General features: G+C 35.1%; 6 protein-coding genes and 1 non-coding gene across 7 annotated transcripts in view; 4 read left to right on the forward strand and 3 right to left on the reverse strand.

The window, feature by feature from the left end:
* The first annotated feature begins 1758 nt into the window (after positions 1–1758).
* Positions 1759–4258, forward strand: LOC127798949 (uncharacterized). The gene is made up of 4 exons (XM_052332607.1): positions 1759–2540; positions 3121–3504; positions 3594–3820; positions 3923–4258. The coding sequence occupies exons 1-4, from the start codon at positions 1862–1864 to the stop codon at positions 4172–4174; spliced, it is 1542 nt and encodes a 513-aa protein (XP_052188567.1). The 5' UTR covers positions 1759–1861; the 3' UTR covers positions 4175–4258.
* Positions 4259–6207: 1949 nt separating this feature from the next.
* On the reverse strand, positions 6208–7445 carry LOC127798898 (uncharacterized protein At5g19025). Its single transcript, XM_052332540.1, has one exon. The coding sequence runs from the start codon at positions 7064–7066 to the stop codon at positions 6404–6406; it is 663 nt and encodes a 220-aa protein (XP_052188500.1). The 5' UTR covers positions 7067–7445; the 3' UTR covers positions 6208–6403.
* A 49712-nt stretch (positions 7446–57157) lies between these two features.
* LOC127799985 (gibberellin-regulated protein 4-like) lies at positions 57158–58655 on the reverse strand. The gene is made up of 4 exons (XM_052334324.1): positions 58470–58655; positions 58319–58354; positions 58173–58206; positions 57158–57605 (listed from the first exon to the last, which is right to left on the reverse strand). Exons 1-4 carry the CDS (start codon positions 58530–58532, stop codon positions 57424–57426), a joined length of 315 nt encoding a protein of 104 aa, XP_052190284.1. The 5' UTR covers positions 58533–58655; the 3' UTR covers positions 57158–57423.
* Positions 58656–65577: 6922 nt separating this feature from the next.
* On the forward strand, positions 65578–67000 carry LOC127800762 (zinc-finger homeodomain protein 10-like). The gene has a single exon (XM_052335560.1). The coding sequence runs from the start codon at positions 65840–65842 to the stop codon at positions 66812–66814; it is 975 nt and encodes a 324-aa protein (XP_052191520.1). The 5' UTR covers positions 65578–65839; the 3' UTR covers positions 66815–67000.
* Positions 67001–70432: 3432 nt separating this feature from the next.
* Positions 70433–70506, forward strand: TRNAN-GUU (transfer RNA asparagine (anticodon GUU)). The gene has a single exon. It is a non-coding gene; the product is annotated as a tRNA-Asn (tRNA).
* A 23354-nt stretch (positions 70507–93860) lies between these two features.
* On the reverse strand, positions 93861–97750 carry LOC127799810 (mini zinc finger protein 2-like). Its single transcript, XM_052334029.1, has 2 exons — positions 97502–97750; positions 93861–94034 (listed from the first exon to the last, which is right to left on the reverse strand). Exons 1-2 carry the CDS (start codon positions 97748–97750, stop codon positions 93861–93863), a joined length of 423 nt encoding a protein of 140 aa, XP_052189989.1.
* Positions 97751–141725: 43975 nt separating this feature from the next.
* Positions 141726–144179, forward strand: part of LOC127799811 (uncharacterized) — a 4223-nt gene continuing 1769 nt past the window's right edge. The window contains exons 1-3 of the mRNA XM_052334030.1: positions 141726–141903; positions 142506–142722; positions 142842–142986. Coding sequence (XP_052189990.1) covers positions 141726–141903; positions 142506–142722; positions 142842–142986 — 540 coding nt within the window. The remainder of the gene's footprint in view (positions 141904–142505; positions 142723–142841; positions 142987–144179) is intronic.

Consider the following 144179-nt stretch of genomic DNA (forward strand, 5'->3'; position numbering starts at 1 on the left):
CACGTATTTTTACACTAAGATGCTTATTTATAAGAAAAACTCTAATAGATTAAGTCTTTTATATTTATTTATATTTTTTTTATATAGAATTAGATTATATTTTATCTAAGAGACTCAATCTCTATCAAATTTAAATTTAAGAAATTACCTAAGGATATAGATAGATAGTGCTCTAAATAAAAGCTGGCGTTTACCGAGGTAGGGGAGAGCATTCGGTTATAACCGACCGAACCATCAACTTTTTTACCAACTGAACCGAACCGATCATAGCCCACTAACCGAGCTGAACCGAACCGATAGGATGTGCTAACCGAAAAATCGAAACCGAAATAACCAGTATAACCGAACTACACTGAAACTTACCGAATGAGCGAGCATGATTGGAGGGAAAGAGATGCAGCTGGGGCGGTGTCGGTCTCTGCATAGAAAGGAAGCGAAACGCCGTAGACAAAGATGAATGGCCAGCCCTTATTCGGTTCGACCTTTCGCTCGGCCAGAGGCCTAAATGGCCCTTCATCTTCGACTGTCAGATAGAGAGACTATCGTGAGGCGACGGGAGGGGATCGACGGTCATGAGGCGGCGAGAGAGAGGCGACGTTCGTGAGGTGGCGGGAGGGGGGGTGACGAAGGTGAGGCAGTGACAGTGAGATCGAGATCAAAAGAGAAAGAGAGAGAACGAGAGAGGGGTTTTGAGAACGAGAACTGAGAAGCCGCGCGGGTAGGAGGGAAACGATGGACTAGTGGTGAGGCCGGAGGAAGGGGATGACAGACCGATTGGCGCGCGGGTGCATGCGCGCGAGAGAGAGAGAAAGAGAGGAGTCCGATGTCGTGACTTATGAGGCTGAGAGGTTTGGGGTGAGGGAGAAAGAAGTTTGGGGGGTAGGGAGAACTAGAGACTTTTTGGAGAGTGTGTCAGGGGGTCACATGGGAGGCAGGTGCGTGAGGGAGAGAGAGAAATGTTTGTGTGTGTGTGACCTATGGGGGTGGGTTGAAACCGTGGGTAGTATACCGCCGGGGGTGTGTGAAACTGTGGGCAGTAGCAAAAAATAATGGGCAGTGGAGGAGAATTCGGTTATTTCGATTAATCGAAATATTCAAAATTTTGTATAAATATAACCGAATCGATTTTTAGCCACATAATTAATCGAACCGAACCCATCAGTTCGATCGGTTCGGTTCGGTCAAACCGAAAAATTGCACACCCCTGCACCGAGGACAAAAAAAATAAAAACTTGATTGTGCCATTGAGGCAGTTTGGGTGTGGAAGTTGTTATTGTCTGTGATGATCTAAGTGCTGACATATAATAACATGATGATATATAACATGTATATGTATTTATATATATAAGTATATAATCCAGCTCTTATCTCAGGCCAGGCCTTGCCACTACCACTAGCAGCAACAACAATAAAAACATAATGATAATATATAATAGTCAAGTCAAGCTATGTCTACTAATGACTAATGCTTATCCAAATCCCAAATCCCAACTCCCAACTTCCATATCAGAACCTCTCTAAGATGTACATAAGATTAACACTAATTAGTTTCTATTACCAACTCCCAGTTGACGATTCAATTTGCATGTCCATGTCCTTACTGACTCATGCTTGATAGGATCCAAGCAAGCAAATCCAGTATTAAATTGTTGATAAGTAGCCAGAAGTTTAGTAAATAGAAGAACCAATCCGTGATGCTGTTTTAGGAACCAGGAAGGACTAATTTATCAGAAGAAAAATTAAAAATGGACCCGCATAAACATTTCATTTTCATACATTGTCCTTTCCCTGATACTAAAATTATGTCAGATTCAAACCTGCATGCTGCATCTCTCTGCATTGTAACTAGAAAGATAGTAGCATGACTTTGCTCACATCCTGCTGGTTTATCATTGAATCTGTCATCATTCCAAACGGATTTGTGAAGTGGTTTTACTTGAGCTTCTATGTCCATCCTCTTTTGCTCTTTCTTTGCCAGATTTTCCTATGGCTCAAGCAGTTAACAGCATGGCTTCTACTCATCTTCTCTCTTCCCATTCGAATGGTTTTCTTCGTGGCTTCAAACATTTTCAGGCGTTTTAGAATGGCCCATAATATTGCAGCTGTGGCAGTTGTCGATGAAGTTGATGTCCCAGAAGTTGCAGTACAGAACCAGATTGCTAGATGTCCGTATTGGAAAACAGTATCCGAAGAATATGAGGGTAGAACATATGACGTTGTGATGGAAGAGTTAGAGTTTGATGAGAAAGCTGGTTCCAGGGAAGAAGAAGGGAATTTGCAGAATGATGAAGAAACAAGCAGTTCAGCCATGGAAGATGAGGAAATGGCTGGGAGTTCATCCTCATCATCCATTTTAAATGTTGAAGATGTGAAAGAGAGCGATCCTCATTTGCCATCTTTGTGTAGATCCAACTCGCTCAGTATTGAAGGGGGATTGGTTGATGAAAGGAAGGAGGAAGAATCAGATTCATTCTATCAGAAATATACTGAAAGGATGAGATGGTTTGATTTGCTCAATCACGATAGAACATGTGGAATAAGTGGGTACTTATATGCTATTATACTAATAGAATTCTTATTCTGTGAAATTTTGTGGTTCTCTCTTATTTTAAGCCAAAACACCACCTACATATTTTTGTTTAAAACTTTTAAGAACATCCAGCGTAGATCCACATGGCCTCTATACAGCAACCTAAAGAGTTAGTAGGGTTGCAAGTCCACGCTGGTGTTGGACCGAAGGTCCATGTGTCATAGAGGGGCCTATGGCTCTCTTCTCACTCAACAATTGCCTGAGTATGAGAAGTTGGTAGGGCTAGTTAGCCTCTAATTCAGCTCCTTTCGCAATCGCTTTCCCAATTTCTTCTTACTTGGCCTCTAATTCAGGCTTGTGAGTCACAAGTCATTATTGGAGCACGAATCAGGTACATATAACCTTCCATGCTCGCCATTTGCTTGTTGGTAATTGCTTGGATGTGAGAAGTTGGTGGGCCAATCAACATGACCTTTATTGAACTTCTCTCAACCGTGCTGTGGGCTCACTTTTTGCTTACCCAATTTTTACTTGCCAAAAAATAAGACTGTTTTTGACAGTCAGGTTCTAATTTGCTGTTGATTGTGTAGGTGCAATCCTAAACGAGCAATTGGCCTCTCCTCTATGGTTTGAGAGAAGAAAGACATTGGAATTCTCCATCACTGGCAATAGCAAGATGGGAAGGAGGATCTTAAGAAGCTTGGAAATTGACCTCGAACTGGTTTATGTTGCACAATCATGCTTGTCCTGGGAGGCACTCCATTATCAATACAGAAAAGTTGAGGCGCTTGCATCTTCTTCTTCTCCCATTACCATTGCCTTTCATGATAATGTTGCAGAGAGATTCCAAAAGTTTCAAATACTTGTAGAGAGATTTACAGAAGATGAGAGGTGCAGGGGAGAAGAAAGGTACAGGAATTACGTTCATGGAAGGTCCTCTCTCAAGAGTTTACTCCAAGTTCCTGCCCTCTCAGGTAATTTGTGCTCAGCAACACACATTCGATTGCCAATGCTTGTCCTTGATCTTCAACCTTCAAAGAGTATAACTTTAGGGTTCTTCAAGGTCATGTGGAGGAAGGAGAAGCCGGATCAATAAAGGGAGAAGCCGAGTCGGCAAAAGAAGTCGTCTTGAAGGGCATAGAGAAATGCATAGAAGCCTTTTGGATATATGTAAAAGCAGACAAGAAGAAGGCTCAGTGGAACTTCAAGAGCTTCTTCTGGAATTGCCCACCTGTTGAAGACCCTAGAGATCTAAGGCTACTGGCAGACCTCACAGATATACTTAAAAACGTGATTACAACTTCCAACTAATTAAATAAATATTTCTGTCATTTTCCATTAATTTTTAGTTCATCTAGAAATCCTAATTGAACTGAGCTTACTCCTGTGCAGAAGGAGCAATGGCTGAAAGGCCTGCAAGGAAAGAAGTGTTGGTTGAGAAGAGCTGTAAATCCTCTGGAAGAGTCTCAGAAGAAGGAGATCTTGTTTGCAACGATAGACATGAGGCTGGTATCAAGGGTGCTGAAGATGTCTATGATTTCCAATTCTCAGCTCAAATGGTGCCAAGAGAAGCTTAGTAACATAGAGTTCAAAGATGGAAAGGTTATGAGGGAAGGGACATGTTCCCTGTTTCCATCTTCTTGATGTGATAGATTTGACTTCTTAATGTATGCTTTTAACATGAGATTGAGTTCTGACAAATACAAAGACTCTGTTGTTAATAAATGACATTATGCTTAACTTACAGGGATAAAAAAAGTTGATCTCAACTTCAGATGACTGTCACGATGAATAAGATATTCTAATCATAGTGAGAGGATGTTGGAAATCATATAAATGTTATCCCTAGAAAATTTTGATAATTAAATCATTATCCTTCTAAAATTTTAATACAACATTCTTGCCTTATAAAGTTGCTTTTTTGATTTCTTCCTAAAGCCAGAGACAAGAACAAGGATACCGGTATCAGCTAGTTAACTAGTGTGCCCCAAGGATAAAGAAAGACATTAATTTCATGCACTCCCACTAAAATATTGCGCAAGGAATAATGGCTCAGGAACTTGAGGAAAATTTAGGGCAGACTCTAATCCATTCATCTACAGCCTTTTTTCTTTTAAAATATATGCTTTCTATATTGAAAAAAAAAAAAAATCAAGAAGTACGATAACTATTAGCTTAGGAAGAGGGCTTTCTGCCCTTGTAATGAATCAGATTCCACCAATTGTTTGTTTCACACAGTGTATTCTAAGGACAAGTGACAATCCAATGGCTAGTGATACTTTTGATTTGGTATATGGAGGTACGTAGAATCTATCATTACAAAGTTATTAGCAAAAGCAATTCCTCGAATCTATTCTAGAAAGGATCTGTAAGATGAGATGTAAAGTGAAAAGCATAAAGATGCGGATATAGGAATTAGGGGCATTCCATCACAATAAAAATGATAAGAGCATAGTGGGAATAACAAACCGAGTACCTAGTGTCCCACAAAAACAAATGACTTAAATGTGTCACTGCAATTGCAACTGATGGCATACAGCCACACAAACATAAGATAAGCTTGTCACTGTTTAGTAGCTATAAAATTATGCAACAGCTGGTCCTATGCTATAATTGTGCAGATGGTTGGGTTTTTATCGCATACATGTTTCAATGGTTGTGCACCACACGTACGCTGTCACAAATCAAGAGAGACTTCTCTTAATTAAAGAAAATGGCGAGGACGTCTGCGGGTAGATGTCTAACTATATAAAAACTCACAACTGGCCAATTAGCATTAACAAAATCTCCAGTATTTTGCCATCTTATCTGCAGATAAAAAAAGAGAGTGATGCGCTGAAATTGACAATTGACCAAAAGAATATGATAACTCTCTTACTGCTAAGATCACGCATAGCAAACACATCAATATAGCATGCCAAGGGATTTAACAAAGACCCCTGAATAAAAAGCACGCTCACCAAGTCTTCACAATACTAAAGACCTAAGAATACTGATTTTTCATTTGAAGGCCAAATCTTAGTTGGATAACAGAAACAGACATTACACTTCCAGATCAATAAAGGAATAAGATCCCAAATCATGGGATTTATAATCTATGCCAGCATAAATGTGTACAGTTGAGAAGACAAATATATGTAATGAAATTGACAGGCGCACAGAGTATTCTGAAACTAATTGCAGTGGTGGAAGTAAATAATTCATCCTGCACAATAACAAGAACAAAATTCAAGGCTTATATTAAAATGGTATGATTGGCCGAGATCTAGACATATCACCTCATGAATATGGGATGTCATCTCAGAGTTCCACCATTTAACAACTCTTTGATGCAGTTCAAGAAAGAGAATTACCAAGCAACTGGCATCCATATGACAAGGGTAGGGCTGGATAGTTTCATGTCTCATCAAACAACTTAAGTTAAATACTTATGCATGGATGTTCCGTGGCAAATTACTGTCTGGATTACAACCGAACAGAATGCTCAAATATAAAACACATACGAAACACATAAGTCAGATCTATCTTTAAATTCAATCATTTTTGTAACCTATAAACCAAAAGAGATTTTTGAAAATTGAAACCCTGAAATAAACAAACAGTGACTGCAGCTATACAGGAATAATCTATATCTAACCAGCAATTAGGAGAAGAATACATTGCAAAAACAGCAATGCTGATGAAAGAAAGGATTCTTGTATTTTGTATGGCCAACTATATATATTATCCTTACAACTTTGCTATGAGCTTATTCAAACTTAAAAGACAATATGGTTCAAAAGAAGATTGGCCATAAAAGGCACTCCTCTCTGCATTATACCTGGTACTCTATTCAATGTACTTCCTATAATAAAATTAACCGCCATATGAACACTACTTCTTAACCTTTCGATGCTTCTTCGGGCCAGGAACTTCCATTCTGCCAACCGAACAGCCACACCTAGCCCGATACACGAGAACAGCTCTTCCGTTAGGGGGTGCCATCTTCTTGAGCTCACCTTCCAATTCTCTATGGTGATCCCTTGGTAATTCAAACAATCCTTTCTTCACACAGTCCTTCATCACACCACCCGAATTCTTCACACACTCCTCGGTTTCAAGCTGGATATCAAACTCGGCCGCCTTGTGCAGCCCCCGGCAGCCCGGCTTGCCGCATTTCCGGCTCATACACACCGTAATTGCCGTGGCGGCAATCATCACACACGCAATGTTCAGCCCCAAACAGCCATAAATCATCGGAGCGGCTGAAATCTCCTCTCTCACCGCAAGAACCATAGTTTGGATGATCTCAAAAGAATTGAACACCAAAAGCTTTATATAGGGAAACAATAGAAACCCACAAGCACCAATCACCGCGATCAAGATCATCACATCGATCGCGGCCGATCGAGACCGGTGGCAGGCCGGAACGGTTGAGCGATTCGGCAGATTGGGCGCCCTCTTATTCCTCAATTTGGGAGAGGGTTCGGTTGATTTCACAGATTTGGCCATGACGACCTGTCGATCAATCGAAATTGTGCTATTGAAACAGACCATTTGGATCGAACGCAGATATTCAATCGAAAACCTGATTTTTTGACGACAAATTGAGATCGAACTAACGCGGGTACAGCCAAATTGAGAACGACCCACTTTCAAAGAAGCCGCTATTGTTGTTGATTGCTCTTGGGGGAGAAGTCAAACGGGGCTATTGCGACGTCGATTGGATCAAATAATATTGGGGAAAGATTTCGAGCGAAGAGAAGAGGGAAGGGGGGGGGGGGGGGGGGGGTATGATTTGTCAGAGAGTTATCGTCATTTATTGGCCGGCCTTAAGCGGAGGAGAAAGAGGACAGGAAAGACAAACAAGTCCTGATTGAATGCATTCACAGTGATTTATGGCAAGAAAACAACAATCGCTTCAACTTTCCTCAGCTGTAAATCTCCTCCTCGTTTCCACGGAGAGGGGAGAACATAAAACGGTAATATAATAATGCCATAAATACATCAAGATCAGCCTTTTAATAATGTTAATTATTATTATTATTATTATTATTATTGTATTTTATATTTAATTTTGTTGACCTATAATTTTACCAATATTATTTTCATGTGCTTATATTATTTTAGGTAAATTTTTCAGAGGTTACAAATAATTTGTAAATTATAAATTTATTTTTAATTTTACAAATTATTTTACCTTATTTGGTTAAACATTTATTTAACCTAACCTAGACAAGGGGGGGAAAAAAATATTAAATTTTGACTTTAAAAAGTTAAAAATGGTACGTTTCCACGAAGCCACCTATCATGGGTCTCCGTAATTTGAAGGGCACCTTGATAGATGGGTGAAGGTACAAAATTAGTCTTAACTTACTTCTTGGACGGCAAGTTAACGTAATAATAATATAAATAAAATGTCTTAACAAAAATATATTTATTTATATATATATAACTGGTATATTAATAAAATAATATATATATATTTTTTAAAAAAAGAGAGCATAATAATACGTTCGATTACATTACGCCCCAAGTGGTGGAGTGCGCAGAGGGTCTGACACGGCAAGTGGTGTGGAGTTTGGTTTGGTGCGGTCTGGTCTGGTCTGTGAAGTTAGGAATTTGAATGAAAGCCGTGGGCACCGCGGTGCGGGGCGGTGCGGACTTACTTCGGATGACGTGGCAATGATTTGCCGGGCCTCTTCTTCTTCTTCTTCTTCTTCTTCTTCTTCGGTTCTTCCACTAATAATAAATAATTATGGTGGAATGAATTGGGGGAGGGGAGACCCACGCAGCCGATTGGTTTGGTACTGCCGGTTGCACCTTTGTATGCAACCCACAAGACAATTAATTTTGTTTGGAACTGATGACGTAACTTTTTAATTTAAAAGAAAAGAAAAGAAGAGAAGGGACATAATAATAAATGATGAAGTTGCATCTTGGGCTGAAATGGGCATCAGCATCAGCATGTTGTCATGAAATTGACCCAAGGTGAGTGGACGCGTGAAGGAGTCGGAGACATAAACATATGGATGCTCACCTTACCTTACTTTTTCAACCTTAATTTTGATTTTGTCAAATTTGAAAAGCAAAATTAATATATTGTTCAACCTTAATTTTGATTTTGTCAAATTTGAAAAGCAAAATTAATATATTGTTCAACGCTGAGATGGTGACAGAACATTAGAGGGTAGATTCGTCGCACAATAGATTAGGACTTGTCTTGGAAGTGGGTTTCATCTTCCTATACTTAATATTTTTAAGTTTATTTTTTGTGTACTTATAATTTCTAAAATTTTATGTGATTATTTACAACAATTGACTCATTGATTTGTGAGACTGAATTCCGTCAACCTAATTAGGCAACTTGTTTTATGGAACCAAACTTTTTTAGGGGACGTTTGTTAAAATGAGCAAGATAAGGTAGTATCAAGATAAGATTATGATGCTTTTCGGATCAAGATATGGAATGATCAAGATAAGACCGGAAAGCATTCCAAGACCGAGAAGCATTCCAAGATTTCAATCAAACTGTTTGTTAAATTTTTTAGAATCTACTGGTAACTGTATTTTTTCTTTTCATGTGTTTGTTAATACATATGATAAACACCAAGATAAGGATTTTTTTTACTAAAATATCTCTATTATCAAATTTATGATTAAAATAGTATTTTATGATTAATATGAATTGTAAAAAAAATAAGATTAAAATTAAAAATATTATTTTATTTTCTAAATCCATGTTCCAAAATAAATTTAAAAAGAGTTGAAAAGTATAAATATAAATTTGTCAAAATATATAATAATTTTAAAATATATTAAATAATATTAATTATAAGAGTTAAATAAATAATTTTTTTTAATAAATTTAAATCTTTAAAATGCACTAAATGACATTAATTATCTTATAAGGGACAAATAAGTAATTGAGTCTTATTTTGAAAGAGCCAGATAAATTTATCCGAGGGGAGAGGTCGGATAAATTTATCTTAAAAGGGGGAGATAAGAGGTCACATGATATTTTTTTCGAAAATAGTCAGATAAACTTAACAAACACGTTGGAAAGACCAAACATTCGGAATGCTTCTTATATCTGACATTTTCTCCCTCTTATTTTGATTAACAAACACCCCCCTTAATGTACAAAAAAACTAACTTCATAATTGTTTGGTAGCTATATAAAAGAGAATTTAGTCTCTTTTTATAGATCATAAATTATAATGTATAATATTTGAAAATCTTAAAAAATTATTTAAAAGTTGATTTTGAATTAAATAAAATTAGATTCAAAAGAAGGGTCGGTGACAATTTGAAAAATTAGCATGTCTCAGGGAGGAGATCAATGATCCAAACATGAATTCATGAAGATTCAAATGAAATTGATTGAAAATTGTAAAATAAATCAATCAAATTGAGTTAAGGATTTGATGTTGAGATTGGACCAAATAAAATCAAATTGGGTCGAACCCAATATTTAGTGTCATGGATGGGGTTATAATGAACTCAAGGGACTCAAGACCAATGAGAATTAACAAACGGATTAAAGGTTATTTGAGCTCAAAATTCCTTAAAACGCATAACAGGCTGGCTAGATAGCTTATTTTGAACTCGAATAAATTTGATCGACTTTGGATTGAAACAAACTGAGAGATAAATGTTGAAATAGGCATAATCAAGAACACAACGACATAACTAGATTTTACAATTGACCATTGAACTAGAACCCATGTTTGGGTTGGATTCTATCAAACCTAAAACAAAGAGTGGGAAAGAGAAAAATAGAAGAATGAGAGGTAAAAGAAGAAGAGTTTAACAAAACCTAGATTTGGGTTTCGTCAAACTTAAGATAGAGAAGTAGAGAGAGAAAGAGAGAGGAAGAAAAAGAAGGGTTTGATGGGACTCAAATTTGGGTTTCATCAAACCCAAAACAAAGAAAGGGAGAGAGAAAAAGAAATAGAGAAGAATAAAAAGAAATAGGAGAAAAAAAATAAGAATAATGGTTTAAAGGAATCCAAAAAATAGTTTAAAAGAATCCAAATATGGATTTCATTAAACCCAAACTAAAGAGAAAGAGAGATTGGAGAGAAGAAACTTACTTGGAGATAGTGTTGATCAGCAACGATGAAATGAGATTAAAGATGTGCGATAAATGTAGCAATCATAAGGGAACGGTGGGAGAAAAAAAAATTAAAAAAGTGTAGATCAAGAAAAAAAAAAAAGAAGAGAAAGAGAGTTTTATATATAAGGATAATTTAGCAATTTTTATACTATTTAATAGGGTTAATTAATAGTAAAGAGAAACTTGAAATACAACATTAAATCTTAGGAGTGCTTATTGTATTTTTTAAAATGTCAGGGTAATTTTTATAATTATTCCAAACCTTAGGGATAATGTATTTAATTTTCCCTTTACAAATTTCAAAATACATGTTATAACATAAAATGTAACAACGAAGACTAATCTTATATAACTGTCAAATAGCACTAGTCATTATTATTTTTAAAAAATGTAAGGTATTATTTGTATTTATACAAAACTTCAAGATCGACGAGTATAAATTAATCTTTTATAATAATTGTAAACGATCAATTTCAAATCTAGATAAATAAATAAACAGATCCGCTTTATATATTTAGTCATTGGCCTATGTAAAGTTTGTCAAAGTAAATATGATATATTCTAAATAAATTGACAAATTATATATCTTTCATACATGGTAGTTCAGATGATTATTAATATCTCACAATAGATATGGGGTTATAGATTTAAACCTTTTCATATCTACACCTTGTAACGTGGGCATTTGTGACTACTTTAGCTAGCAAGATTAATTATAAGAATGGTTCAAAGGTTGAATTGATTGGCTTTATAAAGGAAAATGGCTGACTTGACTTGGCACTGGCCAGGGGGAATTAAATATCACAAGTATTTTTATTCGGATGAAATCTTTGGTTGCTTCATTGACGCTTCCAGTCTTTCCCATTGTCCATGGAAATGCATTAAGTCCACGCTAAGTGCGCCTTGTTTGTCACTAATTTCTTTCAATGTGCTTCTCTTCTGTGTCACCCACCACCTCATATATATATTTATATATATATATATAATAATGAAAAAAAAGCCCCCAAGACATAGTCTAGCGATTAGGAACGATCTAAGGATGAATATTTCGCCCTCACGTTGGTCGATATGCCTGGAATTGAATTTAGCTATTAGATTCCTGATTTAACTCCTTCCTCAGAATGGGGTATCAGGAGGGCGCTAGTGATAGTGCGAAAAAAAAAAAACTAAATAAACTTAATAATTATTAAACTTATCTGATCAAATATCATGATTTTAAATGCATAGAAATCTAATTTCTTTCAAGGGTGTTTGACTTGGTTTAATCTTTTTTTATTTTTTTTAACTTATTTGGCTAAACTCTTTCAATAGGTTTCTCCAAAAGTTGGCACCGCTTAATTTTTTTCTTAAAATAATACTAAAAGTTATGACGGATGACGATGATGACTCCTCATTGAAGAGAGCTAAAAAGATCATGTATCATTGTCTTTTCTACCTACCACCTTCTTCAATAAAAATGCGACACGTGACTGATGACACCTTCATCAATCATGACTTCTAGCATTATTTTTTTTCTTGAAGAGCTTATGTTGCCTAAAAAAACTCTTCTTAATTAAGTAAAATACTAAAATTCCCTCCTTAAAAATCTAAAATTTTCACACCAAAAATTGTGAAAAGTGATATGTATATGAACCTAGCCCAGTTAAATAGGCCTAGTAGGCGACTTATAGAAATTTTGAGGAAAATCAAAAGGGAAACCCTAAGAGAAAAAAACTTAGGGAAAAAAGATCCATTAATGAATATGTATCGATCTAATCACAGAGCCCACAAAGGACAATCACAAAACCCGAAGATAAAACATAAATAATAAAACGAATGAGAGAGCCATAAAGGGCTTGGGAGATCTTCCCAGGAAAAGGGTCTCCCACGACAAACTCCCAGCAAAATAAAGGTTCGAATGACCTGGTAATGTCTCCTAGAGACTCCACCATGGGACATTCCTAGAATGGGAAAAGCGTAAACAGATACCTCTTAAATTCTATTTGAGAAGCTGTGTAAAGGATAAGGATAAGTCATTTCCTTAGTCAATGTTGGAATATTAGGGATGGTTATCACAAATCTGTCAAGTTCCTCCATAAATAGGTAAACCTTGATTCTTAAGTCATTTTTACCCCCTAAAAAGTGCTTTGTTAACTCTTTTTGAATACAGGATCTAACTTAAGTATTAGAGGGTTTGGACAGGCAATGTCTTACACCCTTTGATTGCTTTCTTTTTTGTAGCACCTTGAAGACTTGAAGATGATTCCTTGACATCAAAATTCTATTGTTGTATTCAACCAACAACAATTGATGTCATTTGTGAGAAATTTCAATAAAAAAGCTAAAGCAAAATAAAAATGATTCACATGAGATCACAAGCATATGGAAAACAGATAAAGTGAGGAAGGACACTGGACATCAACAGTCTGAATCCTCTAGGCCATTGAGAAAGTCTCTCAAAAGAAACTCCTAGAAGCTTTCCGAGATAAACTCCCCTTGGTGGGGGCTTCTAGAGCCTCCAAGATGACCTCCCAAATTGTCCATTTGAGTTACTTTGAAATCTTCTATAGATAGCATGAAGAAATCACCAGGGCTTTTTGGAAGATGGTAGTCTTCCTACAGAATGTCCTATTGTAAGCTCCACTTCTGCCCATTTTATAAAATTACCCGAAAAGATAACCTTCGCCCAATTCTCCTTTGGAGACTCAACGAGAGTCTCTTGTAGGGACATCAACTAATCCCAAAGACTTGTCAGGAAGGAGGATTGCTAGAGACCCTTTTGGACTGATAAGACATGATAGGTGTTGCCCTAGTCTAAAAAGAAATTAGGATTGCTCATAAGGAAAAATTTCAAGAAATTGTTGAAAACACCACAACTAGAGAGGTTAGAATCCTATTTGGATCGTAGCCTAGAAATGAACAAGATAGAGATAACCAATCCATCTTTAGTAGCCATAAAGCCGCTGCCTGCTGACATAAGGACAGTGGTTGAACGAGTGCTAGAATAAAAGAAATTGGTACCCAAGGAAGAATAACAACGTAAGGGAAATATTTCCTTTACCTCTGAAATCAAGAAAAGAACCCTTTTCTCCTAAATTTAAGATATCATAACTTACTACTTACTCAAAAAAAAAAAAAAAAAAAAGATCCCCATTATTACATTCAAAAATATGAGTTTGTGATGTTACTACATGGTTAGGAAAATACTATCATGTGTCGAGTCTTCTCTTTAACTCTAATTAGCTACGCGCACACATGGTTTAATGGCTTAGCCAAAAAAGTCTATATCATTTTCGAGCAATTGAAAAGAGATTTCATTAATGCCTTTATTATCAATAACCAAAAAAAGAAAGATATCGTATATCTACTTAGCATCTAACAAAGTGACAAAAAAACTCTTAGAGAATATGTTGAGCATTTCATAAACTCAAAATTAGAAATACAAGACTTTCAAGTGGGTGTGATAGTAGTCACAATGCTCCAAGGGACAAAATTAATCAATTTCACTATAAGAATCCCTCACTCTATATCAGCATCAGCATGCATCTTTGGCAAAGTTGTTGGCAAAGTTGTTTGTTAAAGCCAATAAATACATTTTGCAGGCGGAGATGATGCGAATAGTTGGAGGAAACAAATAAAGAGATAAGAAAACAAAAGAAAAAGATTCTAATGAAGAGATAAACCAATAGAAGGAGAAAGCTTGATAGACCTCGCGGGCTCCAATTTAGGAACTATATCTTGCATATAAGGTCACGCTTTGTTATTTTGGTAGCTATTGAAAGATCGAGTCATATTAAATTCACCACTCAAATGTCTAGGCCCTCAAAAAGCCAAATCACTCTTGGGTAGAAGTCTGCGAATGAAACCGTGAAAAACACTTGTACTTCAAAAATTCTATAGGAAAGTATTGAAAAGGAAAAAAATTGAAATATTAAAGGGTAATGTTTATCTTTCAATACATGATAATTTTTACCTTATAGAATTTCTTTTTTTTCTTTTTTACATTTTGTTTTTCAAGATAATGAATATATGAAAAAAGACCGAAATTTTAGTGAACAAGTAAACTTGGCATCAGAAGCACAAAAGCATGATAATGATTTAAGATATGCCCAGAATAAAAAAATGCAAAAACATGTAAGAATGATTTGGGGTTCACCATATAAAAAGACAAGGGTTGTTGAGACATGCAATGAGCTAAAAGACTTATTGTGATACATGAGGTCTAAAGACAAAGGTTGTTAAATCATGCAATGAACTAAAAGGCTCATGGGAATGCGATCTAAAGACAAAGGTGATACATTTCTTAGTGATGAACGCTGATTAAGAAATTATATTGCAATTAAAGATCACTTCATATCTTCTTCTTCTTTTGTCCAACTCATTTGCCAAGTAATTATTTAACAATTTCTAATGATTTTATGTGATTATAAGAAATTGATAAGTTCACTTGGTGAATGATTTTAAGAATCACTCTAAAATTATAATAAACTTAAAAATTAAAATTAAACACAAAATTTAATATACTATTAAAAAATTAAAGTAAAAAAAATAAAAATTCAGCATTTTCTTGATAATTTACCAAAAAATAAGAAAGCATGTCATGTCAAAAGCCACCTTGTTCTAAGTTGTAACAGTCCAATTCATAATTATAGTTATGAAGTATATTATACTAATTTATTTATTTAAACTTATATAATATGACATTTTAATTAGATAGCTTAATAATAGTATATAAATGTACACATATCCGATATAAATTATATAATTAATTATAAGATATCTTTTTGGTAATTAATTGTAACGTATTATCAACGACATTACCCAATAAAAAAATATCAACAAGATAATATAATATATAATATAATAATAAAAGCAGGCCAGGCCCAGCTGAAACCGCGTGCTCGGCCTATTTGACTGAAATCCTGTTAGTTTCGGCTATTGAAGTTCTCAACGGCCGAAGCATTGACGCGGTCAAAGCGTAAATAACATATTGTTGAACCTTAAATTGTGTGTTTGTTTTTTAATAAATTAATTTTTGTATTTTAATTTATCTTATAATATTTTTTAAATCTTAATTTTATCATCCTGATTTATATAAAGATGAAAGTACCTTACGTATCGCCGATCATCGTAGGAGAATAAAGGGCCGAGATGGACTGATAAAGATCATTCTCGAAAATTTCGGATTCGATGAAGATTACGAGCTAATAAGAATCAGCGTGCGAATTGTTTGAGATTGATAGAATTAGTTATTGACATAAGATTATCGGCTTGAATGCTATCCGATCTTTGACCAAGATCTGATTTGGGGACCAGATTAAGTGCCAAGTAGTGGGTCGGCCTAATGGATTAGTACGGTCCACTAATACCATTTGGCCTTTTTGAAATTAATAATACGATTTAACTGAATTTAGTCTTAAACTTATAATATTTTACTTATAAATGAATTATGACTAGGAGTACAAAGTTGCACATTCTAGATTTTGAGATGGATTATAATTTTTTTAGATTAAACTATTATTAAAAAAAATTATATAAAAAATTAAATATGGTTATAGGGTGCCCTAGTCAGTTCACATGTAAATTTACCCCTTATTTGAGACTTAGCTGTGGAAAAACTCATTGCTTGGTTCTTTCTTCTTTGTTAGAAATCGCCAGATTTTATTCTTTAGGCCGATCAATATTTTATTTTAAATATATGTGAAATTATGTATATAAATATACATACAAAATTTACTGCAATTTTTTTTTTAAATTTTCAAAATGTTAAGTGACAACTGCTAGCAATCGCTACTTCTTTGTTATTATTTTTTTTATTTTATATATTTATAATGTGATAATTTTTTTTAAGAATTCATCAAAAAATTTTAAAAAGAGATTAAATTGTAATAAGATTAAAAGTTTAATGGCCGTTATAATATAAATTAAAGTACAAGAACTATTTTGTTATAAAAGGTAAAGGTAAAGGACCAAATATGTTGTTTAGGAACTTATTATTAGTTTTTTTTTTACTTAAAATGAAAAATTTATTTGACCAAAAATATTTTTCTAATTAATTCTAAAAAAATACTCCCAATGTTTGAGAAAATATAAAAACTACCCTTAACAATTGATACTACATCAAAAATTTTCCTTCCTATTAACAAAGTTAGATTTTTCTAACAATGTCTTTGTTTCAATTCTCTCATTGAAAAGAATGATAGGTTAAGAGGGAGGGGGTGAATTAAGTTAACCCAAAAATCTTAAGTATAAAATAGTGAATAAAGAAATGGAATGTAAAATAGTAAAGAAAGAGTACTTAGGGATTTTACACTAGTTGGGCCCTAATTGTTTATGTCCACTACCTTTACTTTTCATCAAAGATTTGGACACTTATTATCTCGTACCTAATTAGAGAGGTGAGCATTATTTTCTATTATATAGTAATTTTTTACTTGGCTTAGCTTTAACAAGAGATGGCTTTTTCTAGGGCTTAAGCACTAAGTTGTACAACAAAGAAAACAAACAAACGAAGAATAACAAAAGTTAAGAATTATAGCTCAATACAATCTCATCTCTCAAAAAGATATAAGAGTACTATTGAATAACACAAACAAAAGAATAAATGAGATGAAGACAATTATATCTTTGGGTGTTCTTTTGCTCACAGAGAATGATTCTAACTAATGTTCATTTCAGCTCTATATTTGATTTTCTTGTCTCTTTACTCTATCTTTTTCAATCTCAATCTTTTGTTTATTTTGAGCTTTGCATGCGCGTGTATATATATATATATATTGTCGACGTTCAGAGTTGGTCGACCGTGATTCGTAGGTCCTCAATAAGAAAATTAGTACAAATGCAGAGAGAAAAAACAAATAAAAACAAATGATAAATCACACACAGGGAAGTTTTTACGTAGTTCGGGCAAAATGATACCTAGTCCATGACTGTTCTCTGGTTATTCCGGCAAAATAACAATATATCATTATTATCCATCATTACAATGGTAGTTTTGACCCTTAGTTACAGTGTGGGGTGTTTATAATTTTTACAAAATCCATAAATTAAAGGATAATGTTGCGGGGGACAAAGTGTCTTTATCAATTCCATAAAATCAGGAGTGAATTTCGTATTACCAGTGATCTGATTTACCTCAGGTAAAGTTGGTAGGTCTCACCTCCATTTATTCAGCGACTTTGTTGTTATGCGAGCTGAACGGTTAGGCTAGTAAGCTGGAAGTATCGCTGAGAGCTTGTTTGGTTAGGCTAGTGATTTGGAAGCATCGCTGGGAACTTGCTTGGTTTTGCGGCCTGTGCTCGAGTCTCAGCGACGTGTGACCTTGTTTTGACGAGTTCGGATTTGAATATATTGGGTTTCAGAAGGTTGGTCCGGTCTACTAGGTTGAGTCCAGCCCATAAGGAGTGGTCTGAAAAATATATTTAATTTGATTTTTTGATTGAAAGTGGAGACAATCAACATTTTAACTTTTTCTACAACTAACAAGAAAAAAACAATCTATTTCTTCAATACAAATAGGTTAGATCAAGAAATCACAAATAATGTATTGTATATGTAAAATCATGTATAAAAGTGTACAGTATCATTAATTGTGGTTTAGATGGCATTAACCTGGCTTTTAGATATTATTAATGGTGGTTCAACGGCTAAGCATTTTAAAATTTTGTTTTTTGGGGGCTGTTTTATTTGAATATTGTAAGAATATTACTCGAATAATGCACAAAACTTTGAAATTCTTCTCTAGAGCCCACGTTACTCGAGTGATATGCTTGGACTACTCGAGCAAGATTTAAGTGCATTTTTAAATGGTTTCAGATTATTTGAGTAATATGTATGTATTACTTGACTAATTTTTCTAACCTCTCTATTTAGAGTAAAAATTACCCATTAATTGACTAATTTTTTGTGGCTTTCTATTTCTACAAGTTATTCAAGTAAAAATTACCTGTTACTCAACTAGCTTTTTGAGACTCTCTCGTAATATTCAATACAAAAGGGTTTTTTTGGTAATATTCTCAAAGATTGGAAACTTAGCAAGGACATTTTGGGAAACTTTAATGTGTGTAAAGGCAATAATCTTCAAGCAGTAAGGTTGTAATGCCATTTTTCAAAGATCATTGGGATGATATTGTAAGTTTTGAAACTTGGGGAATAATAAAACAAATTTAAAAACAAAATGGGTCCCAAGAGATTTTCTCAAACCTCAATGATCTACTTATGAGGAGCCAAATGAAAGAAGAAATGAAAATGTAAAGGCTGAAGTGCAATTTTTGAAAAAGTAGTATGAACACTACAACACTATAAAATCATTTTACTACCATCATTACTTTTCTCCTCCAGTAGTGGAATAGGGCCAAGGGTTGCAAATCTAAGGCATGATTGGCCTTACACATTCTGGTTAGCATAAAAATGAATGGAGATTGTAGATTAGGGCAGTGAGATCGCCATATTGGAGTAAAAATCTTTCCTAAAAAATTGCAAGAAGGTTCGCCATGAATAAATCTCAAATTTACTAGGATTTAGTTCAGATTTAACTTAGAATTGAGTTTCAGATACTAGAAATACCTTAATTAGTGGATTTGAGGGGTAATTTTAGTCATAATCCACTACAAATGGGGTTCATGGCTAGAGCAAAGGATAAGTTACGGATGAGAAGAAAGGTTCTTGGGAGAAATTGATAAAAGACTTTGAAAAATATTAGGTTTTGAGGTTTTTAAAAGAGGTTTCCCTAAGCAATTTGGCGAGCATTTGAGGGAGGTTCAATTTTTGCCAAAAAATTAGGTACGAGATTTTGGGTGAGGATTAGATAAAAAGGGAAAAAAAAGAAAGAAAGAAAGAGAAAAGAGGAAGAAAAGTATGAAAAGAAAACATAAAAAAGAGAAAAAGAGTTATCAAAAAAAGGTCGAAGGCGATTGTGCTGTTACTCGAGAAAAATAATAAGAGAAAAAAAGTAGCAATTGAGAGTGACTGAGTAGTATTGGGCTCATAGACTAGGTGTTTCCATTTGTGAGGTATGTTGCTATTTTGAGAAAATTTGGGAAAAATAGAAGAAGAATGGAAAAAGGATAAAGAAAAGGGAAGGAAATGAAGAAATGAAAAATTCTAAAATTACAATTCTTTGAAATTTTTTCCTTCTAGGAATGTAACGACCCTTTAGTAGGTCTAAGAGTTTATTAATATTTTATTTATGAGTATTGAGAATTTTGTCCCTATTAAATAAAATGTAAGAAATATTTTTATGTAGCAAAATATATGTAGGTAAATTACGTGTTTAATTAATGGATTGGATTGCCTATTTGGGCCTGAGCCCATGTATTAGTGGGTTGTGTTTTAATTAAATGAGATTGATATTAATTGGAACCTAGGATGAAAATGGGCCAATTGGAATGTGACCATTGAAATGGGTTTTGAGCCCATGTGTTTGAAGTAGTATATATTAATGAGTAATGAAATAAATGGGAATGATATGGATTTGGCTTTGAAAATTGGTTATGTAACATCTTGAATTTTGGAGATGATAATAATTATTAAATTCTGGTATTTGAGATTCGTATTGAATATTTGAGAATTTAAGGTAACCAAATAATAGTAAAAATAATACCAATAATAATAGAAATCATAATAATAGTAAAAATAATACTAATAAAAGAGATAATAATAATAATAATAATAATAATAATAATCAAATTAATCAATTAATATATATGTATGTATATAGTTGCGTGGCCCCAAGCATGCTATAGGGGGCTATTTTCTCTTAAAACAGAGAAGAAAGAAAGAGAGAGCTCATGGGAGCAGTGGGCTGAGAGATTAGGAGAGTGAGAGAACTCAGCCAAGAGAGGGAGGGGGGAGAGAAAGAGTTTCAAAGAGAGAGTAGGGAGATGGTCAGGGGGGCGGCCGGTTGCAGTGCGAGGCAGTGGCGGTCGCGTGCTGGTGCTGGTGTTGGTGCGGGTGCGAGGGGCCATGGCCGACGCTGAAGTAGAGCGGAGCAGCGGCAGATGGCGGTGGCGCGGTCATTGGTGGTAGAGCCGGAAGCAGGGTTGGCCAGTAGTGCCGCTGGCAGAAGGCAGCGGCAGCTAGTGGAGCTAGGCAGCGGCAGGTGGCCGCTGGTGCGCGCAGGGAGTAAGACGTGGGAAGAAGAAAAGGAAGAAGAGGAGGAGGAGGAGAAGGAAAGAAAAAAAAGAAAAAAAATAAAAAGAAAGAAAATGAAAATAAAAGAAAAAGAAGAAGGAAAAATAAAGGAGGTTTTGGGATTATTTCGGCGTGGAAAGTGACCAGGTGCATGGGTAAAAATTATTAGAAGCGCTATATGTTTAAAAATTTTGTACAGTTAAATTATTTATATTACACAGTTAGATTTACTTAATGTAAGTTATGATTTTATTAATTGTTAGGAAACGTTTTACTTCGCATCGGAAGCGTAGAAAAGTCAAGAATCAACTGTTTACAGGCAAGTTCCTAACCCTAACCTCATGTTATTTAATTCCCGTGAAAATCTTTGTGGTTTCTCATATTTTAATCCTTCACTCATCATGACTCGTTTCACGCATTAATAATAATAATTTATTTGGTAACCTATTGCTTATATTTTATTAATGGGTTTATTGTTAATGGAATGAGCTAAGTAGTGATGTCTTGGTGTCGTTCATTTCGATCGTCACGGAGCTTCGTATCGCCCCGCTTTCCTTGGGAATGATGTCAAACCCATTGGGGCTAGATTCTTAGGAAGTGGTTATAGTCAAGAATATGGAGTTATATTAATAATTTATTATGAATGTGGAGATGGTTTCCTGTATATGGGAAGTGATGAGATCGTGAATGACATAATGGAGTCTATGTTGTCATGGATAAAGTGTGTGAAATGATTAGCTTAAGTGATTAAGTTTGATGTTGTCAGTAAGTGTGTCTAAGGGTATGGGGTACAAAGCCACTGACTGTCGACCGTGGGTCGTGGTAGTTGATGGCTTGATGTATAGGCGCCAGTCATTGACTGTTACGATAAGCGCTAAATAGTCCAGAAGAGCTGGTACTGTTAGATTCCTACATTGACTTGTGTATATCATGATGTGTATGCTGCATAGGGACTGGGTTGCATTTATTTGGGGAACATGCCTTGTGTGTGATGGGATGCGTGAGCATTTACATGACCCGGATGGTCTAAGAGCTAACTTGGGTACTCTAGGTGAGCCGGTGCATTTAGAGCATATTGTATGTGTGAATTCTTATGTGGGCGTAGCATGGCTTAATGCTTGGTTTATGATAGCCTTGTCATCACGTTTATGCTGTAGAAGCCATTGCATTTCTTATGTGTTGCGTTGCATGGTTCTATGCGCGCAATGATTCTGATTACTCGAGATATCTCTTTCGGACGAGAGTAAAGAATCCGAGGTTGTTATCACGAACGGGAAGACCATTTCGTTTCAGGCGGGAGTTTCGACTTGAGGTTAGCGTTATTTTCACGGACGAGATGACCGTACCGTTTCAGGCGGGAGTACCGACCTAAGGTTGACATTACACGCAGAAATATCATTCCGTTTCAGGCAGGAGTACCGACCTGAGGTTATATTTGGCCCGTGGTTTCATGCTTTCCAGTTTATGGCAGCGGTAGGTTTGTTGGGGACTTGAGTGCCGGTGTCTTTTATGTGGGCCCCAAGAACCATTATGTGCATGCTTATTTATGTGGTTTTCCTTTGAATTGTGGTTCATGTTGTGCATGTGTATGTCTTGGGCACGGGGGTGCGAGTGGTTACTTGTTTGCATGTGGTGTACGGGTGGTTTGGGGTTATATCTTCTACTATACCAGCCTTTTTTTTGTATTCACTTGCTGAGTCTTGTGACTCACCATTTGTTTGACCATCATTCCAGATTAAGGAAGGAAAGTTCGAGGTCAGATTTAGTGGTGCCGGATCCTTGTCGATAGCCATGTGTACGGGGCTCTCCCGACTGAAAAGATCATTGGAGGTGAGTGTGAGAAAGGGATTAGGTGGAGATGTTTCGTTAGATTTGTTTAGCTAATGCAATGGTATGTATGTAAAAGCCCTTGAGACGTGTAATTTTAATCAATTTGCTTCCGCTGATGTAAATAAAAATTAAAGTGAAAATCTGGGTTGTTATAGGTTAGGCCCATGTGAAATTTTGTTGTATTAAATGAAGTTATAAAGTTGGCCCATTGGGCCAAGTATATGTTGAATTATTGGTTTGAGCTTGAGCCCAATTGCAAATTGTGTTTTAAATTAAATAAAAATGTGAAGTGTCCAAAAAGGGCTTGTAAGTTATGTGTATGAATGGGAAAAATGGAGAGCAAAAAGAGGATTGCATAATTGGATTGAGTAAAGAAAAGAGAAAAGATATAAAAATAAGCAAAATGGCAAAATTCGGCATGAGATATTTTGTGTTGTGTGTGTGTATAAGGGCATTTTGGTAATTTTCCAGGGGATAGTGGTTGGCAGCTCACTTCTCCCCATCTTTCTCCGCATGCCCTCATGTTCCCCCTCTCTCTCTCTCTCTCGTGGTTCTTCTTCTTGTTTAGAGCTTCAAGAAGTAGGGATGTTGACTTCATCAGAAGGCTTTCTTCTCTTAGGTTTTCTTCAATGAGGCAAGTTCTTCTTGCACCCTTTTATTGAGTTGTGCAAGTTTTCTAGTGATCCTTTCGTTTTATGCAACTCCTCATTTTCACCAGTTTTAATGCATAAGTATGCGGCCTTATGTGCCTCATTTTCTTGCTAAAAATTATTTTTGAAGAAGTTTGAAATTTTTTCTATTTTGCTCCAAAAGCTTGTGGGTTTTCCATTTAAGATGGTTTCGGGTCTTTTGAGAGTCTCCATGGGGTATATTTCATTCATGTAATGCCATTTGTTGGTTAGGAAGCTAGAATGAGAGTTTTTGAGTATTTGGTGTTCATTTTTGGCCTTTTTTCTTTGTTCTCGGCCAAATAGACTTGTCTAGGAGGTCAAGTCAACTCGGATTTGCCCTCGAGTCGACTCGGCCGCAACTTGACTACACTGTGCTTATTTCACTGTTTTGGCCATAACTTTTGATGTAAAACTCAAAATTGTGATACATTTGAAGCATCATAAACTAGACTTCAAGGACTTCGATTTGATATATAATATCATATATTTTGATTGTGATTTGAGTTAGTTAAGGCTTTTCTTAAACCAAATCAAGTAAGATTGTCAATGTAAATTGTTATTAAATATTTCCTCTAATATCTCTCAATCCTCTAAAATGATAAGATGTGTTTGAAGATATATATATATATATATGTAAATACATGGGATTCATGAGATAAAAATATAATTGACTGGCATGAGGAAGTATAATAATAATCATTGGGAGGTTGTTATGAAATGTTTTTGATTGGTATGTCCACGTAGTCTCATGAGTGATGCATTGTTAACACTATATGAATAATTGCCCTTAACTGATGTGGTTGTCATAAATGGATGTGAATGAAGTTATATGCATGATTATGATGTGATGTGGCCTAGAATCCTGGGTGATTTTAAACATGTTGTTGTGAAGTTGTGAAGATAATGGAATGTGTATGCATATGTATGTATATATATTGCCTTTGCGCATCTATTATTTTGCACGAAAAAAGTAAGTGGATATCCCCAGGGCATGCCATGGCAAGAGAGGCGGTTCGTCCTCAAAGAAAGAAATGTGGAAAAATGGCAGCTCGTTTGCAAGAAAGAAAGAAAGGGGGATATCCTATCAAGGCGGTTCGTCCGCATTTGTTTTTATGTGTGCATCATGTATTTTCTTATGCTATGGATTATGTTGATTAAGTACATTGCACTATGGCGTCAAGTGTGTGAATGTTATTTGTTGTAATTGTGCTTGCAGTTGTGATACATAGCATTATGTTCTATATTGCAAAAAGACGGCGTGTTCGCAAAAGGCAGTGCATCTGAAAGAGATAGTGTGTCCACATGATTGATTTGTATGTGTATTACCCATTTTTGTACCATAGGTTATGTTGATAAAGGGCATTATGCTATGGTCTAAGTGGGTGAATGTTATTTTCCATGATGGTAAAGTATGTGAATTGTTGTAAGAAAAGAAAGCATGGTATATATATATATGTATACAAATTGAATCATGGTTAGTGAGGAGACATGATTTGTGTGTCATCTATGTTTTTGAGATTGGCAAGTGTTTATATGTGTCATTTATGCTTGATGCTTGGGTAAATCTGGTCATATCTAGTTTTTGTTGTTTTAGACATTTGCCGAGCCTTATGGCTCACTTTGAAAATGAATTATAATTTCTTGGGAGATGATGTTGTTAAGTGTGGAAGGCATGAACTCAATTGAGGTTTAGTGGTCGGGTAATGAGTTTCCCGTGGCTCTTTGTTATTCATGCCTTCGTATATTGAGCTTGTTGTTGTTGTTGTTTTCCTTTGCTATATATACTTGTTTTGCCTTGTGGCTTACCCTTGCTTATTTTGTCATTCTAGGGAGAAAAGAAAATAATTAATTGGGGGTGAGTTCTGGATAGATGTGTACAGAAATGTTTCAGTCTCAAAGATCCATGAGTGTAATTTGAGGGCATGATTAGAAGGTTTCATTCTGTATTTAAGCCCTTTTATTTTTAAAATGTATGGATTGTAAACCCGAGTTTATGATGTATAATGTTTATGTTGGCTCCTATTGATAGTGAACAAATATGGAAATGAAAAGAAATTTTTGGCAAATTTTCAGTGAGTTTGTATCTATAACCATCTTAAATGGATCATTTCTCGAATTTTCTATGTCAGCGGGTAATCCGAAAGCGGGCCCTGACAAGGAAATATTTCCGAGCATGACTTATAAGGTTAAAACATTTTCTTAATAAAAATTAAAGATGGGTACTTCTCCTCAAAAATTGATTTATTTCATATACATTGTTAAATGTTGCATTTTATTATGCATCAAAATTTTATATTAATTGCATTAAGGATGTGACCATTTGGTATAATTGCACATATGTCATCATTTATTTTTTATTAGAGTGGAAAACTAGTTTAAAGAGTCCTTTACATTATCTTCATCACCATTTAAGAGATAACCACCATAATTATATCCTAACTTAAGGATAAAAACTAATTAATTAAAACTTTAATGTACGCACATCACGCTCATATCATGTAGAAAAATATTTTTTGATCCTTAATAACGATTTATGTATCGACTCATAAATTGTAATTTAATTTAATTATTAATTTATTATGTTAATTTAATTTAAAGGGGATATTAATATTTTTTGTTGATATTAATAATAATAATAATAATAAGTATATGGATAATAATATTTAATCATAGTTAATATATAAGTTATGGAATGTATAAAGAATTGAGAGGTTGTTGTGGGATCCTAAGTATGTAATATAGATATAAGTTATGGGAATGTAATATTTTAAGACTAAAGAAATTGGATGGGGTGAAGGTATTAAAGGACAGCCTCAAGTTTGCATATATGATTAAATGGGTGTGCATAATTAAATGGGGGGGGGGGGGGGGGGGGGGGGGGGGGGGGGTGCATGCGCTGGAGCTTCACTGTTTTGTTGGGAATTAATTTTTCCAGCATTGAGGGGCGCCAAACGACGCCGCATGGAGAGGGGGAGGCAGCAACTTCTGCTGCCCACGTGGTGCGCCCATGGCCTTTAAATTTTCTGGTGGCTTTTAAGCCACTAATAAGCTCATTTATCAGCCCATTTGAGCATTAATTGGCAGCCAAATTGAAGCAGCAGAACGCGTGCTCGAGCAGCGAGAAACAGATAAAATTGAGATTTTTTTTTTTGTTGAGAAATCTCAATTTTAATCACAGTACGAGGATACCAAATAATTTAAGAAGTTGAGTAATAAATTATGTGCGGTTGAAATTTCATTTAGAGACTAATTTTATTAATTTTGATAAATTATGCGATATTACAGTTTGTATAATTTTTACTATGTTTGGTCAGGAAAAGCCCAATGATCTCTTTTACAAGGCAAGTTTTCTACTCCCTCTACGAGATTCCTTCCGTTGTGAATTTATTTACCCTCCCTTCATTCGTTTTGGTTCTTTTATTAATTATGGAGTTATGAGGCCTTTTGGTGTAAATTAAATTTAGTAAACTATCTTTTTGGATTTTATTTGTTAGTTGCCTATGGGGGTTTGTGCTACCCCCACACCTTTGGGAATGATGCTGAACTCATATGGGGATTAGGTTCTTAGTTGTTCGGATATAGTTATGAATTCCGTGATTGAAAGTCGGCTAGAATTGTTGAGTAGTGGGGGTAAGGGTCGGCTGTTTAGTGACATTGGAGTGATTATTGTACGATTTTTCTTAGGCTGTCGGCCAGACACTCCTAGCCACTGACCCTTGACTGGTGCCAAGTACTGCTGACAAACTCTGCCATTATATGATTTATTGCATAACTTGATATCTTCTATTCCTGTTGCATGGTTTGGTATGCACATAGGTATGGGCTGTATGTTGGGGTTTTCATGTTCTGTTTATGCTTGGACACGGACATCCTAGTATTGTTAGTTGCATCTGGCATGGACATATGCATCGCGTATGATTTATTATGTGGGCGAAGCATCTGCCTGATGTCTGGATGTATGGGCGCCAGTGCATCTAGTTGATGCTTACTACTCCTTGCATTTTATATGCGCATTGCATGGTTATTATTTGTTCAACAGTCTCGGACGAGAGTACCGTTTTGAGGGAGCCTAGAGCTCTGTTATTCAGAGAATCAAGTGTCGGGAGCACCGACCCGAGAAATGCGCACAGGTTTGCTGAAGACTTATGTTACCTTACAAGATAGCGGCAAGTTAGTATGGGACTTGGGTGCCGGGTGTCTTGTGTGAGTCCCAAGGACCGGTATGTGTTTTCATTATGCTTTATTGATGCATTGTAGCATCTCATGGCTTGTGTGTACGTGTGGGGACTATGTTTGGGGAGTTCACTCATTCTATTTAACTTAGGGCCTGTCTTTTCTTATAACTTGCTGAGTCTTGCGATTCACCTTACTTTCCATCATTCCAGGTAAGAGTAAAGTTAAAGTCAAGGGCGAGGATCACAGTACCTAACAGTCGTGTCGGTATGGTGTACAGTCAACTTTCCCCTGTTGTCTTTGATGTTTTGATGGGATGTTGGTCCCTTTATTTTTTACTGTACCAGGTCGTTCCTTGTATTTTCTATTTGTTGGCACATGTGTCTATATGTATTTATATGCTATGTGACCGGTGTTCTAGCGGGGTACTCGTGTGCGTGCATGTATATAGTTTTGCTTTCGCTATTTTATTTCTTATGTATGCATGCCAGTGTAATTTTTTGTCTTGTGTTTCATTCTTTTACCTATCGTAAGCATTTCTGTTCAGTTAGTCCAAGTGGTTGGGATATCTGAGCAGAGGTGTTTACAATTTAGCAATTAATACTACATATTCAAACATGTTAGGTGACTGATGTATTAGCAAGGGGGAGAAAAATATGGTGAATTAGACCTAGATTCTTATTGTTCAACCTCAATAATTTGTAATTTGTGCCATTATACGTATTCATTTTATTTGAGGCGTAAATTTGGTTTGAAATTCTTAAATTTTGAACTTTCTATAACTTATGGAAACTCAATCATATTTATGAAACACTTTATTTCATGCATGATCCATATTAAAGATCTAAAGACAAAGGTTCTGTTAACATTATGTCATTGGTGATAGGAATTGAGAAACACCATTGCAAGAGCATTGTGCCGATTGGGAAATTCGATCTCCGGAACACATCTTGATGGGAAAATTCTATCCTTCACAAAGTTATTATTGTAATTTATCCTATAAAATTGCAAATAAGATATATTAAAAGGATAAATTTTTGTTTTTAGTTACAATTCAAAAAGAATAACGATTCATTTGGGATTGATTTTAGGGTCAAACTCACTCTCAGAGTGTTTGGTAACCTTTCAACTCAACATATAGTCTACATGTGGTCTCCTGAAATTTAGGGTTACTACAAAAAATACCATTATCGTTTGAAAAAATATAGAGTATCAGTGAGATTTAATGTTTAGGTTACAATTGTTTTCCAAAGTTAATTAACTCCTATTAGACATTAAAAAATGAAGAAAATGCCTTTATATATTTAAACACTTTTTTTTTCATCTCAATTTCTCTCTCTCGCCAAGCCTTTCTTTATTTCTTTCTCTTTAAATGATCAAGGCAACGATGATGGCAAGCCTATCTTTTCTTCTTTTTCTTTTGGTTCATCATTCTATTCTTCTGTTTACTCTCTCTCTCTCTCTCTCTCTATAAAACCTAGATCTGGGTTGAAGAAACCTAGATATGGGTTTATTGCTAGTTTTTTCTTATTCTTCTATTTTGTTTATCATCATTTTTTTTCTTTTTTTTTTTTCTATTCATCCCCCTCTCTCTCTTCTTAAACCTAGATTTGGGTTCATCCTCAACTTTTTCTCTTTCTTCTATTTATTTTTTCTATGTTTATCTTATTTCTCCCCCTCTCTCTCTCTCTTTAAATTTAAATTTGAGTTTTTCTTCTTCAATTTAAATCTAGATTCATTGCCACACGCTCACGATGAACCTAGATCCATTATTGATTTCTTCTTCTTTTTTTTTATCTTGTCTTTCTCTTTTTCTTTCTTCTCAAACTTAATGATGATGAAACCAAATTTAGGTTCTATCATCACATGTTGCCAACAAACCCAGATTTGGGTTTGGGGCTAGCCCATTGGGTTCCAACTAGATTATTTTTTATTTTTTAATATAAGGAAAAAAGAGAAAAAAAATAAAAAATAAATTGATTATTATTTTTACTTCTTTATTTAACAATAAGAGTGGTCATTGTCATTTCTCAAACATAAAAAATTCTCATAATTTCTCTAAACCACAAAACTGTTCCTTGCAATTTACCCTTTATCATATTAATAGCCAAAATTCATCTCAACTTAATATTTATCACATGATAATAATGTAATCAACTTAAGCCACTTGTAATATCCCAAAAATAATAGGGATAATTATTTAACCAAAATAATAATAATGATAATAATAATATCAATAAAAGATTAAATTAAATTAATTAATTAAATCAATTAATTTGATTAAACGAGTGGCTGTGCGTGTAAGCTTGGAGGCCAAGCTTTGCACAGTACCACTCTCTGAAAAATTAAACAGAGGAGCAGAGAGTGAGAGATAGAGATCAGAGGGAGCTGAGAGTGAGAGGGCTCGGCTGAGGGAGAGAGAGAGGGAGAGACCGAGAGAGGGAGAGAGAGGCGAGGTGTAGAGCGGCCATGGGAGCTGGCCGAGAGCTCGGCCATGGCAGCCGAGCACCCAGCCGCGGCCATGGGTAAGCGAAGCAGCAGGGCGGCGGGCGGATAGGCGCGGTGGCGCGCGGTGATGGCCGGAGGCAGGCCCGGCGACCAGCGGAGGGCCGGATGGCGAAGGCCGGCCGCGGCCATGCGCTGTTGCAGGCTGCCTGGGTGCGTGGGGAAGACGATGAACAGGAGTGGCCGCTGGGAGAAGAACAGAGGAGAGGAAGAAAGGAAGAAGAAGGAGAAGAAGAAAGGAAGAAGAAGAAAAGAAAGAAGAAAGGAAAGAAGAAGAGAAGAAGGAGAAGGAGAAGGCGCTGGAGCAGTGGGCGCGGAAGAGGAAGAAGAAGAAGAAGAAGAAGAAGAAGAAAAAAGGAGAAGAAAATAAAAGAAGAGGAAAAAATATGAAAAAATAAAGGGATTTTGGAATTTTTCGGCAGAGGAAGTGATCAGGTACGTGGGTAAAAATTAGTAGAAGTACTACGTGTTTAAATTATAAATTTTACGCGATTAAAATTAATTAATTTGGGTCCCGATTGTGTTATTTGTTAGGAAATGATTTAATTTGCATCGGGAGCTTGAGAGAGGTCGGAATCAGCTAGTTTCAGGCAAGTTCCTAATCATTTCCTCGTATTCTTTAATTCCTGTGAGAAACCCTGTGATTTCTCATATTTTATACCCTCCATTCGTCTGTTTCGGCTCGTTTATTAATTATAGAATTTTGAGTCGTTGATTTAAATTTAATTTATTAAGCTGGCTTCGAGGATTTTATTAGCGTGATTTAATTTAAAATAAATATGAGACTCGTTGAGATATTAATTGTGGTGCGCTTACGTGGGATTTTAGATGGCTAAATTAATTATATTACACGGTAGATTTATTTAATTAAAGCTGCGATTTTATTTATTATCAGGAAACGTTTTACTTAACAGCGGGTGCGCAAGAAAAGCAAGGAGCGGCCGTGTAAAGGCAAGCTCTTAACCCTCTTTTCCTGATCTTTAATTCCCGTGGAAGACCCCGTGATTTCTTGTATTTTATCACCTCCCTTACTTTAATTCGGCACATTGCCTTATTGGTTGAACTATTATTCATTTGTTTTAATTTAAATTAAATCCGAGACTTCTATAATTTTATTCGTTGTGAGCCTACGGGGGTTTGTACCGCCCCCACTCCTTTCGGGAATGATGCTGAACCAGTTTGGGGACTAGGTTCCTAGACGTGAGGGTTTAATTACGATTTTATTGGATTTATTTACAGTTTTTTCTCAAATTTATTTATGGTTCGGTTAGAGCTATCGAGCAGTGGGGCAAGGGTCGGTTGTTGGTGACGTTGGGGTAGACTATGGTACGGCCCTGATGTGGACCGTCGGGTGGACACCCCTAGTCACTGGCCGTTGACCGGTGCCGGGCACTGCTGACTAGCTCTGCCGGTATGTGATTTACTGCATGATTAGATACATTGTATTACTATTCATGATTTGATATGCACATGGGTACGGGATGCATATTGGGATATCCATTTATTGAGAATGCTTGGACACGGTCATTCTAGTTTGGTTAGGTTGCATCCAGTGCGAGCATATGCATGGCGTGTGGTTTACTATGTGGGCGGAGCATGGCCTGATGCCTGGATGTATGGGCGCCTTGTATCACGTTGATGCTCACTACGCCATTGCATTTCTATGTGCATTGCATGGATACTGGTAGTATTTAGTTCTCGGACGGGAGTACCGTTCCGAGGGAGCCTATGGCTCGGTTGTCGGGAGTACCGACGGATACAGGTGACGGGAGTACCGGCCTGGGACAGCGCGCGCAGGTTTGTGGAGACATTTGTTGCCTTTCAGGGCAGCGGCAGGTTGGTATGGGACTTGGGTGCCAAGTGTCTTATGTGGGCCCCAAGGACCGGTATGTGCTTTTATTTTGTTATGCTATTGAGCTGTTGTGTTGTAGTGTCTCATGGCTTGTGTGTACCTGGGGGTTTATTTTGGGGAGAGTTTTCTGGTTATACTCGGCCTACAGCCTTTCTTTTCCTTATGCTTGCTGAGTCTCTCGACTCACCTTGCTTTCCATCATTCCAGGTAGTGGCGGCGTGGGCCATAGCAAGGGAGTCAACTTTAACGGCAGAGTCGGTGTGGTGTACAGGCAGTCTCGTCAATCCCTATCCACTCTGATGTCTAGGTAGAATTTACTCTATTATTTCGTACTGTGCCAGGTCTTTTCTCGAGTCTTGTGTATTTCGGCACAGGAGTTTGTGTTTGTTTATTTATCTTGTGACCGCTGTGTTAGCGGGGTACCCGTAGTGCATGCATGTGTTTTTCTTCACTTCCGTTGCTCTCATATTTGAGTATGCATGCCGGGGTGGTTTTTGTCTGATGTCTCATTCTTTTCTACTCCCGTAGGCGCTCCCGTTCGGGTAGTCCGGGTGGTTGGGGATATCCGGGCGGGGGTGCTTACAATGTTGGTATCAGAGCGTAGTTTGAGTCAGTTTTTGAGGACGAGTTCCTGTACACCAAAGTTGTTGGGTAGAGTTAGAGAGGTCTAGACGAATCGAATAGGGTTAGGCTGTGTCCCAGTTAAGTTTTGCTGGTTCGTGTGAGAGATTGTGTCCCAATTAATATCGTGCAAAGGTGATAAGTGCACGTTAGGGTAGGAACAGGAGTTTGCTTCTGGATGGGGAGGCGGGCAAGACGAAGAGGAGTACCTAGTGGGTTATGTGTATCGACTTGACGAGTTGTCTCAAGAGATGATCCACGAGATCTTTTGGGAACTGTTAGAGACAAGTCTTGTTCGCCCGTGAGCACATGAAGGACATGTGGAGGCGACTGACTAAAGTAGTGATGAATGATGTGAGACTTTGTTCCCATTATGATATTTTGCTAGGGCTGTAAGGTAACAAGTTGTCATTTGGGAACCTTATCAGGGGGCGATATAGGATGTGCTCGGGATTGAAGCACTACCTGGCACTCAGTCAAAGCCACTGTGAGGGTGTCGTCATAGCCACTAGAGGGACCTGTTGAACCCGGCTCTAGCATAGCTAGCAATGAGGACTTAGCCTACTTGGAAGATGAAGTTATCTCGGTTGCCAAGGGTGACGAGGGGAGTTTTAGTTAGTATGATTGGTAGGGGGCTGTAATGCAAATGTGTGGTTGTAAATTACGAGTTTTATAAGGATGAGAATTATGTGAGAAACATCATATGCAATGTTTGAGGGTATTATGTAATGAGGTCGTAGTAGAATGTGACCTGGAGGTTCATGATTGAATTTTGCCAGGAGTGATACGGGAAGGTCCCACCATGTGAAAATGTGCTATAGGAGTCCGATGGTAAACAGTAGATCCGTAGGCACCGAGATGTGTGCCAGGTGTGAATGTATTTACGATAAGGCTAGGGTCGATCTTATTCCAAGAGAGATCTATGATGGGAAGTAACCGAGGGACTATTACTGGAATTATGGACTTGGAGTTTACAGTGGTTATGTTATTTGGAGATTTAGCATCACGACCTAAAGAGGGTATAGGTCTTTAGTTCTCACAGGTGAAGTAGAGTTCAGGTGACGCCGCGATTGGCGTGTCGAAAGACTAAGGTTGTGAGATTTTGTAATAAATAGGGTAAAGCAAAGGTGATAGTAGACATTTTGGATTGCTGTGGAGCGTCTTTGATAAAGTGAATTAGAAATAAAAAAATAAAAAAAAAAAAACCCTCTAAGCTTTGATGTGGTGGGAGATACCAAGGTGTATGGCTAGGACCGAAGTTAGTTATAGGGTTAAGTAACTGTTGGGTTTTGCTGTAAGGGTAGTGGTTGCTATGAGTACGCGCGGTACTGATTACGGACCACATGCCCTAGGGTCGGTTATTGACCGAGTGAGGAGATGAGACTCCTTTGGGTGCTGGTCAAGTGGTACATCGGCAGAAACATGAGATGGCTTGTTATGCCAGTCAGAGGAACGCTTAACCCACATCTTTAGGTTGCTTTTCGTTTTTGAGGCGACTTATGAGATGTCGTGGGAATGGAATAGTTCCTGATACGGTGAGGTGTTTTTAGTCGCTCAGGCTACAGAGCAGATAACACCGAGTCCCAGCTACCATGTAAAGTCTTGAGGAGGTCAAGGTTAGTATTTAGCAATCAAGAGGAGGTATGACCAATTAGCTATTTGGAATTAAGATCAGCAGCAAGACCAGACTAAGGTTGGGTGGTCACTAAATAAGTCATCGTGGGTAGGTCGATTCCTTTAAGGAGGGGAGACTATTGGGTGACATTTTAGATCACGAGATGTATTGAGTGGAGAACGTTTATTTTTGATAGTCCTAATTAAATGATTACCCCTACTTATTGATGGAACCCCGAGCATTCACGGCAAATTATGGGAGAAAATATTACCGAGAAAATGTTGTGTATCTGGTTAAGAATCAGTTGGCAAAAGTCAGACTAAAGGATATTACTGCTGAACCCTTGATTGAGTATGTCGTATCGTTTCCATGTTTCCATGGATCATAAGTACGTGGCAGGTTCAGGTCACGTTACTGAGTATTAGCCTTTCGTCCTATTTGAGGATGGTTCCACTCCAATCACTACCGGTTGCACTTGATGTTAGTTGTATTTGCATTGAGCCTTGGGTTGTGGATCGGTTTATTATTGAGATTAAATATCTCTGAATTTTGAGTTACCTTTAGGTTGATATGTGGTCGAGATAGCTTCGGGGACCGATTGAGTTATGATGTTGTAATAGGCGAACCACGTCAGTGCGTGTAATATGATGGATGACGTTCGTTAAGTCGGTTAAGGTATTAGTGGTCATAATGTGGTCCCAATGAGGTGATGGATTGTGAAGTTGTGCTAGTGTGTTAAGTCAATGGGAACTGGAAAATGATGATATGGAATGTTCCAGAAATGTTGATGAGTAATATCATGAGAATTGTGAGTGTATCTTGAGGACATGGACTGAGCGCGAATTTCGAGGACGAAATTCTATTAAGGAGGGGAGAATTGTAATATCCCAAAAATAATAGGGATAATTATTTAACCAAAATAATAATAATGATAATAATAATATCAATAAAAGATTAAATTAAATTAATTAATTAAATCAATTAATTTGATTAAACGAGTGGCTGTGCGTGTAAGCTTGGAGGCCAAGCTTTGCACAGTACCACTCTCTGAAAAATTAAACAGAGGAGCAGAGAGTGAGAGATAGAGATCAGAGGGAGCTGAGAGTGAGAGGGCTCGGCTGAGGGAGAGAGAGAGGGAGAGACCGAGAGAGGGAGAGAGAGGCGAGGTGTAGAGCGGCCATGGGAGCTGGCCGAGAGCTCGGCCATGGCAGCCGAGCACCCAGCCGCGGCCATGGGTAAGCGAAGCAGCAGGGCGGCGGGCGGATAGGCGCGGTGGCGCGCGGTGATGGCCGGAGGCAGGCCCGGCGACCAGCGGAGGGCCGGATGGCGAAGGCCGGCCGCGGCCATGCGCTGTTGCAGGCTGCCTGGGTGCGTGGGGAAGACGATGAACAGGAGTGGCCGCTGGGAGAAGAACAGAGGAGAGGAAGAAAGGAAGAAGAAGGAGAAGAAGAAAGGAAGAAGAAGAAAAGAAAGAAGAAAGGAAAGAAGAAGAGAAGAAGGAGAAGGAGAAGGCGCTGGAGCAGTGGGCGCGGAAGAGGAAGAAGAAGAAGAAGAAGAAGAAGAAGAAGAAAAAAGGAGAAGAAAATAAAAGAAGAGGAAAAAATATGAAAAAATAAAGGGATTTTGGAATTTTTCGGCAGAGGAAGTGATCAGGTACGTGGGTAAAAATTAGTAGAAGTACTACGTGTTTAAATTATAAATTTTACGCGATTAAAATTAATTAATTTGGGTCCCGATTGTGTTATTTGTTAGGAAATGATTTAATTTGCATCGGGAGCTTGAGAGAGGTCGGAATCAGCTAGTTTCAGGCAAGTTCCTAATCATTTCCTCGTATTCTTTAATTCCTGTGAGAAACCCTGTGATTTCTCATATTTTATACCCTCCATTCGTCTGTTTCGGCTCGTTTATTAATTATAGAATTTTGAGTCGTTGATTTAAATTTAATTTATTAAGCTGGCTTCGAGGATTTTATTAGCGTGATTTAATTTAAAATAAATATGAGACTCGTTGAGATATTAATTGTGGTGCGCTTACGTGGGATTTTAGATGGCTAAATTAATTATATTACACGGTAGATTTATTTAATTAAAGCTGCGATTTTATTTATTATCAGGAAACGTTTTACTTAACAGCGGGTGCGCAAGAAAAGCAAGGAGCGGCCGTGTAAAGGCAAGCTCTTAACCCTCTTTTCCTGATCTTTAATTCCCGTGGAAGACCCCGTGATTTCTTGTATTTTATCACCTCCCTTACTTTAATTCGGCACATTGCCTTATTGGTTGAACTATTATTCATTTGTTTTAATTTAAATTAAATCCGAGACTTCTATAATTTTATTCGTTGTGAGCCTACGGGGGTTTGTACCGCCCCCACTCCTTTCGGGAATGATGCTGAACCAGTTTGGGGACTAGGTTCCTAGACGTGAGGGTTTAATTACGATTTTATTGGATTTATTTACAGTTTTTTCTCAAATTTATTTATGGTTCGGTTAGAGCTATCGAGCAGTGGGGCAAGGGTCGGTTGTTGGTGACGTTGGGGTAGACTATGGTACGGCCCTGATGTGGACCGTCGGGTGGACACCCCTAGTCACTGGCCGTTGACCGGTGCCGGGCACTGCTGACTAGCTCTGCCGGTATGTGATTTACTGCATGATTAGATACATTGTATTACTATTCATGATTTGATATGCACATGGGTACGGGATGCATATTGGGATATCCATTTATTGAGAATGCTTGGACACGGTCATTCTAGTTTGGTTAGGTTGCATCCAGTGCGAGCATATGCATGGCGTGTGGTTTACTATGTGGGCGGAGCATGGCCTGATGCCTGGATGTATGGGCGCCTTGTATCACGTTGATGCTCACTACGCCATTGCATTTCTATGTGCATTGCATGGATACTGGTAGTATTTAGTTCTCGGACGGGAGTACCGTTCCGAGGGAGCCTATGGCTCGGTTGTCGGGAGTACCGACGGATACAGGTGACGGGAGTACCGGCCTGGGACAGCGCGCGCAGGTTTGTGGAGACATTTGTTGCCTTTCAGGGCAGCGGCAGGTTGGTATGGGACTTGGGTGCCAAGTGTCTTATGTGGGCCCCAAGGACCGGTATGTGCTTTTATTTTGTTATGCTATTGAGCTGTTGTGTTGTAGTGTCTCATGGCTTGTGTGTACCTGGGGGTTTATTTTGGGGAGAGTTTTCTGGTTATACTCGGCCTACAGCCTTTCTTTTCCTTATGCTTGCTGAGTCTCTCGACTCACCTTGCTTTCCATCATTCCAGGTAGTGGCGGCGTGGGCCATAGCAAGGGAGTCAACTTTAACGGCAGAGTCGGTGTGGTGTACAGGCAGTCTCGTCAATCCCTATCCACTCTGATGTCTAGGTAGAATTTACTCTATTATTTCGTACTGTGCCAGGTCTTTTCTCGAGTCTTGTGTATTTCGGCACAGGAGTTTGTGTTTGTTTATTTATCTTGTGACCGCTGTGTTAGCGGGGTACCCGTAGTGCATGCATGTGTTTTTCTTCACTTCCGTTGCTCTCATATTTGAGTATGCATGCCGGGGTGGTTTTTGTCTGATGTCTCATTCTTTTCTACTCCCGTAGGCGCTCCCGTTCGGGTAGTCCGGGTGGTTGGGGATATCCGGGCGAGGGTGCTTACACCACTGATCTCACATTCTCCTCACCTAACTTATTTTTCCTAACTCAATGCCAAACGCGTCTAACTAGAAGAAGTTAAACATATATAGCCTTGAATTTCCACTAGCTAGTTAGGCATTCTGACCCACAAATCTTCCTGTGCCCCTCCAACCCTCGAGAGAGATTTTTAATCTACTGGATAGATGTCTCGTACGTATATGACAAAAAGAAAGGAAATAAAGACACGATTTTCCATAATCAGTGGGCTTCCCGGTAAGGGAAGCCAACAAAGGCAGGTTAGTTTGGCAGGATTGCAGCATTTCTTCGTCATAAACAGCAAGGTTTGGTGAATGCTTCTCAGTTTTTTAATCTTAATTTGCGAGTTGGCAATGGCAGAAAGCCTAACTTTTGACCTATTTAAGGTTTTTGTTGCTAATTACTTATTTATCATGTTTTAAACTAATTAAACAACTGCTTTAATATTTAATTATCACTGTACAGCTTTACGTTCGTTCTAATTAATGTACCATCTTTAAATTAAATAAATTTTAAAACCCAAATATGATACTTTATAAGTAGAGTCGTTTTTTTTAATTAAAAATACAATTTTCTTTTAAAGCACAATTAGAATCTTTTAAAAGATATGTTAAAACTACTTTAGATAAAAAAAAAAAAATAAAAGAGTTTCGCTTTAAATTAAAAGGCTTGCAAGTTATAACTAATGGAATTTACTATTTATCAAAAAAAAAGCAAACAAGTTTATCTTTTTTTTCTTTTAACCACCCATGAAGTTTGATATAATTGCAAGAACTATTTCTCAAGTTTCAAAAATAATAACAACCTCCCTTATTATTAAACAAATGAACAAAATGATAATTTTACCTTTTATTTTCTCTTTCTCTTCTTTGTCTTTTTTCTCCTCTAATTTTAGAAATAATAATAAAAAAAAAAAACATCCAATGGTTATCGATCGCCGATCACCACTAGGTTTTGCTGGGTTCTAGGTTTGTAATTAAACCTAGATGATTTGCAAAGTTTCGTCAAACTAGATAAGTTCGTTTAGGTATGATTGTTGAAAATAGAAAGAAGAAGAAGAAGAAGAAAAAAAAAATGAGTTATCTTACATCAAATAAGAGCAAGGCTATTAGTGATGGTGGTTGCACAGACAGTGATAAAGGTAGATGCGATTGAGTTCCAAGAGAATAAGGGAAGAAAAAAAAAAATCAATGAAAGATAACAAGGGTGATGACAATGGCAATAATTTGGTCGCTAAAGAAAGAGAGAAAGAGAAAAACCTTTTAAATATAAATGCATTTTGGTTATTTATGAATATTTGATTAAGATTAAATAAGGAAGGAAAATTTACAACATAACATTAAATGAATATTTTGGTCATTTATAAATATTTTTTTAAGTATCAAGAATAGTTTTTGCAATCTTTCCTAAAAAATTTTCATACTTTTATATTTAATTTCATGAAAAAAGCGGAGAGGTGTTCTGAGAATAAATACGGATATAAATTAGGTTGCGTTCTCTTTGTTGTTTTCAAATCATTTTTAGTTTTCAATTTTCTAAAATAATGAAGACGCATTCTCTTTACTGTTTTTAAAAATGCATTTTTGAAAAAAAAAAATTATAAAGAAAACTCAAAACAACAAAAAGTTGTTTTAAATGTTTTCATTTAAAACAAATTCTAAACTCAAAACACATTTATTTATTTATTTATTCATATTTTGTTATTATAATGAGAAAAAATATTACAAAATTCATTAATTTTAAAATGTATATATATTTTTAATAATATATTAATATTAAATATTTCTAATTTACTAAATAATTAAATTTATTGAATAAAATATCATTAAAAACATATTTTCAAAATTTAAAGAGAACGCGTTTTCTAATTTTTTGTTTTGAGAAATAATTTTTCAAAATAACAAAGAGAAGACGTTTTTTAATTTTCTAAAAATAGACTATTAAAACAAAAAACTGAAAATAAATTCTAAATTCAAAATTCAAAATTGAAAAGTAAAAAGAACGCAGGCGTATTGTTTTGGGCAAATTAAGTTATATTTTCTCATACTATTTTACTTGACAATCAGACAAGTATTTGAGCGCAACAAAGTAAAACCAAAAAGGGTATTTTAAACTTAAAGCATGAACAATAATGGTCCTGTTTGTTGCAGCTTAATTAAAGAAATTATAGCTTCTAACTTCTTAGATTATAGCTTCTAAAACTTAGAATAAGTTCTGAACCTGTTTGTTGCAGCTTATTAAAAGTTGTAGTTAAGTAGTTATGGTGTTTGATACCATAAACTGTAAAATAACTTATTTTTGTATAATTGTCCATAATACCCTTAATAGTTATAGAATGATAATTTAAAAATTAATTAGTGTATATGTATAAGTTTCAAGTATTATAAAAAAATTAATTAAAGTATAGAAAGAGAGGAAGATGATGAGAGAGATCAAGAGATCTGAAAATGGAGATGGCGGTGGAGAAGAAAAACCCATGATTACATAGACAAAAAGGTAATTCTTTGTTAAAAATAAAGATAAAATTGTCATAAAAATGTAATTATTTAAGTAAAAATTGTAAAAGCTAGGATATTACAATTTTGAAAAAGCTAGTTTCTACACCTTCTAAAAGTTAGTGGAAGCTATAAGTTAGAATTTTATAAACTAAAACAAACACTACATCCCAACTTTTTTGAAGTTAGAAGCTAAAAATTATAATTTTTAAGCTGTAACAAACAGGCCCAATATATGTTAGCAAACACACTGCAATGCTTGAAGCTTCATCTACAAGTTATTTCCCAAATTAACATATATATTTGCCCGTATAGATATACATGCTTGATCCCTTGAATGAAGTGACGAGCGATTATTTAAATACATCACCCATGTCCCATTTGCAGGACCGCCTGATTAATCCATTTAAAAACCCAAAGGGAAAGGTTATAAAAAATCAATTTTTATTAGCTTAATTCTTTCTTAGTAAAAAGGTTAAATTAATCCTAATAAGATCGAATACACGTAAAGAATTTCAATATTATGAATCCCTTCACTCAAATCAAATCAATCTAATATACACATGACAAGAGTACACAGCTGCTTGTGGAATTATTGAAACTAGCTCCACATCGTCGGTGCCATGGTATTAGCTTTCTTCATTTCAACCCGCTGACTTGTCGCTGTCATGTTCAGCAACCCAATAATAAATAGGGCGGCGGATGGAATGGATGGGTCGCCATTGGCAATTTCAGAAACTTCATTAATAGAGCTTCTTCGTCTCCTTCTTCTTCTTTCTTTGGATCTGAAGCCACACGGAGGAGAGGTTTCTTGAAAACTGGAAAGTGGTGGCAATATCTATCTGTCTTTCTATCTATCTGCTACTTTAAAGTTGAGATTCAGAAACTTATCAAATTAACTACCAATTTCCTGCAACTTCGAAACAATTAAATCATGGGTCACTCTTCTTTTCTTTCGCTTCTTCTCATATCAACTCTCCTCTTTCTCTCCTTCTCTCCAGGTAATTTATTTTCCTTTTTACTCTTTCCTTCTCTTTCCTGTTGCTATGGTCCCATGGTTTTTGCTTGCTTTGGAGTAATCTTTTCTGTTTGAGTACTATTAATCTTAGGATTGGGGCGAAAAGCGATGCCGGCGTCCGGAAGTGAAGATCAAGACCCTGCCGTCCCATTGGAGGTTTCTTTTCTTTTGTTTTCTTGAAATCAATTCCTGGGAGCCAGGAATGCCATTGGCTCAATTTACCATGCATGTAGAGAGACAATCCAAGAGATTGATCCAAATCTCTTGCTAGTTTTCGTTTTTGATTACAGTGTGATTAACATTTTCAATCCAAACAAGCACATCTGAGGAACCATGTAAGATCTAAAAAAGAGTATCTGGTTTCAAAAATCTCCAACACGAGATAACTTCACCAGACTAATCAACACATACGTACAACCTACGTACCTACCACCAGAGTACGAGTCGGCAGCACATTTTGTGGGACTTTTGAATGATATCATGCTGATGCGTGATCTGTTTGTTTGTTTGTTTCTCAGGAAAATGCAGGAATTTCGAGGGAGATGATGGAGTTGGATTACGTTGAAGCGGGGCCAAACGTTAATCCTAAAGCTGGATACATACCCCCTCCTCCGTCTTCTGCTCCAGTTCCAGAAAGCTAATTCCAGCGATCATTAATCAAACATGGAACTAATTAATTAAAAAGGTTTAATTTTGTGATCGGGTTTGTGTAGGGTGGTGGTTGTGAGGACGATGATGGAAGAGAAAGTGTAAAGTAGGCTTCTCCGATTTCGTTTCTTTGATCAATAATGGGATGTGATCTAAACTTCCCACCTGTTTGGGGTTTCTGTGTTGAAGCTGGATTAAATTGTTCATTTTGTTATGCCTGTATTCTTTCTTTTGTTGTTTTTTATATCATTTAAATAACTATAGATTTATGTATTACTTAGATGTGATTGATGAAAAGATGGGTATCTGCGTGCGCTTTCTTTTTTCTTCTTGCCATCATCATTCTTCTTCTCTCACTTTGTACATAGTCCCCATAATTGATCTCACACTCTAATCTTTTCTTGGGTGGAAAGATGAAATTCTCACTTTAGGGGTAAAAAAAAAAAAAAAAAAAAAAGACAAAATAATGATATGTTGCCACTTAATTGTTATTCGATGCAAAAAAAATAAATTAAGACTAATAAGTATATGAATAATGTTATTTATTTAAATTTGAGATTTATTTTTAGTTTAAATGATATTTTTATTGGACAATGAAAAGATGTTACCTAGATTGATGATCGATTTTCAATTTAGATAAATAATATTATTCATATATTTATACATATAAGAGAAAATTAAAGCAGGTATTAATGGTGTATTTAATGCAATTAAGCTGGGCATATTTATTAATAATTAACTAAATATTGACATTATGGTGATAAGTGGAGTTTGTTTGAATTTTAAATAAGTCCATTTAAATTCAATAATAAATTATAATTAATTCTAAATTTTTTAACTTATAGCACATTGAGTAAGTCCCAAGGGAAAGTAAGGGAGCAGAAAAGGCCTATTGGGTCTCTGTCCTTAAAAAAGGTCCTTAAGATGGCTTGTACTTTCTTATGTAGTAGCTCAGATTTTTCCCCTCATCAAGCCAAAGCGGCTTGATTAGACATTTGTTATCCTAAAGATCAAGTGGCTTGGGTCTTAGCTGATATTTTATTTTTGTATTTAATTTTGATGATAAAAAATAAAATTAATTTATCTCCCAAGTCACAAAAATATAATTTAAAAAAAAATTCAAATGAATTATTAAATTAAAATGATTTATGATCTTTTATATTAGTTGGAGATTCGTAAAAATAAGTTTTAAGATTTAAAAAAATCTCTTAAATGATTTTTATAAATTGATTTTGAATCATTGGATAAATGAAGTAAAATGTTTTAAAGACAAAATACTATGTTGTTGAGCTTAATTGCTCTGATCAATCTATTATGTATTTTGATATTTAACAAAACATAATTTTGGTAAAACTATTTTTAGTATATTTAAATCCTTTAATGAATTTTTAATATGTCTTATGATGGATAACATATTTTAAGTATTATAGTATTTTGTGTGTTAAAATGAATTAAAAAATGTTATTTTTCTAACTTTAGAAGATTAACACGTTATAAGGGAACATTTAAGAAAATGTTTTCATTTTGAAAAATTATCTTCGGGGATTTTGATAGCTAATAATCATTGTTGTTAAAATAATTTTTAATGAATTTTTCAAGAAATAGAAAGTATGTATTTTAGAGGTGGTAAAATCGCTAAATCCAAAATTTGTTTTAAATCTAAAATTCTATTTTCTTATTGTTATGAATTTTAATTTTTTAGATATTTTTATTAAATCCAAATGGGGATACTTTCTTATTTACATTTATGTATTAAAGTAAATGGAAGGTAAAACATAAATTAAAGAAAATGTAGACATTTACTAAATATGTTATAATGTATACATGCTATGGATTGTAATTTTTCTTTACCCGTCGACAAAACCTCTTCAATCTATCGACTAAACATTCAAATTAGTTGACTGAGTGATTCATCTGTCGACTATGTGCTATGAATCTGTCGACTATGCCTTGCATTTGTCGACTACCAGTGTTTAAGAAATTGAATCTGTCGACAAAAAGCCTTGTTTCTATCAACTAGCAGTGAGCCATCTTGCTTGTTTTTTTTTTTTGTCAGTCTTATTTTGTCGATTAAGGTATGAATTTTGTTGACTAACAATGTGTATGCATTTATATGATGCTTCATTGGCCTCAATTTGTCGACTAAGCTTTCTATTTTGTCGACTAACAAAATTAATAAATTCATTCTATCAACTAAGTATATTAATCTGTTAACTATGTCTTGTTTTGTTACTTGATTCTGTCGATTGTCTATTTTATTCTGTAGACTAACTCTTTTCGCAGAAAGCCATAATGACTAGTTTTTCAAAACCCAGCGGTCACAAACGACTATATTTCTCTTAAATCTTTTGGAATACTTATAAATACAAGTCAAAGATAATCAAGAAAAGACTAATGGATGGGAACGAGTTGATCTAAAGATTACAAATAATTTTATTCAAACTTACAAGAGTTTGTGCTTTCATTGTTGTATTTTTCCCTCCAAGATTTTGTTCTATCTTTGTAAATCTATTCTTAAGCCTTATTTTCATTTTGAGAGAACTTGTAATTAAGAGTGTTAACTCTTAGCTTCTCACTTACATCTGTACCATTCTTATTTTCTTATGTTGTGCTAAAGGACTTTCTCTTTGAAGTAAGGGGTTGAAATACCTAATTAGGTGTTAGAAGACTTACTTGTATAAGCAAGAGGTTTGTAATTTTTTAGTCTTGGACTAAAGGGCCTACTTGATTAAGTAGGAGATTTTAGTGAATTGGTTAAAAAATCTTTAGTGAGGAATTAAGGTAGTGGATTAAGCTTGGTTAAGCCAAACCATTATAAATTTTTGTGTTCTCTTGTGTTTTTGTTATTTGATCTTTATCTTCCCAAGCATTCGTTTATTCCTCACTTGATTCACGTATTTATCTTTCTTGATTTACATTTTTCATTTTATATGTTTTATGTTTTAAATCATTAAAATCTCAATTTGTATCAAAAAATATTTTAACTTCTATCAAGTTTTTAAATTACCCAATTCACCTCTCTCTTGTGTGTGTGCCATAGCATTTCAAACCTATCATTAACCCTTTGTTCTTATGGAATCAAACCTTTGTTGCTAAACTCATCTAACGTCTTATGCAAGCTTTCCCTAAATCTTTTTGGATTCAATGGATTCACTCTTATTACATCAGAGAATCATGCTTTTGGTTTCTTCTGACCCCCTATTCTTGTCCTTGGTATTGGCGTAAGCTTCTCCAACTTAGGGGTAAGGTTCATCGGTTCTTTGGGTAGTATATAGGTGATGGCCAGAGAGTCTTTCTATGGCATGATCATTGTCATCCTCTAGTGGTGCTTGTTGATTTCTTTTCTCGCCATCTTCCTCTTTAGTTCTATCTCTCTTCCACTACTATGGTATCTAGCATTATTGTGCAAGGCACCTAGTGCTAGCCTAAGTCCTGCCCGTCTTAGGTTCTTCAAATCCTTCTCTCCTTGATGTTGGGCCTGCCCTAGATCTCTTCCCTAGATCGCCCTTGGTGGCTCCCAACTTTTAATGGTGTTTTCTCTATAAGATCTACATTGTTGGCCTTGTAGGCTCTGCACAATACACTATAAGAAAAATAGTTTTTAACGAAGAATATTCCGTCGCTAATATTTTTAAATATTTTTTTTAATTTAGTGACGGAATTAGCGATGTAAAGACCCATCACTAAATTTTGCGACGAAAACCTTGTCACTAAAAAATAAAAAAAATTAAATAAAAAATTTAAAATTTAGCGACGAGTAGCTAAAAAATAAAAAGATCAAAATTTAGTGACGGGGTTATACTTGTCTTTAAAAAAAAAATTAAATAAAAAGTTTAAAATTTAGCCACGCGGTTATACCTGTCGCTAAAAAAGAAAAAAATTAAATTCAAAATTTAAAATTTAGTAACGGGGTTATACCTATGGCTAAAAAAGAAAAATAAATAAATAAAAAATTCAAAATTTAGCAACGGGGTAATACTTGTTGCTAAAAAAGAAAAAAATAAATTCAAAATTTAACGACGAAGTTATACCAGTCGTTGAAAAATAAAAAAAAAATTTAAATTCAAAATTCAAAATTTAGTAACGAGGTTATACCCGTTGCTAAAAAAGAAAAAACAATTAATTCAAAATTCAAAATTTAGCGACAGGATTGTACCTGTCACTAAAATATAAAAAAAAATAAATATTAAAATTAAAGTTAATATTCATGCTATATATAAATATATATAATATAATACATATTACATTTGAATAGGGGTGTGCATTTGGTTATAACCGAATCGAATCGCCCGATTTTAACTAATTGAACCGAATCGACCTTAAGCATATAATCGAACCAAAAATCTACACTAACCAAATTAATCGAAACCGAACTAACCGATTCTGAATTTGAGCTAACCGAACCAAAAACCGAACCGAAAGCCTACCCCAAAAATCAAACCAAACCTACGCAAAAACTGACCTAACCGAAACCGAATGGCAAATAATTAACATTCATTCATTCAACCTTGATTACCAGCAGCCAAATACGAAAACAACAATGTGTGACATCGAAGATTGAATGACAGAAAATGAACCAAAACTGGTGTTTTGAGAATGATATAAAAACACAAATTCTACACCAAGAGGACTTAGAGGAGGACTAACTGATTGACATCAATTCCACCCATCAAGGGAACAAGAAATGCAGTGATCATCACAGCAATCCCCAATGCCAAGATATAGTGCTGTAAGCACATTGCAATTGCCTTCCCTGTTGAAGGACATGAACAAACTTGAATCAAAAACAAATTAACAAATGAACAAACTAAATTTGAAACAAATTAACAAATGAACAAACGACAAATGAACAAACTGAATCTGAAACAAGTTAGGGTTAGGGTTTCGAAATCACTCACTCTCGGTCTCTTGAGAGAGAAGGGATGAGGGGGCGACAGCGAAGGGATGAAGGGAAGGCAGCCAACGGCGAATGCGAGGTGAAGGGTAGTCGATTAGGGTTCAGTTTGCTCTCGCCTTCGACGGGTGGAGGGTGACTCGAGAGCTATCTGGCGGCTAACGCAGAGGGGCTGGGTGTTGGGGAGGGAGAAGCCGACGACGAGGGCGTTTGGGTTCGACGACAACGGCGAGGTAAGGGTTAGCCGGTTAGGGTTCGGTTTGCCCTCACCTTCGACGGGAAGGGGGGTGACTCTCGAGCTATCTAACGCAGAGCGTGCGATAGGTGTTGGGAGGAGGGGAGAAGCTGACAACGACGATGATGTCAACGAGGGCGTTTGGGTTTGACGGCAACGACAAGGTGAGGGTTAGCCGGTTAGGGACCTAGGGTTCGATGTTGTCGCCTTCGAAGGTTGGGGAAGGGGGGGCGACTCTCAGGCTATTGGGTGTGCAGGGCCTGAACAATGAACTTGGGTTGGAGGGGGGCGCGAGGGTGTGTGTTGGGGGCTGAGAACGGGTTGGCGGTTTGGTTATTTGGGTTCGGTTATTTTGACCCAAATAACCGAACCGAACCAACTATCCGATTTTTTGTTAAATTGGTAACCGAAACCGAACTGATTATTAAGACTAACCGAACCAAACCGACCGAACCGGTCCGTTCGGTTCGATTAAATCGGTTTATCCGAATTTTTGCACACCCTACATTTGAATGCAACATGCGTAACATACATACATATTCAAATTATATAATAATACATTCTAATATATAACATTATATTTGCATGCGTAAAGCTTGGAGCCGCATGACCATTTAATTCCAGCCGTTGATAGCAAATTGAGGCAAGCCCAACAATTAAATTGGAAGCAAAGTCCAGCATCCCATGTGGCCCAAAAGAAATCTGAAATCCCAGCAAATGAAGGCCCAGCCACATGTTTAATTGGAAAGCCCAAATTGAGCCCAGCTCGTGGAAGCAGTAGACGCACAACGGCAGAATGCGGTCCCTTCAATGTAATTAAATCCAAAGAGAAGGGCAGCACTGGAGAGCAGCTTCCGTGATATATATATATATATATATATATATATACTTGAGGACGCGCAGAAGAAACCAGAGAGCCCCATCCGCCATTTCTGTAATAGAATAAGGGGCAGAGAGCAGCACAGTGAGGGGACGGAAAAGAAATTCTCGGCCACAGTGAGCGCACGGCAGGAACTCTCATTTCCTTTCTTTACTGTTGACGTTTTGTGTTTTTTTTTATTTCTCGCACAGCACTTTTAATTTCTGTCCTTTCATTTGATTTCTATTGAATTTCTAGCACTGTTCTTCTTTTAATTTCTGTTATTATGTTTTGTTCTGTCTTTAATTTCTTCTGCCATTATTTCAATTCAAGAACTTCAATTCTGTTTAATTTTCAGTATTTAGACTCAGTAGTTTATTCTGTCCATTTAATTTCTGTCCGCTTTAATTCTGTAAAATTTCAATTCTGTATTTTTAATTTCAGCATTTAATTTCTATATTTTAATTACTGTCATTTAATTTTCAGCACCTAAATAATTATAATTATAATTTCTGTTATTTAAATTCCACAATTTAATTTTTGTTAGTTAATTTTTAAATAGAGACGTGTGGCTATATAAATCTTGGACTGAGGCAATGACAGTGTCCAATGTCATAAATTACCCAAGTAAATCGAACTCCATTGCTTAGTTGAGATTTTGAAATTAGATTAAGAATTTTTGTCAAAATATTTAGATTTGGATTGGGGTATATGCCTAATCCGGAACTCTCATACCCAAGTATGTGAGTTGTCCAAATTAGAAATATCGTTATACCATACCCAAACCTAAGCGTAATATATATGCATTATGGTTTATGGTGCCTGCTTAAGTTAGATGGAGGATGCTAGAAATAGAGCCATCATCATCCCAAAATGTAATTAATAGCAAAATTTTGTAATCTAATTTTTAAATCCGATTATACTATAATTTTATACTTGCCTGGAGAAAGAATGGATTGGCACTAAAATTGTCTTATCCCAATACCTTTTATTTTTAGTGATTATCTCAATTTTCTCCTATATCACACCACACTACTTCACAATTTACTTTCATGCACTATCTTTACTTTTCTTTTAATAATTGACTTCTATGTGGATATGACATGGACTTGCCAGTTTAAATTTTGTACTACATAAACCTCGTACGTTGGCGAGTATGACCCCCTTGTGAGTGTGTCTTTAGGATAGTTAATTTTTACGCAAGGGTAGGGATATTAAAATTAATATTCATTAAATAAGTTTGAGAAATTTTGGAGTGTAAATATAATTTTGGAAAGTTTGGAAGAAAATACTATAAATATAATTTATGCACATTAATAGTCAAGGAGGCTTCTAGATCGGTTGGCTCGCCCGTGCGCATATAGGTGCTTGGTCCTTGGAGGTTGGGGGTTCGATTCCAAGGTGTAGCGCTTGAGATTATTATCCCAGTGCGACCACAGGGCACGTGCATGAGGAGAGGTAGGGCATGTGCAGGGGTGAGCGTGAGTTGATTTTGCGGTAAATTTAGTTACAGAATGAGATTTTGACCTGTCGTTGATTTCGTCACTAAAAAAATCTGTCCCTAATTTCGTCGCTAAATTTCAGCAACGCCATTTGTAGCGACGAAAAGGTACTCGTCACTAAATTGGTCGCTAAAAAATTTAGCTATAGATTTTGATGTTTTAGCGACGGAATTTCCCATCGTTAAAACGTTGATTTTTTATAGTGATAAGGTCCCCTGGTATTGTCTTTTTGGCATGGGTTGGGTTTCCCCTCTTATGCTTTTATCCAATGGCTTGCTATTAGGGAGCGTCTATCTATTTTGGATCATCTCAATCTTTATTTGCCTTTCCCTAACCGGTGTTATCTCTACCAAGCTGGTCTAGAGTGCCACAACTATTTGTTCTTTCTTTGCTCCTCTTAACAGGTCATCTCTCATCTTAAACGTCGGGTGAAGTTTGCTTGGTTCTGGCGATGCTGGTCTAGTGGGATTTTCTAGGCTGCACATAGATGACATGGTAAATCTCCGTGGACGATGGCGACTCAACTTATTCTTCAAGTTGCTGTTTATTTTATCTGGCGTGAGTGAATAACCGTTACTTTAGGGATAGTATGCACTCCCCTTCTTAGCTTGCCTACCAGATCCAAACTTCTGTTTGGACTTGTTTGGCTTCGATGCACTTCCTTTGTTCATTACATGGTATGGCCTTTGCCTATTTCTAGCATTTTCCACGTTCTTGTTTGTGCTAGTCCTTTTGTAATTGTTGGTCTCTTAAGGTATGGCCACTCAAGATTGGGGTGAATTGAGTGTTTAAAATTTTTCTTCTTTTTAATAAATATTATTGATTAATTATTTTCTTTAAGAATATATATAAATTATTTTCTTTTAATTAAATTCTTGTTATTTAATTTTAAACAAATTAAGATTTTATAACTATGTATATGTAAGTTTGAAATTAATAAATTGCAAGGCACAAGATATAGCAAAAATAAATAAATGAGGTACAAAACAATTTATAATGGTTCGGTGTCTCCACACACACCTACTCCACTCTCCCAAGGTCTCAACCACCCTTGGGGTTCTACTAATCTCACAAAGGTTTTCACACTAGCTCACATTGAAAACTAGATATACTCCTAGATTACGATGGGTTCTAGGAAAACCACCAACACCAAGGTTTTCTCCCTAGTTTACCTTGAAAATTAGATTCACCTAGATTTTAACGGTTCTAGAAAACCTATACAATCCATAATAGTAATTTAAATGTTACAAGTAATTTGTCCACACTTGGACATAAATAAGCAATTAAGAACAAATTATACAAGGCAATAATATTTAAATAAATAAATAAATAAACGGTGACCTCAATTTGAATGGAGAATATCGAATTTGGCTTTGCAATATCTTTTTCTCCTCTTGCCTTGTGGCTCTTCGGTAGATGAACAATGAATCTTTGAGAAGCTTGGAATACTTGAAAATTAGCTTGAGAGTTTTTGAAAGCTTTGGATGCGCAATATGTGCAATGGATACTCAAAAAATAAGTTTGAGGGTATTTATAAGCATTTTAGCTACTAAAGAAATAATTAATATGAACTTTGAAATTCAAAAAATGTTTAAACTTTCTCATACAATAAAAAAACTTGTCTCACTTTTAATTCAAAATAAATTTACTTTTTGCATGAGAAATCAAGATTTGAAAATTCAAATATAAGCTTTTGAAACATAAATGATTAAAAAAAAAATGTCTGAAAGTAATTTTCTTTAATTCAAAATAAATTTACTTTTTACATGAGTACGAGAAAACATATTTAAAACAAATTATCTTTAATTCAAAATAAATTTACCTTTTGTATTAAAAAGAAAAAACATGTCTAAAAGTAATTCTCATTTAATTCAAAATAAATATACTTTTTGTATAAGTAATAAAAGTATTTATCAATAAATGAAAATTCAAATATAAACTTTTGAAACATAAATGATCAAAAGAAGGAAACATATTTAAAGACAATCTATCTTTAATTCAAAATAAATTTACTCTTTATACCCATTTTTAATTCAAAATAAATTTATTTTTGTTATACGAGAAAGAAATACATTTATGTCATAAAAATATTTTTGTTAATCATCAAAACTTAATTAATATAAGCAAGTTTGCTCAACAGTATTGTTGTATCTTCCATGCTATTGATCTTCTTATCTATGAGATTGGTGTTTTTGTAGGTCTAGTTGAGATTTCCCTTTGCTCTTTTCTCTCTTCTTGCGATCACCCTTAGTTGCTGCTCGCTTATGTTTTAGTCTCATCCTTCTGTTTTCTTTTCTGCGATTTGGCAAAGAGCTTTTCATGAGGCTAGTATATGGCTTCGTTTCTCTTCCTAGCACTGCTCTCATGCTCTCTTGCGCTAGTGTGTCTTGGGCTGGTTGTTGTTCTCCCACATTTATCTGGTCTTGCTAGTGTTCTTTTTGCTTTGCCTTACATGTTTGGGGTTGTTTTTGTTTTTCCTTGTTTGTTTTCTTTTCTTGTGAGAGTTGTTTTGTTTCTTATTTCTTAGCGAGGTATGCCCTTGCTTGTTCTCTTGTGATTGTTTGTGTGCTTTTCCTTGTTAATATATTTGATTGACATAAAAAGTGAGTGAGTGAAAAAAAAGGCTGAACGTCTAAGAAGAAGAGCTAGGTGAGGGTCTTTTGGCACTCGCATAGTCGAGAGACCACGTTGCTAAGTGGCTATGCAAGAGACCATGCAATGTGGAAGGCTAGGTAAGGTCGAGGCAGAGAGCAATGCGCCATGCGACCAAGTGATGCTAATTAAGGCTGGGTAACGCCTAGTGCCATGCAGTAGGGTAAGGCTTAGCAGAGAGACTTGCGACTAAGCAACCATGCAGAAGCTATGTGGCTTAACTAAGAGACCTACGACCACGCAACCATGCGAAAGCTTTGTGGCCTAACCGAGAGACATGCAGCCACGCGAGAGAACCATGCGACCATGAGTGTCGAGAGCCACGCGCAAGACTAAGACATGCACAAGGCATGGCTGAATAAGGTGATTACTGAGAGGTCATGAGACTTGTTAACTCACACCAAGTAATTAATCAAACAAGACATGGCCGAATAACCCTTTGGAAAGCTCTCTTGGGACAATTAACACTTGCCTCCCTAGAAATCATATGGGAGATTCTCGTGGGCCACCTAAGCTTGGAAGACTCTCTCCAATCCATGCGAGAAACCCTCTCGAGAGGATACAGAACTCGAGAGAACTGATCTCTGCTTGATGTGAGACCCAATCAAACTCACCTCTGAGAAGCCCATCGATAAATTTGAATGAGCCCAATATGCCAGCGAGAAGGACACGACTTTTCTATTACTGTCCTCTCTATAAATAGGAGAGCTAGCCTCCTTGTTTAGGTATGCTCACAATTTTGATTCTATTGTAACTCTACTTGTTTTCTCTCATTTGGAGATTGACTTAAATATCAGAGGGTTTGCGTGGAATACTCACCCGTGCTCCTAACTAATTTCTTTCTTAATTAACGGGTCATTCGATAGAAGGTCAACCATCATTAAGGCATCCTATAGAAGATCACTTGCACCTCGTCGAGACACTCTCTTGCACTACAAATGTACAGTATTCAAGAAATAACAGTTATATTAAAATTTTATAATTCAAAACATGTGATATATCAAAATATTAAGATTTAAATCTATCTTAACATAAATTTTGAAAACAAAAAACAAACACAAGAAAAACAAAGGCGCATAAAAAGCATAATAATAAACCACCAGGTTTTGATTATATATAAGTTTCACTGATTGAGTTTATAGGCATGATTATCTAATTCAAATCTAACCCGGTGCAATCTAATGAAAAAAAATAAAAAATAAAATAAAGTAACACCGGATTGAGTTAGGAAAAAATTTAAACCAATTAAGTGACCCAAACACATCGATCTGTACATGTTCCTAGGTGGTCTACCTGAAGTCACAAACACTTACTCCTACATACTAAATATTACTTCAAATAAAAGAACATTCAAATCCGATTAGATAAAATGTGGAAGAAAGAAAAGAAGAGAGGAAGGAAGAAGAAGAAGAAGAAGAGAAGAGAGTTGTCAAATGTGGAAGAGGACCCACTGGAGAAGATGAGCTAGCTTGTTGGAAAGAGCCACTTTCTTTCTATTTTTCACTGATTTTTCCTTTGAAAAATGTCTATTGATATTAGTCATTATTGTACTACTAGTACTAGAGATGATGAAGACATGCATTGAGAGTTAAAAAGAGAGGAAACAACTGAAGTCCTTCCTAAATGAACAAAAATAATATCAAAAGTGTGGAATGACTTTGATAAACTTAAAAGGCCTAGTGGAGAGGATTTAGGTAGGTGCAAACATTGTGAGAAGGTGATTTCTTTAAATAGTGGTAAAGGGACAAGTCATTTGTTAAAAACATTTAGTCGATGGTATATATCGTGGATTAGATAAAATAGATACTGATAGGAATAATTCTTTAGATTCGACTCTTAAATTCCTCTTAAATTTGATCAAGAAATGAGTCGTAAGAATTTATATAGGATGATTATTAAGCATAATTATCCTTTTAATATGGTGAAACATAAGTATTTTGAGATGTTTTGCAATAAGCTTCAACCACTATTTAATGTTGTCTCTCACGATACTATTAGAATAGATGTTTTAAGCATTCACCAATTATTGGTTGAGCTTAAATGAAAATTCACTATTAGAACTAATATTTGGGTGTTGGGAAATTTTGTTTATGCTTGCTTGACTGTACACTATGTGATTGATGATTGGGAGTTGAAGAAGGAGATTTTAGCATATAAATCAATTGAATATCCTCATGATGGAGAAATATTTTTTGTGTGTGTCAAACAACTAATATCAGAGTAGATTATCGATAAAAGAAATATTTTATATAGTGTTTGGCTCAAACAATGACATTATGGTGAGGCTTTTAAAGAAATGGCCTGTGGGTAAGCTTTGTTACCTTTGGATGGAAGTGTGTTTCATGTGTGGTGTAGTGCACATATACTTAATTTAATTGTGATAACATGGCTAAATAGCATAAATGGTAATTAAATTATACATTAAAATATAAAAAATTTATTGAATTTTAATTTATAGTAAAAAGGTCATTAAATTTTAATTTAATATACAATTCTATAACTACTGTCAATTGTCGTTAAAAAGACTAACGAAATGTTAATATTTTTATACTTTAGTGTAAAGTTTAGTGACCTTTTTATACTTTAGTGTAAAATTTAGTGATTTTTTTGTACTTTTATACAAAATTCAATGACCATTTATGCTATTTAACCATCTACCTTGTTAGCTACGCTTTTAATAATAATTGACTTTAGTTATAAAATTGTATATTAAATTAAAATTGAATGATTTTTTGTTATAAATTGAAATTCAGTGATCTTTTTGTAACTTAATGCGAAGTTTAGTGACTATTTATACTATTTAGTTCTTTACAAGATAGATTAAAATTGATAGAAGGTCACATCTCCAAAGTAAAAAAGAGGGTTAGATCTTTGTGTAGATCGACTTTTGCCAAACAAATATTTGATCTCATATAGTTGTTAGTCAAGTTAAATTACTAGCGAAAGGGAATGTTCCTATAAATGGAACCCCTCCACATATTTAATGCTTGTGGTTGCATTTAGAATTCAAAGATGCTTTTTATGGTCTAGGGAAAATTGATACCAACTATAAGCATAACCCATCAAAAGAAAGAGTGGGAGGTTGCAAGAATAATTTGTCAATCTTTAAAAAGTTTTCTGTGAAACTATTTGTCATTTCAGTGGGACTACATTCCCGGCATCAAATATTTTCTTCCTTGATATATGTCAAATTCAACTCCATCTAAGGGAACAGGACAATAGTGAACATGGAGAAGAACATAACTTGCATATATGTGGGTTGGTGGGGTATATTTCTTTATGTTTTCTATTGGAAAAATGAGATGTTTACCTCCCTTTTTTCTCACGTTGCTGTATTATTTGAATGGAAAATATTCATTTGGTTGCATCATTAGACGAACATTGATATCCAGTTGCCAGCCAGCCAGCCAGCCAGAGCTTTTAGATGCCAATGTGCTTTTGCTTTTGGACGGTGGATTGGCTAGCTGTTTCATGCTCTCGAGTAATGGCATTGTTAAAGTTAGACCTTTGTGCCTTGACGTGCTTCCTGACCTGACATTGGAGACTCAAATGGATGCAAGCTTATCACTGATCTGCCACCCATGTTGCTTGTCTGCTTATTATATATCTATGGTGAACTGTGAGTGGGCAATTGGGAGGAAAGACTATTTTGAAATAAAGGAATATTCCAATAAAAATAGACAGAGAAATATGCAAAATAATATTTCGGGTAATTTCTTTGGTCAGCTACGTTAAAATTAGTTTATCAGGGAAGATTTTGTTATGTTTAACATTCTTTTCATTCTACTGGTAAAAAGCACTTTTTTTTTTTTTTTTGAACGACGCTTTGTTATGGGCGCCCCACCGCTGAGCCTCTTGATTCTAATAAAAGAAGTAAATCGCAGAATATCATACATCCAAAAAATCAAACCCATGCACAATCGATTGGGATGACCGACAAACACTTAAGTTCCGCCCTTGAAGCATGCTCCTGAACCCAGGGGCATAGAAAGCACATATTTGCCATTGCGTAAATTGAGGATGCTGCATTTGACGATGATGATGCTTCCTGTACCCAAATTGCATTTTTAAAGGCCTAGTAGTTTGTTTTTGGATAAAAGTTGCCCCATTCATTTGACTCTCATGATGTGACTTACTTTGCCATAAATGAGATCGAATGGTTCTTATTATCATATTGACTTTTGGTCACTCTCCTCATAAGGAACTCAATTATGTCGAGCATCTCTGGAGAGATCGGTTAGAACTGAATGCGGAGGATGAGGGGATTACTGCTTTGTTTGTGCTGGGAAGATCGTTGGAAGAGGGTTTACATTCACCATTTACTGTCCATGAGAACATCCAGTTGGGTGCAAGTGAAGTGATTTAACTACACTATATCTATCCATAAGGTTTGAGCCAACTATCAGGATTGATGATGAAACGATGATTATTTGGGCTGCTGCTGCTGCATATCAGTTCACTGTTAAAAAGGGGCTTTAGTTCTAGCTGCGGTTCATGAATTTGTCATGGTCTCAACTCAAGACTAATTATAATATTATCTTTAATATTATTAATTGCTGCTTTTCATTTTAGACTAATTCTAAAATATTTTTTTGGTTAGATTTAAAAGTAGATCATAGGACTTGTTTTGGGTGGATCATGCGCAACAAGAGACCAAAAAAATGTATAATTTTGCAATCAAGTAAGGTAGAATTTTTAGACCAGACCCAACTCATATGTGCAGTGGGTCTGAACCTGTGAGACTCTTGTAAATTGAGTCCGGATCCAGGGCCAAGCCCAGCCCATCAACAACCCTAAACATTTGATCTTGAGAGCTGCTTATGGGATATAATATTGACCCTACTTTTTTTTATCAAAACTAATAGAATGCATCACCCTAATTATTATATAATTACTTCATCAACATGATCAAAATTCTTTTATTATTCAACAAGATAAAATAATTTTTTTTTTCATTTTTCAATGGTTACACGTTACATCCACCGGTGCCTTATTTTCAAGGCCTCAACATTTCATTAGTCAATTGTATTCTGATAAATATATTTATTTCAATATTAATAAAAAAATATTTTTATTATATCATAAAAATATAATATAATAAATGCATATTATTTAATAACATATAAATCAATAAATAATATAACTCATAATAAAATTTTACGAAGGAAGAACAAAAGGGCAGTGGGAAATATGAAGTGTGATATAATAATGGATTGATAGAAAAGCCACTCTCATTCAGGAAGATGGAGTGACAGAGACTGGGGATACATAAGCGCTGCAGACAATCAAAACCCAAAAAGGATATTACAGCACCACAGCCACAGGGAGCAGAGAGAGAGAGAGAGACAAATGCATGACACAACTAATAAAATAGTAATTAGCTAAGACTTAAGGGGGGAGAGAGGGAGCAGTGACCGGTCGGACGGTGGTAAGAATTTCATTTGAATTTCAAGGGCATTTGGGGCCGCCCTCCTTGGTCTTCCAGTTGTTGTAGCAGGGGCAGACTGCTTTATTACCATAATACCCCGGCGGCACGCACAGGCACTTCTTGCAGCACTTCTGGCAGAAGAACATGCAGGGCTTGTGGTACTGAGTCTTGCTGCACCTCCTCGTGCACTCCGATGGGCATTCTGGTCATTTCAACCAAGTAAATCACAACCACAAATACCCGACTCAGTACGCCGGCAATGAATAACGCATTCCGATGATATTATTTTACTTAATTATTATATAATTTTTCACAATTACATGAGATGTATCATAAATTTAGGATAATTTGGTATAAAAATAAAAGATAATTATTTTAAAAAGTGAGCCATACGAACTTCGAAGTAACAATAGTGATAGATCGTGGCACAACTTTGACCATGGTCAATAATGAGTGGTTGGTTTACAGTTGCTGCTGCCAGAGCAACGTACGACATTGAATGCATCAGAAATCTGTACATTATTCTGGCAGTACCACTAACTGGTCCAAATCAGATTACTTTTACTGTGAGTGTGGAGGGAAACCAGTCGAAGGTGAAAGGAAAAGCCTCTGTAATAATAATAATAATAATACTATATTCTTAGGTCGGAGAAGAAAAGCCACAAAAATGCCTTAAAATTAAGTACTAATTTTCCAAGCAAAATCGATCTGGACCGAAACAATATCCCGGAAAAGGGAAAAAAGACGATAACAGCATTTCGGCACTTACGGAAACTCTTCAGACTGCCGGGGCCATATCGGTTCTGTTAATGCCAAAAAAAGGAAAAATCAGAACGAGATCGGAGCATTTGCATCGCGATCAAGAAAAGCACATCGAAAAAGAAGAACAAGGAGGAGGAGACAAAAAAAACTTACTCTGTTGGAGTGATGGCCGCCTTGAGAAGCCGAAACCTGGAAATAGAAAGCCGGGAAAACGTAAATACAAACACAAAAAACGAGTTTGCGTATATACATTGTCGGATTGCAGGGAAGAGAAGGAAAAAGGAAGCAGGAGGAGGAATCTGACCATTGTCTGAAGCATGGAGATGGCGAAGAGAGCGAAGAGGAAGAAGGCAACGAACTTGGCCATGGCGGTAGATCGGCTTTTCTAGAGACCAAACCCCTCCCTCTGGGATGAACAGCTCGAGGTAGCTGTGGCGGAGACGGAAATAAGAGTGGGGGGGTTCGGTGGAGTGTTGCTGGATGGGTATGTGGGAGTATAAATAGAGAATGAATGAAAAATAGGGTGGGGCTGCAAAATTGAAATTGATAGTCTGCTTCTCGGCCTATTATCATAATATGGGCCCCAGCCGCCTGAATTTGACACGTATCAACGACCAATTTTCGCGGGTGTCGGATTATTTCCCCATGTTCAAAAGTCGGTGTGCGAAAAAAGAAAAAAAAAAATAGTAAGTAATGATAAAAATAAGCCTTATAAATTTTGTTTACTATAATTATTTAGACAGTAGTGATCCATTGGACTAGGGTCCCACAACTTGGCTCCCAGACTAATATCTGCCCAAGAAATTAGGATAATCCTTTTCATCTAGAGCGAGATTTTTGCGCATTAATAATAGATTCTATTAATCTTGAATTATTTGTATATTGATTCTCATCTTAATCTTCGTTAAATCTTAAATTTTTAAAGATAATTCCTATTACTATTGTGCATCTCGACTTTCTATTCTTCCACGATAGTCGATAATAGGCAAGGCACCCTCGTTTCTTTATAAATCAATTTGATTGTAAGTCAAAATATATTCTTTGTAAGCTTTATTTATATTCTGGCATTCTAATTTTTCATTGACTTTAAGTATTGAAGTATTTGGAGGTGTCAGCCAACCCACCATTTGGCTATCGCTAGATTGTGACATTTTACCGCCATTACAACTAGTCCGACCAAGGGCGAAAGGAATATTATTATTTTTTCACTATTGAGTTGCCACTTACACTATGCCTTCCTAATTAACCTACCTTATATGCCTAAGCAACAGCAATAGTGTTTTTGAACATAAGATATTATTAAAATAGGTTTAGTCATGGAAGATCTGTCTTGAAATGTTTTTATTATTATTTAGCGTAATTTGCGCTCTGCAAATTTGACTCTTGCCACCCCCCGCAATTAGTGAAAAATCGTTGATTAGATACGGAGAGGGGTGCGGTGCATGGGAGTGGAAGGTGCGACGTCGTATGGATAACTGACAACCGGCGGGTCCCGCTTTGTATTAATTGCGTACTTTTGAGAGAGAGAGAGAGGGAGAAAGTCGGAGGGCACATGAGGAGGGGAGGTTGAGAAGGGAAAGAAGCACATTCTCCAAGGCTGCCGTGGCTGGCTGGCCCTACCCCAAACTTTATCGAAAGCGAAGCGCGGGATTTATGAAATCACTTTTATTTAGTAAAAACAAAAATATCTTCACTAATTCCTTTTTAAGTAGATTCAGATACAGTGAATGACATTTATTTTGAAAAAATATTATTAATACACCCATATTATATATTTTGGACTACATAAAAGATATTATGATAAAAAAATTTCTCATAAAGCGCATAAAAGCGCGTGAGACACATGTGAGACGCAGAATATTTTGATCATAATATCCTTTTATGTAGCTTAAGATGTATAAAATAAATGTATACCTACCATAATTCTTTATTTTGTGTAATCCAGGGATCTTTTTTCCTGTTAACCCTACAAATAAATATGCCCATTGGCATTGCCAAAGCATGTCTGGTTTGGAACATTTTGGCTTGGCGGGGGAAGGGGATGGATCATATTCATGGATGCTTTGCTGTTTTGGGTTAATTGATTTCGTGTTCCAATCAAACCTGTTCAGATGGAGCCACATGGATAGATGATCCACTTTACTAAGTTAAAAAAAAAAAAATGATTTTTTTCATACGATTATTCTATTGGTAACACAATATTATGACTTTTGAGCCTCAAAAATGTCACTTCAAAAAGTGCAAATGCGGTTGGGTTAGGTAATTATTCACAATTGAGTTCCTCAGTACCAACTACTATAATATTGGAGAGTTGGTCTCAACCAATTCCAAACCAAGGCTTGAGCCCTCTTTTTTATTTGCCCTTGTGCCTGGAGAGGGCAAATGAATCGGGCAGTTCGTGGACCAACATGATCGACCCACCTCCCAACCTGGCTCAACCCAATCTGATACTGTAGCAAATGGGTTAGGTTGGCACTTTTGCTACAATATCGGGCCAGGTACGAGGCAATACTTTGTGGCCTGTGACCTGACTCAACCCACTAAAAATGGAGGTGACCCCACCAAAATAGAGTGACTCACCAAAATGGCTCGGTCCGACCCACCTTGGCCGGTTTATTAAAAGCTATAGGGCTGTGCCAAACCCCTATTTTGCATTGCCTAGCTCAGCTCGGCCCGACCTGACTTTCTCACTGGCCAAATTGGGTTTGACCCACGAAATAGGTGGGCCAAGCACGAGGCGAGCCGGGCCACCCATTTGCCATCTCTACTTGTATCTTGTGTTTATTGTGTTGTATATTAAAAACAACATTAGTAAACTAATATGTTGTAATTATTATTATGCTCATTAATACAAAAGTAAGTAATAAATGTTTAATTAATTAATATTCTATTAATATGTTGTACTTAGTAAAATGACTAAAAAATATTAAATAGTTATTTTATTAAGAAATATAATGATTATAAAAATATATAACCTATTAGTAATAATTGTGAGTCTATTTTCCAAATTCGAATTTTGTTAATATGTGTTGTGTTATAGGTAAAAGTCTATTAAATGGTTAAAAAAAAAATTCAAAAGCTCAGAATATTTTTTTGGACTAAGAGACATAAATTTTTCATATGTGGGGTCCCGCAAAAATACGATAAGTCCAACATTTAAAAATCTTTTTAAATATTATAAGAAAATGATAGATAATTATTTATAGCAAATTCTTATTCTAAAATGATTATAAAATATTTGGATAAATATCAACCCTAAGAAATTCTATCCCTAAAAGGGGTAAGATAAACATCATCTATAAAAGATATAAGTTATATGTATCTTAATTCTAATAGGTTTTAAAATACCAAAATAAATATAATTAGGATTAATCAAGAAAAACGTTATTTACAAGAATCCTAATTATGTTATACTTTAAATCACTTCATATTTCTTTATGAATAAAGAGGCATTCATTTTTAAAATGAGGAAAACGTATTTAATACTAATTTTAATATAATTTCTTTCATTATATTCAATGTCTAACTTAAACGTCGGAATATTTATACGAGAATCTCATCATGCTCTTTGATAGTTTTCTTATTTTTTCAGACTCAAGACTATTTGAAAATGAGATTTGTATTCTGCAAATTTATTGTTGGAAGAACAATAATATGTATATGTTTTTAGCTCCTTCCAATGCTCAATTGATTTGAATGTCGTTTGTTCTTAAAAGTAAAATGTAAGTGAAGGATGAATGGGGTGGGTACAAGGAAGGAAGCACGGCAGAATCACGGAAAAAGCGAGCCAGCGTGGGCTGGCGAAGGTAATGATAGTCACCACGTTCTGGCACGTGCCCATGTTTCTACTCCCACATGCTCCATTATTATTTCCCCAACCAACCCTCACCCACTTTCATTTATCCTCTCTCTCTCTCTCTCACTTGTCACTTCATGTAATTTTTTTTTTATTTAACAAATTACAAATATTTCAAAAGTCTTAAAATATTTGCCACAGAAAGGCTGGGCTCAAAGATTCTCAGCTTCAGCAAAGCTGCAAATCTATGTGGGCCGGCCTGTGATTGGGCCCAAGCCCAATACTCAAAAAAAGGGAACCCCGACCCCATTAAATTAAACCCACTAGAGCAGATGTGGGCCGTGTCTAATGTACCAGCAATTGAATAAGGGCCCCCATGTATAGAGTGCAGTCTTCTACCCTGCCTGCCTGCCTGCCTGTTGGGCTTTGTAGACCCATCACACGTTGAGGTCCCATTGGGCCACCAAAGCCCTGACAACACTCAAAATTCTGCCATGGACCTTCCCACCCTCTCTCCCTCCCTCGTTAAGTTTATTTTCAATAAGAAATTGATGATTGATGTTACCAAGAATAGCTCGTAGCAGATAAAAGGAATGAAAGGTTAATTTAAAAAACAAAAAACAAGTTTAAATAAAGATATAGGACTAGCCTTATCATGGATAGGGAAGGAGAGACAGAGATTATATTCTGAGAGAGAGAGAGAGAGAGAGAGAGAGAGAGAGAGAGGGTTTGCTTTTTAGGAGTGGTTTAGGAAAGCCAAATAAGGAAAGGATAATGTTCACACAACAAAAAACAAGAAGAAGAAGAAGAAGAACACAACAGTATGGTCATCCATTCATTCAAAGCTTCCAAAATCCAAAGTGTGACGCTCCCTTTTTCTCTTTTATTTTACTATTATTATTATAATTATATCAACATAATAATAATAATATATTTGAAGTGGCCAGTGGCCTCCCCACCTCTCCATCCAAATCGAATCTATCCAATTGCTCCATAACCACCACCACCCCCTCTCTCAACTTCCATCTCTTTCTAAGCTCTCATGCTTACCATTACCAACGACTCTCTCTTCAACCCACCACCGGTTTATATTAATTGGCTTTGGTTGGACTCACGGGTTTCAAAATTAAACTCAGAGCAAACTAAATATCAATTGAGTTTCGAAATTAAACTAGCTTAATTGTAACAAATAGTAATAACCCATCAATAAATTTGCAAGTAACAAGTCTTGTATCCAAATACAAACAAGTCTCATCCATTTTATAAATTTCAAAAATAAACAAAATATATATATATATATAATATCTAAAAAAAAATACCTCTTTGTTTGTCTTAAGATGGACTCAAAACCCTATTTTTTCATCTTCAAAATTAATTTAATTTAATTATTTTCTGGGCACAGCGGCTTCCCTCTGCAGTTGCATTGGGAAGAGGCCCCAATTAATTAACGCTGTTGACTTCTCACCCTTTCAGGAATTTTGACTGTTGCGCGTTTCATCGATTTGTTTACTGTAGATATCGAAATATCAGTCGTCAATTTTTGACTCCTAGTGAAAGATTATATAATAAGAATAATAATAATATAATTCTTTATTCATTTTAATTTTTTATTAGCACACGTCACTTTTGTATGATGTTACGTCACATCCAGCGCTTAACATAGAATTGCAATTCCATACGGTTTGAGGACCTCCGAAAAGTGGCCGCTTGCTCGCGTGTCCCGTAGAACAACGACTCTTCCCATTCCCCCCTTCACCGTTTCCTTCTTTAGAACTGATAATAATAATTATGGGCTTTCTTTTTTTAACTTAATAATATAATAATAATATAGTAGTTGGGACACCCGATGATGATGATGTATATTTTTATTAATTAATATAATATATATTTATTAATAATTAGTAATAAAATTACACTATATCCCATCCACCATGACGAGCTACCCGCAACGTAGATTAGGGAAACCCTTATATTATTAATTAATATTAATAAATAATAAGAGACAAAAGTCGGCGTCGCTGATGAGCCGATTAGCAACGCAGCTGGCTTTGCACACGCAATGATCCATACGTGGCAAGCCACAAGCGAAAAGTACGGGTCCACGTGTCGCCCAGCATGCGATTCTGTTAACACGTGGCTCCAAAATTGACGGCCTAATCATGTTTATTTAATTATTATTAATTGTTAAGCAAGCACCCCTTTGCCCTTATCTTAACTGGGCTGGGCTGGGCTGGGCTGCTTGTGATTTTATGTTCACGGCCAGGGCTATGATCGTCCAGATGGGAAAATCGTACGGCGTGTCTTGGAGGAGCGGTTCGGTAATGCCACCCTCCTTCGGACCATCTTTTGACGCTTGGAAATTTCGCCGGTGGACAAAAATCGCCCTCCGAGTTAGCGAAGCTCCGAATCCTGGGTCCGGGTAAAAGGACAATTTTGACCTGCCCATTTCTACATTTTTATTTGAACAATGATATTTAATTTTTCAGGTAAATGTTAATGACATGACAGTCGCAGTTAGAACTCAAATCAATTTAAGGGCGTGGTGGTCAATTTTGCTTTTATGATTAGGTGAATAAATTTTAGGGCAATCTTGTACTTTTACCGCATGTGTGTGTTGGGGGTGCCCATATCAATCTGGGAGGAGGCTGGTTGAGCCTTAAAACTTAAAAGCCCTGTCCCCACTGGCAAATTTTGACCAATGGAGTGGGTAACCAGTAAATGCTGCAGACTCCTCTGGCTCTGGCAACATCTGCACAAGCTCTAAATTCACTTCATCATCAAATTCAATATTTGTCCCACCAAAATATTTAAATAATTAAATAAAACTTATTCCAAAAAATACATATTTTTTATTATAACTGAAAATTACTTAAAAAAGGCAAAAACCACAATAATATAGTTTAGTTTAATTTTAAAATAAATAACTTATATAGAAAACTTGGATACATTACCTCACCTAACTTATAGAAAAATTTACTTTAAATCATTAAATTAAAAATTAAAAATTTATTGTCCTGATTAACAATCAATTAGAATTAATAGTTCTACAACTCCACAGAAAATTTAAATGGTAAAAATTTTATTTTATTTGCCCGAATAATCTACCAATTTGGCCGGACTTAAAATTTAAATCGAACTACTATAAATAATTTTTTAAGATCGTCAAATCAAAATCGAACACCTTTTTTTTGTACTTAAATATATTTTATTTAATAAATTATAATTTATTTATTATTAGTTAAAAATAAAAGTACACATTAAAAGCAATAATTAAAATGACCTTTAATAAATTTTTGCTCTATAATATACATTGTTGATGTGATTAAGTGAGAATAATAATTAAAAAGCATTAAAATGAAGTGGAAGGCAGATGATGGAAATCATGAATGAAAATGAGAAATTAACAGAAGTATTTTAGTAATATTATTATTTGGTGGGGGAAAAGGGTAAGAATATTGATATTGAGATGGAGATAGAGATAGAGATAGAGAGAGAGAGAGAGAGAAAACGACAGTGGGTGGGTCATTAAAAATGATTAAGAAAAAATTGCAAGTAAAAAAGGGGCATATATTTAATAGAAAGATGGAATCCGAAACCCAACCAGGCGACTGGGGATTACAATTACAAAAAGGTTTATAATATAACTCATAACCCAACCAGAGTTAATAAAGGCCAGTGGTTAAAGAAGCACAACCACAAAATCATAGATTTTGGTTATCTTCTTCTTCACCGTCTTCTTCTTCTTCTTCTTCCTCCTCCTTCGTCTCCACCCCCGCACCGCCATTATCATCACCCCGTTTCCCTCTTCTTCCGTCCCATGACCCGCCTCCTTTCTTATCAATTCTTCACCAAAGTTTACGCCTTTTGATGTTTCATCGATGGATGTGTCCACCGCCACCCCCTCCGCCGCCGCTGCTGTTGTCAGAACCCCCGATCCTGAAGACGAAGCTCCGACGAGGGCTCCCCCAGCCAAGCTGCTGTCCCCAGCCAACGGCGTGCTGAAGCGCCACCACCCCCTTCACCACCACCACGGGCCGCCGCCGTTTCCGCCGGTTATGGTGACCTACAAGGAATGCCTGAAGAACCACGCCGCCGCCATGGGGGGCCACGCCGTGGACGGCTGCGGCGAATTCATGGCCTCCCCCAACGCTAGCTCCACCGACCCCACCTCGCTCAAGTGTGCCGCTTGCGGCTGCCACCGCAATTTCCACCGCCGCGATCCTGAAGACCCGCCGCCTCCGCCGTCTCAGCCCCTTATCGAGTTCCAGCCCCACCACCGCCATCACCCGCCGCCACCGCGCAGCCCGAATTCGGCCTCCCCGCCGCCGATCTCCTCCTCGTACTACCCCTCGGCGCCGCACATGCTCCTCGCCCTGAGCACTGGACTGTCGGGACCCCACCCAGAGACCAACCCGAGCCCGGCGATGGCGGCGGCCGGTTCGAACGGGCGGAAGCGGTTCAGGACGAAGTTCACGCAGGATCAGAAGGAGAAAATGCAGGAATTCGCGGAGAGAGTCGGGTGGAAGATGCAGAAGAAGGACGAAGGTCTGGTGGCCGATTTCTGCAGCGAAGTTGGAGTGGACAGAGCCGTCTTCAAGGTTTGGATGCACAACCACAAGAACACGTCTGCTAAGCGAGATTTCGACGCCAAAAACAACACCGATTCTGCCTTCGAAATCGATAGCAAAAACAGCCTAGATTATACCCCCACCGACCACAACCACCACCACCACCACCACCAGCAGGAGGAGGAGGACACCAACGGCGGCGCAGGCGACGACGCCGACGTCGACGGCGGCGACAGTCTTAGTCCACATGCTGTTGCGGCCAACGGGTCTTCTTCTTCTTCTTAACTTTTAATCATGGATAAATTAAGAATTACAGAGAGAGAGAGAGAGAGAGAGAGAGAGAGAGAGAGAAGAGAGACAAAGATTTGGTCTTGTTTAGATAATCAATCAATGATTAGGGGTCACCTTTTTAAGGATATTGTTAATTAGGGGATTTTCTCTGTTAATGTTCCACCCTTTTGTTGCATTTTACTTTCCCTATCTTAATCTTTCTTCTAATTCTTCCCATTTGTTTATTTTTAATCTTTTATTTTTTTTTTTTTGGGGGGGGGGGGGGGGGGGGCGCATTGATGTGTTGTTCTTGACTTGAGCTTCTGCTTCTTTTGGAGAAAGAAAGAAATGAGAGGCGATGCTCCTGTCCCAAATAAAGGGGCAGAAAGTAAGTATTATAAACACCGCCCAACTTTATCAGCTTTCCTGCCATCTTTTGATGTTGTTGTAAATAATGTTTTTAATTATTTTGGCTTTGCAGCTAACAGCAAGCCCTTATCTGTTAGTTTAATCCGAGATTAGGAATATAATATAATATAATATATTATGTTGATGTGATTTGTTGAGAAGTCCAGTAACTTTCACTTACCTTAAAAGGCAAGAACTCTCGGGTGTGAGTCCAGCCTCTCCCTCCCTCTCCCTCTGCCTTTGCCTCTTTTATAATTAAGAAGCCTTTTTTATTATAATAATATATTTGTCTGTTAATCTACTGATTATCTATTTTGGGATGGGATAAGCTTTTATACTAAGCTTACGCGTGTGTGTTAGTATTAATTAATTAATTAATGCTTGGGAGTTTGGACGATGCATGAATTGGGTTCGAGGTGTCATCATTTCTGCTGCGAATTGCACCCAATACCCACCATATGCTATGAATTAATGATTAAAACTGTAGCCAAGGCTTTGAATGAGCGCTGGGTCCCTAACTCAACAGTCTCGCATTATTAGACTGGATAAGTGGAGATTGAGCTTTAAGGTGTTCGACTCATTTGTGTTAGTTCCTGAATAAATTCATTTATGGTTTGTTCGTAATCTCAAAATTTATTCATAGCTTCATTTATTTTCTTATTTGAAGTATATTTGAAATAATGTATGTTTTTTTTTTATATTATTTAAGATTTAAAATATATTAAAATACACTAATCTTATAAGTTTTATGTAAACAAACTTAGAATCAATCTTATAATAATCTTTAAATTTAAAAATTATTAAAAATTTGTATAAAATTCTCTTAAAACTTATATATTATAAATAAGTTGAACTTAATAAGCTCTTAAATAAACAAGCTCGACCTCATTTTTAAGGCCAACTCAAGTTTGGGCACTAGTACTAGCTTTTGTGAGCTCAACGCCACTCCTTTACAACCCTAAATGCAACAATTGGTTTGAGTAGTGTTTTTCAACTCAAATTACTAATGTCGATTTGATAATCTTTTAAATCATATTCAAATCACTAACCACGTAAAACATAGCTTTGTGATTTGGGTAGTCTTTAAGAGATTTGAACGATACGTTGAAATATGACATAATGATAATTAATGTGTACAAATGTTATAGAAAAAACATAAATATGCATGACAATTAATTGTCAATGTATATACAAAAAAATTAAAAATTATTCAGTCGTGTGTAACAAGTATGTCAATATATAAAGACACTTCAACTTTTAAAAATATTATTACTTTGTTAATAATAATTAAATTTTATAAAAAATCTAATACACTTATAATCTTATATTGTGAATTTATTATTTGAAATTCATAATTTCACGAATAGGACATTTAAACTATGAAGCTTTGTTCGAAAATCACTAAACACAAAACCTAAATCAAATCGTTTCGGATAATTTTTAAAATTATAGTATTTTATTCTCAAAATACTATAAATTATAATTTGATAGTTTAAGCTGTTTGATTTTATCAGCAACTAAATACTAAATAAAATGAGAATGAATTTTTTTTCTCTCAAAATGTAGGGATAGAAAGTGATAGAAAATACTTTCTCTCTGTTTAGGACAACTATAGAAATGGATGGTATGAGAAATTATTAAATAATAAATGATAATTATACTCCCATAATAGATGTAAAATAAATTTGAACTTTTATAAAAATATTAATGTTAGTTCTTTGCTTGAATTTAAAAATATATATATATATAAAGAGATTTATCAATATATTGATGAGTTCGTCTCATCAATATGTCTCATCAATACAACAAGTGAATTACTTTTTGTATTAACTCAACTTATTATGAAAAAGTAATCTAAAAGATTGAATTGACGTTTCATTAAGGTTTTGTTATCTCATTTACTCTTTAAATCTCACTAATAACTATAAGGGATGTTATAAAATTAATATATATATATATATTTAAAACTTAGAGTTGGGGACCTTAGGTTTATTAACACTTAACTAGTATTATTAGTGGACTATCATCTCATGCTAAACTTTTCATAAGTTAAAGATGTGGATGGAGTTGCCGTCGGGGATAGAGTCTAACGATTCGAGATATGCACGATACATTTTTCGTTTTCACGTTTGCGGTGTGCTTATATTCGACTTTTGATCGTTACGAACTCTTTGATTTACCTTCTCTGTCATCTTTTAAGGCTGGATAATAAAGATTCTTTTACAAAGGAACGTTATCCCAAATGTGGATTGAGTTGGATGGAAGCATTTCGCACTCATTTTTTTACTTTTGTTTTTTCATGCCATTATTGAGACGGATTCCAAACACCATTTCTTTTCATTCCATTTTGCCATCTCATCTCAAACACATTGTATTGGATGAAAGGTTAAAGTTAGAGGGTGGGGCTAATGGACTTGCATGGGACAGTAACCACTATTTGTAAACCATGATGATGTTTTCATGGAACAAATGTTGAGCTAACTGTCCTTTTTTTGTTCTCTTCAGTGTTTGGGGGTGTGCCCACAATTTGTAAGCTAGGAGGAGGAGAGTAGAGGAAGGAGAGGGCCTAGTATTCATCAAAATTTTGAATCAAGACCTCAAATTTACCATAAAAAAAAATAAAAAAAATAAAGATGAAGAAAAGAGAAAGGTGGAAGAGAGAGAGGCAGGCCAGCTGTGAGTCACCCAGCCAGTAATAAACTTCCAAAATGGGGACGACTTGATGCTTATAATAAGAGGAGGGGGCCATTGATTAAACAGATGAGTGTGGTAAAGGTTTCAATCAATGTCAGTGTGGATGATACTGAGGACGGAGTGATGATGATGGCCCACTGTGCATTCAAATTCATCACTCCACTCTCTCCCCTTCCCTCCCAAGCCTTGCTTTCTCCTGGATTCTCCATTCGCCCCCATTCTCTCTTTCTTTCTTTCTTTCTTTCTTTCTGTTTTCTTAGTTTTCTCTAACCAAAGAGAAGTAAATTTAATTTAAACCCAGAAAAAAAGAAAAAATTCCCCATGAGATAACAGACTCAAAATCCCATTCTTTCAGGACGAAACATTCATCCATTCTATAAACCATATAGATTTTATTAATGGTGTTATAATTATAAATCCCATTCTTCCTTTTAGAACAAATAAATAAATATACCTGACAAGGGACCACATGGCATGTGGCCTCTTAGCACAATTTGTTATTTATTAACTGAAGCATACAGCTTCTAATCTGCTGGAGTAGCTCAGTTGGCTAGAGCGTGTGGCTGTTAACCACAAGGTCGAAGGTTCAAGCCCTTCCTCTAGCGCGCCCTTTTAACTTAATTAATTATAATAGACGTTTTTTCAAGCTCCAATAATAATAATAATAATAATAATTATATAATTGTTGTTATCTGGTAATGGTAATTAGTGAATTAGGAGGCTGCTAGCTTCTTTTCCAATATCGGTTATAATTTTGTTTGCAGAGTGAAATAAAAAGTGGTAGGCAAGTTGGAGTGAGATTGGGGCCATCTTCATTGGATTCTTATAGTGATAGTTGCATCGATTGAAGCTGCAAGTTGTCCATTTAATGTGATTGTTGGTCCTATATACACATATATATGCCCTTCAAATCCATATCATTAGTCAGTTGGACCATCTCTTATCGACTAGTCTGCACCTCTAATTTCCTCAGTCAGTCAATCAAAGAGCCGCATTAGACGACTAATCCTTTTTGCTTACTTATCTCAACTTTTTCCATTTGTCCCAGCCATGCCCCTAAATCACGTTTTCAAGTACTATTCAAAGTTGGATATTTAAGCAATAGAGAGAGAGTGCGTATCATATCCACTTTTACACCCTAAATCCTCCATTAATAGAGCTTTAATATTCTTGGTCTAAGTTGGAGCTTTAGTTCCTTTCTCAAGGCCAATTGCCAATGGCCCCTTGAGACGAGAGGACCACACCCCACCCCACCCCACCCCCCATTTTCACCATATTTGGCTTTGCATTTGTGGTCCACACCCCCATTTCAACATCATTTATTTCACCCAATGCCTTCCCCCTCAAAACATTGACATTCCAAAAATACATGTCCATTATATGTAAAACAAATTATACTTATAGACAACAAATAAATACAACCAGACAATTAACGTAAATGCCATTTTCCCCCTTACCCGGCTGCTATTGTAACCCACACACACACACACACTCAACACTATTTTCTTCCATTGTGGTTTCTCTTGTAACAACCAGCAGCCGACAACCATGACCACTCACAATTGGATTTTCATTTTTCAAAACACTAAATCTAAATTAAGTCATGCTATTTATAAAATCAAAGTTTTTATTTGTATATAATTTTTTTCCTTTCTAATTCTATCACAAGACATATCAAGCTATTTTTTTGACTTGGGCTACAAGTCCAGAAACATGAGAGTTATCAATGGGCCTTTGAAATTCATATTGGGCCTAATTGGACATCAAGGCTTATGTAGAATTAGGATTTGGAAAATGGGAAGAAAATAATTTTTTTTTTTTTTTTTACTTGAGCATTTTTCCACGAACAAAAGATAAGTGTGTTCCTTCCATAGCTCTTTGTCTGTCTCAAAACATAGCATATATTATAATAAGGAAACATGAGCCCAATACCTTTGATGTTTAAATTAAAAGTCCATGTTCTCCTTTTTAAATCCCCTGTCGTTACTTAACTTGGTTAAATTTTTGAAAAGGATTAAAAGTGCCCTCATCTCCTCTACTATCTCTCCCGTATATGTCTTCTTTCCTCGCTCTCACCAACACTCTCTCTACACCGTTCTTCTACAGGAATGGCGGTTGTGGTGGTGACTTTCTCCTCCATCTATCCTTCCCTTCGTTAATACCTCTTTATAAATTTGAACAGAGCATCACAAACCCTAATCTTTCCTACTCTTTACATTTTTCCTTCTTCCTCTCTTTAGGGTTTGTAAGAAAAAAAAAATCAAACTGTTGAAACCTACCTAATCAAACTGACCCAAACTACAAGAGAAAGGGTTGATTATGGTTTGCTATATAATTTTAAAAACTACTTGAAGTGATTTGATTTGGGTTTTGAGTTTCAATAAACCACCAAACTGCTCGCCTAGTTTTGAGTCCTTAAGTTCATTTTCCAAAACTATAATTTTTTCTTTTAAAGCAGTGTTTTCTTTTTTAAAAATTAAGGCCGCGTTCTTCTTGTTTTTCAATTTTTAATTTTGAATTCATTTTCAGTTTTTTATTTTGGAAGTCTATTTTTAGAAAATTGAAAAAGCGTTCTCTTCATTATTTTAAAAAATTATTTCTCAAAACAGAAAATTAGAAAACGCGTTCTCTTTAAAAATTTGAAAATAATTTTTTAATGATATTTTATTCAATAAATTTGATTATTCAGTAAATTAAAAATATTTAATGTTAATATATTATTAAAAAAATATATAATTTTAAAGTTAATGAATTTTGTAATATTTTTTCATATTATAATAATAAAATATGAATAAATAAATAAATAAATGTGTTTTGATTTTAGAGTTTGTTTTGGATGAAAACACTCAAATAACTTTTTGTTGTTTTGAGTTTTCTTTACAATTTTTTTTTTGTTTTCAAAAATATATTTTTAAAAACAGTAAAGAGAACGCGTTTTCATTATTTTAAAAAATCAAAAACTAAAAATGACTTGAAAACAACAAAGAAAACGCAGCCTAACTTTTTCTTTTAAAATAGTGTTTTCTTTTTCAAAAATTAAACATTTTTCTCTTGATTTTTCTAAATCAAACAACAGTTTTTCACATGATTTCCTAAAAATTGAGCTATTTTCACCCTTATCATCACTATAATAACATGAGAGGTTAGAATCACTTACCTCTGAGTCTTCTTTTGCCATTAGACAGAGGTTTGCAATCTCTTGGACTTCATTCTTTGATGAAGTCGATCCTTATCACTCCAAGTTGCTAAGACCTTCTTCTTCTTTTTCTCATCTTTAAGCTTTTCCTTCATCTTTGCCTCTGAACATTTTGGTTTGATATGTCCAGGCTTTCCATAGCCATAGCATTTGATTTCTTGCTTCTGCTCCTTCTTGTCAGTCTTCTCAAACTTGTTCATGCGAAAATGTCTAGAAGACTTCTTTTTGAATCTTCTAAGAAATTTTATTGCAAGCACAACAACATCTTCTAAATCACTTGATTCAGACTCAAACTCTTTATTTTTAGACACTTTAAGAGCAACTCCTTTATTTTTGTTATTTGGGATTTCCTTTTATCTTCTCATGTTCAACTCATGTGTCATTAAAGATCCTAGTAATTCATCTAGTGACAATTTCTCTAGGTCTCATGTTTCTTGAATAGCAGTAACCTTAGGATGCCATTCATGAGGTAAACATTGTAAAATATTTTCAATAATATCCTCATTAGAAATAGGTTTTCCTAAGTTCTTTAGGTTGGACACTATATTATGTAACCTAGTGTACATATCTTTTATCAACTTACCAGGCTGCGTAAGAAACAATTCATAATCATGTTTAATCATTCTTATTTTGGACCTTTTTAACTTAGAGGTTCCTTTATAAGTTACCTCAAGCTTGTTCCATATCTCATTGGTCGTCTCATATGTTGAGATGCGATTCTATTCTTTTGGGTTGAGGGCACACTTCAGCATATTCTTTGCTGCTACATTGAGCTTGATCTGCCTCATGTCTTGCTTATTCTAGTCTTCTTTTGGCTTAGGAATGATTGTGTTCCCCATTGCAACAGTTAGCATTTGAAAGCCACTGACGATCACCCTCCAGGCCTCAACGTCTCTTGAAGTAATGAAGATCTTCATCACGTTCTTCCAATAAACATAGTTGTTGCCATCGAAGTAGCTAGGGTGGCTTGTTGCAAGACTGACTCTCTTGGTATGTGCTTCTTGATGAGTTGGCCATCTGATCTTTGCTCTAGGTTTGTTAGACCTATGAATGAGATCTACTCTGATATCAGTTCTTGAAATAATTAGCTTAAGAGGGGGTGAATTAAGTTCCCCCCCCCCCTTTTATAATCAATTTAAAGATCGAAGTAAAAATAAGAATGTAAGAAAGAAAGAATGCAACACAACAAATTTTAAGTGGTTCAACTTTAAAAGCCTACTCCACTACCTTGATGTATCACCAAGGATTTTGGCAAACCACAATTCTTTACCTTTATCTTGTAGCTTTTAAACAGGCCCAGTTACAATCAATACAAGTTATCTTTTTATCACTTGGCTCTATCACAACTAATGCCTTTTAAGGTTCAGGTTTAACCTTTATAAGCTTTCACAAAAAGATGTGCAATGATTTCTCAAGAGAAAAATATAAGATATTACAATAAGAACAATAATTTCTTTTGAATAGAAAAGAGATAAGAATGTAAATTTACAAAACTCTCTCTTTGAAATTTCACAAAAGAAAAACTTTAAGGCATGAGAATATCAGAAAGCTATGTGTAGTTTTTGAAGTCTGGTTCAAGCTCTTAAAAATTGTTGTAACCTTCTTCAGCATGCTCCATCACCTATTTATAGATTTTTTACATTCAATGCTTTCTGATAGGTCAATTCATAAAATGAATGTTGGTTTGTCTCACAACTGCCATATTTTGTCTCTATATATGTTCATCGAACAAACGATTAGATATTGATAAAATATATTTATAATGTTTGAAGAGTATTAAATGAACTAAAAAAAAGTAAGACAAACTCATTAAATGTAGTGCAATGACTATATTTTTTGAATTTTGATAGAAAATATTTGAATATATTTTAGCATTACTTGACTAAGTTTGATTCTTACTCGATTAGATGACTTATGTAATCAATTATATTTTGGGCTTACTTGAGTATGACAATTCCATTACTTGATTCTTTTTTAAGCTTCAAAAAGGCGCATTAACTACTCAATTACTTAGCTAAGTTTACTCGATTAATTTTGAGTCTAGAGACTTAGCCAAATTTTAGACTCTATTTACTCGATTATATAGGAAACTTATTTGAGGATAAAAATAATATTACTCGATTAATAAAAATACTTCACTAGAGTAAAAAAATGCCAATATTCTTGAACTTAAGATTTCTCAATTACCAAACAAATTTACTCTAGTATTAACGATGATTACTCGATTCTAGAACTACCTTCCTCGATTAATTTAATTTGAAGGAAACAAAAAATTGCATTGCACACTCGAGTATAAGGTTTTAGTTAGTTGAGTATAAGGTTTTAGTTTGCAATCGATTATCCTTGAAATATATTGAGCATTACTCGATTACTCTTATGCCTTGCTCGATTGACATATATATGAAAGCTTTGTTGTTACTCGATTTTTTTGAACATTATACTCAATTAAAAGTTTATCAAACTTAAGAATTTTTTAAATGGTTTTAGTCATCATCTTTGAACCAAATTTACTAAAAATATTTTCTCATTAAATCAAAACACAAATTTCTCAATAGATATTAACAGTGAATATACAATTAACGATGGAGATAATGAAACTGAGTTTGAAAGCCCAACTAGTGATCCAAAATAGTAGCAACAATAATTTGATATAGAATTGCCAATAGAAAATCAACTAAGGAGATACTGTAGAGCTAGACAACCTTCAAGTAGGGACTCTCCATCTGATTATGTGATTGTTATTGATGGGAGAGAACTAGAGAGTTATGGTGAAACCTCAAGTCATGACAATAAAGAAAAGTGGTTAGAGGCTATGATGTCAAAGATGCAATCTTTGCATAAAAATGAGACTTATGAGTTAGTAAAACTATCTAAGGAAAAAAACACACTAAAGAATAAATGGGTGTACAGGTTAAACACTGAAGAGAATGCTTTGCAAACTAGGAATAAAGTCAAACTTGCAGTGAAAGGCTTTAGAGAAAAAGAAAGAGTAGATTTTGAAAAAAAAAAATTTCTCTAGTTGTGAACATATCATCCATTAGAGCTAAGCTTGGTCTAGCTACTAGAAAGGACTTGGAAATTGAGTAGATGGATGTGGAAACAATTTTCATTCATGGTGATTTGGAGGAAGCGATTTATATGGAATAATTATAAGCTTTTATGTAAAAGACAAGGTAGACCTAGTTTGCAAATTGAAGAAAACTCTTTCATGGTCATGGCTATTATAAGACTAGTTTTCAGATCGTTGTGTTTTTATAATGCGTTTCTTAGGTGGTGATTTTCTCATTTTTCTTGTTTGTGTTTATGATATGTTCATTATTGATTAGGATAAACAAAATATTGTTAGATTAAAAAAAGAGATGTACAAATCTTTTTCTATCAAGGATCTTAAGTTAGTAAAGAAAATACTTGGTATAAGAATCACTCATGACAAGAAAGTAAAAAAAAAAATTGTGGTTTTCACAAGAGAACTAGATTGAGAAGGTACTTGCAAGGTTTTGTATGGATAGGGCAAAATCAGTTGGCCTTCATTTGTAAATCATTTTAGTCTGAACTCCAAATACCGTCCTACCATAGATAAAGAAAAGAAAGATATGAAGAAAGTTCGTTAGTCCTCAACAGTTGGTTCATTGATGTATGCTATGTACGTTTTTTTTTTAGGATTGACATATCTCACGCAGTTGTGTGGTCAACTGATTTTTCTCCAATCCAAGTAAAGAACGTTGGAATGTAGTGAACTGGATCCTTAAGTATCGCAAAGGTACATCAAACTTGTCTTTTTTTTTGGGGGGGGGGGGGGGAAGGGGGGAGGGGATTGATAAGCTGGATTTGGAATGTTTCATAGATGAAAATATGACTAGAGCTTTTGATTCTCAAAAGTACACATCAGGGTATTTGAAAACCTTTGCATGGAGAGTAATATCTTAGCAGTCAAGATTGTAAAAGTGTGTTACATTATCTAAGACAAAATTTATTTCAACCACTAAAACTTGTAAAGAGCTATTGTTGGTGAAGAAATTTTTAGAGGAATTCAAGTTGAAACAAAGGAAGTATGTGTTACACTATGACAGTCAAAGTGCCATTAGTCTCAACAACAACCCTACATTTCACTCAAAGTTAAGCACATTCATGTCGGGTACCATTGGATTAGTGATGTTTTGGATTATATATTATTAAATTTGAAAAGATTCATATTAATGAAAATGATTCAAATATGATAACTAAGTCCTTGACAAAAAAAAAAAAAATGAACGTTGTAGAAGGAAGCTCAAGATGGTCACTCACCTCATATAACTTAGAAGGGGGAGATTTGTTGGATTTCCTCCATATATGGGTTGAAAGGAAGATGTAGTGATGCACAAAAACAGTCTGGAGCTATTGTTTTGCATTTTCGAGAAATTTCTTGTTTAAAAAATGTTGAAAGCGACTAGATATGTTTTTTGGGCTATTTTTGTAATTTCAGAAGTGTTTCAGGGGGCGTTTTGCAATTAACCTAAACTATTGGAAACACGTTTTTAGCGATCGAAGCTGGTTAGAGACAAAAGTAATTTTGTCTCTAATCTGTAAATATATACTTCTATGTTTTTTCTTCTTGAGTTCTCTTTCTCCTTACTCTCTAGCCCTAATTTCTTGTCTGAAGTCCAAAATTCGACTCAATCATCTCGTCTCTATTCTCATGCCATGTGCCGATTGTCATCGTTTTTTCTTATTGCCGATTGCTAGGTGCTTGGTGCTCGTGCCACCGTCGATTTAGTTGCTCAGTCCTCTCACTGTTCTCAGACCCTTTGTCGTTGTTCCCTTTTGCCGTTGATTGCTTGGTTCTTAATTCTTGTGCCATTGTCGATTTTGTTTTCACACCCTTTGTTGTCATTCCCTTTCACTGCGAATTGCTTGGTGCTCCGTTTATATTTACAAAAAAAGCCTCTATAATTTTTTTTATTTACGCTTATACTTGCGTTTCCAATTCCTTCTTTTTTGAAAAAATGTCGTTTTCCCATTTTCGTTTTGTATTAGGGATGTTTCCCATTTTCGTGCAAGCTAGGGGAGATGATTTAAATATTATTTTTATAAATTTATAATTATTTCTTTTAGCCCATGAGAGCTTGTGATAAAAATAAAATAATAATATGAGATAATTATTAAGACTTATTTAAAAGTCTTATTTAGTGAGAATGATGTTATCATCTAATTTGACTTGGAGGAAAAAAAATCAAAATAATGTTAAAATTGGAATTAATCCAATTTAGAAGTCAAGCTTAAATGTTAAAGGATTTGATAACTCAATTTGAGTTGTAGCAGAAGTTTTCATACTTACATATATATGGGTGGAAAAGGATTTAAATGACCTAGAGATTGATTTAATGGTAGAATTAATTTCTACTCTTGGCTAAGTGAAATTGGATTGAAGAGAGTGAATTTTAATTCTCCAGTTTTATTTGAGTGTTTTACTCATTTGGAAGTTGATTTTGGTAATCTCATGACTATAATTGAGTGATTGATCATAGTTCGATTGAGTTAAGATTTTGGAGAGTTCTTTTAGTTATTGCAAGCAAGATTTTGTACGATGAATTTGTACATTAGAAATCTCTATTCATATTTTCGTGATATCATCAGTCTTTTATGTAGTTAGGTAAGATTGTTCTAATCTACTTGGAGCTTCTTTTAGTTCCTTTGTGGAGTTATAAGGAGTTATTTAATTACTGTAAGACGATTTTTTTTTATTAGGTGTGACTTATTGTATCGATTGATTCTTGATATTGGATTCGAGTTAGAGCTTGTCTAGTGATTTTGTAACGACCCATGATTGCGGTTTGGGATTTTCGTGTTGTCGAAATGGTGTAGTTGATGTTTTGTAGTGTGTAATAGGCAAGGTGGTATTAACTATTGACAAGGAAGGAGTTGCTGTCGACCGTTGATGTCCAAGGTCACTGTCAGTCGACAGTTGCCTAGGAATCTATCGATCGATTATTGAAGCTGTCGATTGAATATGTGAGCCTGTCGACCTTCTGTGATGGGAGTGGTTATCTAGTTGAGGCGGTGGAGAGTTTCTAGAAGGAAAGGGGCAAGTGAGAGGCCTTCTACGTCTTTCTAATGCCTATTATGTGTGTGTGTGTGTGTGTATATATATATATATATATGAATTGAGAAAGGAAGATTTCTCACGAAATGGAGAAAGGAATCAAGAGAAGGAAAGAAAAGGAAGAAAAGAAGAAGGAAGTTGTGGCTGAAGCTGTTGATTGATCTACATAGCCTTAAGGCAAGTTTTATATTCTCTTTTGCAAGTTCTCTTCTTGCTCTTATTCTCGTGAGAGGCTAATTTATCACCTATTGTTATTGGTTCGCAAGCTCTTCTTTCTTTTATGTTTCAAGAAGGAAGCCCTCCACTCTCTTGTTTTTATGAGAGACTAGTTTACTTTATCTTAGTGTTGCTTTTGCAAGTTTTTGTTGAGTTACATAGATCTTATCATATGCGCAGCGGAAATTAAAATTTAATTTGGAGGTATCCCGTTTTTCAGAAATTATGGTTTAATAAAACGAAGGCATAAACGAAAAATACCTCTTTGATGAAATCTTATTTCACCGTTAGATTTCCCGCCGTATAATCCTCCAAGTGTAGGATGCCGAGTCGGTCCACCCGAAATCACTTCTATTCAAGAATATCAAAGAGAGAAGATAAGTAGAAGAAATTTTTCACAAAAATTTCTAACTTACCTCTTGGATTCAAGAACACTTCTCCAAAATTCTCTCTACATTCAAGTGAATCAAGAAGACACTTATTAGAGAAAATAAGAGTTTGGAGCTATTTATAGTTCCAATTAAAAACTATTCTTCATTAAATGGGTTGGGCTTCTCAAGCCCATTCCATTTAATGCAATTGGACCAAGCCCAATCCAATGGAATTTATTTGAATCCAATAGTGCCATTGGGCCAAGCCTAATGTACTAGCAAAAGGCCCAACCCAATCTATGATTAAATAATTACATTCATAATATAATTATTTAATTACTCTTATTTATCCAATAAATAAATGCACTATAATTAGTAATTATAAAATTACTAATTTATTTATTTTCTCTTTGAAAGTAATTTCTTTTTGGGTGGGACTTTCTGGGTCCACAAATAAATTGGCAACAAGAATAATCAACAATTAATTCTCGTAAACCATGAGTGACATCTAGCAATATATCATGATTACCCAATTTATTGTGAAGCGGGTATTGTGAACCTTTTACTACGTTACCATACAATACGGTCCTTCTATCATCCTATATCCCGACAAGATATGAGATCATGGTCAGTAGGTCGAATCTCTTAATCTTGTCATATGACCAAATCCAAAATCAATCTTGACAAATTATGACACAACCCGTATGGAACAAATTCCATCGTCATATTACCTCGGCCAAGGATTTATCGTCAAGTGATTACTGGATCGCATAGGATATCCTCCTCATAAATCTCGAGGTGATAGATTCCATGTCTAATGCACACATACCTCATGTATCACTGAATCAGGCACATAGATACGTATGATTATCCTTGATTAGAACAACCACATGATATCGTTGATATCCTAATCCACCAATACACAGATATCCATGTCATCTCAGGTCTAAGGACTAGTTGTAAAATCGCAGCTAACATTAAATCATTGACCCGTGAGAAATAACCCATGTGATTTAATGTTAACAGTCCCGTTCAGTGAACTCGTTCTTGTAACGAGCACCCACTTATCTTCCTTCTATAGCTCATACAGAATGGCACGAGACTCACCAACCTTATCTTTCAGTATCTCATACTGAAACAAGGAGGAAGACAATGTGCTGGCCTTTACGAGTTGCTATCATCCATGATAGGAATTCTATGGCCAGGAACATGTTTATAGTATAACAAATTGTGGATTATCCGTAACTCGTATTCTTAACACTTAAGAATGGTATCCACTTCTTATTATACTAATGGATATATGTTTTATAATTTAAACCATATTGCAATTTAAATAAAAACATAAACTTGCCATTTAAATAATATTTAAAGAATTACAAGATCGAGTCCCTTTGTGTCACTGGAACTGGTCTTTAGGGCTCATATCTAACAATCTCCCACTAGCACTAAGACCATTCAGTGTGGTATCTCATACCCCACCTATCTAGATGAAAATCTAGTTGCTTCTGGTTCATGGCCTTAGTCAGTGGATCTGCTGCATTCTGTGATGTATCTATTCTCTGCACATTGACATCTCCTCTACCAATGATCTCTCTAATGAGATGGAAGCGTCTTTCAATATGTTTGGACTTCTGGTGAGACCTCGGTTCCTTAGCTTGCGCTATGGCTCCATTGTTGTCGCAAAACAAGGGGACGGCAGACTTTATAGAAGGAACCACTCCAAGTTCTGTCACAAACTTTTTGACCCAGACTGCTTCCTTTGCAGCATCCGATGCTGCAATATACTCGGCTTCTGTTGTAGAATCGGCAGTCGTATCCTGTTTGGAACTCTTCCAACTGAATACTCCTCCGTTGCAGGTAAACACATATCCAGAGATAGACTTTCTATCATCAACATCTGATTGAAAATCAGAATCTGTGTAACCCTCCACTTTCAGTTCTCCTTCACCATAAGTAAGGATCAAATCCTTAGTTCTTTTCAAATATTTAAGGATATTCTTAACGGCAATCCAGTGTTGCTCACCTGGATTAGACTGATATCTGCTTGTAACACTTACAGCATGAGCAATATCAGGCCTAGTACATAGCATTGCATACATTAGGCTTCCTATTGCTGAAGCATAAGGAATCCTAGACATGCGTTCTCTCTCTTCTTGTGTCTTGGGGCACATATCACGAGAGAGGTGGATTCCATGTCTAAAGGGCAACAGTCCTCTTTTGGAATCTTCCATGTTGAACCTCTTCAACACTCTTTCTATGTACTTATTTTGGGAGAGTCCTATCAATCTCTTGGTTCTATCTCTATAGATCCGTATACCGAGAATATAGGCTGCTTCTCCCAAATCTTTCATGGAGAACTTACTTGACAACCAGACCTTTATTTTTGACAACAACCCTACATCATTCCCAATGAGTAAGATATCATCTACATATAAGACCAAAAATGCTATTGCACTCCCACTAGCCTTTTTATAAACACAGGGTTCATCAACGTTTTGTATGAAACCAAACGATTTGACTTCATCATCAAAACGAATGTTCCAACTTCTGGATGCTTGCTTAAGACCATAAATGGATCTCTTAAGCTTGCATACCTTCCCTGCGTTAACTTTAGGTGTGAAGCCTTCAGGTTGTTCCATATAGATTTCCTGATCTATATAACCATTTAAGAAGGCTGTTTTCACATCCATTTGCCAAATCTCATAGTCATAATGAGCAGCAATGGCTAGTAAAATTCTAATGGATTTAAGCATGACGACTGGAGAAAAGGTTTCTTCATAGTCAATCCCTTGTCTTTGTCGATAACCTTTTGCCACAAGTCTTGCTTTATAGGTCTCTACCTTTCCATCTGAACCTATCTTCTTCTTGAAGACCCATTTACATCCAATAGGTACTATACCTTCTGGTGGATCTACAAGAGTCCAGACTTGGTTCTCATACATGGAATCCATTTCAGATTTCATGGCTTCTAGCCATCTTTTCGAGTCGATATCTGATATCGCCTCTTGGTAAGTGGTAGGATCATCTGAGTGATCATTATCTCCTACAAAGAACAACTCTTGTTCATTTAGAAAACCATATCTCTCAGGTTGATGGGGTATCCTCTCACTTCTTCTAATGGGACGTGCAACACTCGACCCTGGCTCCTCAATTGGTACTTGGACATCTCGTGGCATAGTTTCAGGCTCGGTGAACCCTTCACCAAGTTCTATTTTCCTTTCATTGCCTCTTTCTTGAATAAACTCTTTTTCAAGAAAAATGGCATTCCTGCTTACAACTACTTGTTGCAGTTCAGGAATATAGAACTCATATCCTAAGGTATCTTTAGGATAACCCACGAAACTACCCTTTAAAGATCGTGTCTCAAGTTTCTCTGATTTAAGCTTTTTCACAAAAGCTGTACATCCCCAAATCTTAACATGTTTAAGACTAGGCTTCCTATCAAACCATATCTCATGTGGTGTTGTAGGAACTGACTTGGAAGAAACTCTGTTTAAGATATATATTGCAGTAAGAAGGGCGTGTCCCCATAGAAACAAAGGTAAGTCTGTACAACTTAACATACTTCGAACCATATCTAATAAAGTCCGATTCCTCCTTTCTGAAACTCCATTCAGTTGAGGCGTTCCTGGTGGGGTCCGTTGTGAAATAATACCTGAGACTTTAAGAAAATCTTCAAACTCGTTACTAAGATACTCACCTCCACGATCTGATCGTAAGGCCTTTATCTTTTTACCAGTTTGATTTTCTACTTCAGCTTTAAAATCTTTGAACATTTCAAAAGATTCAGATTTATGTCTCATGAGATAAACATATCCATATCTAGACATATCATCTGTAAAAGTTATAAAGTATTGATAACCTCCTCGGGCTATTACATTAATAGGCCCACACACATCCGAATGTATAAGTCCTAACAATTCTGTGACCCTTATACCTTGCCCAGTAAAAGGCAATTTGGTCATCTTTCCAAGGATACAAGATTCACAAGTTGGATATGGTTCAGAACCTAATGGACCCAAAAGCCCATCTTTCTCCAACTTAGTGATTCTGTCATCCCCTATATGACCCAATCTGTAATGCCACAGAATTTTAGAATTTGGGTTATCACGTGGTCTCTTATTATTATTTGATACATGCAGATGCTCACTATTATCAACAGTCACATTCAAAATGTAAAGACTATTGACAAAATTACCAGTAGCAATCAATTTATTTCTAAAATAAATTTCACAAACATTATTCTTAAAAGAAAATTCATAATTTTCTTTCACCAATACAGGAATAGAAATAATGTTCTTAAAAGCTCCAGGTACACATAAACAATTGTTTAAAATTAAACTATGTTCATGTGATAAAATTAAAGATACAGTGCCGATAGCTGTGGCTGCAACTCTTGCCCCATTTGCTACCTTTAGCACAATCTCATTATCTGCAAGCCTTCTACTTTGTTCCAGATCCTGTATAGATGCACAAACATGAGTTGTCGCTCCAGAATCTAGAATCCATAAAGTAGAAGAGTAAGCAATGGAAAAATACTCATGAACTATCATCATACCTGTCGCTTCCTTCTTCAAGGAACTAAGGTAATCTTTACAGTTCCTTTTCCAATGTCCCTCTTTGCCACAATGGAAACATTTTCCTTTGGCAACAGTTTTTCCCTTCTTCTTTTCAATCACTTTAGTTGCTTGGGTGGCCTTCTTTTTACCTTTCCCCTTTCTAGTCTTACTAGTAGAGGACACAGCCATCACAGTGCCTGTTTTCATGGTACCCTGGGCCGTTATTAGCATATTCATAAGTTCCGCCGGGGTACACTCAATCTTGTTCATATAGAAGTTTGAAATAAAACCCCCATACGAATCTGGCAAAGACTGAAGAATTGCATCTATTTGAAGATATTGATGCATTGGAGCATCTAATTCATTCAGTTTATCCATCCAGGAGATCATTTTGAGAACATGGTCTCCAACTGATCCTCCAGCAGACATCTTTGCTCGAAAGATTGATTTAGATATCTCATATCTAGCACTTCGACTTCGCTCACCATACAACTCTTGTAAACGAGCAATAATCGAATACGCATTTGGCATCTTATTATGCTGCCGCTGTAACTCTTGACTCATAGTAAGCAAGATGTAACTCTTAGCAACAAGATCATCATCTTGCCACTTATTGAGTGTATCTTGTTCCTCCTGAGTAATATGTTCAACAGTTGGCTCAGGGATAGGCGTTTCCAAGATATATGTGATTTTTTCCAAGTTTGTAATCAATTTCAAATTTAGAAGCCAGTCGTTGAAATTTGGTCCAGTTAGCCGGTTTGCGTCAACAAATTTAGAAAGTGCATTTAGTGAAGCCATTTGATATATCTGCAGAAAATAAGTAGATTATTAGATATCTTGTTTTCTTAACTATCTGATTTTGGTCTTTAAATCAAACAGTACCTCCCACTGAGTTTTTCAAATTCCTTACTCCCATTTGAAGAAAAAAAACAAATTCACATTGGCATGAATTCTAGTGGGTATTTGGATTCTTATTAATTTTATTACTCCTCACATAATAGATTCTTGGAATAATAAATTCAATAAGTGGACAACGCTTGTCCAGTACATCTTATGTACGGCCCAAATATTTTGTTTCGGCTCCCAGTCCAATGTACCTCACATAATAGTTTCTTGGCAATTGAACATAGTTAAATCATACCATCACGCTGACAAGTCTGCACAGTTGAATATCGATTGCCTCACATAATAGATTCTTGGGTCACGATATTTGTGCATCCCCATCTCATCAAATGTTTTAAATAGAAATCAAAGTATTTTAATCAATGTGCAACCCCTATGTATCCATAGCCGATCAACACACAAATTAAAAAGCCCCAATTTCTACCGTGATGGAGAGCCCCGATTAGATTGTCTTAACTCTTAAGGTCCAACCGGTTACAATTTAATTTTATAAATATGGGAGATTTTTTAATTAATTGGTCTCACTTTTCACATGCAACGTTTTAACATACATCAACTATGTAAATAAACATTGCATAAAATTAGTCGATATGGTCATGGACTCAATCATGCATTCTAAGCGCAATTCCAGCCATTGGAATTGTGCGGTGCATTCGTGGGTGAATAAATAAGGAAACGCCTATAACTATTACAAGCATAACCCTTTCACATAGGGTCTTCATTTCCTTGATTATTTTGCCATCAATGACTTCACTCCAAGCCGTGCCTCGATTGATGTGAATCCATTGCTTTTACAATTTACTATAAACTACTTTTACAATAAAATTAAAACAATAAATAATTATTTTACAACCGTCATGAAAAAGACGGCTACCTTCGGCACGCAGGCCGTTAAATAAAATAATCCATACATCCACATCACACATACATCATCCATGTAGTGTCCTAAGTCCATGACCATTACCGATATGCAACAAGGCATCCACAACATGCTATTAACAATTAAAAGCATATTATAAGCAATCATATGATTATTGGACAATTGTATAACTAATTATACATTGGTATTTTTTTTAAATAATAAAATAAATAAATAAAATAATAATAACAATTATTATTATTTATTTTATTCATTATTATTATTATTTTAAATAAAACAAATAATAATAACAATTATTATTATTTATTCTATTTTTATTTTTAAATAATAAAACAAATAAATAAATGAAATAATAATAACAATTATTATTATTTATTTTATTTATTATTATTTTAATTATTTTAAATAAAACAAATAATAATAACAATTATTATTATTTATTTTATTATTATTATTTTTATTTAAAACAATTAAAAAATAATAATAAATAAATAAATCTGCCAATGGCAGACAGAGGGGGGGGGGCCAGCCCCCACTGCGCGCACAGTGCGCGCGCATAGTGCGCGCACTGCGCGCGCATTCCGCGCGGTGGTGCGCGGGCGGGGCCCGCGCACCCACCAGCGCGCGGCGCTGGTGCGCGGGCCCTGCCCGCGCACCTGCCCGCGCGGCGCGGGCTAGCCCCGCGCCTTGCGCGCATGGGCGCGCATCTGGGCGCGCCCATGCGCGCCCAGCGCGCCCAACGCTCGCGTCTGGGCGCGCTGGGGCGCGCCCAGCACGCACCCAGCGTGCTGGTTGCCCCCCGGGATGCACCCGGTACTGCCCGTCCGTCCCGAAACAAATTTCGATACTTCCAGTTACGCCAAAACTGATTCCAGCACTGTCTAACAGTGTTAAATCAGTTTTAAAACGCTGCCGGCATGCAACTCTTCTTCGGATCTCATCCAAAATTGTTTTATTTTTCAAAATACCAATTCAATGTCCAATAATCACATGAATAAAACCATAAAACTGAAAAACGATGTCTCTGATACCACTGTTGAGTTACATAGATCTTATCATATGCGCAGCGGAAATTAAAATTTAATTTGGAGGTATCCCGTTTTTCAGAAATTATGGTTTAATAAAACGAAGGCATAAACGAAAAATACCTCTTTGATGAAATCTTATTTCACCGTTAGATTTCCCGCCGTATAATCCTCCAAGTGTAGGATGCCGAGTCGGTCCACCCGAAATCACTTCTATTCAAGAATATCAAAGAGAGAAGATAAGTAGAAGAAATTTTTCACAAAAATTTCTAACTTACCTCTTGGATTCAAGAACACTTCTCCAAAATTCTCTCTACATTCAAGTGAATCAAGAAGACACTTATTAGAGAAAATAAGAGTTTGGAGCTATTTATAGTTCCAATTAAAAACTATTCTTCATTAAATGGGTTGGGCTTCTCAAGCCCATTCCATTTAATGCAATTGGACCAAGCCCAATCCAATGGAATTTATTTGAATCCAATAGTGCCATTGGGCCAAGCCTAATGTACTAGCAAAAGGCCCAACCCAATCTATGATTAAATAATTACATTCATAATATAATTATTTAATTACTCTTATTTATCCAATAAATAAATGCACTATAATTAGTAATTATAAAATTACTAATTTATTTATTTTCTCTTTGAAAGTAATTTCTTTTTGGGTGGGACTTTCTGGGTCCACAAATAAATTGGCAACAAGAATAATCAACAATTAATTCTCGTAAACCATGAGTGACATCTAGCAATATATCATGATTACCCAATTTATTGTGAAGCGGGTATTGTGAACCTTTTACTACGTTACCATACAATACGGTCCTTCTATCATCCTATATCCCGACAAGATATGAGATCATGGTCAGTAGGTCGAATCTCTTAATCTTGTCATATGACCAAATCCAAAATCAATCTTGACAAATTATGACACAACCCGTATGGAACAAATTCCATCGTCATATTACCTCGGCCAAGGATTTATCGTCAAGTGATTACTGGATCGCATAGGATATCCTCCTCATAAATCTCGAGGTGATAGATTCCATGTCTAATGCACACATACCTCATGTATCACTGAATCAGGCACATAGATACGTATGATTATCCTTGATTAGAACAACCACATGATATCGTTGATATCCTAATCCACCAATACACAGATATCCATGTCATCTCAGGTCTAAGGACTAGTTGTAAAATCGCAGCTAACATTAAATCATTGACCCGTGAGAAATAACCCATGTGATTTAATGTTAACAGTCCCGTTCAGTGAACTCGTTCTTGTAACGAGCACCCACTTATCTTCCTTCTATAGCTCATACAGAATGGCACGAGACTCACCAACCTTATCTTTCAGTATCTCATACTGAAACAAGGAGGAAGACAATGTGCTGGCCTTTACGAGTTGCTATCATCCATGATAGGAATTCTATGGCCAGGAACATGTTTATAGTATAACAAATTGTGGATTATCCGTAACTCGTATTCTTAACACTTAAGAATGGTATCCACTTCTTATTATACTAATGGATATATGTTTTATAATTTAAACCATATTGCAATTTAAATAAAAACATAAACTTGCCATTTAAATAATATTTAAAGAATTACAAGATCGAGTCCCTTTGTGTCACTGGAACTGGTCTTTAGGGCTCATATCTAACAGTTTTCTCCTTTCTTTTTGCTTCCAACTGCAAGTCTTAATTCTTCTCTTGTCCTTACAAATTGAGTCATGGGACTTGGTGGATTTTGGGAAGTAAAATTCCTTACTCTTGGAAGAAAAGATTTTTTAGAGAAACTTGCAAGTTGGTATTCTGTTTCGGGTGGTAGGGCATTCTGTCGGTCGATAGATGCCTTCAAATTGGTTGACCGACTTGCCCCAAACATACTATCAGTTGACAAATGCTTGACAATCTGTCGACCATTCGGGTTATCTATCTACTTCCAAATCTATGTGGTTTCTTGATTGTTCCCAAATTAATTCCACACCTTGAATGGCTGTTTTGGAATGTAAATAGGCATGTTTGAGCATGATAACGAGCGATCATTGGGCCATATGGAAAAATTGGTGAAAAGGGGAGTTAATTGTGTGTCTTAATTAGGAAGTTTTAGGGGTTTAGATGTGTATGCATGGGTTGTAGACGAGCTAAAGATTAGGTCGTATAGATTTATGAGTTAGGAGGTAGAATTCATAGATGTGCTTTTATGATGAGTGGACATTTTCCTTGAAGATTGCTTTGTGAATTTGGTTATGGAAGAGGATATCTAAGTATACACCATAAGAGTAATCATAGTTTCGGAAGAGATAGGAAGTATTGTATGAAATTATGTACATGTATGCTCTATGTGGTTGATTGTCATTCTGGAAGATAAGAGGTGTGGTTATATGGACTAACCTCACTTCTAGACTGGAGCACTGCGACGATGAGGCCACTACACACTTGGCATGTGGTATCGTATGCGTGTGTCAGCTTGATGGGAATGAGTTGAGAGTGGACTGAGAGCGCTGTTATAATGAGGCTACTGCATACTTGGCGTGTGGTATCATAAATGTGTGCCAGTGTTATAAAGATGAGTTGGTTGAGGGAACTACTATGATGAGACCACTACATACCTGGCATATGGTATCATAGGTGGGAGCTAGATAGTAGGGGACTATAGAGTAGACTGATGGCACTGCTATGATGTGACCACTGCATACTTGGCGTGTGGTATTATAGGCGTGTGTTAGTGCCGCAGAGTTGAGAATGGGTTGAGGGCACTATTACGGTGAGGCCACTGCATACTTGGCGTGTGGTACCATAGATGTGTGCTAGTGCCACAAAATGGATTGGATTTATGGGCTTGGAATGGGTTGCCATGTGATATGAGTATTACGTTATTGCAAAATAATGTGATGTGCTTAAAGCATTATATAGGTCCTAGAGACGATATGGAAGCAAGGATACCAGATTGTGCCTTATCCATGCTATGGTTGGAGCTTATTATTTGTGTGGATTATATTGATCTCAGTTGTGACTTTATCTGTGATGTTCTATGTTACAATTCTACCTGTGTTACTCCTTGCTATGATTTTACCATATATTGTCTGTTATTACTTACTGAGTCATTGTTATGATATATCTCATGTTCCATTTCTTTATATTATATTTATTGGGCCTTGGGGCTCATTCTTTCTCTTTACATCATCCCAAGTACAGGTAAAGTGAAGATTGAGAGGGGTCTTAACGAGGCATGATCTGTTGGGTTAGATGTGTACAGAGGTCACCTGAATAAAAAGTCTTGGAAGCGTTTGTTGGTTGGTTGGTTTGTACCACGCTAACGATTGTGTTTATCACTTGGGCTTGTTGTACTCCCTTTGAGACAGCCTAATTGAATGCAATTGATAATGCTTACGTTTTACGTGGAAAAAAAAGAGTGGATTAATTGTTATTTGATGTTAATGGTATGGATGATCTTGATTGAGTTTTACTTTATTTCCATATGGAATTCCTATGCTAGGCGGGGCTTCTGGAGGCAGGCCCTTACAGTTTGGTCACAAAACCTTTATATTGGACTTTTGGGACTTTATAGTTGGTATCAGAGCAGGGTTTGGGGATGAGTCTCTATACATATAGGTGCGTGGATAGAGTCAAGAATGAGTCTTATGATTAGATATGAGCAAAAATTGGAATTCGAATTCTGAATATGTTGTTTGTGCAGGGAGATGAAAGTTCACAGAGGGAGGCCATTGGTCAAAGTAGAGGGCAGGGTTAATTTGCACCTGCACATGTACCTATGGCAACATCTAAGACTCAGGAAGAGTCTAGTAAAGACTAGCAAGAGGAGATGGAATAGGGTGAGGGACCTTGGCAGGGATATAGAGAATAGTTGAGATGTTCATTGTTGATCAGGTAAGACCAAAACAGGTACCTCGAGAGGCTGAGATGGGTTTAGTTGAGACTAATGTCAATGGTCAGCCTTCTTACTTGGTGGTCCATGAGATTGATGACTACGGCGGGGGTCGGTTGCTTAAGTATTTTATGGCACTTTGACGACTTGAATTTTATGGGGGTATGGATGTGTTAGTGGTAGAAAGTTGGTTGTCATTAGTAGAAAAACAACTTCGATCTATGAGATGCAATGATAGCCAAAAGGTGCAGTTAGCTACCTTTCTTTTGTGAGGAAACACAGAACAATGGTGGGAAACTGCCAGACAGAGGTATATCAGCAGGGAACCATCGTGGATTGAATTTCAAGAAGTTTTTAACGGACATTTCTTTCCTGAGTAGGTTAGGGAACTTAAAGCTTATGATTTCTTTGAGTTGGTACAAGGTAACAAGACTGTGGTGCAATACGAATCAGAGTTTATTTCTCTAGCTTGATTTGCCCCAGATTTAGTTTCGACTGAGGCCAAGAAAACGACCAAATTTCATATGGGCTTACATATGGATATTCGCTATGTATTGGCAGGTGCATGGATTACTTACTATCTACTGTGGTACAGAGAGCTTATGCCATTGAGCGAAATATGATTGAGTTGAGAATGGAACAGGCTACTCAAAAAAGGGTGAGTTCATCTCAAGGCCACAAATGGGATCGGAAAAAAAAAGACAGAAGGCCAGTTTAATCAAGAGTGCATATGGGATCCCATCGTGCAACACTTGTGGCAAGAAGCATAGTGGTCCCTGTCATCTAGACATAATAGTATGTTTTCTATGTGGCCAGGTAGGGCACAAATAGAAAGGTTGTCCTCGGAGTTGAGAGGGTGGAGATCAGTGGTCAAAAGGCCAGGACCAAAAACCTAAAGTGAGACAGGGTATGCCCAGGATGCATGGGACAGTTCCTGAAACAACAGCATATCCTATTCAGCCACCTGCTACGGATCGACCTCATGTTCAGGGTAGGGTTTTCGCCTTGGCGGCAGGCGATGCTAAGGGAGGTAGTGAGATTATTCGAGGTATTTTCTTTATTTGTATGTTAGTGGCATGCATGTGCTTTTTGATGCAAATTATTTTCACCTTAGTGTGGCACCGGGAGCTGTATGTCATATCTCTATGTTTTTTTTTTTTTTTTAGGATTGTATTGCTATATTACGTGCCACGCCACATCTGTGAATGTAGTGTTAGTTGGTAGAGAGATGTTTCGCAGTTGTGAGACTGAGGTGCATGGTAAGGAGTTATTTGGTGATCTAGGGGTATTGGATACTGAAGATTTTGATTTTAATTTCGGTATGAATTGGTTATTCTAATATTGTGTTGGGGTTGATTGTCGAGGAAAGGTAATTTATTTTGAGTTATCTTAGCAATCAATTGTCTGGTATAAGAGTAATAAGTGATTGATGATTTTGGCATCAATCACTTCTGTCTCTAACCATGTTACAATTCTAATCACACTAATAACAAGCTCATAGGATTATATTAATCAGCTTCGGTCTCTAACCACACTAATAACAAGCTTATAGGAGCTTGTTATTAGTGTGAATTATATTAATCTCAGTTGTGACTCTATCTGTGATGTTCCATGTTACAATTCTACCTATGTTACTCCATGCTACGATTCTACCATATATTGTCTATTATTGCTTATTGAGTTTTCGTTATGATATGTCTCATGCTCCATTTCTTTATATTATACTTGTTGGGTCTTGCGGCTCATTTCTTTTCTTTACATAATTTTAAGTACAAGTAAAGCAAAGATTGAGATGAGTCCTAGCGGGGCATAATCTATTGGGTTAGATATATACAGAGCTCACCTGAACAAAAGGTCTTGGGGGCGTTTGATGGTTAGTTGGTTTGTACCATGCTAATGGATGTATTTGTTTATCACTTGGGCTTGTTATACTCTCTTTGAGACAACCTAACGGAATGTAATTGATAATGCTTATGTTGTTCTATGTGGAAAAAAAAGAAAAAGTGAATTCAATGCTATTTGATGTTAATGGTATGGATGATCGTGATTGAGTTTTACTTTGTTTCTATCTTGCATGAACTTTCCCTCGTAATTCCTATGCTAGCAAGGCTTTCAGAGGCAGCCCCTCACAATTTGGTCACATTGACTTTATATTGGACTTTCGGATCTTTACAGTTTTTTCCTTTCATCTTGAAGGATTTTTTATGTTAAATCTTTGAGTTTAATTGTTTGATTTTATTAAGTTTATTTGGTTATTGTTGTCATTATCTAGTAATATATTATATATATTGCCACAATTGTGAACAAATTTACTTTAAATTATTTAAGAATTTAATTTCTCTTCCAACATTGTAGGCAACTCTCATGGTATGATTGCTTTTATGATGTTAATATTTTAAAAATGATTCAAAATCTAACATATTTTTTAGTAAGTAAGATTATACGAATCCGGATTTAATAGAGAACAATGAAAGTTCATGAGACTGAAATTTATTATAATTATCATTATTATTGGATTACAGCTTTAATCATTATTTAAAATTTATTATAAGTTGCGAAGTTATAGTCATGAACATTGAAAATTAGCATATAATACACAATAACTAGTAAATCATTGTGTTTTAATTCGCTCAGTATTTGATTGTTCGCAATATCAACCAAAATTTCTTGCAAGCATGCCTAGCTAAATCACACAGATGGATGAGTTGTGCAAGGAATAAAACTTCGTCCCGTCACTCTCATGCTGACATGGCAGCATATAGCAGTCGTACACCAAGCCCAATTAACTCATTAATTGTTACGACTATTTCTCGTTCTATTCTTTATGGGTTGACCTTGACCTAGCAAGCCGATTCAATTGCATAAAGCCCAGTAGATCCCGAATTGAGTTCATCAAAGCAAACTCGCATATCTCTGGAACTCGAGCTCAGATCGTAGGACCAAGCGGGCTTTATACGAGCGAGCTCCCAACCACACTTCGAGCGAATTCCGAGCGACTCTTGCATTTCACCAGTCTAACCGATCATTTCATATAACGAGAATGTCACATGTTAGAGAATATTAATGGGTTAGGGGCCGTCCCATTTGGGCCATTCAGACCAAACCTGGCCCTGTCCTTTCGGCCCATGTCGGTCCCATCATGGCCCCTTGCAACAACATCATTATAGCCACTTCTGAATTTTGCGCCCCACCTTAGATCTCATCCTCATTAATGACGGATCCATCCACATTAATGAGGGTCTCGTTGGCACCTTGCCGCTACATGGGCGCTGGATGTTCTATCCCATCACATATAGACGTACATCACATGTAGGAGGGCATCTCTTTCTCTTATATATCAGCCAGCTTTTTCCAGAGCCATTGTATGCTTTTTCCCGCCAACTTGCTGATATTCTGCATTTCCTTACTCGCTTACTTACTTGAGTATTGGAGTATTTTGCAGAGGCCAACTGGCTGACGGGTCAACAAACCAAACCAGATAACCCCTTTCTTCTTCTTGGATTCATTACACTAGTGCGGGCCAATGAATCACAGTCGACATTAATATACTTGTTTTTAATTATACAAGGGTTATACTTATATATATCCTATATTTTTATATTAAATAGAGTTAATTGAAATCCATTAGACCATTTAAATGAGAAATGATCATCGTCTAACAAAACAGCACATGAGATGGCAATATGGTCCAAGAAGACAAGAGCATCTTAGATTGATCCAGCACGAAATGACTCTTCAAATGGTTACCAATTGTAGTACTGGTTTTGGTGGTGTTTATATATGATTATTAGTTATATGTGTTTTGACTAGTATTAAAAATGGAGGTAATTAATTAAGCAAATACCAGTGTAAGGAAAATAATTTGGTTAAATATATACATCTTAAGTAGCAGACTCCATTCTAGCCTTAACTCCTAATCCAGTGGAGTAACCCTTCTTTTCTATCTTCCATCTCTAGCTACCTACATCTGGGCTCATCTCGCTACAATTTCTGTGCCTCTACCCAGCTCCTTTTTAGTGACGGTGCTGGGTGAAGCATTGTAACTGTGTTTCTCCCATTCCTCTATTTGCATGCTCTCCTTTAGGGTTTGGGCATTTTCAATCAACTTACCACTACTAGCTCACAAGCTTTGGGAGCATTGTGATTCTGATATATTTTTCTAATGGGATTTCGTGGATCAACTTGGCCATGGGACCTTGGGAAAAGGATTCAAAGTTTTGGCCAATCTTTTTTGCATCTTAGGGCAATAGGTAATCTCGATCCCTATACAAGTATGGTTCTAATTGCTCTGACGATGATGAAGTTGAAGCCGAGTTAGTTGTTTTGCTGAATTTGGTATGATCTCAAAGGCAAATGGTTGAGATTTAATCTGTCTCTTATTGGTTTTTACTTTATAAATGTAGGGGTTTGTATATATGATTTTGTATCTCCCACAATATATCAAGCGTTCTGGGTTGCCCTTCCTCTTTTGCCTATTACCTAGGGGCTCTTGGAGTGGCAGACAAGACGGATTCCTCATTTGTGTCGGCTATATGTCCCTTTAGGCCGCCTATCTTCCCTTTTCTTTCTTTTTGGCTGGGAGTCTCTCTTCTCTTTATATACAGGGATTTCAAAACCAATCCAATTAGCTCCTTTGCTCAATGCTTGATTCCTATCCTTGCTTATTTCCCAACTCCTACAAAAGAGTATCTGGGTTCTTTATAAACTAGCTAGTAGCCATATTGATGGGTATTAGGTTTTTTTGTTTGGACTTGCTGTCATACTACATTGTTTGGGAGGGACGGATTAACTTTCTTCTATTATTATTGGCCTTGTGCCTTGATCTTAATCCAAGCTAAAGAAAAGAAAAAAAGAAAAAGTTAGTCAACCCTATAGTGGGATAAAGGTTTTGTATATTGTTGTATGCACATAAAATTAATGTCCTTTTTCTTTCATTTGAAATTCTTAGTATTCGTAGATATCCGGACATGTATCTTGATTTCACATATATAGGTACGAAAAACTTCAAATCATCAAATACTAATTAGGAAAAAATGTTGATTTTGAGCAACAAAAAACAAATGTGTGTAGCAAAACATGTGCTATAAGTTTCAGATGATCAAAAAAGGCAAGGGAAAAAGTCATCAATCATCTTCTATAAAAACAAAAAGTGTTAATCTATTTCCCAGTTTGCATGATCTCCTTTAGTTATGTGATGCCATTTTCCCTCTCATGCGTACCATAGAAAGCACTCAACACAGTAGGGAAAACATTGTAATCTCTTACCTTCCACACATTGTTATGGATTTGAAGACTTGACATATACCCAATTCAATCCCCCATATACCTAAACCATTGCCCTCTCCATTCTCAATGCCTAACTTGAGCTCTTCTGGTTATGCAGCTCACATGGAAAATATCTTAAGGTTTTCATCTTGAACATGCACCCTTTTTGAATTCGGCAACCCAAATATACCTAACAATGGCGATGATGAATTCTCCTCACATGCCATTGCGCCCAAGAAACAGCTTATTATCACTTACTTTTTAGTAGCTAGCAAGGTATATAGTTAATTCTAGGGTTTTCAATTTAACATATAGTGGGATGTCCTCGACAAGCTTGTAGTACCATCCGATCCTTTAATCGTTTTTGTTTACCGATCATCATTGCTATTAATTAGATTAGAAGAAATAGGATTAAGGCTTACAATAAACAGAGGATATCAGTACAGATTTAGTTAATGGACTTTAAGACATTGTTAAAGAAGAATTCCACCAGAACCACCAACATGATTGATTAGGTATATGGGCCCTAACCTTGAAAATCATTCCACAAAAACTGATATTTTAGGTCAGATTAGACTGGGTCATCTAGATAACGGCCTCAGATTTCCGACCTAAACCTGTAAATCAACACCCGATAACGTTAACCAAATGACTTATAAAGTGGACCGCGAAGTGATTTTATAGGGTATTTAATTAAGAAACTTTCCTCCTTGGCAGGGGATTTCGAGAATTTATTTTCTTGAAAAATTTAATCAGAGAAAATTCCATCATCATCATCGCGCTGGTTTCTTTATTTCCTCTCTAAAGCCAAAAATTTGCAAATAGGAAGAAGAAGAATTGGAAACAAGCCACACATCTCATCAAAAGGAAGGCTAAACATTTCAAATAAGCCCACATAATTTAGAAACATTTCTCAGATGTGTGTATATATATACACAATTAATGACCTAATCGATCAACACTAGTAGTAGCAGATGTATAGATTATTATGCATATATATATAGAAAGAAAGTTACTCAGTCATCCCTCCTTCAAAATACACAGTGGAAATTAAGCAAAAGAAAATGGATATATGGGAGTCAGTCAATTCATGATATTGGCTCTCCTCTTCTTACACACAACCTACACATCACAAATTCTTATATATATATATATATATATATATAGTTCTACCAGCTCCCATTTGATGAAGATTGATTTAACACTCACTTACTACCTCAGTCTCCACTTCCCTTCTGTGGAAATTCCGGTGGCACCCGCAGGCGGAGCACGTGAGTTCGCCGCCGGTCCCTTCCTCTCCGCTTGCCATGAACTCCCTGCATCCGTCAACGGCGTACCCTCCGATGCCGGCTGCGTGGTTCTTCTGGCACTCCCGGTACCTCACAGTCCTGACTGTGAAAGATGAATTGGTAGAGTTTCTTGAGGCGGCTGCTTCTCTCTTCAGCACCACTTGACGCTTTCTCATTTCTTCTATTGGCCCTTCTTCTCCCAATGCTCTAAATTCTGGCATAGAGAGAGAGAGAGAGAGAGAGAGAGAGAGAGAGCAAGTCTATGTATTTGGCTTAATTTGTGGCCAGCCCTAACCCTAGAAGCCATATTTATAGCCAGAAAAACCAACCTTAGTGACTTCGTACCTTACAGTCATTAATTCAAAACAACTCAATTATTTATAATTTAATGAGTCAATAATCAATTATTGTTAGTATTTCTGAAAGTCCTAGTGTCACGTTATTTTGATGACATTTTTTTTTGGGGGTCTAGCTAAAAATTCTATAAAAAGTATCATTTTTCTATTGTGTTTGATATTCAAAGGTAAACCTTAAAATGATGGACATGAATTGATACCCAACTCCCTAGCAACTTTTTATGTAGTAGATTGAAAACAATTTGGCACCTATTAAAGTGCAGGGTTTGGATCCCAATGCAAAACCCTAAAACTATGAGACAGCTTTGCATTTTAGGGCAATGATAACAGCCAATGTTGTTTGTTATATATGGGAATGAACAGCTAAGCAGCCTTGAAAAACCTCTAATTCTCTGTGGCCCCAAAAGGCCTAAACTGATCGCAAAGGGCAGGCTGTGGGGTGCAATGAAGCGATGCCAAACTGTGCCCAACACGTACGGCAAAATCCTTTTACCTTGCGTGCTTGTTTGCATGTAGCAAATTAGTTAATGACCAATTAAATGAAAGATTGATTGTGTTATTTGCAACACGATCCTCAGTACATTTTGTTCCGATCCAAATGGAGAAAAGTGTCTCTATATATGTAAAAGTGGGCAAGGAGGGCTTGTAGGTTCTTAGTCGATGCCTTTCCTAGTTGCTTAGTATCTTTCCATGGAGAAAAGTGAACGGGCTTAGGTTAGTTTTCCTGTTTGTGCTCTCTTGAATCTCATGGCCTTATAATCTTAGTGCGCTTCTCTCTTGGGGATTGATCTTGTATTCTTGGCCTCTTTAGGTCTTGAGTTTGGCTTGTGATTCTTTTGTTATTAATTTGGGTGGACTTAGACATAGGGAATGAAAGAAAGCATTTATTTTTCTTTTTCGTTAGAAAAAATGTGAGAGAGAATTTAGTTGATTGAGTTAAATAAGCAATTCAATTTAAAATAAATTTTATAGTTATATATATCTTCTAAAACTTGAATATACTTAATTAACCTCGGAATAGTCTTAATTAAAACATTAAAAACTTTACACCCCATTCATTAGAAGAAATAGGGAAAAAAAGGAATGGTCTTAATTTCCGCGTATTTGCTTCTTTGTTGATTTTTTTCCTAAGTAATCCCCCAATTCATCTCTCTTTCCCTTCTAAGAGATTATTCAAACCATCCAAAATTTACTGTTTCCATCCGAATTTTTAACTTATCTTCTGAAGTCTTTCAATCCAAACAAGCTGTTAGGTAAAATGGCAAATCATCAAGGACGATATCTATCATGAAATTGTTATAATTTTTTGTCGCAAATGTATATATATATTATCAAAATGATATGTTAATGATACTGTTATAATTAATTTTTTTTGCTAGGTAATGATACTTCTATAATTAAGTATAAGGTAAACTATTAAAAAATATCTAATTTTTGCCTTATGTTAATGATACTCTTACTGTTAATTTTTTATGTGGCAAGTTGTTTGATGTCTTAGTTGATGAGCTTGAATTTGCTACTTAAGAAGGGGCCAAGAGCTTACAAAAATACAAGAACAGTGGCAAAAACTTTACCATCAACCTAAGTTGTGAGTTTTTCATCTCGTCGTGTGCTTATCTGACAAGAACATGGCACTTTGTTCATTAAGTCATCTAACATAGCTTATTGTGTTAGCAATTATAGGTAAATAATAAAGGTAACAAACAGTAGTTTGTAAATGAAATTAAATAATAGGGTAAATTGCACAAATCACTACTCAAGTTTGACATAATTACAAAAAATATTCACGATTTGAAAATAGCATCAAGTACCCCTTAGTTAGATGTTAATGTAAGATGGTGAAATAACAATTTTACCCTCATGATAAAAAATGATTTCTGATTTTAACAAAGAATTAAACAAAAAAGAAAAGCAGTATACAATAAAAAAAAAAAAAAATCAATGATGATTGATTGTTGGTCAGTAACCACAACCAATGTCATTATTCCATATATGAAAATAGAGAGAGAGGAGAAGAAGAAAAAAAAAAAAAATGGGTAAAGATAAGCTTGGTCACTGCACCATATATGAAATAATATGGTTTTAGATTTGGAAGGCCCTTCCTTATTGGGGTTTCAACATCTAAAATCTCGATCTAGCTTCCAATTGAAACCTCAACTGAAACCCAAAGCTAGGTTTCAATTTGGAACCCAAATGACCAAAAACACAAAAACTAAAAAGATAAAGGGAATGGATTGAAACCCTTGTTGATAAACCTTTTCAGTGAGAAGGTGTTAGGTGGAACCGTAAACCAATTTAGGTGTTTGAGTTCTTCAAAACTCATTTATCTAGGAACACACACACATATAGACCGAGGAGGTGGAGGGGAGCGTATTAAGATAATGACGACCAGTGATGGCGAAGGAATTAGATCAGTGGTGGTCGATGATGAAGGGAGTAGCCTTTTTACATATAAGGGTAATTTGGTTATTTTATAATATTTAATAAGATTAACTAGAGACAAGGAGAATTGTCACATAATATTAAATTTTAGAAGTGCGTATATAATTTTACCTAAATAATATAAGTTGGATGTTCTTATTGAAAATATTAAATTAATCTAAAAATAAAAATAAAATGAAGGTTAAGTTTTTTTTTTTTTTTTTTTGAATAATTTACCCTTAATTAGAATTAAGCGCTATTGTGCTTTTATGGTGCTAGAGATTATCACAAATCGCATCTGCTTTCTGCATTTAGTAGCAAATTTGAGTAACCGTATTCACTTAAAAGAGTTATAGTGATATATATAAAGAATATTGAACTTGCAGAAGGATTCCCACAATTCAAGGAAGTCCTTCCTAACACATTTTAATTTTTCTTAATTTCCTAATAGAAAACATTATCTACTAAGCTTTTTCTATAATTTATAATTGGGACTTGACACCACAATGGGTTGGTGATGTCTTCATGTAAGCTATATATGTGTTGGATAGCACCTCCTAAAACACTTGTCGTCAATGGATTTTGCATTGCTGTTGACAGATATGCAAAAGTGATTATAATAATGGTAATCTTTGCAATTCCTTGTACAATCCCACCGTGCACTACAAATTCCCTCATTGGGAATTAATGTCCAATCAACATTATTATAACGGGTATTACAAATATTTATTAAGTAAATATTTATTTATTTTAATAGGTTTGGTGTTTTCCAGTTTGAGCTTTATCTTTTAAATTAATTTTTAAATATAAAAATAAATTTTAGTGTAATACTTAAGGTTTTTTTTTTTTTGTACCCATCCAAGACAAAAAAAAACCCACAAATACCCTGTGTGGTACCACCTACAAAAAAATAAAATTTTTTGAAACAAAATAATCTCTAAACAAGACCTTGCGACAATGTGCCTTAGGGCAATATGTGTGCCTCGCAGTATAGGTATAAATTCAACATGGAATGGTCTTGAGACTGGGTCTTGTGACAAGGAAAATTATCTTGGCACCAATAGGGCTCATGACACTATGCCTTAAGACAAATAATCACAACAGAGTAAGCTTTGTGGTAAAGATGGGCCTTCCGACAAAGCTTAAGTTTTCTCTCGACAAAACCAAGCACTCTCGCAAAAGAGTGATTGTATCGGTAAAAGTCAAGCCTCATGGCAAAGGCAAGGTGCCCTCATGGCAAGGACTTAGCCTCTTAGCAACCCCAAGCATCCCCACGACAAGGCCTTAACCTCGCGGCAATAAAGAGTCTTGCAACCAACTGTCTTGCGGCATGGCGGTTCTTGTGGCATAAACCTTTGTCTTGGCTTAGAAGACCTCACAGTAGTGTCATCCTAACGGCAATGTGCTCCTTCGCAACAAGGTCAAGCCTCGCAACAAGGCCTTAGCATCTTGACATAATGTGCCTTGAAGCATATTCCTTGCGATAGTGTGATTCTAACGACAAAGACGAATCTTGCAATAAAGGCATAATAGGCTTCGTGACAAAGATATCATCTTAGCATAAATAAGCCTTGTGATAGTGTGCCTTGCAGTAGTGTAATGCATAAATAGGCTTTGCAGCAATAAGATCCTTGTGGAAAAATCGCGGCTAAAGCCTATTTATGCATTATGAGGGTAATGCATAAATATTTAACTGCCGCTAAGTACTCACTATTTTTGCATTTTGCGGCGGTTTTTCAAAAATCGCCGCTAAATTTAATATTTTTTGAATTTTGTGATGGTTTTTGAAAATCGCCGCAAATGTTAATTTAATTTTAATTTTAAATTATTTTATTATTTAATTATTTTTTAAATTTAGCGACGATTTTTTGAAAATCGTCGCAAAAAAACATGTTTTACTGAATTTTGCGGCAGTTTTATGAAATCGCTGCAAAATTTTAAGGAAACCGCTGCAAAAATCATATTTTGAGACGGTTTCAAAATCGCCGCAAAATACCATGTTTTGCGGAGATTTTTAGAACCGCCGCAAAAAATCAATTTTTTTGTAGTGATGGGCCTTGCAGCAAAGAGGTATCTTCTGGCATGGCCTCCTTCTTACTGCTAGATGACTGACATGTATCGACACCAGATATCTCGGGATTTATGCCTTATAAATACCCTGCTACAAGACTTTGAAAATGATCCAAATATTTTGGTAAACTTTAAACACTAAGAGCATTTCTACGGTTTCTTGTGGGGACTTAAGCATCGAAAGGTTATCACGGGAAGGATTCCCACGAACCTTCTAACTCTTTTTGTGAATATCAACAGGAAGACAGAAGATCCTTGCGACACTCTCATCCTCGTGGCAACATCCTTGCAACAAGACACAAACCTTGTAGCAATCTTCTTACGACACCAACCTTCTTGTAGCAACATCCTTGTTACAAGATACAAACCTTGCGACAACCTCTTTGTGGCACCACCTCCCTTGTGACACTATCCTCTTTACAACAACATCATCTTTATGGCAACAACATCCTTGGCACTCATTTTTTGGGGGCATTCACATCCTTAAGGCAGTCTCATCCTTGCGACACTCATATTGAGTCGGGCAATTACATCCTTATGGCACTCACATCCTTGAGGTAGTCTCATTTTTGTGACAATTTTGTTCCTCTAGACAATCATGGTAATTTTAGCCAGTCCCATGTTATAAAATTTAATTATTGTACTTTTGGTAACAATACCTCGAGACACCACATGCATACATATATTATATGACTACTCCACAAAAGGACAACTGCATCTAGACTACGTACCTTGGGCAAGACGCTTTACAACAACACATACCAAGGCAACACCGCAGATGCCAAACAAGGTTGGCTTTGGCTTGATGGCTTAAGCAGCAAAGACACATTTGAATTGAGAACATTGAACCGCACAATCATTGACTGTATAAAAGGAGAGACAATAGTGCTAAGCATACAACACTTTTAATGTCACGTTAGAAATGAAACATAGACAACCAACAAAGTTTTGGCTAATATCTTTAGGTAATGTTTATTAACCAAGATATGGGATGAAAAATGTAATATATGGAAAGCATTCAAGACCTTTTAATTTTTTAATGTGTTTGTTAAACTTATCTGACAATCTCTGAAAAATTATCACGTGACTTTTTATCTGACTTTTTATAGATATATTTATCTGGCCCTCCCTCCAGATAAATTTATTTAAGATTTTATAGATAAATATAAATTACTCATATGTCTCTTCTAACATAATTAATGTCGTTTAATATATTTTTAAAATTTAAATTTATTAAGTCTTAAAATTAATGTTATTTAATACATTTTTAAATTGCCATATATTTTGGCAATTTTTAAAATTTAAATTTCTCTCTCTCTCTCTCTCTCTATATTTTATTATCTAATACAAATTATTTCACCCATTTTTTAAATTATTTTATTATCTAATATGAAAACAAGGTTGTTAAAATCGGGATTTTAAGTGGGATCAACAAAGGGTCCATAAAATCGTATCGTAAAATCGAATCGTAAAATCGTAAGATTTTAGAGATAATTAAAAATACCCTTTAATTTTTGTAAATATATGTTTATAATAACACAATTTTGTAGAAAATGAATTAATATCATTTAATAACCTAATTATTCCTTATTATAATTCAAAAGATGATATTTCCAAAATATAGCTCAAAAACTAGCAGGTTGGTATAGGCAATTTAAAGGCAAAATATAGGTAATTTAGAGGTAAAATATAGCTTAAAATTCTTTAGAGGATACTTCCAACGTCTTCCATTAGATTTAGATTGTAATTTTTTCTTGATTTAACATTGATTAAATCAAGTAATATCCCGATTTGGAGTTGGGTGGTCCATTAATTAATTACTTGTTTCTCTTGATTTACTTATGCAATCAATGTTAAATCAAGTAAAAATTATAATTTAAATCAAGTAAATTGGAACTTATGCAATTAATGTTAGATGCTATGTGACATTAGAACTTATGCAATCAATGTTAAATCAAGTTCCAATTTAGAGGCAAAATATAACAATTCATTGCATAAGTTCTAATGTCAGATGCTATGTGACATTGAGACGTTGGAAGTATTCTCTAAATTACAACTTAAATCAATGGAGGTCTTTGAATCGTAAAATCGTTTGGGGATCTCTGAAGCGTAAAATCGTAAAATCGTACATGTAAAATCGAGATTTTATAGGATTTTATCCTAAATTAGATTTTACATGGGATTTGAATCGTTTGGGGGTCTTCGAATCGTAAAATCGTAAAATCGTACGCATAAAATCGGGATTTTAACAACAATGTATGAAAATATGTTTTGTCAATTTTTAATTATCTAAGTGGAATTATTCTAATTCCACCCATAATTATTTCTACTTTTTGAGTTTTTTTAGAATCTATTTTTGAAATGGATTTAGAAAAATAAAACACTATTTTTATTTTTTTTTTGTCAATTCACATTAGTCATAAAAAACTATTTTAATAATAAATTTGTTGTTGATGTTAATAAATAGTTTTGAATTAATTTGGTAATAGGAATATTTTGATAAAAACTTCTTATCTTAGTACTTTATCATATGCATTTAATAAATATAAAAAAAGAAAAAGTATTCACTACAAGAAAAATAGTTTTTGGCGACGGAATTTAGTGATAAAATTATTCCATCGCTAATTAGCGACGAATAGTGATGGGATTTTCGTCGCTAATTTTTTAAATATTTTTTAATTTAGTGACGAAATTAGCGATGGAAATGCCATAGCTAAAAAATAAAAAAAAATAAATAAAAAATTAAAATTTAGTGACAGGGTCAACATTGTAGCTAAAAAATAAAAAAAATAAAATAAAAAATTAAAATTTAGCGACAAGGTCAACATAGTAGCTAAAAAATAAAAAAAATTAAATAAAAAAATTAAAATTTAGCGACAGGGTTGACCCCGTTACTAAAAAATAAAAAAAATAAAAAATAAAAAATTTAGCGACGGCGTCAACCCGTCTCTAAAAAATAAAAAAAAATAGATAAAAAATTAAAATTTAGACATGGGTCACCCCATCGTTAAAAAATAAGAAAATTAAATAAATAATTAAAATTTAAATAAGAAATTAAAATTTTAATTAAAAGTTTTACATTTAAACATATCATAATAATTTTTACTAACATTAATATTAGTAAAAATTAAACTAATAATTTTTTAAACATATTACAAATAAAATCAAAATAAAAACATAATTTTTCACTGCTAATATAATAATTAATAAAGTTTTATTTGAATTAATAATGAAATAAAATTAAAATTAATATTCATTTCACTTTACTAATATTAATATTAAAATTAATATCATTAAATAAGTTTGAGAAACTTTGGTGTATAAATATAGTTTTGAAATATTTGAAAGAGAATATTATAAATATATTTTATATACATTAATAAAGAAGAAGGCTTCTAGATCGGCTGGCTCGCGTGTGGAACTTGGTCATGAGAGGTGGGGGGTTCAAATCCGGTAGAGAGCTTGAGGTAATAGTTGGGAGTAATATCCCAGCGTTGCCACATGGCGCACATAAAGAGAGGCCGGGTTCTAGCGTGGGTTGAATTTTGAGATTTGGGGTTGAATTTAGCGACGGGTAAAAAATAAAAAAAATTAAATAAAAAAATTAAAATTTAGCGACGCTAAAAATTAAAGACTAATTAAATAAAAAATTATAATTTAGAGACTGGATCCGTCGCTAAAAAGTAAGAAAAATTAAATAAAAAAATTACAATTTAGCGACGAGGTTAACCCCGTCGCTAATTCTGTCGCTAATTAGCGACGGGTACAATCCCGTCACTAATTTTGTTGCTAAAAAAATTCCGTCGCTAAATTTCAGCGACGCCCTTTTTAGAGACGGAAAGGTAGTCGTCACTAAAAAATTTAGCAACGGAATTTTTCGTTGCTAAAATATTGATTTTTTGTAGTGATAATTCTCAATAGAGTACAAAAAAATTTGATATAAATCTTGAAATGTTTTCTAACCTTATTTTGGTAATTCAATATCTTAATCCAGAAAACATTCCAATCTTATCTTAACACAAGCTTATCTTACTTATTTTAACAAACGCCTCCCAAAAGAGCCAACCACATCGTCTCCAAATATTGAGGATGATTGCACCTCACCAGACGCTAATACATCCATAGGTTTGGCCCAACAACTTCCACAGACATTCACAAAATATAAAAAGCCTAATCTGATATTAGTGATTTTTGAATTGAGAAAATTGAAAAGTCGAACTGAATTGAGGTGGCCAGTTTAATTTAGTTCTATTTCATATAAACTTCAGTTCTTTATTTTGAAAAAATTGAGGCTGCATTCTCTTTGCTTTTTAATTTTTAGTTTTGAGTTTTGAATTTATTTTCAGTTTTCTATTTTGGTAGTCTATTTTTTAAAAAATTGAAAACGCGTTCTCTTTGTCATTTTGAAAAACTATTTCTCAAAATAAAAAATTAGAAAACGCGTTCTCATTGAAATTTTGAAAATTATTTTTTAATAATATTTTATTCAATGAATTTGATTATTCAGTAAATTAAAAATATTTAATATTAATATATTATTAAAAATATATATAAATTTTAAAGTTAATGAATTTTGTAATATGTTTTCCCATTACAATAATAAAATATGAATAAATAAAAATAAATAAATGATTTTTGAGTTTAGAGTTTGTTTTAAATGAAAATACTCAAAACAACTTTTTGTTGAGTTTTCTTTATAATTTTTTTTATTTTTAAAAACAGTAAACACAACGTGTTTTTATTATTTTAGAAAATTAAAAAATAAAAATAACTTAAAAACAGTAAAGAGAACACAGCCTGAGCATTTTTGTTCGATTTTGGTTAATGGTGATAAAAAATCAAATTAAACCAAAAAACCATACCAAACTTTCAAATTGAATAGAGCTTGAACCGCACCAAAATTATAATTATATATATATTTTATTGATATTTTATTCTCTTATGTTATATATTAAATATAATTAATATTTGATGGACTAGGTGATGAATGGATCTAGAGATGTGATTTGAAGTTATGATCACTACTTGTTTATTCCTTACTTCTCCCATAACCAATTGCACTGATTGTTTGTATGTTACAGACTTGTCATAATATTTTATTTTTATTCAATAAAAGGAGAAACACATCTCAATTTTTTATTGAACCGAACCTAAGAAATCAAACCAAGTGGTTGAGTTCGGTTTTAATTTGTTTACATCTCCAATTTTGTTTCAGTTTGTCAAATTAGAAAAACCTAGTGGCCATGCACACCCCTACTTAGTATGTCTTGTATCACCATCAATGCTCTTCTTCTCCATGAAATGGAAAACGCAAAGCGGGCTCAACTAAATGGGGGGATTTTAAGAGAAAAAGTTTGTCAAAATTTTTGAAAGAGTATTAATTTTATTTTATAAAAAAAATAAATAATATACCTTTTTATGAGAAAAATTTTATCAGAGCCTTCTCAAGAGTAGTAAGAAATAAAGAAGATAAACTCACCTTACAGTGATATAGTCTTCACAGACGGCTTGCCAATTACCTAGAAATATCAAAGATTCAAAGAAAATGAAACAAGAAGAACAAGAGCATATGATAATTGTTATTGCTTTTAATTGAAAATTTGTAGTTGAGAGATTTTTTTTAGGGTTGCAATTGAAATATTTGTAATAAAAAAAAATAAATTTACAGTCTTAAAGTCCCTGGGATAAAATTTGGTTTATGATGAAAATAACCTAATCTAGGTTCATTCAAACCTAAATAGGGATAAAATTTGGTTTCTGATGAAAATAACCTAATCTAAGTTCATTCAAACCTAAATAAGGATAAAATTTGGTTTATGATGAAAATAACCTTATTGACAGCGATAGGGTTTCTAGTGAAATCTCACCAAAAGCTTTGTTCCTCTCTCGGTCTTTCTCTAATGAAAAGCCTAGGTCTTGAACTAATTGTTGTGGGTTTAATCAATTGGATCCTAGATCATCAAAGAGGATGGAAAAGTATAGTTGGTTGATTAGTTTCTCTCCCTTCTCTTTCAAGAGCCCATAGTTCGAGTTTGGTTCCAACACTAGAAGATCAAACTAAAAATGTAACGACCCGTTAGGGGGTCTAGGCGTTTTCAGACATTTTATTTTGGGCTCAAAATTTTTTCTTTAGTTAATTGAAAATTGGAAATACTTTTTTTTGGAATAAAGTGTAACTAGAAATAAGAATTTGGGAGCCCATTCAAATGGGATTTAAAAATGTGGAAAAAGTCTAAATGAATTGTAACATTGAGATGTGTTTAGAATTTTAATTGTGAATGAAAGGGGTTGGGCTTTGGGATTGAGTTAGGCCCAAGTGTAAAGTTGACACAAATAAGTGAAGGTTGAAAAAAGAACCGTTGGGCCTTAATTTAGTGGGACTTAATTTATTTGAGATAGATTAATGGGTTAGACTCGAGCCCATTTGCAAATAATGATTGAAATTTAATATGAATTTGAAATAAAATATAAAATGTCTAAAATGGGTTAATGAATATTTATGCATGGTAAAAAGGTAAGGGCAAATGTGTAATTCCACAATTGGGTTGAATAAAGAATATGGGAAAAGAAAATGAGAAATGGAAAATGTCAATAGTGCCCTTGAACCTTCGTTTGACCATTGTTAGGGTGAAGGACAACCAAGTAATTTGCCATGGGATGTAGGGGGTAGACCTGCAGCCCTCTCTTTATCCCCTCTGTTACGTCGAGGGTTTCCTCCTTGGTGTATCATTTCGACGTCCAATGTCCTTCGCCTTCTTTCTCTCATTTTTCTTCTTTGTCTACAACTTTATCTTCAGCTTCTTCTTCTTCTTCTTCTTCTTCTTTTCTTGTTTCTTCTTCTTTGTGCTGCGTTTTGGGCTGATAGGAGCTTCAATGGAAGTGAAAAAACGGGTGATTCTTCTTCACCCTTCATTAACAGGCAAGTTCTCCTTCTTGCACCACTATTTTATTTTCATGCAAGTTCTCTTATACATTATTTATTATAGTGGAAGTTTCTTTGACTTTCCTCTCTTCTCTTTTATACAAGTTCTCTTACACAACTCTCATTCTGGCGGAAACCCTATTAGTTGCCATTTTACCTTATTGTTTGCTTAAATATATATACATTTAAATACATATACGTTATGTTGTGCTCCTTCCTGTAATGGTTATTGAATCCCCTACTTGATGGTTTTCTTTTTACAGGTCTTATTGAGTTTCAAATCAAGCTTATGTCACTCATATCCTCTTCCAGTGGATGGCATTTTTTATTAGGGATAGATACAAACCTTATTCATTATGTATCCAAAAGCTACGTTGAATGCATATATAAATAAACACATATCCATCCGAATAACAGAAGCCTTATCTGAATAAGCATTTTTCCATATTTGAAATAACCCCCAAAAGCCTATCTGATTCGGTTGCCTAAGGCACCATATTCAGATAGATCACAATAGTAGCAACTTCGTGCCCAATTTTGACCTCAATGAAGCTAGAATATCTCAAAACTCAAAACATGAAAGTTGTATATAATTTTCTTGTCGTTCCGTAGCATCTTGAATCATTTCAATCAAAGCTCGGACGAGAGAGTTATACCTTAATTACCAAATGATGTTGAAACTGCCTAGAATAGTCTCAACCGAATATATATCAAACTCATCCGAATGAGTTCCTTCCACATCCAGATGAATTTCATGTAAGTTGATCAAATTATGATGATTTTTGCCTAACATTTGGATGCCATAGTGCCCTCATCCGAATGAATTTCTCTATCATCCGAATGTGCGATTCAAATTCGTAATTTACTATAGCGGATCTGACCTTGTTTCATTCTTTTAGGTATGTCTCCCTGTGATGATATCCTATTTAAAATCCCTTTGGTGCATTCAAAACTAGACTTCATAGGCTTCGATTTGATGTATTATTCGAATGATTTGGTTATATTTTGAGCTCGTAACAACCCAATTAATTTCTACCTAGAAATTCATAGCTTACTGCTTTTGTGAAATCTGACCACATGGTATTCTTTGGCCTATAACTTGTTGTTCACATCTCCAAATTGAGATCTATTTGTTGGGATATAAACTAGACATCCTAGGCTTCGTTTGATATATTTTCTTATCATTTGGCTTCATATTGAGTCCGTAATGACCCGTCAATCTTGGCAAAAAAATTTGGAATTTTATTGTTTTGAATTCTGCATTGTTGTAGTCTTTGTGGAATAGCTCTTTGTGGTTAATTCTAATTGTGAATCTGTTTATTGTTCCCAAAACTAGAGTTCTTGAACTTAAATTTCAAAATTTTGTTTGGGGCAATTGATAAAATATCAAACCCAAATCAGTCCCTTGAAATCACCCAAAGATCTAAATTTTTTTAGGAATCCTTGATATATAACTCTTTTTGGGTTGCCCATTCTTTCTTATGGTTGAACTATGAGCATGAATGCAAGTAAATGCATATTGGCACCAGTTAAATGAATTCAAAAAAATTATGTGATGGGATAAATAATATATTAAATCTATAATACTCCTCAAATGGTGAATTGAGATTTAACCTTAAATAATATCTCCCAAATTAATTCGATGTTATAAATGGAGTGGTAGATTGCATCATGAGTGTGGTAAATATTATAAAGTAAGATATGATGGATTTATTTGATGATAGTGAAAGACCCGGTATGGGTGAATGGTATTGAAAGTATTTATATTGGGAAAACAAGGATTTGAATGCCTGTAGTTAGTACATGCATACGTGTACATGATGTATATATATATATATATCTTGCACACTTATTATTTTGTGTGGAGGAAAATGATACCCTAAAACACTTGGCACGGGATGAGGTGACCATAGCTCGACAGGTTGGCTCCAGATTTATGAGATTCTATTTGCATAATGCACTTTTGCATGTGTTGATTGATGGTTTGCAAGTTTGGAATATTTGATATTGACATTGAATTTATATGCACATTTGCATACTGGTACATGGTGGCATGATGCATTTAAATTAGAATTGATAAAATCATAAACTATGAATCTTGTACATGATTGTTGAGTCATTGATTACTCTTTTTGGTGTCACCATGTTCTTGGATCCTGTTTATTGTTCATTATTTCTCGAACTTGCTGAGTCTTGTGGCTCACTTGATCTCCTTTGCCATTCCAGGTAAAGGAAATGTTGTTGTTGGGGGTGAGTCCAATGGGACTAAGGTCTAGGGATAGTGGTGTACAAAGACGCGTCCTAACTTAAAGATGCTTAGTAGCATTTTGGAGAGATTTGTAATGAAATGAGTTTTATTTTGTAAATTCACACTGGAGCCTCTTATTTATTTTGTACGGCCTTCGAGCTTAGGCTTATGAGGTATTGGAAATATAACTAAATCTTACTTAAGTTTCCGCTGCTAGTAATAAAATAAATTGTTTGTTTTAATATGGGCTTATTTTATATCATTACTGTGACGACCTCATTTCGAATATTCTATGCTAGCGAAAATATTCGAGAGTGGGCTCTTACAAAAAATCTTATAGGTTTAAACTTATTTCTAGGTTCAAACCCAAAAAACAAGTCAATGATGATGACTAGTCTAAGCAACCTACAACTTTTGTTTTTCCTTTTAATTTTTTTATTTTCTATAATAATAGTGGAGGCAAGGGCATTTTGAGAATTTAGAAAAAATTAAAAAATGTTTAACGATGGGAATGTAAGTCATCTACATTTATAAAACTTAAAAAAGATCGATGTCATTTTTAAAAATATAAAAATTATTGATATAATTTAGACAAATTTGAATAGTGGTTGTAATACCCGAGAATAATTTGAGGATAAAAATGATATTTGATAAAAGGCATAAATGGAATTTTGGAAAAATAAGACGATAGGGTACACTAACACAGCTTTGGACGATCGAATTAGTCAGAGGGAGTACCCCGGACCCTAGATGTAATACCCGGTATTAAATAATAAGAGAATTTTTGAAGATATGGGTCAAAAATAATATTTACAATAGTTTCGGGCCTAAGTGCAATATGCTAACATAAACAGAAGGCGAAGGACTGTGTCAAGTAGATCAACAAAGGTCAAAATGGTTCAAATAAGCAATGCTCAACACAATCAAGGGACTTTCAAAGGATTGAAGTCAAAAGCACGCAATTAGGAGCATCCGGGCAAAAGTGCAATTTTTGTAAACAGCCCGAGGGAGATCAAGATGACAAGTTTTTCAGAAATTCCAAAGGGAAATAGGAAATATAAAACCTGAGGGTCATGGTGAAGGTGCTAGATAGTCTAGGGGTATCAAGAAATAAAAGAAAATTCAATTAAAAGTTGGCTGGGGGCTAAAATGCAATTTTTGAAAGTTGCTTGGTGTGAAACCGACCGGCCGCCTATGGCCGCCGGCGGCCGCTTCTGGGGCATCGGGCAGGTCACCCGGAGGCTCTAGGCTAGCCTCCAGGCGACGACGAGGCCGTTGGGAGCTCCCATTGGCCGGAAAATGGCCTTGATGTGATCGGAATTAATGGCCAAAAGATTTTCGATTTGGCCGAATTTTTCGAGGGATCTAGCGCTTGATTTGGTGTTTTTCGATTGGTTTAGAGGCGAGATCTGGGCTTAAGGGATAAGGACGAGCCGGATATGGTAGGGAATCGGGTCCAAAACGAGTATAAAAGGAGGTTTTCGGCCAAGGGTTCAAAAACGAAATCGCTCAAATTTCTTGTGTTTTTGCTTGAATCGAGCTTGAGGGATAAGGGGCTTTTGTTCCTTGGGTTGAGAGGATCATTTCTGGAGCATTTGGGAGCGTTTGGTGTAGATTTAGAGGGGTTTTGGAAGTTTGGCCGGAAAACCGAACCGCCGCCACCGCGACCTGCAACTGGGTTTTAAACCCACCTCCGGCCACTTTTTCCGATGATTAAGGGCACCATTGAGGTCGCATTGAAGAGATCTACAAGCCCCTATAAGAATTTAGGGCATTGGACATCACCGGAATCGGAGAAGACGACCGGAGAAGAAGACTGTGCGGCGGCGCGTGGCAGCCACTCGCGGGACCTCTGGGTGGCGCGTGAGGGCGCGTGAGGTATGGTTTTTCTTTGATTTTAATTTCAGAATTTAGGTAAAATTATTTTAAGAATTATCATGGAAAAATATTTTGTGAAAATTGATGTTAGGTATTTTTAATGAATTTCCGAAGATAGAAATGTTTGAAAAATAAATAAAAATAGAAAAATTGTGGAAAAATAGAAATATTGATTCCAAAGGTATTAAATGGTGAAATAGGAATCAATTGGGTCATTCGAAGAAGAATTACACAATTTTTGAGGTGTGGCACGTTTTTCGAGGCAAAATCCAGACTTTTCCGAATTAAGGTGAGTGGTTTGATTTTAGCCTTACCTTGACTCGAAAGTGTCTTAAAGTGCTTTTGGTGAGTTCTTGTGAGTATTTGTACGCTCCTGGACTTAGCTTATTTTACAAGGCATTTACTTACATTCGTTGTGTCAATATTGCATTAACTGTTTATTTTTAAAAGTATTGGTGCATGGCGTGTAAATTTTCATATCATATAGGGTCAAGTCTAATTGCATCGTTGGGTCCATATGGGGCGGTAAGGGGTCTACTTGAGATTGGGACAATGTTAATCCAGGTGAACGGGTGTCACACTGGGGCACTCGAGGGAATAATGTTAAACCAGGTGAACGGGTGTCACGACGGTGCACTCGAGGGATTAACGTTGGACCAGGTGAACGTGTGCCACAGTGGGATATTCGAGGGATTAAGTATGTCAAGGTGATATCTCGAGTTAGATGTGTCTTGCATGTTGTCGTATAGTATGCCATGCTCGTATGTCTTTATGCACTGTATATCTGTTTCATGCCTTCACTTAGATGGTTTATCATCTAACATGGGTTATGCCCCTGGAACATTCAACGTTCCAGTCAGGGACAGCTGCGAGGTCGAGGACACGGCCAGTGAATCTGTGGTGTTTATTTGATAGTTGTTGTATTATTTTGGAAACACTAGTATTCTTAACATTGTATGTATGAGCGATCGCTCGACGGTGTTGTAATCGTTAGTATCAGTGTTGTATGCATATATCGGTGTGGGAACATTTTGCGTGTAGCAGGTGGTAGGCCTCGTCATTTTGATTAATTAAGTATTCCGCTGTGTTTATATTATCTCGTTCAGTTAAGATTTGTTATTTCTAACTAAACGAGTAAGACTGGAACTCTCGGGGTATATATCTGCATGAGGAGTGGTTCTTTTGATCACCGCGGGTGCCGGATGTAGTTTTACGATGAGTGTTTCATCTGCATGTGAAGATTGTGCTCACAGGCGCCGCGGGTATCAGACAAAAAAAAAAGAAACCCCGGGAATTTCCTTATAGTGACATGCCTGTATAGGGCGGGGTGTTACACTAGATAGCTAAGAAAAATGGTATAGTGTCGACAAGTGATTTAAATTATGATTTTTAGTGATAAAGGAAATGAGATCCGAAACAGTTTTCGGTACAGCAAAAATACAGCTGCCAATTAGGTCGTATTACCGAATTATTATAGACGATGTCCAAAAAATCAACGGAGTGTGTCTAGGACTAATATTTGATGTATAGAACAACCCTTAAGTGATTTCAGGATGAATCAAGTGGATTTGAGGTCAAAATGATCAGCGGGCCTAAGTGTAATTTTCTAAAATTGTTTGAGGGAGGTCAAAACGGTAATTTTTTGAAAGTTTCAAGGGAGAAATGAGAAGTACTAATCTTGAGGGTCTTAGTGATGGTGCTAGAAAGATCAGGGGCTTGAGGATAAGGGCCAAAATGCAAAAGAAAATTTCAAGAGGGCCAAACTGCAATTTTTGAAAATCTACCAAAGCATGGCAGATCTGGCCGCGAATTCGACCAGAAAATTGGGAGATTTGGGCAGCAAATCTCGTCAGGGCATGGCCAAGGACGGTCCTAGTGGCGTGTAGGAGGAGTTTTGGCTGAAAATTTGCCACGTGGGGGTCGGATTTAGCCTATAAATACCAAGGGTTTTTGGTCGAATTTGAAGCATTAAATCGCTCAAGTTTGAGAGCGAATCGAGGGAAGCCAATAAGGGGCTTTTGATTCTTGAGGCGAGGGGAGAATTTCTGGTAAGTTTGGTGAATTTTTGAGGTGTTTTGAGGGTATTTCGAGGACTGATCGGAAATGGGAGGCGGACCGCCGCGCCGTGCCTGTAAATGCCCGATCGAAAAAAGGAAGAAGATGACTGGCGCGTGACTGTCACGCGCCAGCCAAATCCCCCAGTCCACTCGCCCGCACGTGGGGGCGCATGTCACATAGGTAATTTTTGATTTTTTTTCCAAAATTCTTGGAAAATTATTTTATGTATATTTATGTAAAAATATTTGAGAAAATAGTTGTGTAGATAATTATTTTAGATTATTAGTGAGAAAAAATAGGAGAAAATAAGAAAATATGAGAAAAATTAAGGAGAAAATTATATTTTGATGATTATTGGATGATTAGGGTACCTTGCAGATTGAGGTGAAGTGACTCGTGCGAAATTCGAGGTGGGCACACAAATCGAGGCGTACTGCGCTTGTCAAGAAGAATTTGAAATTTCGCCTAAAGGTGAGTGGTTCTAGCCGAAAAGACTTATAGTAGCATGTGAATGGTTTACTGTGAGTGTTCATCGCTATGGCTTGGTTTATTGTGATGGTCTGTCCAAACGGTTATTTGCACATGCATTGAATTTCGTACGATAAATTGCATACATCGAAATGTTGATTTTACGTTATGCATGTTATGATTTTTCGGCATTGGCATGTTGTGTTATCCATGTGGGATGTGGGTTGTTAACCTATGACGTAGCTCTCAAGTGTCAGCACTCGGAATGCGTGCCAAGGGTTAATGCTATGTGACCCACTTGGGACGGGGCTGAGACGGACTTCACCCTACGGTACTCAAGTGGCGGGGCTGAGAATGGACACCACCCCGGTTGTTGGCTCAAGTGGCGGGGCTGAGAGTGGACACCACCCCAGGTTCCTTTGAGCAATAGCATTAAGGCCGATATGTCGTTGATTCCGGGGATAGTGCTGATGTGACACTTTTGGGGCTAGGGTTGCGTTGGATTTTGGAATGCTTTTGAGTAGGAGCATAATGCCTAACAATGACAATTGGGTGATTCCTGGGTTCACATGTCGAGGTTGTCCCTCTTAAGCATGATTGGTTTGCCAATGGGTCAGTGTGGTCGTGTCGCCTTTAGAGAGATTGCATTTTCCCCGGTTAGGGCTAAGTGCTATGTGGGATTCTCTTAGGCTGGGGCATGTCGGGATTTATCGATTTTATGTATAGTTTTGCATATCTTCATGAAAATGTTTTTGAACTCTCACTTAGATGATTCAACATCTAATTTGGACTATATCTCTGGAATATTCAAACGTTCCAGGTGAATGCAGTGGCGCCAAGGGAAAGAATGCCATCGAGATGTAGCTACTATGTTTAGTTTTCGTAGGTTTTTGTATATGATTACGATGTTCAGAGGTTATGTAATATTTTGATATTTTCATGTGAAACATCGATTTGGTTATTGTAAAAGGAATTGTCGGTTATATATATCATTAAGGTTTCGATCTTGCTTCCACTGATGTGATTGATAATACCTGTCTTAGTCTATTAATTATTAAATTTTGATATGCTAAGAAGGTACGATCGGGATTGTCGGGAAATGATTATGATGAAGGTATGCGTATCGAGAGACTTATGTTGTGTGTTTGATGTTGAAAAATATATATATATATATATTCCCGAAATCTCAAGATAATGCTTGTTCTGAGAAAACGGGGTGTTACAGTGGTCTTTAAATTTGACCCTTAAAAATAATGGAACTTGTGAATGATATTGTAAGGAACTGTAGGAGTGTACATGCGGGGAGGGACTGGTGAATTTAGTGTTTTAAAAACTTTTCGATTGTTTTTGAGAATTATGCAAAGAAATTATTTTGAATGTTTTTATGTCTTTGAAAACATTTGCTATGAAAACTTTTCAAAATCAATACTAAAAATATTTATGCTTGTGTGAATTCAAAGACAAGGTTTGAAACCAAAATTAAAGACGCACCGCATATAGAAACCAATGTATAGAAAAATAGAAAACCATAGTGCACGCAATATCTATAGTGGTTAGTTCAACTGTCTACATCCACTACCTTGGTTCTTAATCAAGAATTTTCAACAATATACTAATTATTTTAACTTTACAAGTTAAGCTATAACCTTCACACAACTTTTACAAGTTTAACTAGAAGCTCAATTCTTGCAAGAAAAGTTGGAACCTCAATTTTTACAGATTAAGTTCGAACCTCAACTTTTACAAGGTCAGTTGGAATCTCTACTTTTATGGGCTAAGAAGAAACCTTACAAACCTTTTTGTGGGATAAGACAACAACCCTTACAATGACTTTATTAAAAGAAGATTTGAGTGAAAGCTCACAACAAATATTAACCCTCAAAATATAAGAAATAAAGCATATGAGGAAATACAAGACGAGTGTTAAGAATGAAACAACTAAAGCATTCAACTCTCTTAAATATTTTTGTCAAGAAGATTTCTCATGAAGATTAACCAGACAATGGCATGAACATCCCTTAAAACATTTTCATTAGGAGCAACCACTCAAACAGTTTCAATAGAATCAGCCATTGATGCAGTAGTCCAATCTCATGCATTGCTTGGGCTTTTATAGGAGGTTTGGGCTTGAATTTGAATATGAGATACCTGCGGTCTCAATAGCTCTTTTAATTTGACTTATAATAGTCAAGTTAGTTCACACAAATATATGTATAAAAAGTTTCATCATTTTTCACAACTTATATGTGTACATAGTTTAAATTCATTTTGCATCCCATTTGTGTGAAAAGAGTAGCCAAATAGCATTAAATGTATCTAAAACAACTAAAACGGTCAAAACTATGTGCCTTTAATGCTTTATAACGACTATATTTTCAAATAGATAGTTGAGTAAAAATCAGTATTACTCGAGTATGATTAGCAAATACTTAAGAATGCTTAAAGGATAGTTAATTAAGCTCATACATTACTTGAGTACAAGATTTTCTTAGTCAATTAATAATCTAAATATAGAGACCCACTGTAACGACCTAAATTTTACCTCAATTCCTTTTTAAACATGCTTTGAAACTAAGAGATAAAATAGGGACAAAACTTGTTCAACCAAACCACATGACATTGTAATTTAGGACAGCGGAAACACGACGTGTATTCATATGGATAACACCAGTACCCTTTTTACACACAAAAGAAAGTCAAAAGGAAAACCCCGACACCCAGAGAGTATAGATTCCTCAGGACTCGGAAGGTTGGGACTGCCCTGTACACCATGATGTTTTTCCTTTGATATAGTTTTGATGATGAAAAATAATTGTATTTTGATGATGAAATTATTAATGATTATTATCTTGATGCACCAAATTAAATGAATTCATATTATTTCCCCAATGTTTTTCATATTGATTCTCAAGTTTCAAAGATGTTTGGTCAAAGTATTTTTCAATATATATGTGTTGCTTATGATTTAGGAGATTGAAAAAAATAAAGTAATAAATTTTAATTAAATCTCAAAATATTGAAAAATAAAGTTAAAGGCAAATTTGTAGCATTTATCGACTAAGTGGTCATGATTTGTCGACTAAGTCTTATATTGTATTATGATTCTATCAACTAACTCATTTATTCTATCGACTATATCTTGTAATTGGCTTAAATCTGTCAACTAACCATTTTCTTCTATCGACAATTTGTGTCTCTGATATCTTCTAATGGCTAGTTTTGGGCAAAACTTTTTGGAAGCCTATAAATACAAATAAAAACTGATCTTGTAGAGACTAATGGAAGGGAATAAAGTGAAAAGAGCTTAAAGATTATTTCATTCTTCTCAAATTGTATTAGTGCTTTAATTTTTACCTCTATAAGGTTTTGCTCTATCTTTGTAAATTTATTTTCAAGTCTTGTATCATTTTGAGAGACCTTGTAACTAACAGATTTATCTCTTAGATTCTCTCTTATTGTGTACTTCTTGTATTTCCTAGCTTTAGTAGCTAGAGGGCTTACTTGTCTAAGTAGGAGGTTTGTATTTTTGTTAGCTTGTTGCTAGAGGGCCTATCCAAAGTGATAGGAGGTGTTTTAGTGAATTGGTTTAAAATCCTTAGGGAGGAGCTAAGGTAGTAGATTAGGCTTGGTTTAAGCCGAACCACTATAAATTTTTTGTGTCCTTTATCCTTCCTGCTTTACATTCATTGAGTTTTACATTTGTCATTTTATATGTTTTATGTTTTAAATCACTAAAAGCTCAATTGGGTCAAAAAGATTTCAAGTTCTATCATCAAGTTTTAAATTACCCAATTCACCCCATCTTTTGGGTGCGTGCCATAGTATTTCAAACCCAACAATTGGTATCAGAGCACAGGTTACCACTATTTTTCATTGGTTTAACAACTTAGGGTCAAAGATCCACAAATGGCACACATTTTTGGTATGGAGACTTGGATAGAGAAGGAAAAATGAGATATGGAGATAAACGCAAAAGCCATGAACACTTTGTTTTGTGCTCTTTGCACCGAAGAGTTCAACCGAGTCTCAACATGCAAGATGACCAAGGAGATTTGAGACAAATTGGAGATCACTTAGGAAGGCACTAGTCAAGTCAAGGAATCAAAGGTAAATGTACTAATTCATGAGTATGAACTTTTTTCTATGAAATCTTGGGAACTTATTAATGAGATGTTTATTAGGTTTAATAAAATTGTCACAAATTTAGAGGCTTTAGGAAAAACTTTTTCAAATGAAGAGAAAGTTAGAAAAATCGTTAGAAGTCTACCCAAGGAATGGGACCCCAAAGTGACAACCATTCAAGAGGCTAAAGACTTAGATAACTTATCTTTTGATGATTTGATTGGATCTCTCATGACTCATGAGATCATGATGAAGAGATATGATAATGAGATAAATAGAGATAAGAATCTTCTTTTCAAAGTTTCACACTCATCTAGTGATGATGATGATGAAGATGATGATGATCTGATGATAATTACTAGAGAATTCAAAAGGTTCCTTAGTAGGAAAAATTTGAAAGAATTGGAAAGAAGAAACTTAAGAAAGAAGAAGGATAAGTTTTAGGGGGAGAAATATAGAAATGTAGTTAAATGTTATGGATGTCAAAAGTATAGGCATATCATATCCAAATGTCCATCATTTAAGAGGTATGAGAAAAAGTTCAAGAAGAAAATGGATGATTCATCTTCTAGTGATGAATCCAAAGTGGAAAAAGTGGTCAACCTATGTCTTATGGCCAACATAGAAGAGAAACATTCCCATTTTAGTGGTTCAATTTTAAGTTTTACTCTTGATGAATTGTATGATTCATTTAATGATTTGATGAATGAATTTGAAAACGTTACTCTGAAAAACAATGTCTTAAAGAAAAAATTAAAATCTTTAGATAAAGAAATGAGCCTATTAATAGAAGAAAAAGATTCTTGGAACAATGAGAAAAAAATGTTGAAATCTCAAAATGATGAACTTCAAAAGAAAAACAAATGTTTAAAATTATCTCTTGAAAAAACCATCAAAGAGAACGATGAATTGAAAAATAACCTTAAGATTCAAAGAAAAGATTTTCATAAAAGAAGAAAAGGGCAAGGTGATTTTTGTGAAAAGAAAACAAAATTTTGCCTCACATTCTAAAATCACTTGTAATTATTGTGATCAATGTGGGCATTCTATAAACAAATGTTTTATAAGAAACCATCTTATAAAATATATAAACAAATATGAGTTCTAAAAGGAAATTTCAATGCTAATTATGGGAACCCCAAAGAGGGTTAGGCACCAAAATCTTGTGGATGAGTTATTTTTGTAGGTTTGCTTGACATCCAAATGAAGCTCAAAATGAAATCTTTATGGATGAATCAAGCATAAAGGAAAAGGGGATGAAGGAGAAAATCAATCCCAAAAGATGCTCATTTTTTTTACCAACCAAGCGTAAGAGAGATTGTTAAATTTAATCTTGGTGGTATATTTTCTATCTCTAAACTCTCCATGATTATGATGTTTATGATGACTTTGAATCATGTATTGCCTTTATGATTTTACTTAAGAATTTCTATCCAAAATTTTAATCATATTAGTTTCTAAAATTAAGGGGGAGTTATAGTGTCAAAATGATTTTCAAATTTTATTCTTTGATCAAGGGGGAGAATAAATCTTTTGATATGTGTTATTAAGAGGGAGTTTTTAAAATTTTATTTTTCACCAATATATTCTTACCCCATTGATGTTTTGTCCAATCCCCTCATAAAAATGGAGAGATTTTTGGGTATTTCATAAAATGTTTTGTCATCAGTAAAAAGGGAAAGATTGATGTTTTACCTTTGTTATAGTTTTGATGATAAAAAATAATTATATTTTAATGATGAAATTATTAATGATTATTATCTTGATGCACCAAATTAAATGAACTCATATTATTTCCCCAATGTTTTTCATATTGATTCTCAAGTTTCAAAGATGTTTGGTCAAAGTATTTTTCAATATATATGTGTTGTTTATGATTTAAGAGATTGGAAAAATAAAGTATTAAATTTCAATTAAATCTCAAAATATTGGAAAATGAAGTTAAAGACAAATTTGTAGCATCTGTCGACTAAATGGCCATGATCTATCGACTAAATACCTTCATTCTGTTGACTAAGCCTTAGGCTTTGTCGACTAACATAATCAATGTATTGGTTTTGTAACATCCCAAAATTTGGAGATAAGTAATAATTATTTATTTCAGTATTTGAGGATATTTTAGAATATTTGGAGATTTTAGAGAAAATATTTATTTATGATGTTTTGAGGAAATGAGAAATTAAGGTAATTAAATATTTTATTTAGGGGTATTTATGGAAATAATGAAAGAATTAAACTAGTGGATTTTAGGGAATGTTCGGGGTATAAGTGTAATAAAGGGAAATGAGGTGTAGGGATGTGTGTGTGTTTTTTGAAAGTTTTTGGGTGCTGGTGCAAATTCTGGAAAATGGATCTAGAGTCCCCTTAAATATAATTGCGCGTAATATATATTTGAGGAAAGCAGCCAGCCCAGTTAGTGGCATGCGCGTGCGTGAGGGAGGCGGACGCGGGTTCGAGGTGCAGGGGGAGGAGGCGCTCGCGAGGTATTTGGGGCAGATTTTAGTCAACCCTTGGCACCCGAAACAACGCCATTTTGGGTAGGCGGCGGGGGGCGATGCGGCAGCAGCTGGCCAAGCAACATGGCGTGCCCTAGGCCATTTATTTTGTCCTAGTCGCCAAGCAGTCGCATTATGTGATATTTAAGGCCAATTTTAGCCAGATTTTGGCCATTCTGAAGCCATGAAATTGGAGAAAATTAGAGGAAGAATATGGTGCGCGGCCAGCAGCTTAAGGAAGAAAGGAAAATGGGAGAAATGGGAAAAATTAGGGAGATTTTGGAGATTATTTGGTATTTAAAATATTCAGGTAAGTGTGTAAAATTATTAAATGTAATATAATATGTTTAGATTATAGATTTTTCACGATTAGTTTGTATATTTTACACGGCCAAATCTAATTATTAAAGACCATGATCTCATCATCTTTTTATAAAATGTTTTGCTTCGCAGCGGGAGCGCAAAAGAGGCAAGAATAAGACGTTTTCAGGCAAGTTCATAACCCTCTCCTCATATCCTTTATTTTTTTTGAAAGTCTCTGTGGTTTCTCGTATTTTAAACCCTCTCTCACCGTGACTTGGTTCCACGTATTAATAATGCAAATCAGCGTGGCAACCATCCTATGTTTTATATGTGATTAATGGGGCTATTGGTAATGAAATAAGTGAAGTAAGTGATGTCTTGATATTATTCATTTCGTCCGTCACGAAGCTTTGTATCGCTCCTCTTTCTTTGGGAATGATGCCTAACTTGTTGGGGCTAGATTCTTAAAAGAATGGACCATGGTTTAAATGGATTATATGAAGAGTCTTACTAGAAAAAGTGTAATGTATGGTAACATGTATATTAAGATGGTTTCCTATGTACGGGATGAAACAAGACCGAGAAGGGTATATTGATTTTTATGTTGCTAAGTGGATGAAGGGTCATGAAAAGAAGTTATGAAATGATGAGTATAAAGTATAAAAGTTTAGTGTTGTCTGTATGTGTGTCTAAGGGTGTGGGGTATAAAGCCATTGACTATCGACCGTGGGTCGTGGGAGTTGATGGCTAGATGTATGGGCGTCAGTCATCAACTGTTACGATAAGTGCTAGACGGGCCTGAAGAGCTGGTACTACCAGATTCTCACCTTGGTTTGTGCATATCATGATGTGTGTGCTGCATGGGGTTAGGTTGCATTCATTGTGAGGGACATGCTTTGTGTGTGATGCGATGTGTGAGCATTTGTATGACCCGGTTGGTTTAAGAGCTAACTTGGGTTCCTTAGGTGAGCTGGTGCATTCAGAAGCATTTCGTATGTATGTATTCTTATGTAGGCATAGCATGGCCCAATGCTTGGTTTATGAGAGCCTTGACATCACGTTTATGTTGCAGATACCATTGCATTTCTTATGTGTTGCATTGCATGGTGAGGATAGTGATTTTGATGATGGCACGGACCCAGTAGGTTAGTCGAGGGGTGCGACATGGACCCGGTAGGTTAGCCGGGGAGTGCGGTACAAACCCGGTGGGTTAGCTGGGGAGTGCAAGGCTATGATATGGGTGGATTGCAAGGCACGGACTCGATAGATTAGCCGAGGAGTGCGAGTTCCGAACTTAAGGTTGAATGGTCTCATGCTATACACATGTTATGAAAGACAGGAAAAGACAGATCAGGAATGATGGTATGGTAGCCTATATAAGGCTGCAACAGGTTTGTATGTAGGACTTGGGTGCTAATGTGGGCCTCATGGATCATTTATGTGCAAAGTTACTTTATGTTATGCATTCGAGGTGGAAGCACGTAAGGTTCATAGCATGGTATGTCGTTGCATTGGCATAATTTGCATGGGGTGTTATGGGAGGAGTTATGTCTTTAACCTACAGCCTTTCTTTCTAGAGCTTGATGAGTCTCATGACTCACGTTTACTTTCCATCATTCTAGGTAAGAGGATAACCTGAGTTGGCAGGTATATTCCGCGGGGTTGGGCCCAGATGTTGAGCCATGGTAGCAGGTGCAAAGCTCTCCCGAAACTAGATCCTGGGTGTTGTATGTCTAGGTCAGAATAATGCTTTTATGTTTTCAAGTCAGGTGTATGTTATGTAAGCCCAGGTGGGCTCATGTTGTGAATGACTATGTAATGACAATTATGAGATGTTATATGGAAAAAAAGGTCACGGTTTTAATAAGGGTTGTGTGTGAGTTGTAGTTGCGTTATCAAATAATCACCTTCTCACGAATTCTCTTTGTGCACGAGGGCTCCGAGGGGGGGGGGGGGGGCATTACAAGTTCTATCGACAGAAGGCTTCAATCTGTTAACTAAGTCTTACATTGTATTGTGATTCTGTCGACTAACCATTTTCTTTTGTCGACAGTTTGTGTCTCTGACAGCTTCCAACAACTAGTTTTGGGAAAACCTTTTTGAAAGCCTATAAATACAAATTAAGGATGATCTTATAGAAACTAATGGATGGAAATAAAGTGAAGAGAGATTAAAGATTATTTCACACTTCTCAAATTGTATTAGTGCTTTATTTTTTACCTTTCCAAGGCTTTGCTCTATCTTTGAAATTTATTTTCAAGCCTTTTATCATTTTGAGAGACCTTGTAACTAATAGATTCATCTCTTAGGTTCTCTCTTATTGTACACTTCTTGTATTTCCTAGTTTTGGTAGCTAAAGGGCTTACTTATCTAAGTATGAGGTTTGTATTTTTCTTCACTTGTTGCTAAAGGGCCTAATTGAAGCAATAGGAGGTGTTTTAGTGAATTGGTTTAAAATCCTTAGTAAGGAGCTAAGGTAGTAGATTAGGTTTGGTTTAAGCCGAACCACTATAAATTCTTTATGTCATTTATCCTTCTTACTTTATATTTATTGAGTTTTACATTTGTCATTTTATATGTTTTATGTTTTAAATTACTAAAAGCTCAATTTGGTCAAAAAGATTTCAAGTTCTATCATCAAGTTTTAAATTACCCAATTCACCCCCCTCTTGGGTGCGTGCCACAGTATTTCAAACCCAACACACCAACTACCCAGCCAACTCAACACCATCTCACTCGCCATCGATCTTGGCCTTTCCTTTTCTTGGAATGATGCAAGCAAATGTGAGCGACAAGCTCTAACAAGTATAATAGAATAAAAAGAAAGCTTGAATACTAGAACATTAGAGGGTACTAAACCACATGAAGTATGAAATATTCTCCCGATATGCTTTTCATAAATCATGTCTAGAAATAGATACTGCCATTACCAGAACCATATTCAAAAGGGACAAATCCCTCCACGAGTCTAGCGTTCTGCTTACTTGCGATTTACAAGATATAATATATCCCTGCAAATCCTATCCGTCACATATGGATAGGGTTAAAGCCCACCATGAGTCTGACGTTCTGCCCACCCGAGATTTACAGGATATATCCCCATGGATCTAGTCTGTCGCGTGCATCAAGGACCATATTCTTTTAAAATCCATTTCATGAGTATGCATGTGCACAATAGCCCTAAAACCCCATGCATCTAACTTTTCATGCACAACATGCATTAGGCATTAGGCCTCAAATGAGATTACAACCACACATAGTATGCATGGGACACACACAAGGATCGCAAGACATAGAGCATGGCGAAAAACTCATAACCAATCCGTTTGCAAGATGTTACAATACCTTGCATAAATCTAACCTTAGCCAATAAGCATCATTCCCAAATAATTATAGGGTGAATAAGCCCTATTTATATGCTCACGAGGAATTCTAAGCCAAAGTTAACAAACTAAAAATAAAGTTATATTCTATTTCAATGGACTTATGAACTCGTAAGAGACCTGTAAAATGAGTTTAAAGCATGTGAACTTACATTTGGAAAATAAAGGGAATAAGAGGGTTAGGAGTTTGCATAAAAGAATTAAAGGAGTAGGAACTTACAAAAACAAGAAGAAGAAGATGAAACTTGCCTTAGATATTTCCTTTAAGTCTCACTAAGTGCCTGATTTCACCGACATCATGGTTCAAAGCTCTTCTAGCAACATTAAGCATAATTGATATAATAATTAATACAAAATAGGTATTAGATTACTCTTTCCAACCCATCCACAAATTTTAATCACTTACTTTTATTCCTTGTTGCCTTCCTTAATTGCCTCATATGGTTTCATAGCCTAATCTAAGCCTAAGGGGTTTATATAGGGGAGAACAAATGGTTAGGTGGTGTTTGGGCACGTGGCAGTAGCGGGTGGCGACGAGTGGTAGCAATTGGCGCGATAAGGCTGCGCTTGGCCATGCGCATGGCGTGGCCCCAAAATGATGCAATTTTAGGCATCCTTTCCAGCTGAAAAAATGTCATTTTTCCTCCCAACTACACGCCTACTCCAACTTGAACCCAGGACCTCCCGTATGGCCTTCCCGGGCACGTGCCATCAAGCCTACAAGCCTTCTTAATTAATAATACGCACATTTTATTTTTAAGATGACATAGCCACCAGCTTTCAGAAATTCCACTTAAACCCCAAAAATTCCACAAACTACCAATTACACCATTTTCATAAATATGATAAATTCTAATTTTTTTCCCTTTAAAATTCCTTAAACCCACCAATCCTCAAAAAATCATAAATGATCACATTCTTTTAACAAAATGCCATGTATTTTATATTTGAACTATTCTAGTTCCATTTCTCGAATTTATGCTTCCACTCCAAAATTTTCATAATCTACTAATCATGCCCCACTTTTTCTTAAAATTTGTGGGGCGTTGCACCTACTCTCTGTCTAATAAACCTTACTAAACTAAGTTATCTAGATACTCAATTATAGAATAACATTACTCAAGTACATAACATATTATAGTCAATTAACATGTTGACTACATATTTGGTAGTCAATAAAGCACTTTTGATACTCAATTAACCAATGTCATTACTTGAGTACGAGATACCTCCCATCAATTATTATGTTGGTTACAGAGACTCACTCTCTGTTCAATACATTATACTCGATTAAGACATAAAGTTATTCGACTAAGATAAATGTTACTCGATTAAGCTTAACCTCTTAGTCGATTAATGTTCAAGTACAAAGACTTGGCATTTTTCACTTGAATTATCACTTAAGTAAGATGTTTTGATTACTCAACCAAAAATGAGTTACTTGATTAACATTTCCTTTTTAGTTGATTAATGACACAAGTCCAAAGACTTGTCATTTTAACTATATTTCTTACTCGATTATAGAATATAATTACTCGACCAAATTCTTAATTAATTAGTCGATTAACCATTCTAATTACTCAATTGAATCTTTTTAGTTCAACACTCAAATATATCAAGTATATCATTGATTGATCCTTAGAGTATTCATGTTTTACACAATTAAATTGATAAGTTAGTCGAATATGATCACTTGTTATGTACTCAACTAATCATTTTCTTTACTGGATTAACTTTAAGCCTATAAATTGTCTTACTCGCTTAATAAAATTAGTTATTCAAGTACTGTTTTGAAAGTTAGTTAAAATTAAGTTTTTCACACATATATACTCGATTATCAATGAACTTTACTCAAGGAAGTGATGTGTTACTTGATTAACACTAGGTTTTACTCAATTAATAAATTATTATTAAAATCATTAAAGTTTTGCTTAAATTTCATCATCAAAACATAACTTAACAGATAATATAATTAGGAATAGAATCACTCATCTAAATAGTTCAATATTTCATGCATCACATCATATTCATGCAATTTTATACGCAAAAACTTTGTAATGATGTCATTTTTCTTAGGACAAAATATAAAAAAACTTAACATCTTTATTTTTCAATAATATATCAAACTTTATGTTTAATTTCAATCTTTTTGATAGTATACCAAACATTGTGTTTCCTTTCATTTCTATAATAGCATAACTCTTTATCTAGTTGTGCTATTAAACACTGAGGTGGACAAGATTAATATCTAGCAAAGGCGAGAGAAACTCCAACTCAACATTTAATGGCACAACCAAACAAAAAGTTATGTTGACTTAAAGTATTAATGATGTTTCGATGATGATGTTGATAAAATAATATTAATACAAAATTTTAATTAATAATCAAGTGAACTCTACTTAATAATATATCAAATAATCAAGTGAGCATTTGTATTTAATCAAATATCATAATCTATTCGAGTAGATTTGTACGAATCGAGTGAATGCAGTGCGAAAGTTAGTATTAACTAGCTTTCAAACCATTACTCGAATATTTATATGTTAGCAATCGAGTAGTCAAATAGTTGAGCTTTCTATAATCGAGTATCCAAACAAGCTTGATTAGAATTAATCGAGTACCAACTTGTTATAATCTCAAATGTCTTTCTATAAATTATCCAATAGATCGTGGGTGTTCAAATTATTTTCGAATATCTAATTATTAATCAATCAAGTAAATCATTTAACCAATTGAGTAGAGACAATATGCTAAAATATAAAATCGATCAAAAAATTCTTCCAATTGAGTGATAGATAAGGTCTAGAATGTCAGGTCTCCGTACCTTAACAACAATCAAGTAGAATTCATTATCAATTGAATATCATTCTTCCTAGTCAAGTAGGCTTAATACCATAGTCGAGTACTTTAAAAAGAACAAAGATTAGGTCTCTATGTCTCCTCTTCCAAATCAACTATCAGGTAATTAATACACAAGTGATAACGTGACCAAATTGAGTACCAAGAATGTTCAATCGAATTTTCTTTATGAAGTATATTTGCTAATTGATTATAAGTTATATGGTATTTGAGTAGCATTAATCATGTAATCGAGTATATAGTACGACTTAGTCGAGCGAATTTGCTTGAACAAAGAGTAAGTCTTTGTATTCCAAATAATAATCAACTATGTGATTCTTGCATTTGAGTGAAACTTATGTTCAATTGATTGTCTCTAAAATTAACTTGAGTATGTGCTTATCCAATTGACTATCAATATTTTTTACTCGAGTATCTATGTGACGAAATTGAAAAATATAGCCGTTACTAACTGTTACACAGAGTGATCAAAGAGGATAGTTTCGACCATTTGAGATTTTTTTATTATTTTATGTGGTCTAATTGCTTTCTCTTTTAACAAAAAGAAAAATATGCTTATATACGTTATGCAAAATGCTTTATCCTTATTAATCAAATCAAAGAAGTTATTGAGATATGTAGGTATCATATATTCAAGAACTCAAAGCTTCCATATATATAAGGCCACGAGTTGCATGAGACAAGCTGTTGTTGCCCATCCACATTAAACTGATTCTAAGCCAACCAAAGTAAAAGCAGTTGCAATTATGGCCACTTGAGTAGTGTTTCCAAAGTCTATATTCCTTCATTTAGCTCAAGACTTTGTCTAGTTGTGTCAAATATTGATTCTTTCAAGACTTGCAAATTTCAAGAGAGTGGAGTACTTGTATTCTTATCTTTTACTCTTTTCTTGTTTATACTTTCCTGAGTTGTAACTCATATTCTTTGAGAGTCATCTTGTTGTGAGCTTACTTTTAAATTCTCCTTTGATTATAGAGGTTCTACTTGATCTCATAAAAAGATATGTAAGATTGCTGCTTTCTCCATAAAAATAGAGGTTACTAATGAATTTGAAAAATGGAAGTTCCAACTTTAGCTTTAAAAGTTGAGGTTTCAAGTTTACCTACAAAAATTGAGGTTCAAGCTTAGCCTGTAAAAACGGTGTGAGAGTTATAATTGATCCCTTGAAAATCTATCCATTTTAATAGAATGTTTAAAATCCTTGACATCTAAGTCAAAGTAGTAGATGTAGGCCTTTCTAGCTAAGCTAGTATAAATATTGTGTCTTGTGTTTGCTTTTTCTTTCCCTATACACATGATTTTCACTTGCTATATATTTTCACATCATGCTTAAGTTGTCTTTTACTTTTCAAGCATAAATATTTTCTCATGAAATATGAAATTTGTAATCATAAATGTTTATCGTTGTTATTCATCATTCTCAATAACTGTTTCTATTTAGATGTAAATTCACTAAAAATGAGCGTTTATGCGTGAATTTCAAAAATAACAAAAGTTTTAAAAATATTCAATTTACCCCTCTTATTGTAAGCACTCTCCTAAAAGTAACTTATAAGTTACAATCGTAAAAAATTAAAATTAAACACAAAATTCGGCATATAATTGAAAAAAATTTAAAAAGTTACTATAGAATTTAAAAAAAAAAAAGTTTTTACCCTTTTTCTTAATATACAATTTTTTTTTATTGAAGAACGCTTCAATTATTTGCAAGGAGGACCTACATTTGATAGTTGATAAAAGAATATGACACGTGGAGAGATTGATAAAACGTAGCTACATTCAATTGGAAATTTGGAATGATATCTCATCTCTCACTTTGACTAGTTTTGGGATACTCACTAATTAATATCTTTCTTTTATTTCTAAAAATTACTTTTTGAAAGCTAATTATTAATATTAAAAATCTTAATTGAAGAGAGATATTGAACAGCTAATTAATTAAATTAAAAAGCAGTCATCTTCTCAACCTTATGCTTGTATCCAAAGCAATACGTGCGCATGCATAAGCCAGTGAAATTTGCAACTACGTAATTTCCTGTTTGCTTTAAGGGCATGAATGTAATATCACAAAAGTCTACTGAGAGTGCTTTGGATATATCTAGTCAACTGAACGGAAGGTTAAAAGTAAAAAAATAAAAAAAAATAAAAAAATTGGCTATCTGAACCAGCAGCTTAACAATAACATAACTATAATAATAATTTATACAAAAGCTTCATATGAATTACGTTGATGGGTCTTGTTATGTTATTTGTATCAGGTAATATAATATTTATTTGACGAAAATAAATTAAGAGGGACATGGCCACATGGGGTCATAGACATACTGGAAACAACGTAACAGATTTGTTACTTGGATATACCAAAGTTCTGGAGTAGGTCGTTTTCCTTTGCTTTGCTTACGCATAGATATTAGCTGGTGCGCTGATGGGGTGGCAGTGGTAGGGATGAGGAGTTATCCAGCTGTGTCCACTGATTAAGCTTTTTTTTTTTTTTTTTTTTTCCATTTTCGTCACAGAGTTGGGGCAAAGATACTCGTGGATAGGCCAAAACTTCGAAAGTTTTAATTAGATTAATGCAGATATCACGTTACTCTATCTACCATCAGACTTGTAGTCTGTGTGTGTGTGTGTGTGTGTGTGTGTGTGTTGGTAGGTCTAGTATTTTAAATTTGAGTTTCATATGTTTATTTTTAGATATAATTTTAAGTTTTTACTATTAATTAAGTTTAAAGAATAAAGACAGTAATAATGATATGATATGACGAAAGTTTAATAAAAGATTTTTCAATCTCTTGAATGATTTTTTAATAGTTGGTCAAGTGAATGGGATAGATCGTTCAGAAATGTTAATGATGGAATTGACTTCTTGTTCCATTGATAAATCTCTTAACAATGAACTTACCTTTATGATTCCAACTACTAAACTACTAATACAGTACCAAGGATTCCACACCCTTGTAACAGAGAGAGAGAGAGAGAGAGAGAGAGATGAATGAATAGTGAAATGAAATGATGAGGAAGAAGAGTAGCAAACATATTGAGTAGTAATAGTAGCAGTAGCAGTGTTGTGTGGGGGAGAGGGTTGCACCAATCAACACCAAGTTTCCAAATCAAAGTAAACATTTCCCATTTAATCCCACGATGGTTGAAACATGGATTGTCGATTTGTTTGGTGATTGCGGTGTCAACTGCAGTATTATTCAGATTTTATTAATTAACAAGAGAGAAAGGAGAAGAAAAGAGGGAAGGCAATTATAAGAGGGTAGGAAAATTACAGGTGATGCTTAATTAAGATGCTTGCTTTAGTTTAATGTGTGAGAGAGAGAGGGGCCTTTTTGCGAATGGATATCACAAGATGGGCTCGGTTGGTGAGAAACAAAAGCAACTTCTTCTTTCTTTCACTATCCTACTCGCAAACGCCAATCATTTTGCCCCTTTTTTTATTTTTTTATTTATTTTCGTCACTCTCAGACTCAGCTCCTGTTTTTGTTTTACTAACTCTTTTCTTTCAACTTGCAGAATTGTCAATTAATCATTCACTTACAGAGAAATATTGCTGTCAATGTACTAACTAGCTTTGACAAGAAGTAGTTTTATTAGAAATCACATAATTAATCGCATAAAATAAAACTTGTTAGAATCAATACCCTCCAATCATTAAAAAGAAACAAAAAATTGTTAGGCAAAATATCATTGTCTTCACCCAAAATTGTATGTATACCGTTGTTTCTCTCCTTTCCTTTCCTTTCCTTTCCTTTTCTTTGTTAAATGCCATTCAAGTAGTATTTTATTCAACTATATACAACACTTTTATGTAAGGTAATCTCTTTCATAGAAGCAAAAATTGGCCAAGAGTCTCTCTCTCTCTCTCTCAAGTTGGATACTTGAGACTCTTGACTTCTTGGTATTGTCTATCTGTTATAATTGTGACTCAAAATTTAAATTTGATTGTGATTGATATTTATCTCAAATTTGAAAACTTATCTTCTTACCTCATCTTCTAATCAGAAAATAATTTTTTATGTACATCTATAAATGAGTGTTAGATTTATAAATAAGGGTGTATTTGATAGCATGAAAAATGTATAAAAAATGTCTCATCCAAGGAATTGAATTCCATCTTGAGTGTTTAACACACTACATTTTCCATGGAATTGAATACCATGGTACAACCATTAAAGTTTGTTTTTGACTCTTTTCCATGAAAAATTCTATCTAGGGGAGATGGTTTTTGTTTTCTATGTAAGTTGAAAATACTTTTTTTTTCCACCTAAATGCTATCAAACACACCCTAAGTGTTCAATGTCCTAAAATTAGTGCAACAATATTATCTTAGTAATATTTTGATAGCAACTTGATGATGTGGAGCCGATCACCTTCTTCTGTCTCGACCAAGTACCTACAAAAAGGGTGGGGACTCGCTCCCCGTGATCCCTCCGACGCTCAAGTCAGTTCATAGGGTTTTTGAGGAGTATAATAGTAATGGAAAAATAATATATGAGTCCCTTAGGAGTCAAATCCCCATACCTGTAGAGGTTGGCCTCTATTTATAGATGTCCCGTGGCCTTTCCCTTAGGAGATAAGATATATTTCAAAAAGAGAGGTTGATCCCCTTTCCATGGGGAGAAAAGATAATCTTCCCTAATAGAGATAATTTTTGAGATATTTAAAAATATCATTGGTTGACTTAATCTTCTTCTTTATCTCTTTCCAGTTCAAAATTATAATAAAGATTATAAAGATAAGCAGAGTTCCTAAGTCTTGACACGTGGCGATCGCCTATTGGTCTTTACTGGCACACATGGCTCCGAGTTAATGGTAACCTCCCAAGGGTAGTACAGTAAAATTGCCTCCCTGTAAATATTCCCTCATCACTACTATATCACTATTATTGTATTAATATCATCATAGTGATATTTTATTCTTTCTGTCTATGATTTTTCTCGATTTGGATTTTTCGTATTCTTTTATGTGTTTAATAATTTGATTGTGGTTTGTTTTCGATCCAAAAATCATAACATTGCCAATAGAGATCGATCTCCTCTCTAGGGTGTGCCTTTTGTTATCTTTCTTTCTTTCCTTCTTTCTTTTTGTTGTTTGAACCCTTTTGTGGAGGCTTAATTTGGCCTCTCTTGTTTCAACTGTTTCGGGAAGACCTTTCAAATTTCTTTGCAACTGATATCTTTCATCCTTCCTTGAAGAGAAGAGATCTCACATATGTTGGTTGAAGCAACAATCTTAGGACCCAAGGAATATGCTAATTTATTTCGATGGGGGCACGAGTTTGAACTTTTTCCTACGCAGTGAGACAAAATTTTACGCTTGCGATTTACTTCTTTCGTATAATCGAGAGCACGAACACGAAAGATCATGCAAACACCGTCGTCCCAATAAATATGCTAATTTATCACCTTTTTGTACTTACCAAGATGCTATCATAGTGATGCTGTGACCTTTTTCGGATTCTTTGATTCTTAGGGGTTTTCTTTTGCAGGGTTAATTCTATATTGTTTTGTGTGGTTGCTTTGAATTCTTCCATTCTTTTGGGGCCTCATTGGCAGGTTGGGTTGGGTTGGTATTGGGGATTTGATGGCCCTTGTTGGATAGTGTGGGATTTATGATGTCGTAATCTTATGGGATTTTCTTTGACTTTTATGCTTCTTTGAACAAAAAATATATATATATACAAACATACACACATATAAACTAACGTTGCTTTAAAAATTGAGACACTTTATCGAATTAAACTCAAATCTTCCTAAGAAAATTAATTGTATATACAGGTTGAAGAAATTAAAACAATTAAAAACTATTTAACTAGGTATGAAAAGTATGCAAATATACCAAGATATTTCAATTCGTAAAAGTATTAAAATTTAACCATAATAGTTAATATTTGTAAAAAGAAAATTATGTCCATATGCAATCTTAGATGGTGATTTTGTTACTCTACTTAAGAATCAATTAAAAAATATTAGATATTGTAGGTTTAAATTATAAAAAATATTACTTTATTGAGGTGATGGATTGTTTCGCCGTTTATTGAAGCACGAAATCTAAGTCATACTGTTTTGGTCAATTTTTAAAACTATCAAATCATACCCTGCCACTAATTTTATAAAATTCTGATGTGACAATTAAGATGATTTAGTTTAATAAGGTCAAACGATTTAATTTTTTCTCCCATAGCCCTAGGTATTGGGAACAAACAAACAGTGGCATTCTCTAAATTCTGGCTTTCCCCAACTTGGACCACACAGATGTATACATGTACCAGCATTTCCATTTCCTCAGCCTTGGTATCTTGGTTCAAAAGGTGAAATCATTCATCCCGAGATCCCACGGGCATGGCATCTTGTTTTGATATGAAGGGGTTATATGGCTTAGCCTAAATTATATGAGTTTTTAAATTTTAAAGAGCTTTTAAAGTGTAAGAATTTATTTGAAGAGGCATTTTAGTTTTTTACTTGGTTAAATTGAGGTTTTTTTTTTTTTTTGTTTTTTTGGTTTTATATGCTCTTAAAAGCAAAAGTTAGGAGACACAATCTCATTAAAATATTTTATTAATATGGTTAGTAATATAATTAAATTATTAGATAATAAGTGTCACAACTCAATGAAAAGGGGTCAATTTAGTGAAAAAAAAAATTACTTCTTGTTATTTGGGACTAGAACTTAGAGTATTTTTAATTTTATTAGTCCAAAATGGAAGGATTTATAATTTTTTCATTAAAAAATTACACCATTATTCATTGCTTAAACTTATATGTAGATCTATATCATTTTTCTCTCCATTTTTAGATGATATGTCATAAAATCTTATATTAATATTTGACTACAAGCAATATTGTTGTTCCATTTCAATGGTGGAGTTAAGAAAATATTTAAGAAATTATTAGAAAAAGTACTTTTGTAGGTTCAAAAGTCATTGCTCATCCCAAACTAAAATAATGGCGTTTTCCATTTTTTTTTTTATATTCTTAATTCCAACCAAAGGAAATAGTTTGTGTTATTTAAGTGTACAATAAGGTAGTATTTATTAATTAAGATATAGACTTGAAAAAGTAAGATATGAAAAATATTTCAAACAAAAGTATTTTTTATTGTGTTTGTTAAATTTATTTAGAAACTCTTGAAAAAAAAGTCATGTGACTTCTTGTTTAGATTTTTTCAAATAAATTTATCTCTCTCCCTCTAGATAATTTATCTTAATTCTTACAGATAAGAAAAAATGATACATGTGTCTTCCAGTGCATTTCAAAATATTTAATAAATAGTTTAATAAAAACCTTAAATTATTTCTTAATTTTATTTTGATAATTTTATATCTTGATTCGAAAAACATTCAAACTTTATCTTGATACAATCTTATATCTCACTTATTTTAATAAATGTTATCTAAACAAATAAAAATATAAATGAATATTTATTGGTTATGCTTGACAACTTATAATAAATTTTTTGATAAATTAGATTATTTGTCATTGAACTTTACAACTCCATATTAAATTCCTCATTGTACTTTAATTCTTATCACTAAATTTTAATTTATTATATTTTTTTCATTTTTCTAATTTTTCATATAATTTTATTGACAAAAATTGATGTAATATAAATTAACATAAACTAAAAAATTACTTAATATTAAATTAACATAAACTTCACAATCAATTGATTTTGAAATTTATATTAATATATATCAAGTTAGTTTTCATTAACAAAATGTGACAAAGAAAATCAAAAAATAAATTAATTATAACTAAAATTAAAATTTATTGGCTCTAATAACAAAAATTAAAAATCAGTAACCCATGTGTTGTGAAGTGTAAAATTTAAGGACTAATAATGTACTGTACTCTATAATCTTTTTTTTTTTTTTTTTGAAAAAAAAAATAAGACTTGATGTAACGATAACTAAGGTGTTTATAAAATAATTTTAATTGAAAATTATATTTTCAAATCTTGTTAATATAATTTATTTTTTGTAAAAAGAAGTTAGGTTACATAAAGGAAATTTTTTTAAAAAAATAAAAAAAATTAACTTCACTTCACCTAGGATAACACAAAATTATATGTTTGCTTAATAATATAATATAATAGACAATATTGACATTAAAGTGAAAATAAAAACCCTAAACCATCCAAACTTGCTTCAATAGAGACTGATCATTAAAAATCCTTAATTTGCAGATTAATGAGATGAGATTTTTGTCTCATCATGCGTACGTGCGTGACAACGATTTTTCATGGTCGATTATGAGTAAAAAACTTCGTTAAAACCTCATCAATAATAGCATGCATGCATGGTAGGCTCCCATCCCGATAAACCCATAAATCATATGGCTGAGTACTACAAAATTACAGGAAGCCTACGCAAGCTATATTCTAGGTGACCCACCAAGTATCCTCCTTGCAGTGTGGACAACTCTTAAAAAAATAAAATAACAAACAAACCTCATAAACCATATGTTAATCTCTTTATACAATAAGCTAAAAACTAAATCAAGAATCGAGTCGACAAATCAAATAAAAAAAGAAGCCAATTACACTAAGAACACAATACAAAGTAGTACACACGATATACGAATTCAGATCTTTAGATTTATAAATAGATTATGATCACGATAGGAGTTTTCGTCCCTAATCAATTTACTATATCAAAGAAAATACAATGCGATTACACCAAATCAATAAATAATATAACCTTTATAGTATTATATTAAGAAAACAGAATACAAACCGAGTACAAACTGCATCAAACCATGCAAACACAGTACTCACCATTGCCTCGACATTACTTCCCACGATGAAATGAATTGAATTGGAGATAGAGTAATACAGTGAACGTTCTTATCGATCAAATGATTCATGGGTCGTGTCACCTTCTTCTTAGCTGATTAGGGTTTTTTGATTATGAAAAAAGTGACGATTGAAATTTCATAAAGTCTTTAAATACTAAGACTAAAAAAATGTTAAGTTACATGATCATCGTTTATAAGAGATCAACGACTAATATTAAACAAGGGCAAATAACATTGTAATGCACAAAATTAAGACCAAATAACATGTACATGAAATACAGATAAAATACAAATATTTATCATATAATTTTAAATCAATTATCACAACACCACAATGTAATGTCACAGGCAAATCTCTTGGTAGTACAAATATATATATGTTTATGGTTAAGAAAGTGGCACGTAAATTGTTAGTACGCCATTTGGCAGGGAATCCAATCCCAAAATCTTTCACTCTTGCGTGTTAGTACGTCGCAGTGGAATATTGTACTGAAAGTCACCTCAAATCAGAAAATGGATGGAGAAATTTGGGATATACGAGAGAGAGAGAGAGAGAGAGCACCACAATCAATTGGAATTGATGAGACGACTTCATTGATTTGTCCTTTTTACTTATAATCAAAAGCAAACAACTTCGTTTCTTTGTCCAAATCTTACATCATCTACACGTTAGCTTGCTTTCTACGAAACCAAACAGACATGACCACCTATCTTCTTTGTGTTCCACAACTACTACAGGCTACGGCATCCATAAACTGGGCCCCTTGGTTGCGGATTTCAGCTATACTGCTCAACCCTCGAGCCCGAGCCCAAGCCCATGCCCTTTAATACGTTTCCAATTAAGTTAGCCCAAAAGAAACAAAACGTGTTTACATAAGATTTTTTGATATATTAGACTGTATTCACTTTACTTTTTTATTTTTAATTTTGAGTTTTAAATTTATTTTTAATTTTTTATTTTCATAGTTTATTTTTAAAAAACTAAAAATGTGTTCTTTTCGTCAATTTAAAAAATTATTTCTTAAAATAAAAAATAAAAAAATACTTTTATTTTATAATTTAAAAAAATTATTTTACGATATTTTTATTCAATAAAATTGATTATTAAATGATAAAATTAACTTTTTTAATAGATTTTACTATTAAAATAAAATAATAAATTTAATTAATAAATTACTGACATCTAAGTGTTAATTTATATTAAATATTAGTATAAATAATATGTGTAATATATTTAATAATATACCATATGTTATCCTATATTTTTAATTATAACACAAATATACTATATTTTTTAATTTTAAATAAATATATAATTTTATTTTTAAAATTTAAGAATAGTTTTTTTCCTTCTTTTTTTTTTCCTTTTCTATTTTAGAGCTAAAATATGAAAAATGGATTGTGTTTTCCATGTCTTGACTTAGAGATTATTTTGGCTGAAAATAATCAAAACAACATTTTTTTTGTTTTGGATTTCATTTACAATTTTTTTTATTGTTTTTGAAAATGCATTTTTGAAAATAACAAAGTAAACGCATTTTTATTGTTTTAGAAAATTAAAAACTAAAAATGATCTGAAAACAACACAAAAAACGCAATCTTAAACTGCGTTTTCTTTCTGTTTTCAATTTTCAGTTTTGAGTTTTAAATTTATTTTTTCTTTTCTGTTTTAATAGTTTATTTTTAGAAAATTGAAAACGTATTCATTTTATCATTTTAAAAAACTGTTTCTTAAAACAAAAAATTAAAAAATGTGTTTACTTTAGAATTTTGAGAAAAAATATTTTATAATATTTTATTCAATGAATTTAATTATTAAATGATCAAATTAATTATTTTTAATAAAATTTTACTATTAAAGTAAAATAATAAATTAATGACATATGAGTAATAATTTATATTAAATATTATTATACATAATATGTGTAATATACTTAATAATATACTATATGTGATTATGTTATGGGTATTTCTCAAACTACTTCGTATGGGCTGGGCTCAACACAGCAGGTTGGCCTAATCGTCTAAAAATTCAGTAGGCCCAAGTCGAGCTCATCAGAGCAACTTCATACATCGCTGAAATCCGAACTCAGATCACAGAACTAAGCGAGCTTCTAGTGATGCTTCCCATGAGCTTCCAAGTCACCAGTCTAACCTTTCAGCTCGCATAACAACATTGCTACTGAATAACCGGAGGTCGACCCACTTATTTTATGTGAGGCAAACTAGATCCCTGGTAATAAAAAGCCCACTCCTAATTTTATGGAATTGATAGGGACATTTTGTCCCCATGATGTCATATTTACACTTTTGTATTTTATGTAATTGTAAATACCCCTCACTATAAATAGGGGTCAAAAACACCATTGTGAAAAACAACAACAACAAGAATGCTATACTGTTACTCTGCCGAAATAACTAGAGAACAATCGTGAAATAGGCATCATTTTGTTCGAACCACGTAAAAATTTCTCGTGTACGTCTTACCATTTTCTCCCTCCTCTTTGCATTTGTGCTCAATACTTTATTGTGAGCCTATGAATCATGGTCAGTTGATTCTGAACGTCGACATTTTGGCACTAGAGGAAGGGGTTCGCTCTGATCGCTAGTCATGGCAAGAGGAAGGAACGCTCGAACCTCTGATGCGGTGGTCGATTTTCTAGAAAATCACCGCGATCAACTGTTGGATGTTCCTCAGCCAGAGGACCTGTTGTTTCTGCAGTGGGTGCCCTTATTCCACCACCGGTTGGAGTTACCATCGGTATGCTTCCACGGGCTCCCGTTCAACCCGTCACTCTGACCACCGGGATAGAGACGATCCATGCCTGACAGTAATGCCAGGAGGCATTAGAGAATACAGTTATGCAGCTCACTGATGCAATCAGGGCCCTAGCCCAAGCTCAAGCGCAGGCTATCCACGATCCAACAGCCTCACCTCGGAGGATTCGCTTGCCGCGAGAGGAGAGACCTCCACTGGGTGAGAAAGACATCGGAGATAACTATTCGCCCCTAAATCATCATTTCCCGGAGTGGGAGAGAAACAGACGATCGCAAGCCCAGCGATCTGCGGACTCGGACTCTACTGTTGAGGTGTTATTTTAAAGAGTCGACAATTGGAGGTGCAACAAGGAGTTCGCGACTAAAATAATGGTCGTGGAGACAAGACACTATTCACTAAAGAAGTTGAGCTTGAACCTTTCCCTCATAGATTTAAAGTCCCGAGTATGCTGCAGTATAATAGGGATAGTGACCCATATGACCACCTGGACACGTTCAATGTCCAGATGAACTTGCAGACAACCAACTCATTGGTCAAGTGCATGTCGTGTCTTTCCAGTGACCTTGAGCGATATATATTCCCTGTGCTTGGTTCAGGAGCCTTCCACCTCGCAGCATCGGCAGTTGGGATGAGTGCCAACGTAGGTTTCTCAATCAATATAGGGTATTGAGAAGGTACCTCGCCCCACCATGCCACCTTGCCACGGTGTTCCAGAGGACAAATAAGTCCTTGAAGGACTACATTGCCAGGTTCAGGTGTGAGGTGAGCAGTATTGAAGATCCCTCTGATGAAAGCGTCATGACTGTAATTTTCGCAGGTCTTCGTAAAGATGGGAAGATCTATGAGAGTATCTACAGGACCCCTGTTAAAGATTTGGAGAAATTTTATGAGCGAGTTGCCAAGAAAATTCGGTGGAAAAGAGGCTTTTAGCTCCAAGAAGCCTGCCGGATAGAAAGAAAAGGTTAGGGGCTCTAGCCAGAACAAGAGAATGAATAACGGCAATAATGGAAGGGAATCTCAGGGAGATCGTTCGAACAACCAGGTCTCCAAGCGAGTTTGCAAGGCGGAGAGAGAAGAGCAACCTCGCGATCAAGATGCTTTGATACCTACAGTGCCTTGTCAGATCCCCAAGAAAGAATTTTCGCCATGGAAAGGAACAGAGAGAAGTTTGGGAAGCCTAACCCAATAAGAACTCCCAATAAATTCAAAAACAAGGAGAAATTATGTGCGTACCATAACGAGGCAGGTCATAACACCTTCAAGTGTTGGATTTTGAGGGATGCCATCGAGAACCTGATCAGAAGGGGTCGGCTGAGGAACTATGTGGTGCGACTAACCAATTACTCAACCCAGCAACCAACATAGCAACTGCCTCCCCCTGACGATGAGCGCTCATCGGTAGTTTGAACGATCTACACAATTCATAGTGGACCTCATCTCGTTGGAACTTCCCACAAGTCTCATGAAAGTTACGTGCGTAAGGCCAACCATGTCTTGTTGACAGGGTCAAATGAGTAGGCCGCACCCGCAAAGCGAGCCAGGGGGATGATAGAGAAGATAATTTTCTTGGAGGAAGAGGCTAAAGATGTCCATTGACCATACAATGACACCCTCGTTATTTGCGCCTAAACCGATAACGAGGAAGTTCGAAGAATAATGGTAGACATGGGAAACTTGGTGAATATGATGTATAGAGCTTGCTTTAATTAGATGGGATTGGGACCGGAGCAATTGAGCGTATCCCCTGAACCACTTTATGGGTTCACAGGTGATGTGGTGGTCCCCATTGGGCGGATTAGTCTCCCTTTTACCATTGGAGATGCAGATCCTCAAACCACCACATTGATGGAATTCCTTATAATAGGCTGCCTCTCGGCATACAACGTAGTGCTCAGGAGGCCAACATTGAACGATCGGGATTTGGTTACCTCGACCACGTCGTTGACAATTAAGTTCCCGACCTCTAATGGAAAGGGTACTATGAGGTTAGCAGCACCTTGCAAGGCGTTGTTACGAAGATGTTATAAAAATGAGGGCTAAAGGGAAGAAGATGAATGTTGTTGCAGGGGGGTGACCTGCGACATTCCAGCTCATGACCTGCTAGCCAGAGGGGTGTCAGCTACGATCTAGACCCCCATGAGGTGGATTGCGACAGGGTTACTGGCCTAGTGGAAAAGCTCGAGGATATCCCAGTCGACGAGGTAGATGAAGAAAGATGCCTAAAGCTAGGAAAGAGTCTAACTCCCAAGGTAAAGTCCCAACTCACCAATTTCCTCAAAACTAACATCGATGTGTTTGCATGGAATCATGAGTGTAACATCCCAAAAATTTGTAGACAAGTAAAAATAATTAATTTAGGTGTTTGAGGATATTTTAGAATATTTGGAGATTTTTGAGAAAATACTTATCTATGATATTTTGAAGAAATATGAAATTAAGGTGATTAATTAAATTAATTGAAGTATTTATGAAAATAATAATAATAATAATAATAATAATAATAATAATGATGATGATGATGATGATGATGATGATGATGATGATGATGATAAAAGAGTTAATCAAATTAAATTAAATTTAATTAATTAATTAATATATATATATATATATATTTGTATGTGTGTGTGCGTGGCCGCATCCTTGGCCATTTCTTTTTGTGGCTTAAAAGCCACTTGAATTGTGTATAAAAGGGACAATCTTGGGCAGCAAATAGTATGTAAATTGAAGCCAAATTGGAGAGAAGAACGAGCAGGTAGTGGGAGAAATTGAAGAGAGAATAAGGCGCGACTGTAGTGAAAGGAAAGAAGAAATGAGGAAAAATTAAGGGATTTTGGAGGTTATTTTGTGTCTAAAATATTCTGGTAAGTGAGTAAAATTAGTATAAATATTATATGTTTAAATTATAAATTTTATACGGTTAGATTATACAGTTTACGTAGTTAGAATTAATTAATTTAACTCACAGTTGTATTAATTGTTAAGAAATGTTTTACTTTGCAACGGAAGCACGAGAGAGCCCGGATCATTCGATTACAGGCAAGCTCCTAACCCACTCCTCGTGTTCTTTAATTTTAGTAAAATTCTCCGCGATTTCTACTATTTTATTCCCTCCCTCACCGAAACTCGGTTCCACGAATTAATAACACTAATCCGCGTGACAACCATTCCATAACTTGTATGTTAATAATGGGTCTATTAGTGATTAAATAAGTTAAGTAAATGATGTTTTGGTGTAATTCATTCCGTCCATCACGGAGCTTCGTATCGCTCCGTTTTCCTTGGGAATGATGTCGTACCCGTTGGGCTAGGTTCTTAGAGGAGTTGATTATGGTTTAATGAGGTTATATTAATAATTTATTATTGAATGTGGAGATGGTTTCCCACGTATGAGAAGATATGAGCATAAGAATGATATAATTGAGTTTATGTTTTCATGGAGAAA

This window comes from Diospyros lotus, chromosome 4 (assembly GCF_014633365.1).
Source record: "Diospyros lotus cultivar Yz01 chromosome 4, ASM1463336v1, whole genome shotgun sequence".
Taxonomy (NCBI): domain Eukaryota; kingdom Viridiplantae; phylum Streptophyta; class Magnoliopsida; order Ericales; family Ebenaceae; genus Diospyros; species Diospyros lotus.

Bases quoted from the DNA above. Each gene is read 5' to 3' on its own strand.
- LOC127798949 (XM_052332607.1), top strand. From the start codon at position 1,862: ATGACTTTGCTCACATCCTGCTGGTTTATCATTGAATCTGTCATCATT. The intron at 3,505-3,593 runs GTAATTTGTGCT...GGGTTCTTCAAG, and splicing joins CCAAGTTCCTGCCCTCTCAG to GTCATGTGGAGGAAGGAGAA. The intron at 3,821-3,922 runs GTGATTACAACT...ACTCCTGTGCAG, and splicing joins TCACAGATATACTTAAAAAC to AAGGAGCAATGGCTGAAAGG.
- LOC127798898 (XM_052332540.1), bottom strand. From the start codon at position 7,066: ATGGTCTGTTTCAATAGCACAATTTCGATTGATCGACAGGTCGTCATG.
- LOC127799985 (XM_052334324.1), bottom strand. From the start codon at position 58,532: ATGGCCAAGTTCGTTGCCTTCTTCCTCTTCGCTCTCTTCGCCATCTCC. The intron at 58,355-58,469 runs GTCAGATTCCTC...TTCTATTTCCAG, and splicing joins TCTCCATGCTTCAGACAATG to GTTTCGGCTTCTCAAGGCGG. The intron at 57,606-58,172 runs GTAAGTGCCGAA...TGAAATGACCAG, and splicing joins CGGCAGTCTGAAGAGTTTCC to AATGCCCATCGGAGTGCACG.
- LOC127800762 (XM_052335560.1), top strand. From the start codon at position 65,840: ATGGATGTGTCCACCGCCACCCCCTCCGCCGCCGCTGCTGTTGTCAGA.
- LOC127799810 (XM_052334029.1), bottom strand. From the start codon at position 97,750: ATGAGAAAGCGTCAAGTGGTGCTGAAGAGAGAAGCAGCCGCCTCAAGA. The intron at 94,035-97,501 runs GTAGTAAGTGAG...ATGATCGGTTAG, and splicing joins GAAGGGAAGTGGAGACTGAG to ACTGGTGAAATGCAAGAGTC.